Source organism: Bufo bufo, chromosome 3 (genome assembly GCF_905171765.1).
Source record: "Bufo bufo chromosome 3, aBufBuf1.1, whole genome shotgun sequence".
Lineage (NCBI taxonomy): Eukaryota > Metazoa > Chordata > Amphibia > Anura > Bufonidae > Bufo > Bufo bufo.
The window spans coordinates 224,219,057-224,335,570 of NC_053391.1; the positions used below are offsets into that span (position 1 = coordinate 224,219,057).

Consider the following 116,514-nt stretch of genomic DNA (forward strand, 5'->3'; position numbering starts at 1 on the left):
TGCACCAAACACTGCAATAGACTACTATTGCAGTTTGTGGGATTTCGACAGGCTGCCTGTCAAGCTGTGCCACAGGCAGCTTACTATGAGAGACCTGGGAACCTTCACCAGGGCCAAGGCTGTTATAGCGACTGAGAAGATATAGTGCTCAGAAGCCGTGATCGCTATTGACCACATTTTCAGAGGGGTTAAATGGATTCAAGTAATCTCTGATTCCAGTCATTGCAGCTGGCTATCTGCTGTAATTTACATCGAGCACCTACCACGAATGAAGCGACCTCAGCTTCTGAGCCTGCTGTATACATAAGCTTAATGCTAATGTCATTCATGTACGGAATTCTGTTTCAAGGGGTTAATGTATACTGTCCTAAATAATGGCCATATCTTACAGAAAAATACATTGCTGTAAAATTTTGATGAAAATGGTACAGTGGGCTCATGAGTAGAACTAATAAAATGTTTTCTCTTCTCCCTAAATTTTGAGGCGTTGCCCACTTTTCCGTGTATATGGCTGGCCCTGGGAAAGTTTGTGATAGCAATAAGTTCTCTTCTACATCCTTAGATTTAATGAAATTAAATACATGAGATGTTCCTTTTAATTAAAGCATTTTAGTTGAAAGATCTGCTCCTTAGGGCTCATGCACACAAATGTGTGACACACGTACCGTACATTGGGGACCGCAAATTATGGTCCCCAATGCACGGGCACTGTCTCTGTGGCCTGCGCTGACCAAAGCAGACCCATTCAATGTGTCCGTGATCTGTCTGCACCCCCAAAAAAAATAAGCATATTCTATATTTTTTTTTGTAGTGTGGAGGCACGGACCAAAATGCCTCGGAAGCACTCCGCTCCATATCTTTCGGATTGCGGACCCATTCAAGCTGTTTGCAGGGCACAGTATGGGCACAGCCGGCAAACGTTTGTGTGCATGAGCCCTTAAATCGATTTTCCAGGACTGATTTATTGATTACCTATCCATAGTGAATGGGAGCAGCGCTGCAGTAACCAGGCATGACCACCTCACAGTATATGGAGATGTGCAATTCCAGTGACAAAACAGCTGATCGGTGGGGTGATTATAAATGGGTTAGTCCTGGAGAATCTTAAAATCCTTACATCCGAGCTGCATTTCTTGCCTTATACTGCCTTATACACAATATTCTTATTCTTCTTTTTATTAAAATGCTATTCATTCCTTGGCGCTGTACATTTGATCAGGGGTGTACATACATAGTTAATTGGTACGGAAGGAGAGAGAACCCTGCTTATGAAGATGTATCCTTGGTGTATGTAGACATTTGATCTAAAATAGATATGATTGTATGAGATTTATAAAAACATGGCTGTTTTATACCAGAAGAAGCATCCCTCTTGTCCACAGGTTGTGTGCTCTACTCGCTTGTGTAAGACTGAGCTGAATTTATGCAGCCCATAAACAAGAGTGGTGCTGATTTTGAAGAAAAGCAGCCATCATTTTCTAACCTCCTAAACCCCTTTCAGTTTTGTGCCAGTGTTTATTGATTATGATGTCAGAATGGAGAATGTGATAAGAATGCTTCAAGACTCAACATTCCATGTCTGTACGGTAGATCCTGGCCAGTCACCAAAATGGAATTTTTCAGAAGACAAGACCTGCTTATACTGTCCTCCTTGTTTCTAATCTCACTTGAGATTTGTTCTGCCCAAGATATGGAAGATCTCATTGCTGTCACTATACCACGTGCAATGGAAACTGTTTCTATCAGGGCAGTCATAGAAACCACAGAGTGTAGTGTGACATGTGGAATCGGCAGCAAGGTAGAAAAACGTTGCCTTGTGGACAGATTTGGCATTCACAAGGACTGTGAGGTGGTGAGGGTGGAATGTCTCAGTAACTGGCTGTGCGGTCCACAAGTGTCCACTTTGAGTGTTGGGGATCCCTTCACTATGGACTGTCAGATGCCACCCACTGGTATCTTAGGTGGCAGGAAGATTTACTACTGGAGAATAGCTCCTGGGATTATAAGCGTTAATGATAACTATTTTCGACCACTAAAAGTTTGGAATTCTACGATTGTATTTGACTCCATACAGGAGAAAAATGCTGGAACTTATCGCTGTGATGTGCAAAGAGAAGACGACCTGAAGTTAGTCAAACGCATTTACTTTGGAATTAGAATCATTACACCTGGCATTATAGATATCAACTATGACAAGTACCTCATCAGCAAACAGAAGTTGGCTGCTTTAGCAGAAGGACTTAATGCACAGGATGTGTTGAAAAAGCTTGAATTATATGGAGGAGGATACACCTATGTTGGAATTGGGAGTGCTGTGGGAATAGTGACAGGCTTAGTTATTTTAGTACTGATCCGATGTACATGTAGATCTAAAGAGAAGGACATTGACACTACTAGTGTATTGTAACGTTCCCAATCTTCATCATACAAGATATGCAGCTGATGAACACGTCTAATTCACCCCACCGATTACAGACTAGAAGAAGAATAGAAAATGGATCGATTTCCAGGAGAGTAACATTACGCTGGATAATAAAATATCGCTGAAAATGCAGTTGTCACAATACCCTTTTATGACTTAATCAATTTGCTTGATATGTAATGATTTGTCATGCGAGTCTGCCATTACACTTTCTAGGAGTGCATTGTTTTCATACCAACCATCCATATGTTTTGTTAATGCCTTGATTGGATCACATGAAATATGGTTGAAAATATTGTTTGAAATCTGGTGTACCATGAGATAGGAGTCTGTATTTTTCCTTTACAGATCCTTTACTAAATTTCTAAACCAGGATGCCATGGCAGATGTGAATTTAGAGAGACCCATTCATGCCCACTTCTCTCCATTCATTTCTGTTTGCTTTTATGGGAGTTCAAAAAACAGCTGAGCAGCCTATAGAAATGAGTGGAGAGAGCCACCTCTCCATTCCCAGTAGATGGGGTTTGAGGGGTACTTATTATGGAGTTTTAGGTTCTAAATTATAAATGTATTAATAGATCTCATGTTTTACACAGTATATATCAGCAAGGCTCCCAACCATTCCAGCTCCAGTGAGACCATCTTAAATTTCAGCCTCCGTAGTCTACGGACAGCTGTTGCATGTTCTGGTTTTATCAGGACCCAGATAAAGTTGAATACAACGGTGAAGCAGGAAGCTGTCGACTCCCTGCTCCACCATTCCCCTGCAGCCGGTGGTTGAAAGCAGAAGATGTAATGTAGTGATGTCATCGCACCTGCTGCACCAAGCCTCAGACAGCACAGACTGGAGACCAGAGCAGAAGTGCTCTGCACCATTTGTTGTGGGAACTTGGGGTAGGTGATGATTCAATATGGAGGCATCCTCATCTATACAGTTCTCACCTCTCCTGTCCTTATACAGGATGGCCCACGAAAAAGTAGCTCGCCTCCAGCAATAGGATGACCAGATGAATGAGCAAGTGGATTTTTATTTTTAAGTACCCACAAGTCACAAAAGATGCTGAGTGGTCCCTGTTCACGTCTATGTATCTTTGGGCATGTCGGATTATGTTGGCTGATATTGCTTGCAGCTCTTCAACAGTGATGCTGCAGAAAAAAAAACGTCCTGCTTTTTCCAACAGGATGAGGCAACATGCCTCACCGAACGCACTGGCACAGATTCATGAACGGTTTACGGAGGAGCAAAATGTAAGCAAGGGGTTATGGCCACCATGTTCCCCAGACTTGTCCACATGTGATTTTTTATTTTTTTTTATCTGTGGGGAAATTTAAACAGAAAGTGTACACTAACAATCCACATTTCCTGGTTGCACTCAAGGAAAACATCACAAACACTATCTGCAGCATCACTGTTTAACATAATCCAATGTGCCCAAAGATGCATAGATGTGAATGGGGACCACTTTCATCATCTTTTGTGACTTGTGGGTAATTTTATCCCTGGAAGCAGGCTACTTTTTCGTGGTCCACCCTCTACTATAAACAGTGATAAGCAGGTTCCACTGATGATAATCAGTACTCATCTCTCCTGTTCTAATACTATAACCAGTGATTAGTGGGGTGTTCTAGTGGTGATAATCAGTTCTCACCTCTCCTTTGTTCTCCCCTGTCCCGTATACTATAAACAGTGATAAGTAGATTGTTTTAGTGGTGATAGATCATTAGTTCTCACCTCTCCTGTCCTTATACTATAAACAGTGATAAGCAGGATGTTCTAGTGGTGATAGATAATCAGTTCTCATCTCTCCTGTGTTCTCTCCTGTCCTTATACTATAAGCAGGATGTTCTAGTGGTGATAATCAGTTCTCACCTCTCCTGTGTTCTCCCCAGTCCTGTATACTATAAACAGTGATATGCAGGGTGTTCTACTGATGATAGAAAATCAGTTTTCACCTCTCTTGTTTTCTCTCCTGTCCCTTTATACTATGTATCTTCATGCTGCTCCAAGCCCCTTAGCTACAATGTCAGAAATTCTGTTGCACATACTCAGTAAGTTCCTCCACTAAAGACTAGAAGAAGTTCACTACTGGCAAGCCTGCAGTCATCTCAGAACTGCTAGACAGATAAAGAAGACCGTATTAAAGGTGTTCCCTGGGAACAATTAACTTTTCACAGGGGCCCGTGGCCTGCCTCTGCTATGGAAAGAATCATACCTGCTTTCCGCAACTCTGGTCCTCCACAATTTTTCCCGTGTGTCCATCTTCCAGTCTGCATCTTGTTTACTTCCTCTCTGGCATGGGCATGATGACCTGTGCTGCTGCAGCCAACCAGTGGCTTCAGCTGAGACATGTCCCATGCTGGGGAGAACGTAAACAAGCGGACACATGGGAGCCAGTGGTCAGGTAAGATTCTTTTTATAGTGAAGGCAGGCTGTGGCACCTGTGAAAAATTATTTATTCACAGGCAATCCCTTTTAAGGCATGCACTAAATATAGCAGCTATACTTTTTAAAGAGGACCTTTAATCAGTTTCGACATAGGCTAATTATGATGCCATGGGTGTTTTTCTTTTTTTCAAAAGCACCAAACCCCTTTTTTCGTCCGCTTTGGCCCCCCGATGATTTGGCGCGCTGTATTATAATAAGCAGTAAACTCGCAATGGGGAGGAGACACAGTCTTCTGCTGTGGGCATCTCCTCCCTGGCTGTGAGTGCGATCCAAACAGAGCGGACCGCTCACAGCCAGGGAGAAGGAGACGCCCACAGCAGAAGACTGCGACTGCTCCCCGTTGCGAGTTTACTGCTCATTATAATACAGCGCTCCAAATCATCAGGGGGGGCCACAGCGGATGAATGGGGGGGGGTTTTGAAAAAAAACTAATAAACACCCATGGCATCAGTGGGGGCCGCCCTACAAGGTAATACCATAATTTGCCTATGTCAAAACTGATGAAAGGTCTTCTTTAAATATTCATTTTATTCCAATTTACTGTAGATTTATTAAAATTGTTGTGTAGAACAGTGTTTTCCAGTTATTAAATGCATAGTATATTGCATATTTACTCACAGGACTTTAGAAAATTGTTCATTGATGGTTCAATATCACTCCACCATCACCATCGGTTGCATGAAATGGATCCGAGACTAGACAATAATTTTGTAGAAGGCCCACATTCCAGGAAATGAATTGTAGTAGCCTTTATCATTTACCGGAATGCCACGTAGTGAAGAAATTGTGGTGCCAAATAAAAAGGGGCCTAAGTCCAGCAGAATGGTGCCATTCGACTGGGAAGAACAAAGGCCATTGCGGCTGAAAACGTTTATTGTACTGGGAATTGCCTCAATAAATTCATGTATATTTTAAAATTAATTTCCTGGAGTGTGGAATCTACTAAATACTAAGGAATTTAGAAAAACTATTTGTTCAGAAATTGTATTCCAATTAAGTTCCATCTAAGGGTACGTTCACATCTGAGGCAGCAGATCGCCTGATCATGCAATTCACGCCGGATCTCCATTGACTATAATGGGGTCTGGTGGTGATCAGGCCACGTTTGGTTGTAACGTCTTTAGTCCGGCTAACAGTCGACATTTGTGCTGGATCAGGCATGCTGCAGATGTGAACATACCCTAAGTAGCCTCATTACCTAAACGATGGTAAGAAAAAGTCTGATGTTACTAGAGATGAGCGTATTTCATATTTAGAAATTCGTTCATGCTTCGTTTGGTGGTAAAAGCAGAATTGCATTATGGATTCCGTTACCACGGACCATAACGCAATTCTATAACGGAATGCCTTTAGATGGGCCAGACACACGCTTGATCAAAAATGTGCGCAAAGAAATTCTATTTCTTAATTTAGATTAGGTATAATACCACTTTAATTTATAATGACCCCCATTTCTTAGTTCTATTGTTTGCATGTGAAATGGTGTGCAGCCATGCTTTTATTATTTGTATGTTCACTTTATGGTTATGCACCTATGACCATGTTTGTGTTAGTCTAAAATTTCTTGTAGGAGGCATTCCATTATGCATTCCGTCATAGAATTGCGTTATGGTCCGTGGTAACGGAATCCATTACGCAATTCTGCTTTTACCACCAAACGAAGCGTGAACGAATTTCATAACATGAAATTCGCTCATCTCTAGATGTTACCATATTACTACTGTAAATTTGTTATAACAATTTATTGGCCATTTACGAAGGAGTCGGAGTGAGAACTTTGGCTTACAGCTTGAAAAGACCATTACTTTAAAATGAATGTATATTTTTTTCATCCATTTGTACAATTTTTCGACAAGAAAAGTATTAATAATTTCTGTAAACCTCATGGAAAATTGTTCTCTGACTGACATCAGTGATGCTCAAAGATCGCAGAACAGAAGATTTGGGTAAAGGAGAGAGAAATCTCCTAAGTAATCATAATTTTCTTCCATAGAACTGTGTCCTTCCTTACCTCTTGGCTTTTATTCTGAGATCAGTGGTCCAAGATAGCCAAAGCCGGTCATCTTGTGCCATTCATCTCTGGATATTTCTAGCAAAGAGGAAAGGTATAAATTTACCTGGTCATGAGATCCGGAAACTATTACATTTTTTCTTAGACAGGTGTCACACAGGGTTTTGTAGCTCTTGGTGTGTTTTTTTAAACTAGCATCTTCCGCAGTGTTTTTTCACCCTGCATTTTTTTCTTCTTGCAATAGTGTTTTTTGCACATTTCGGCAAGCTTTGGCTCTGGTGTGTTGTTCCCTCATTGCCTGGAGTTTTTCTTCCATAGACGTCTGTTTTTTTGTTTTGTTTTGTTCTTTTGTACAGTATGTGTTGGCGTTCTTTTAATGGCTTGTTGGTATGCTGTGTTTTTGCCAATCATTTTTTCCCCATACAGATATACAGGGGAAGTGACATTACAAGAGGGCATATACTTTCTTCTAAAAACACTAAGCATGCAAAAAAAAAATTACATTAAAAAAACGGCGAGTGTTAACAATATTAATGGGCAAAAATGTCTCCTAAAAATGCTTCAAAAACAATTGTCAAGTTAGGCATTTTGAGGCCTTGTTTTGGCCTGTGTAGGAACCCTTAAGAACTTTCGGGGGTCACTTTTTAAGATCGTCGTTTTTGACGCCATTCTTAATAAGCCTCTGCACTGGCGGTGAATCCGCCAAAGTTATGTAGAGGCTCCGGCTTCGGTGTACCCAACGCCAGTCTAAATGTAAGCCAGCTTCCTTGCTGGCTTATATTTAGGACCATTTTCCACACCTAAAACGTAGAATGATGAATGAGACAGGCCTGCCAGCCCGCCCACTTTTTTAGACCTGGCGTGAGCAGGGAAAAGTCACAGATTGTGGCGCAAATAACCTTTGTGCTGCAATCTGCTCCCGAAAAACGCCTAATTGTTAATGACCCCCTTCATTTGGAGCCGTTTATAAGCTTTAGTCCCTTCTAAAAGTACCAGAGAACCCAGTATGACAACTAAATGTGCTTCATGTTGCCCATTTTATATTTGAAGTAAGAAAGAAATAAAGGAAGACAATTGTAGAAAAAAATGCTATTTATAAAGCATGTACACATGGCTTCATAAGACAAAATCCCCAAACGTATCCCATCAAAAAGTGCTTGCACCCACCCCACTTTCTAAAAGTAAATCCCACTTCAATTTTAGGAAAACGCATCTGCCACTATGCCCTTTTGCTTCTAGAGGGCGCTTACACTGCCGGCAATTTTTCCCTAACTGCCCTTTACAGAAGAATGCTGTCTTTTGCTGTTATGGGCTGTTTTTCATCTTCTGAGGGGTGAGAGGCTGGGGTTAACGAGCAAATCTTCCATCTTCAGGGTGATAGTGCTTCAAACTGCAAGATACCTGATTAGGACCAAGACTGCAACTGTTTTAGTCATGAATGGCTGAGAAGCAGAGTTTTCTACCATCATGCTGGTTCCTGTGGGGGAAAAAAATAAATGAAAATCGAATAATGCTCCAAAAATCAACTGCTAATCCGCTAATTACAATGAGCTCACCTCTGTGCCATCAATGGACTCTATAGGAAGTAAGCGATGGCACAGAAGTAAGCAACTTCTCCTACACATAAAATACTGCTATAAAACGGTGGCAAAATGTGCATTTCGGCAATGCACTAGAATAGAGACAATATGTTTAGTTTCACCCACAAAATAGCAAGGAGGACACAGAGTAGGATCCTGAAGACTGAAAGAAACCATGATGGTCTCAAAGGTCAGGACTAGCATGAGAAAAAGGTAACTTTAATTGCCATTATAAATATTCCCTAAAATTGAATTAAAGGAGTGTGTATAGAAGGGAGTTTTTCTTGAAGACCGGACTAATGTGATCTGGTAATTCAATCATTAATGAAACTGATGTTAATGCTGCATTTATCAATGCAGTAATGTCGATATAACTCTGTAATATGTGGGGTTAAAGGGGTTGTTGAGCTTTTATTAAGTGATGGTCTATGTTCAACATAGGCCACCACTAGATGATCAGCTGGGGTCTGATACCCTACACACCGGATCATCTCCTCTTTAGACAAGTCTATAACCTGCCCTAAGGTCTCCACTCGATCCAATACAGTACTACCTCTACTTGGCGAATTAACAGTACTGTATGCACAAGGCTCTCTCCCCTCATATAACCAAATGTTTTGCATTTGTCCTTTAACGGTAAATTATAGACTTTTTGCTTTATGCATGTGTTTGTTATAACTGCTGAAAGGGATTTCATAGGACTGATTATAATATCACGTGACATATTATCAGCAATAATACCACACAATACAAAAAAAAAGGTACCTGAATTTGTGGGAATATGCACCTCTGCTGCCTCCCCATCACCTCCCAATCCAGTGGCACGTAGCTGAATAGTCACATGATTGGCACCTTCAGGAACTGGAAGCTCTGCCTGTGTCTTGCTTGTCACATATAAGGTAGGAGTTGAATGGGAATCCACTCTATAAAGTATCTACAAAAACAGAAGAATTAATGGTACTAAGGAAAGAAAAGAAAATGAGACTTGTCAACTGCCTCTTTTTAAAAAAAATTACCTTGTATTCCGTTACAGAAGACTCATTTTTCATTGATATCAATGGATCCCACTTGATTCTGACACTGGAACGCGAAAGCGTCCAGGAAATGTTACCTGGAGGTCTGTTTGGAGCTGAAGAATGACAACTGGGTTAGTCACAGACTAAATACTATGCTTGATATTAAGCTAGTTTCACACTAGTCTTCCTCTGCCAGAACAGCCTGCCAGAGTTCATCATATCAGGCATAGTAGGAAGGGACCAGAGGACCGCCAGGCCCCATTGACTGTAATGGTAACTGGTGGGGATCCGGCATTAGTGCCGGGATTTAGCTGGACTAAAACTGGTGCTTGCAGTGTTTTTTACTCATGCTGGAAACATGCTGGATTCCATTATAGACAATGGGCTCTGACAGGGAAAGGCAGTATCCGGGTAAGTCTGCTACGATGAACTCCGGCAAGCTGTTCCTCTGCCGGAAGACTTTAATGGTAGTGTGAAACAAGCCTTATATGAAAAATTTATCATAAGATATAAACAATACTAATATGATTATTTGTATGTATTTTTTTGTTATACATACGTGATTTGGTGGTAGTAACATTGGCGATGGGGCTCGGTGGCCCAGTGCCAGCTCTGTTGTAAGCATGAACTGTCACATGGTATAGGGTATTTGGCTTTAGACCGCTCACTTTGGCAACTGTGTCCAGGCTTTCCGACCTCACCCTATCGGCAGCACCTGCATTATCACCAGCCTTCCAGTATCTGATCTGTTTGAGGTTACACAGTTAATAAACCAGTTCTGGATCAAGGAGAAGCCACACACACAATTTTGGTTCACTTAGGCATTCTCTCAACCCCTTAACTGGTCATAGCATGCATTCCTTAAATACCATTGCCAGCTAAATGGGTACACAATAGCAGTTGGGTATTGATTACTGTGCACACCTTACCTCATAGCCCAATAAAACCCCCTTGACAGTTGCCACAGACTTGAACTCCACCTTGATTTCAGAAGATGATAGAAATGTTGTCTTCACGTCAGAAGGTGAAATGCTCGGCTCTAAACACCAGAACACTTATTAATCATATGAAAAGCTCATGAAATGTAAAAATAAAATATATTACATACAGTACAGACCAAAAGTTTGGACACACCTTCTCATTCAAAGAGTTTTCTTTATTTTCATGACTATGAAAATTGTAGATTCACACTGAAGGCATCAAAACTATGAATTAACACATGTGGAATTATATACATAACAAACAAGTGTGAAACAACTGAAAATATGTCATATTCTAGGTTCTTCAAAGTAGCCACCTTTTGCTTTGATTATTGCTTTGCACACTCTTGCCATTCTCTTGATGAGCTTCAAGAGGTAGTCCGCTGAAATGGTTTTCACTTCACAGGTGTGCCCTGTCAGGTTTAATAAGTGAGATTTCTTGCCTTATAAATGGGGTTGGGACCATCAGTTGCGTTGAGGAGAAGTCAGGTGGATACACAGCTGATAGTCCTACTGAATAGACTGTTAGAATTTGTATTATGGCAAGAAAAAAGCAGCTAAGTAAAGAAAAACGAGTGGCCATCATTACTTTAAGAAATGAAGGTCAGTCAGTCAGCCGAAAAATTGGGAAAACTTTGAAAGTAAGGGCTATTTGACCATGAAGGAGAGTGATGGGGTGCTGCGCCAGATGACCTGGCCTCCACAGTCACCGGACCTGAACCCAATTGAGATGGTTTGGGGTGAGCTGGACCGCAGAGTGAAGGCAAAAGGGCCAACAAGTGCTAAGCATCTCTGGGAACTCCTTCAAGACTGTTGGAAGACCATTTCAGGGGACTACCTCTTGAAGCTCATCAAGAAAATGCCAAGAGTGTGCAAAGCAGTAATCAAAGCAAAAGGTGGCTACTTTGAAGAACCTAGAATGACATATTTTCAGTTGTTTCACACTTGTTTGTTATGTATATAATTTCACATGTGTTAATTCATAGTATTGATGCCTTCATAGTCATGAAAATAAAGAAAACTCTTTGAATGAGAAGGTGTGTCCAAACTTTTGGTTTGTACTGTATATGTCTAGTTTAAACAAAAATTTACACCTAATAATTGTTTCCCAAAATTTTATCTCTTAGGAAAATCTAACAAATATGCATAAAGAAATGCAAGCAGACAGGTATAGCTGGTACCCATGAAATCAAAGACTGTGCCAGTAATATCATGAATATCATACCCTCTTCTGCAGAATATACAATGGTTTCCAAACTGTAAGGTCCTTTTCCTTTTTGATTAAATGCCTTGATCATGACATTGAAGGGAGTGTAGGCTGCTATGCTCTCATTTCTATACACAAAGTGCTGCGACTGCGCCCCAAGAATTTTAACTGTCTGCCAGGTCTCCTCAGTCATTCTTTTGAAAGCAATGATGTATCCAAAACCATCTCCATTCTGGTACTTCCTCTCCAACGACTGTTATACCAAGAACAAGAAACCAATGATAATTCATCTGTATTTAGGTACTTATAGCAGCACAATTCCAAAATGGATGGACTGTAGAAAAAATGCATTTGTTTTACAGTGAAAGTGTCACAACCATAATGGCCCCTCCAACCACCCAAAGAAGCTTACAGTTCTGGTCAACAGTGATGTTTGTGTTCAGTTTCTCCGATGGATGAATAAAAAACACTTTAGTCCCACTTCAGGCTGTATGCAAATTGACCATTTGAAGTTAAGGTCACTGTTGTCTTGATGCTAAAAGTCAAGATTTCCATGCCCTAATCCAGCCTCTTCAGTCTTGATGGACGTCTCTGTGTTGACTGTACATGCTCTCAATTTTCCCAAGATCCTGCTCAGGTGCCATCATCTAGTACAGAGACTCAGCACAGAGACATCACTCAAGAGTGAAGAGGCAGGATTGGGGCATGGACAGTTTAACTTTGAGCATGAAGACCGCTGCCCCCTTGACTTCAAATGCCAATTTTGATACAGAGCATGACAGGGAAAAAAATAGATTTTCCAGCAAAGTTATCCATTGGATGAACTAAACACAAAAATCATTGGGGACATGATCACCAAAGCCATCATGATCTCCGGGCAGTTGGGGGATCATTATGGTGGTGTCAGGATCTCATTAACTTATTGGTATTTTTCCGGAGCCCATTAAATCCACATGCATCGGGAAATATTGTGTCTGCCTTTTGCCTTGCAGTCATGGAATTACTTGCAAACATTATTTAGGATTATGGCATACAGCCTTAATCAGATGACTTTAATATGGCTTCAATTAGGCTCCAAGAATTCTATGAGGTCCTACTGTATTGGCTTCTTCCATAAGATGCCATGTTACATAGATTGCTTTGCTCCATAATGTGGTGCTGTATAGAGGCATCTTAAAGTGGAGAACGGTGTGCTGACTGATCCATATTACAGAGCAATAGGGACTCTATGGATTAGGCCTCATGCACACGACCGGTTTTTTTTGCGCTCCGCAAAAACGGGTTCCGTAGTTCCGTGATCCGTGTCCGTTTTTTCTTCCGTGGGTCTTCCTTGATTTTTGGAGGATCCATGGACATGAAGGAAAAAGTCGTTTTGGTGTCCGCCTGGCCGTGCGGAGCCAAACGGATCCGTCCTGACTTACAATGCAAGTCAATGGGGACGGATCCGTTTGACGTTGACACAATATGGTGCAATTGCAAACGGATCCATCCCCCATTGACTTTCAATGTAAAGTCAGGAGTCCCTATTATACCATCGGATCAGAGTTTTCTCCAATCCGATGGTACATTTTAACTTGAAGCGTCCCCATCACCTATGTTAAAATATACCATCGGATTTGAGTTATATCGTGAAAACTCATATCCGACAGTATATTCTAACACAGAGGCGTTCCCATAGTGATGGGGACGCTTCAAGTTAGAATATACTAAGAACTATGTACATGACTGCTGCCTGACAGCACCCGATCTCTTACAGGGGGCTGTGATCCGCACAATTAACCCCTCAGGTGCCGCACCTGAGGGGTTAATTGTGCGTATCATAGCCCCCTGTAAGAGATCAGGTGCTGCCAGGCAGGAGGGGGCAGACCCCCCTCCCTCCCCAGTTTTAAATTCATTGGTGGCCAGTGCGGCCCCCCCCCTCCCACTCCTGTATTACATTCATTGGTGGCCAGTGCGGCCCCCCCCTCCCTTCCTCCCCTGTATTACTGTCACGGCTGAGGATGGGGAAAACCCTCAGCCATGCGATGCCACGAGATGTTTGTCGCTGCTCGGCCAGGACAACAGAATAAGGGAGCAGGTCACCTCCTAACGCATCCCTAACCTGACCCTGACTCCTAGCTGCATGAGCCAACCTTGAAGGTAGGAGGGCTCATGCTCAGGAACCTCAGATCCCTACTCACCCTCCGCCGATCCCTGAACTAGGAGCTGGGTAGACCACCTGTTCCTCCTTAATGCGGAGAAACAGGAATCTAAACTGGCCGAGCTGCAAGGGGATATAAACATAAACAGACTATGGATATGGCAGGAGAGTGAAAGACTTCCACCCCTACCTGCCACAGACACACTGACTGGATCCCTGGACACAAGTGCTGAAGTCTACACACAGACATAAAAGGACACAGCACACATAAATACACAGGAAGCCAGAACCATAGCTGCAATAATAACAGACACCACATAACCATAAACTTAACATCACATAACAACATTTATGACCACAAGGGTGGCCCTCACTGGCAGATGGTATAAAGTAGGAGGATGACTCCAGCAGACCATGGCTGAAGTACCCCTCTGACTACTGCTCTCAGCAGAGGCTATATAGGCCCAAGTAGCCACACCCACACAGACACACCCAGTGTTCACACACACAGAAGGGAATTAACCCTTCTCACACCAGGGAAGGGAAGACAGCCACTTAAAGGAGAAAGTGCACACATAACTAAAACCCTGTGCACACCAGACATACAAAAGACACACCTAACAAAGATAGGTTGCCAGGTGCAACCGCATGCACATTGCAGCAAGCTGCCTAGCACCAGCTCAGGCTGCTAAACTGCAAAATAACTACATGTTGCCAGCGGCAACCACAAGTGAGGCAACATACTAGCGGCCCTCACCTGTGGTTGAACAACCAAACCAGACCGCAGGCAACAGCCTGCGGATACAGGAGTCTCGACCGTGACCATGGTCTTGACAATTACATTCATTGGTGGCCCGTGCGGGCCCCCCTCCCTCCCTCCCCTGTATTACATTCATTGGTGGCCAGTGCGGCCCCCCTCTCCCCCCCCCTCCTAATTAAAATCCCCCCCCCCCATCATTGGTGGCAGCGGAGAGTTCCGATCGGAGTCCCAGTTTAATCGCTGGGGCTCCGATCGGTAACCATGGCAACCAGGACGCTACTGCAGTCCTGGCTGCCATGGTTACTTAGCAATTTTAGAAGCATTATACTTACCTTCGCTGTCTGTGGCCGCTCCTCCTACTGGTAAGTGACAGGTCTGTGCGGCGCATTGCTTATAGCACAGACCTTTCACTTACCAGTAGGAGGAGCGCCCGGCCGGTCACAGACATCGCAGGTAAGTATAATGCTTCTAAAATTGCTAAGTAACCATGGCAGCCAGGACTGCAGTAGCGTCCTGGTTGCCATGGTTACCGATTGGAGTCCCAGCGATTAAACTGGGACTCCGATCGGAACTCTCCGCTGCCACCAATGATGGGGGGGGAGATTTTAATTAGGAGGGGGGTAGAGGGGGGGCCGCATTGGCCGCATTGGCCACCAATGAATGTAATACAGGGGGGGGGCCGCACTGGCCACCAATGAATGTAATTCAGGGAAGGGAGGGGGGGGCCGCACTGGCCACCAATGAATGTGTAATACAGGGGAGGGGTTAATTGTGCGGATCACAGCCCCCTGTAAGAGATCGGGTGCTGCCAGGCAGCAGGGGGCAGTCATGTACACAGTTCTTAGTATATTCTAACTTGAAGCGTCCCCATCACTATGGGAACGCCTCTGTGTTAGAATATACTGTCGGATCTGAGTTTTCACGAAGTGAAAACTCAGATCTAAAGAAGCTTTTACACAGACGGATCTGCGGATCCGTCTGTGTGAAAGTAGCCTACGGATCATGGACGTGGATGACAATCTTGTGTGCATCCGTGTTTTTTCACGGACCCATTGACTTGAATGAGTCCGTGAACCGTTGTCCGTCAAAAAAATAGGACAGGTCATATTTTTTTGACGGACAGGAAACACGGATCACGGACGCAAATAAAAAACGGGCATTTTCCGAGTTTTCAACGGACCCATTGAAAGTCAGTGGGTCCGCAGAAAATCACGGAAAATGGAACAACGGACACGGATGCACACAACGGTCGTGTGCATGAGGCCTTAAATGAACTCTAGGATCTCTAAGTTAACAGCTGTACATGCAGAAATTGTCAGACTTAACTAAATGGATTAGGAAATTTTATTTAACATACAGTATGTTCCTGTATACCAAAGCTGAAAGCAGCAGAAACCTGCAGAGCTTTCAATAATGGGTTGAAGCCCATAATTTCACACGATCTTGTAAAAAGTATGGGGGTCATTTATGAACTTATATACGCCAGTTTTCTGGTGTATATCTGTCATAGATAGGACTTTTCCCTGCTCACGCCCGGTCTAAAAAAGTGGATGGGCTGCCAGACCCGTCTCATTTATCATTTTTCACCACAGAAAGAAAATGTTCTAAATCTCCACAAGCAAGGCAGCTGGCGTAGATTTAGACTGGTGGTGGATGTGCCAAAGTTATGTAGAGGCCAGCGCCTCTACATAACTTCAGCAGATCCACCGCCAGCGCATGGTGTTATTATGACCGGCGTCTAAAGATAAATGACCCCCCCATATGTTTTCAAAGCAGCTTATTCTAAAGAAAGAAACAGCAAATATGTGGGAAGAATCAAATATTCAATCATTTACTTACCTTCCAGGTAATTGTGAGCTCGTTTGGTGCCCCTCCTCCACCATTAAGACCTGATGGAGCCACAATTGGTGCTAAAGGGAAATGTTGGGTAGGTATAATCAGGTGTTATACATGCTAGAGTTACAATATTATCTTATATTAATATGAATCTTTATTGTGATTTGTTTTGGAACAAGGGTAGTATAGACCGTCCTGTGATTCTTAGAAATTTCCCTATGAAAGGAGTAACTATAGGAGGTGAAGATATTGATACGTTAATTATCCATGTGCTGTGACATGACTGTGTACATTATCTTTCAGCTTTATCACTCTGCCTATTTCCTGTGTTGTGACATCCCTGCATTAATTATCTCTGTGTTTTAACATCACTGTGTGGATTATCTATGCACTGTCATATCACTATTCATTATCTGGGTATTGTAACATCACTGTGTTAATTATCTATGCACTGTGATATCACTGTGTTCATTACCTGTGTAATGTAGCATCAATATGTTTATTACCTCTGCAGTGTACACTCACCTAAAGAATTATTAGGAACACCATACTAATACGGTGTTGGACTCCCTTTTGCCTTCAGAACGGCCTTAATTCTACGTGGCATTGATTCAACAAGGTGCTGATAGCATTCTTTAGAAATGTTGGCCCATATTGATAGGATAGCATCTTGCAGTTGATGGAGATTTGAGGGATGCACATCCAGGGCACGAAGCTCCCGTTCCACCACATCCCAAAGATGCTCTATTGGGTTGAGATCTGGTGACTGTGGGGGCCATTTTAGTACAGTAAACTCATTGTCATGTTCAAGAAACCAATTTGAAATGATTCGAGCCTTGTGACATGGTGCATTATCCTGCTGTAAGTAGCCATCAGAGGATGGATACATGTTCTCATTCTGTTTACGCCAAATTCGGACCCTACCATTTGAATGTCTCAACAGAAATCGAGACTCATCAGACCAGGCAACATTTTTCCAGTCTTCAACAGTCCAATTTTGGTGAGCTCGTTCAAATTGTAGCCTCTTTTTCCTATTTGTAGTGGAGATGAGTGGTACCCGGTGGGGTCTTCTGCTGTTGTAGCCCATCCGCCTCAAGGTTGTGCGTGTTGTGGCTTCACAAATGCTTTGCTGCATACCTCGGTTGTAACGAGTGGTTATTTCAGTCAACGTTGCTCTTCTATCAGCTTGAATCAGTCGGCCCATTCTGCTCTGACCTCTAGCATCCACAATGCATTTTTGCCCACAGGACTGCCGCATACTGGATGTTTTTCCCTTTTCACACCATTCTTTGTAAACCCTAGAAATGGTTGTGCGTGAAAATCCCAGTAACTGAGCAGATTGTGAAATACTCAGACCGGCCCGTCTGGCACCAACAACCCTGCCACGCTCAAAATTGCTTAAATCACCTTTCTTTCCCATTCTAACATTCAGTTTGGAGTTCAGGAGATTGTCTTGACCAGGACCACCCCCCTAAATGCATTGAAGCAACTGCCATGTGATTGGTTGACTAGATAATTGCATTAATGAGAAATAGAACAGGTGTTCCTAATAATTCTTTAGGTGAGTGTATAATCATTGGGGCTTATTTATCATTTAAGGTTGTTTTTATGTCACTTTTAAGTCTGACTTTGCTCTGTGTGCCTGCACCAAATTTATGAACTGGTGCACCATATTAATATATGTGGCGTGAGTGTAGTGTTGTTTACACCCTTAGGTGTAAAAGTAGACCAGGGGTTTGCCTGGCGTGATATGCAACATTTTAGCGACATTTGGAAAAGTTGCAGATAATAAATGTGCCATAATCCAGGTCTAATCTGGAGTTTTCATTTAGAAAATTTAACTCTTACAGAATTGACATAGAGACAAAAAAAGTTACAAAAACATACTATGGTTCGTAAATAAGCCCCATTGTCTTTTTACCTCTGAACTGTGACATCACTTTGTGTGCTTTATCCTTTGTATTATGAGGCTATTTTTATTTGTCTGTTATGTATTGGGTGCCCTGTGATCTCCTACTTACCCACACTTATCTATATATACACTGCTCAAAAAAATAAAGGGAACACAAAAATAACACATCCTAGATCTGAATTACTTAAATATTTTTCTGAAATACTTTGTTCTTTACATAGTTGAATGTGCTGACAACAAAATCACACAAAAATAAAAAAATGGAAATCAAATTTTTTAACCCATTGAGGTCTGTATTTGGAGTCACACTCAAAATTAAAGTGGAAAAACACACTACAGGCTGATCCAACTTTAAAGTAATGTCCTTAAAACAAGTCAAAATGAGGCTCAGTAGTGTGGCCCCCACATGCCTGTATGACCTCCCTATAACGCCTGTGCATGCTCCTGATGAGGTGGCGGGCGGTCTCCTGAGGGATCTCCTCCCAGACCTGGACTAAAGCATCTGCCAACTCCTGGACAGTTTGTGGTGCAACGTGACATTGGTGGATAGAGCGAGACATGATGTCCCAGATGTGCTCAATTGGATTCAGGTCTGGGGAACGGGCGGGCCAGTCCATAGCATCAATGCCTTCGTCTTGCAGGAACTGCTGACACACTCCAGCCACATGAGGTCTAGCATTGTCTTGCATTAGGAGGAACCCAGGGCCAACCGCACCAGCATATGGTCTCACAATGGGTCTGAGGATCTCATCTCGGTACCTAATGGCAGTCAGGCTACCTCTAGCGAGCACATGGAGGGCTGTGCGGCCCTCCAAAGAAATGCCACCCCCCACCATTACTGACCCAATGCCAAACCGATCATGCTGAAGGATGTTGCAGGCAGCAGAACGTTCTCCACGGCGTCTCCAGACTCTGTCACGTCTGTCACATGTGCTCAGTGGGAACCTGCTTTCATCGGTGAAGAGCACAGGGCGCCAGTGGCGAATTTGCCAATCTTGGTGTTCTCTGGCAAATGCCAAACGTCCTGCACGGTGTTGGGCTGTAAGCACAACCCCCACCTGTGGACGTCGGGCCCTTATATCACCCTCATGGAGTCTGTTTCTGACCGTTTGAGCAGACACATGCACATTTGTGGCCTGCTGGAGGTCATTTTGCAGGGCTCTGGCAGTGCTCCTCCTGTTCCTCCTTGCACAAAGGCGGAGGTAGCGGTCCTGCTGCTGGGTTGTTGCCTTCCTACGGCCTCCTCCACGTCTCCTGATGTACTGGCCTGTCTCCTGGTAGCGCCTCCATGCTCTGGACACTACGCTGACAGACACAGCAAACCTTCTTGCCACAGCTCGCATTGATGTGCCATCCTGGATAAGCTGCACTACCTGAGCCACTTGTGTGGGTTGTAGACTCCGTCTCATGCTACCACTAGAGTGAAAGCACCGACAGCATTCAAAAGTGACCAAAACATCAGCCAGGAAGCATAGGAACTGAGAAGTGGTCTGTGGTTACCACCTGCAGAACCACTCCTTTATTGGGGGTGTCTTGCTAATTGCCTATAACTTCCACCTGTTGTCTATCCCATTTGCACAACAGCATGTGAAATTGATTGTCACTCAGTGTTGCTTCCTAAGTGGACAGTTTTGATTTCACAGAAGTGTGATTGACTTGGAGTTACATTGTGTTGTTTAAGTGTTCCCTTTATTTTTTTGAGCAGTGTATATATATATAAAATTTATTGATAGGCTTTTATTAAAGCAGTTCTCTGGGCTTTTAATATTGATGACCTATCATGCTCGCTGCTGCTATGTCTATGGCAAAGCAGCAGCGCTCATGAAGAGATACGGGAGGTGGCACTTGCACACTATATATATGTGTATCATTGGTAGAGGTAACTTTTGTTAATTAACCAATCACGCCTGGATAGGCGGATTTACTTATTGATTTATATCATATTTTTGAGGGATTTTTCTATCTTTTATTATAGTATACAATAAAGGTTATATTTTAAGGGCATTTTCTTCTGTGACGTCTTTAGATTTATGTGCCCTAATAGTGGAATAGTATCACTGTTCTGTGACATTATCTCTTTCTTGTGGCCTCATTGCTAGCATTATTCCCAAACTGTGACCTCATTGTCTCCTATAGCTCTTTCCTATGTACTATTTCTTTAATGTTTAATATCTATGTACTGTGAGATTACTGTGTTTTTGATTTTCCTGTTTTGTGACATCACTGTACGCATTATCCCCGTCTAACTTGGGTCTCTATTACAAATTTAGCATCAGAGCACTGAAATTTCAAGTTATGCTTCTGATTATATTTTTTGTTATACCTTACATGAAATATAACTTGGAGCACACCTTGTTGATGAATCTACTGGTTCAGGGCAGACAAGACATTGTTTTCACACATTGTTTTCTAGCTTTAGAAAGTGACTACAAAATTTTCTTAGCTAAGTTGCACCAGTGTTGGAAAAAATGGTGCAAGGCATTTATAGGCATATTTTTCAATATATTAATGGCGGAAAAAGAGTATAATTACACACATAAATCTGACCATTCGTTAAAGGTACATATTTGATGACCATTTTTTATTGCATTGCATCAATTATTCCATTACAAAATTCCATTTGGCTTTCATTTTGTGGCGTTTGACTTCTGCAGCTTGCATGTATTTTAGCACATAGCATACTGCAGAATGATTTTCACTGCTAAATCCATCAGAGATGCTTAACGCTCTTCTCTTGTCCCTCTCTCTCCATTAAGTGATCATCTAGCTGAATTCTGATTAGATGAATAGAAGCCAAAACACTTGTTTAATTAATATCAATTTAAAAATGTTTTTATGGCATAATTAAAGAATCACCACCACCAAAATTTCTATTCTCTCACCTTCTATTCTCTTACATTATATCTTTTTTTTTTTTGCGAGAGTGCTTCTTAAATACAAAGCAATAACACAATATTGTGATCAAAGGTATACATATCCTTTAAAGGGAACCTGTCACCGGGATTTTGTGTATAGAGCTGAGGACATGGGTTGCTAGATGGCCGCTAGCACATCCGCAATACCCAGTCCCCATAGCTCTGTGTGCTTTTATTGTGTAAAAAAAAATGATTTGATACATATGCAAATTAACCTGAGAGGAGTCCTGTACGTGAGATGAGTCGGGGACAGGACTCATCTCAGGTTAATTTGCATATGTATCAAATCGGGTTTTTTACACAATAAAAGCACACAGAGCTATGGGGACTGGGTATTGCGGATGTGCTAGCGGCCATCTAACAACCCATGTCCTCAGCTCTATACACAAAATCCCGGTGACAGGTTCCCTTTAAATATTTAGACCCACATCTGCGGACGAACTGCGGCACTTCCGTTATTTTGTTGTTCTGCTCTTCTAAAAGAAGAGTGGAAATGACTTGTGCTGGTGTGAACATACCCATACTGATGACCTATCCTCAGGACAGGCCATCAATATTAGATTGGTAGGGGTGTGATGGAAAAGGCCATCAGTATTAAAAAGTTGGATATCACCTTTAATATAACTAAGCAGATATTATACAATAATGTGGAACAAATGATTCGATACTAGGTGTATCCATTCATAGCCAATAGTATACCAGTGCAGAACATAGGAAAGATTGCATTCATTTACTCACCTGCCTCTTTTGTTCTTATTATGGCTGACGGAAAACTGGGTTCTCCAGCTCCTAAAATATTGCTAGCCACAACTCGGAACTGATAGTCAGTCCATGGTGTGAGTCCCACCACTAAAGCTGATTCTGCATTTCCCTCCACAGTGGCAGGATCTATATACAGAAGGGACATTGCAAGTTCACATAGATAAACCAAAGAAAAGTTTTAAATCCTTAAATATATTGGGAAAATGGCAAGACGAGGTGTAATCCTGATTTACAAAGTAATATTTTCTAAATGCTTGTTCTAGCCTCAGTTGCATATAGGCTATATTGTCTGCTGATTTTCATACTTGAACACCAAGACAAGTAATGGATAAACATAGGTAACATCACTCTGAGTAATAAACCAGACCAAAAAATATGTCATTATGTCCGACAAATGGTAATATCCAGGTTCAGGAACAGATGGCTCAAATTTCTGAGAAGAAAAGCATCAGGGGGATTATTTAATGGAAGGAAGAGAAAGGGTGACAGGAGGGAGGGTATGAGGTAATCTGAGTGGAGTGAGAAGAGATGGAGCACAGCTAAGATGTTTTCTATCAGTCACCGGAAATACCGTAACCATTACACAGGTGCCACGATCTAGTCTAAAGAGATTGAGAAGCACAGAAAAGTGTTGGAGGTGATCATAAAATAGCTGGATATTTCTTAGTAGGTATCGAAGTTCTGAAGCTAAATCCCACCAGGAATGGGTACGAATGGTAGTTACATAGCTGCTGAAAAGGCCATCAATTTTCATTAAGTTCATCTGCTTAAAGGCTTGTTCACATCTCGTTTTTACTGTACTCTTGCTTTTATTGCACAAGTGAATAAATTTAGACATAGAGTAAAAAATGTACAGAAACTTATGGGATTTTGTGGTTAGCCATCTTTGTTTAATGTATAGGTTTGACAGATATGCATACCTTTCAATACATTTGAGTCTGTTTTTTAAAGATTTGAAATGTATCAAAGGAAGTAGGAAGTATCTGGATAAAAAAAGATATGCTTAATGGATGGAAACATATTGTCTTATGTTTCCATTCGTCTCTTATTCCATGCAATGTATACATTTCTATACTTTTTTGCAGGACAGAAAAGTGTGGTATGCTATGTTTGCCCAATTATAGTCTATGGGTACATCGAGCCAAATGTGCATAAATGAGCATAATGGATGCTTAAAATACAAGATCTGTTTTTTTCTTAATTTTTCTGTTCTTCTGATGAACCAAAAGAATGGAAAAATAAACGGTGATGTAAACCTGGCCTAATTGTGGATAAAAGCTGAGTTATTGTACTCTGAAAGTCACACACACAACCTGAGACAGGTATAAATTTTTCAATTTGCCTGAAATTGCTGGCGACTGGAGTCACCCTGCAGCCAGGGTTGTGAAGATCAAGCTTTCCACTTCTAAAATCACCTAGTTACACTGACCTGTCCGAGCCGTTTTCCACTCTTCCATTTCTGGCTCCTTCACCTCCACTGTATAACGACTGATTGGGTTATGATTATCAAACCCTCGACTCCAGCTCAATTGGATACTTGTTTCCTTTGCATTTCTTGCAACCACACCTCCTGGAGGTCCAGGGGGGCCTAAATGAAGCAACCACATATATGTTCTGTACATCATAACAAGTATATATTCTAAACCTATTTAATCAGTGAGCGCATATTGTAAAGGTCTTTAAAACAAACATCTGGTTTTATCTTGTGAGGTAAAAATATCCAAACTTGGCCAATATTTGTGTAAAATTTGTAATAGAAAAACAGTTTGCTTTATTCAGAGCTTAGTAGCTATTTATTCTCCATGTGTTCCATATAGTTTCACTAATATAAATTTAAACTAGGTTAAATGTGGAGTTCCACTGTAATTAGGAAAGCTGGAGGGAAATTCGAACAGTAAATAAAAACCTGTTTTAAGGTAAGTTGAACATTATTTCTGAACACCAGTCTTCAAGTACCCATGATATGATCTTGATGACACATGTAAAGAGTTATTTCTAATTAGGAGGCATCTACTAGGAAGAAGGTTCACTTATATTGCTATAGCTCTTGATGCATCATATTTAACAGAGTATTTGGGTTCTGCAGATAGAGCTTATTCATTGTGTAATTAAAAGTTATACAATTCTCCAGTATAATGCTGTCATTCAATAGGAACCTATTAAAACCTCCAGTAGATACAAATCTGTTCTGGTCATGTGATGGACAAACATAGCTATGATAACATTATAGTAAAGAACAGTGCGACTGTGTGTCCGTTATATGGCCAGGACAGATTTGTATCTACTACAAGTAAACAATGACGTTTCTCACTGAGTGACTGCAAGCAGAGATCTTTAAAATCATTAAGAAGTGATAAATAAAGTCTATTGGAAAATTATATAACTTAAACTGGTTTTCCGAGACTTTATTACTGATGACATATCCTCAAGTTAGGTCATCAGTATCTGATCAGTGGGTGTCCGACACCCAGGACCCCTGCCAATTAGCAGTTTGAAAAGGCACCAGCACTCGCAGTAGCACAGCGGACTTCTTTAAGCTTTCCGTAGGCCATGTGATATCACATTCCTCGTTCACGTGGCCAAGGACAGTGATGTCTAAACCTCCGGCACTCCAGCTCTAATAAAACTACAACTCCCAAGATATACACTTGCTTGGCTGTTCTCAGAAATCCATAGAAGTGAATAGAGCATGCCGGGAGTCGTAATTTCACCACAGCTGGAGTGCCGGAGGTTAGCCATCACTGGCCTAGGCGGAGCTCAGCCCCATTGAATTGAATGAGGCTGAGCTGCAATACCAAGCATAGCTACTATCAAATGTACAGCGCTGTGCTTGGTGAGCAGGGAGAAGGCTGTGGCACTCTTTGGAGGGCCGGTGCCTTCTCAAACAGCTGATCGGCGGGGGTTCCAGGTGTCAGACCCCCACTGATCAGATACTGATGACCTATCCAGAGGATGTAAAGTCTCATAAAACCCTTTAATTATATTGCTAAAAAGCAGTGGAATATTACAATATTGGGGATTTGGAAGGCTGCCCGGAGCGCAAATCTCCAGCGAGCCCCATGACTGCCCATACCACCCACCATCTTAACAGACATCATATCAATGAGAAGCAGTCTGTGACTGCACTGCCACTGGCCAGGCTCCCTGATTTTGGTTATTGAGACACAGACACTGTCCCGCAAGGCCTGCATGTTAAGGTTGTGCCCTATGTTGCATATCTATGTAGTAAGCGTGATCCTGTTATCATATCTACTGTATGTAGTAAGCTTGGTTCTGTTATCGTATCTATCTAGTGTTAGACTTGTGGAGGGTCCCACATTCTTCAACATCCAGGGCCCATGGTAGCCTTACCGATCCTCTGCTAAAGAAACATCAAAAATGCAAACACCATGCTTACCTCGCACAAGGAGAGAAGCAGAAGCTGAGGCTCGGTCCACCACAGTCTGAGCTGTACATCTGTATTTCCCAGCATGCCTTAATTTAGTATTAATAATGTGAAGGTCCCCAACTGATTCATCCTGCAAAAAGGGGTGCAAGTGTTGCCATCAGTGTAATACAAGGTAAGCCATTCAGACATTACAGTTTATATAGTTGGTCATTCTGGCCACATATGTACAGTTGAAACCAGAAGTTTACATACGCTATATAAAAAGACACATATGCATGTTTTTCTCAATATCTGACATGAAATCAGAATAAACCTTTCCTGTTTTTGGTCAATTAGGATTACCATAATTATTATTATTTGTCAAATGTCAGAATAATGAGAGAGAGAATGTTTTAAGGCATGTTTATTACTTTCTGCAATGTCAAAAGTTTGCATACACTAAGATTACTATGCTTTTAGACTATTCTGTACTGCCGATATGATGGTGTTAAGTTATAACCCTCCACAATGGCAGACCTGGTTCTGTGCAGGAATTGTTGTGCTTTTATTTCAGGTTCCACTCTTCAGAGGTTTGGATACTGTCTGATCTGTAGACAGCTCTCCATAATGCAGCAGGAAATTACCTTTTTGAAATATGAGGTTTTTAAATTAACCACTAAACAAACTCAGGCTGAGAACATTGCAATGCCACTGCCACAGAGGCCCCCTAGAATAGGGAGATGGGTTACTGTAGGTTCTGGTAGACTGAGAGTTGTGGATAGAAGGCATGTCCCACAGTCTGTGGCTCTCCATAATTCATTTGCAGCACTTTCAGAGTGCAAGAGCAACATGGAGGATGGCTCAAGCACAGTGGGTGAGAAACAATCATCTCCCATGCCTAAAGTATGCAAGACTGCAGCCAAAGACAAAAAGGAGAAGGCGAGGATTGATAGTAAGCAGCTGTTGGTGGGCGATTCCATCATAAGAGGTGTGAAGTTTGAGGAGAGTGGTGTTGTGAGATGTCTCCCTGGTGCTACCGCTAGCAGGGATAGACGACGGATCGTTAATATTGTTAGGCAAGCAAAGCAGGAAAGGGAAGTGGATGTTATTCTCCATCTTGGGACAAACGATCTGGCTTGCAATGAGGTTTCAAAGGTGAAAGAAGCTTTTCACACACTTGGAAAGGATATACAGGAGGTTGCATCAACTGTTTCATTCTCTGCAGTTTTGCCTGTGCATAACCTTCAGCATGACAGGAAGATGCGCATTAAGGAATTCAATGTATGGCTTGGTGAATGGTGTCTGAACCAAGGGTTTGGCTTTGTGTCTCATGTTAGCTCTTGTTGGAATGGAAAAGAACTGTACAAGAAAGATGGTTTGCACCTTTCTCTCAAGGAACGAATGTCCTCGGTGAACAGTTCCAGGTATTTGCTAAGAAGCATTTAAACTAGGAAAGGGGGGCAAAAGAGTGATAATCCAGCAGTCCAACTGCCCCCCGAAACAATGCCAGAAAAGGGCAGTAGCACAAAGGTTAAGAAATGACAAGCTCAGAGTCTTGTCTACAAATGCTCGCAGTCTAGGAAATAAAATCAATGAACTTGAGGCTATAATGGCATCTGAGAATATAGATGTAGTGGCTGTTACTGAGACGTGGTTCAAGGGGAGTAATGACTGGGATATATCAATACCAGGGTTCTCTCTATACAGGAAAGACAGAGAAGGCAAGAAGGGGGGAGGGGTGGCCCTGTATGTGAAAGATAACCTAAAATCTAATTTGATACAAGTTAGTGAGAACAATTTAGAGTCAGTTTGGGTTACCGTGCAGCTTGATAATCATAAGGCAACTCGTGTAGGTGTGATATATAGACCACCTAGCCAAGTCAAAGAATTAGATGATCTACTAGTTGAGGAAATAGCTAAAATGACATTGAAGGGGGAAGTTATCATTATGGGAGACTTCAATCTTCCAGATGTAAACTGGAAAACCAAAATAGCTAGTTCTGCCAGGAGTACAGATATTCTAAATTCCCTACTGGATTATCTCTACAGCAAGTAGTGGAGGAGCCAACCCGGAAGGAGGCCATTTTAGATTTAGTATTCACAAATGGGAATTTGGTATCTGATATTACTGTAGGGGAAAGCTTGGGATCTAGTGATCACCAGTCAGTGTGGTTTACTATAAGTACAGTGACTGAGTCACACCACACAAAAACAAAAGTTTTAGATTTTAGAAAAACAGACTTTTCTAAAATTAGATTAGTGGTATACAAGTCCCTATCAGACTGGAACAGTTTCATTGGAGTCCAGGAGAAATGGGACTACTTAAAAGTGGCACTATTGAAGGCAACAGAAAATTGCATTAGGCTTGTCAGTAAAAGCAAAAAAGGAAGAGACCACTGTGGTACTCAGCAGAAAGTGGCCAAAATCATTAAAAACAAAAAGATAGCATTTAGGAATTATAAAAAAAAACAAAACGAGGATGACAGACAAATTTATAAGATTAGGCAGAGAGAGGCCAAACAAGTTATAAGAGCTTCCAAAGCACAGGCAGAAGAGAAATTAGCTCAGTCAGGAAAAAAAGGCCAGAAGGCATTCTTCAGATACATAAATGAAAAAAGGAAACTAAAACAAGGAATTACCAAATTAAAAACAAAAGAAGGAATGTATATAGAAGAAGATAAAGAACTAGCTGACTGCCTCAATGAATATTTCTGTTCAGTTTTTACAAAGGAAAATGAAGGAGAAGGACCTCAGTTAGGAAAGAAGTCTAATGAATCTTTTGATGCATGTGTCTTTACAGAGGAAGAGGTTCTAAGTCAGCTGTCTAAAATTAATACAAATAAGTCACAGGGGCCTGATGGGATACACCCAAAGCTATTAAAAGAGCTCAGCGTTGAACTAGCAAAACCATTAACAGATTTATTTAACCAATCGCTGGCAACAGGAGTCGTCCAGAAGATTGGAAATTAGCAAATGTTGTGCCCATCATAAGAAAGGTAGTAGGGAGGAATCGGTGCAACTATAGGCCAGTAAGCCTGACACAATAGTGGGGAAATTAATGGAAACCATACTTAAGGAGAGGATTGTGGAACATCTAAAATCCCATGGAATGAAAGATGAAAAACAGCATGGGTTTACTTCAGGGAGATCATGTCAAACTAATCTTATTGATTTTTTTCGATTGGGTGACTAAAATAATAGATGGAGGAGGTGCAGTAGACATCGCTTATCTAGACTTTAGTAAGGCTTTTGATACTGTCCCACATAGAAAGCTTATCAATAAAGTGCAGTCTTTGGGCTTGGACTCCCATATTGTTGAATGGATTAGGCAGTGGCTGAGGGACAGGCAACAGAGGGTTGTAGTCAATGGAGTATATTCAGACCAAGGTCTTGTTACCAGTGGTGTACCTCAGGGATCTGTTCTGGGACCCATATTGTTTAATATCTTTATCAGCGAAATTGCAGAGGCCTCGATGGTAAGGTGTGTCTTTTTGCTGATGACACAAAGATTTGTAACAGGGTTGATGTTCCTGGAGGGATACACCAAATGGAAAAGGACTTAGGAAAACTAGAGGAATGGTCAAAAATATGGCAACTAAAATTTAATGTTGATAAGTGCAAGATAATGCACCTGGGCCCGTAAAAAACCCAAGAGCAGAATATAAAATCAGTGATACAGTCCTACCTCAGTATCTGAGGAAAGGGATTTAGGGGTCATTATTTCAGAAGACTTAAAGGCAGGCAGACAATGTCATAGAGCAGCAGGAAATGCTAGCAGAATGCTTGGGTGTATAGGGAGAGGCATTACTAGTAGAAAGAGGGAGGTGCTCATGCCGCTCTACAGAGCACTAGTGAGACCTCATTTGGAGTATTGTGCTCAGTACTGGAGACCAATATCTCCAGAAGGATATTGATACTTTGGAGAGAGTTCAGAGAAGAGCTACTAAACTGGTACATGGATTGCAGGATAAAACTTACCAGGAAAGATTAAAGGAACTTAACATGTATAGCTTGGAAGAAAGACGAGACAGAGGGGATATGATAGAAACTTTTAAATACATAAAGGGAATCAACAAAGTAAAAGAGGAGAGAATATTTAAAAGAAGAAAAACTGCTACAAGAGGACATAGTTTTAAATTAGAGGGGCAAAGGTTTAAAAGTAATATCAGGAAGTATTACTTTACTGAGAGAGTAGTGGATGCATGGAATAGCCTTCTGCAGGAAGCGGTAGCTGCAAATACAGTGGAGGAGTTTAAGCATGCATGGGATAGGCATAAGGCCATCCTTCATATAAGATAGGGCCAGGGGCTATCCATAGTATTTAGTATATTGGGCAGACTGGATGGGCCAAATGGTTCTTATCTGCCGACACATTCTATGTTTCTATGTTTCTATGTGTTTGGAAGCTTCTGTTTGTTGGCGACATCTGAGTTAATTAGAGACACACCTGTGGATGTATTTAAATGCACACCTGAAACACACTGCTTCTTTGTGTAGCATCATGGGAAAGTCTAAAGAAATCAGCCAAGATATCAGGAAGACAATTGTGGACTTGCACAAGTCTGGCTCAACTTTGGATGCAATTTCAAGATACCTGAAGGTGCCTCGTTCATCTGTACAAACAATTATTTGCAAGTACAAACAAAATGGAAATGTCCAGCCATCATACCGCTCAGGAAGGAGACGGGTTCTGTGTCCCAGAGATGAACGTGCTTTGGTCCGACATGTTCATATCAACCCAAGAACAAAAGCAAAAGACCTTGTGAAGATGATTGCGGAAGCTGGTAAGATTGTGTCAATATCCACAGTGAAACTAGTACTGTATCAACATGGGCTGAAAGGCCACTCTGCCAGGAAGAAGCCATTACTCCAAAAGAAACATAAAAAAGCCAGATTAATGTTTGCAAATGCACACAGGAACAAAGACCAAATTTTTTGCAGACATGTCCTGTGGTCTGACGAAACTAAAAGGGGAGTTATTGTAAAATCCACCCTAAAGGGTATTGTTTTTATCGTTGTCTTCTTTTTGTGTCATAAAGAAAATTAATAAAAATGATTTAATAAAAATAAAAAATAAATTAACTTTTTGGCCATAATGACCATCGTTTCGTTTGGAGGAAAAAGGGAGAAGCTTGGAACCCTAGGAACACCATCCCAACTGTGAAACACGGGGATGGCAGTATCATGTTGTGGGGTTGTTTTGCTGCAGGAGGTACTGGTGCACTTCACAAAATAGATGGCATCATGAGGAAAGAAGATTATGTGGAAATATTGAAGCAACATCTCAAGACATCAGCCAGGAAGTTAAACCTTGGGCAGAAATGGGTCTTACAAATGGACAATGACCCGAAGCATACTGCCAAACTGGTTATAAAGTGGCTTAAGGATAACAAAGTCATTGTTTTGGCGTGGCCATCACAAATTTATGGGCAAAGCTGAAAAGGCTGGTGCAAGCAAGGCGACCAACAAACATGGCTCAGTTACACCAGTTTTGTCAGGAGGAATGGGCCCAAATTCCGACCAACTATTGTGAGAAGCTTTTGGAAGGATATCTAAAACATTTGACCCAAGTCATACAGTTTAAGAGAAATGGTACCAAATATTAATGAAATGTATGTAAACTTTTGACTTTGCAGAAAGTAATAAAAATGCCTTAAAACATTCTCTCTCTCTCTCTCTCTCTCTCTCTCTCTCATTATTCTGGCATTTGGCAAATAATAATTATGGTAATTCTAATTGACCAAAAACAGGAAAGGTTTATTCTGATTTCATGTCAGATATTGAGAAGAAAATGCATATGTGTCTTTTTATATAGTGTATGTAAACTTCTGGTTTCAACTGTAGGTACACAGCATGGTTGAAAGTAAATACTGTATTGTATGTAAAATATATGAATTAATGTAGAACAAATCATCAATTTACTAGGAACCAACCTTTAACTAAACATAGACTTCACCATTTCACTCACAATGTCCTATAATTAGTCTGACAGAATGCATGATGAGTTTTCTTAACCTACCTCAAATGGTCACTAACTGCGGCACTGAGCAGGTGACTGTAGGATTTTCTCCAGTCCCAGAAATTTCAGCTAGAATTTGACTATGTTTTACAGAGGTACTCCTGCTGGAGATTGTGGAGGAGCTTGCTTCTTGGCACTCTTGTCGGAGTGGAAAAGGTTTAACATAAGTACACTGCAGGTCAAGGTATGGGAGGGGTTAACATATGTATTGATGCCACAATGCCTGGTTCCTATGGTTTTGCTAAGCTGAACTTGGGTAACCTTAGGGTTCTGTGGCTCATTAAACTATGGGGGACCTGGGTTCTCCTGTTGCACCATAGAAATGGTAAAATGGAACTATAAACAACTGTGTGCAGCTGCCATTTCACTGTGTCTTTCATAAGGATTGTGCACCAAGACCATCATCATCACTATTTTGTCCCTATGGAAATTAATTGTCCATTGACCCCAAATTCCAGCACCATCAAGCAAATCTATGTGAAATGGGTGAAAACCCCCAGACAAAGGTACGCCGAAACTCACGTTGGGGTCGCGCCCACCGTTGACCACAATTGCAAATGGGTGAGTTTGAATATTGGTATTAGTTTTTTATACTCTGGTCTAAACACAGTTTATTACTATTTATTCTGGAACTATTCATAGCTATTGTTGTTTACAGGGTACTATCCCAGTGGGTGTAGTCCAGACCATACATTATAATATACACACCTTTCCATATTCACCCCCATTTGTAAATGATGTGGTCTCTGGAGGATGCTTTTACTGCCACCTGTCCTTGCATCATGTGATTTTTAATAAAAACTTTTTTTTTTATACACAATGAAGCTTTATTATATTTTATGGGTACTGTTTTGGGCTAGTTTCTTCTTTGTAGGTTGCCTGAAACCTAATGCAGTTCATGTAGATATAGAATAAGCATATTGTATACATACATAAATCAGGACATGATTGTGATATATGAAAGTAAGTGTTAGGTGTCCCTCACCCAGAAACTTTTGATAATGTCTTCCTCCTTCTCAAAGTTTATGGGCATTCCATCCAGCTCCCACGTAAAGGTGAGATCCATGGTAGGATCATGGGAGGCATGGCACTGCAGTGTATCACTATCCCCCTCGTTGATGTCTGATCCTGAAGGGGCCCAAAGTAATTTCTTGTGGCATCTGTAAAATAAAAATAGTTGGTCCTCTGTCATCTTTAACAGAAAGCACTGTATGTTAGTCTTATGAAGCAGCAAAAGTATCCTACATTGTCATGTAGATGGTTACTAAGCAAAAAAAGGCACAGCGGAAATTGTATCTATGTATGACAGTTTCATTCACAAATACATTGAAGAAATATGGCATTTAGGGTAAACGTCATTTAAGAAGCCCCTGAGTCTATAAATGTGCCAAAAATGGAGGTTGGGGCTTCAAAGTTTACAAGTGTGGCTGATTAATTGATGGAAAAAAAACTAGAAAAGTGTTGGAATTCCAATGCCAGATCGTTTATTCTTTATCATTGCCTTTTGACCTGTAAGTTAAAATGTACCCTAAGGAAAATTTGGATGTCTTGGTACTACAAAAACTGGTCTTTGCCTATTGTGATTTGTTTTGCCTTCTTCAGGATCAACATTGCAAGATAATACATTGAACTAGAAGGGCTTGTCTTTTTTCAGTTTTTCTATGTATATTTTCCACTAGCCTTATTGATATACAGTACAGACCAAAAGTTTGGACATCCTTCTCATTCAAAGAGTTTTCTTTATTTTCATGACTATGAAAATTTGTAGATTCACACTGAAGGCATCAAAACTATGAATTAACACATGTGGAATTATATACATAACAAACAAGTGTGAAACAACTGAAAATATGTCATATTCTAGGTTCTTCAAAGTAGCCACCTTTTGCTTTGATTACTGCTTTGCACACTCTTGGCATTCTCTTGATGAGCTTCAAGAGGTATTCCCCTGAAATGGTTTTCACTTCACAGGTGTGCCCTGTCAGGTTTAATAAGTGGGATTTCTTGGGGTTTAATAAGTGGGATTCTATAAATGGGGTTGGGACCATCAGTTTCGTTGAGGAGAAGTCAGGTGGATACACAGCTGATAGTCCCTACTGAATAGACTGTTTAGAATATGTATATGGCAAGAAAAAAGCAGCTAAGTAAGAAAACAAGTGGCCATCATTACTTTAAGAAATGAAGGTCAGTCAGTCAGCTGAAAAATTGGGAAAACTTTGAAAGTAAGGGCTATTTGACCATGAAGGAGAGTGATGGGGTGCTGCGCCAGATGACCTGGCCTCCACAGTCACCGGACCTGAACCCAATCGAGATGGTTTGGGGTGAGCTGGACCGCAGAAGTGAGAGGCAAAAGGGCCAACAAGTGCTAAGCATCTTTGGGGTCTCCTTCAAGACTGTTGAAGCTCATCAAGAGAATGCCAGAGTGTGCAAAGCAGTACAAAGCAAAAGTTGGCTACTTTGAAGAACCTAGAATAGGACATAATTTTCTGTTGTTTCATCACTTGTTTGTTATGTATATAATTCCACATGTGTTAATTCATAGTTTTGATGCCTTCATAGTCATGAAAATGAATAAAACTCTTGAATGAGAAGGTGTGGTACCAAACTTTGGTCTGTACTGTAGATATTTTTTAATTTCCTGTTTAAACATCCTTGGACAGACTGAGTTGCATTGCACTGCATGTAATTTTATATATCTAGCCATCTCACCCCGCACACTAAGGATGCCAGTACTGTTGGACTTTCCCATGATATTCTCTGCAAAACAGGTGTAGTTGCCTTCATCTGCACGAGATATATTCTTCAAGATTAATGTTCCATTAGAAGTAACTGTGATCCTGTTAACAAAAGATATTAGATTCACTAATTGTATTATAATAATAATAATCTTTATTTATATAGCGCCAGCATATTCGGCAGCGCTTTACAATTCAGAGGTTCATGTACAAACAGTCATAAATAACATAGCAACAGAAAAGTCTATAATTATAACAAGAGGAATGAGGACCCGGCTCGCAAGAGCTTACAGTCTATGAGGAGATAGGGGTGACACAAAAGGTAAAAGTGCTTGTTTTGTTCAATGGTCCAACCATCTTGGGAGAATAGGGGAGCAGATTTAAAGCTGCATGAGCCAGTCAGCAGCCAATATATGAAGTGCTTCTGGGTGCATGGGTGCGGTGGAGAGTTTGCTGGAGGATCAGGTTCAGGAAATTATACATGGGCTATATATGGAGAGGAGTTAGATCAGGGGATGTGATAGGCCACCTTAAAAATGTGTTTTTAGGGAGTGCTTAAAACTGTGTATGTTGTGATTTAGCCTGATTTCTTAGCGTAGGTCATTCCAGAGAACCAGTGCAGCTTGGGAGAAGTCTTGGAGCCGGGAGTGAGAGGTTTGGATTATGGTGGAAGTCAGTCGCAAGTCATTGGCTGAATGGAGAGCACGGGTAGGGTTGTAGACAGAGATGAGGGAAGGGATGTAGGGGGGTGCGACACTGTGGAGAGCTTTGGGGGTGAGGACGAGCAGTTTAAATTGGATTCTATAGTGTACGGTCAACCAGTGCAATGACTGGCACAGAGTGGAGGCATCGGAGTAGTGGTTGGACAGATAGGTGCTGCATTAAGAATAGATTGGAGAGGGGAAAGTCTGGTGAGGGGGAGGCCAATTAAAAGGGAGTTACAGTAATCAAGGCGGGAATGGATCAGGGCACCAATGAGAGTTTTTATTGTTTCCATAGTCAGAAAAGGGGCGGATTCTAGACATGTTTTTCAGGTGCAGGCGACATGAGCGGGAGAGAGATTGGATGTAGGGGGTGAAGGAAAGATCAGTGTCAAACGTCACCTCGAGACAGCAGGTCTGCTGACTAGGAGTGATGATGGTGTCGCACACTGAGAGGGAGATATCAGGTCTTGGTAGGTTAGTAAATGGAGAGAACACAAGAAGTTCAGTTTTTGAAAGATTTCGTTTCAGATAGAGAGAAGACATGATATTAGAGACGGCGGAGAGACAGTCACCGGTGTTCTGTAATACAGCAGGGGTGATGTCAGGGGATGACTTGTATAGTTGTGTATCATCAGCATAGAGATGGTACTGGAGACCAAATCTACTGATGCTCTTTCCTATTAGGGCTGTGTACAGAAAGAAGAGGAGAGGGCCTAGGACTAAACCCTGAGGAACCCCAACAGCAAGAGGGAGAGGAGAAGAAGTAGAGCCAGCGAATGATACACTGAAAGAGCGGCCAGACACATAGGAAGAAAACCAGGAGAGGACATGGATTGGAGCATGGTGAGTAGGAGATGGTGGTCTACAGTGTCAAAAGCTTCAGAGAGGTCGAGGAGATGAGCATAGAGTGGTCACCGTTGTGTTTTGCGGTCAGGAGGTAATTTGTCACGTTATAATTAATTAATTAAATAAATAAATTGTATTAATAATTAATACATTATAAATGAATAAATAATATATTAAATATTATAATTACTATGGACACTGCTCCAGTTTAACAGATTTTTTTGTTAAACCTAATCTTATTTATTATACGGGTGCCGTCAGTTTTTACTCCAGTTTTTACTGGGAACTGGTTGCTTGTCCCTTTTTTTTTTTGCAACTTTTTAAAACGTTGCAGATGATCTGGCTGAAAATTTTATTCAGTTTGGAAAACATCTGTTAAATTTGTCGCAAATCCTACTCCACCGACAAAACACTAAATTTTTCTGGGGCAAAGCCTTTCATACATTACCCCCTAAGTTTACACTTCTAGACAGTATTAGTAAATCTGTCCCATTGTGTTTTACATAAAAAAAAAAATCCTGTCCAAAAATGATAAATAAAACTGCCTAGAATGCTAGGGATTCTCTGACACTCCTGTTCCGATAATGCCTGGTCCCTGCCTTCCTGATCCAGTAATGATGTGTCAACACAGGGGCATGTGACCAATAAAACCAATTTACTGGTGTTGGAGTGGTGGGGGATCTGTGGGGTATTTTTTATTTCACAGCATTCTGGCTAGACATTTTTTTCTCTACCTGGAAAACATTTTTACTCTTTGCTTTTGAGGTATCCATTACCTCCATACCTGCTACTGTTGCGTAGAAGTTCAGTCCCTTTACTCCATAGGATGACTGGGGTTGGGGCAGCCCGTGGGTTACAATGGATCGTGATTTCTCCACCACGAGCTGCAGGAATCAGGGGTTTCACTGGTGACAGACGGAAGTCAGGGGCCATAGCTTCATGGCAAAGGTACAAAAAAGGACACGGTAAGTATTATTTGGTAGACAGGTAGACATGACTATACAGCAGGTATAATGGAGGTATAATCTATGTATACATTAAGACTAGTTTTTCATGGGGTGGTACTCTTCAGTTTCTAATTATTTTATAATGATGGACGCCATGATATAACTCAACAAGCCTAAATTATTAGGGTTCTTCCTGTTCTGCTGGTGTCCATTGTATGACAAATCATAAGCTGCAACACAGATGTAAACAGGGTCTTAGGGGGAGTTAGAGAAAATGGTTGTTGGCTAACAGTTATCTGTATGGACAACTTTAGAGTGGAATAAATTGTGTGCCATAGCAAGTGTAGTGCACACAGGAGTGTTTCTTAGTCTTAATCAGATACATTCTTGAAATATGAGTAGACCAGAGAGAGAAATAATCTCCACTGCTACCAGTACATTATTATTATTAGCAGTAGTAGAATTAATACTACATTACACCGCCATCTTGTGGCCAAGATGATTATTGCATAATTCATTTATAAACCTACTTTATTGCTAAAGAATATGTGGCCTCATTGGAGCAACACAATGCATTTTCTTGTAGTTTTCTGCATATCAACAATAATGTTTCTCATGCTCTCTCTTTAAGCATGAGTTCCTTGCTGAGATATTAGGAAAAAAAAGTGCTAATATTAAACGGATTATCCCTTTTTAATATGGCAATGTCAAGAAGCGCCTAGTCAATGTCCTGTTATTGTTATCTGCCATTTCTTACTTTGAACAGTTAGCTCTGCGCCTGTGTAAATGGTGCCATGCTTGTTTCCTGCTACACACTGGTACATGCCCGAGTCTTGTGGATCCAAATTGGTGATTTTCAGCTGCCCGTTGCTCACTTCCATTCGTGCCTGTTCCAAGGTGGAAACATATTTCCTATAAGGGCATGTTCATCTTATATTGCGTTCATTCATTTCTCAATATCACAGTTTTTCTAAAAGATGACGCTATGCATACTGTTACAATGGCTACTTTACCACAACAGGAAGATGTTATGTGAGCGTGAAAATAATTTTTGTAGCCTTTTGTAAATGGCAATTTGCCCATTCTCACACTTTTCTTGCGTTTTTCTTTAAGGAGTTGTCTCACTTCAGCAAATGGCATTTGTAATACCCCAGTGTGGTATTACCATTCCTACACCCTGCTACGGTCTCTAATGATCTACCATTAGTGTCATCTGTGTATTTATTCCAGGTCCTCTTACACTGTGCATTAATTGTTCTGCTATGTAACTGTTATTTGTTGTATTACATGTCATATGTCTGGTTCACCAGCATTGCGAGGGGGTCAACAGCCAAAGGCTGTACTCCAAAGGTACAGAAAAATCCTAAAGTCCAGCGACTAAACTAAAGCAGACTATTTGTCCACCTTCACCATTACTCTACTTTATTGCTTCGGAGCCTAACCATGGGGAGTGACGGTATCCAGGTAGGTAGTAGAGTGAAGAACCGCACTCAATCAATTGTCTCTGGTGCCAATCAAGGACTGCGAGCAGTCAGTAAACATGAAATGAAAATTGCGGCACTCAGATACTGGATTATTGCGTACAAAACTTTTTTATTTTTTCATTTTGTCAAGCATTTAGCAGTGATTCATCCAAAACAGCCCAATTTTAGATCCTTGGTGCAAACAGTGGATTTGAGACCAGACGTTTCGGTCGTGACAGACCTTCATCAGTGGTCACATATTTTATCTGAAATAATACATGGTGCGAGACATAAGTTTGGCATCAAAAAAAACTGAAAATACTTGTTCTTTTACATAAAAAAATGAAATTTTTTACATATATATATATACACAAATGTAGTTATCCAATATATTGTATAATATATAATTGACACTTAAGGGAACATGTTGCTGACGTCTCAGAGTGACGGAATGCATCAAGGCCGCACGATGCAGGTTATAGTTAGATGGATGTCCCATCATGATAAACAGCTACAATAAGGTAAATATAGGTCATGACAAAATGATGTAGCTACCAAATTATCTAATATATCCATCGTCATATCTAGCATAGTACAAAGCATAAATGTGGAGCGATGAGGTGATAACCTTCATGAAATGTGGCCCCTCCTATGGTATTGATGGTAAGTACGGTCTAGGTACATAGAGGGTCACAGTATATATTGTTAGTATTGACATCATAAATTATAATATGCAATGTGGCACGGAATGTATGAGTTGTAGCGTGCACCCACAACATGGTTTGTGAGGTATTGAGGCAATGCAATATTAGGTATACATATTATTACACGTAGTCTAAGGTATTGTGCATGTGTGTGCACGCCCCCATCCATACATGCGTGCCACTGTACATGTGTTAGACAAGATCAATCAAAGTGGTGGATGTTAAATCCTGTAGGAGATCTCCTACAGGATTTAACATCCACCACTTTGATTGATCTTGTCTAACACATGTACGGGGGCACGCATGTATGGATGGGGGCGTGCACACACATGCACAATACCTTAGACTACGTGTAATAATATGTATACCTAATATTGCATTGCCTCAATACCTCACAAACCATGTTGTGGGTGCACGCTACAACTCATACATTCCGTGCCACATTGCATATTATAATTTATGATGTCAATACTAACAATATATACTGTGACCCTCTATGTACCTAGACCGTACTTACCATCAATACCATAGGAGGGGCCACATTTCATGAAGGTTATCACCTCATCGCTCCACATTTATGCTTTGTACTATGCTGGATATGACGATGGATATATTAGATAATTTGGTAGCTACATCATTTTGTCATGACCTATATTTACCTTATTGTAGCTGTTTATCATGATGGGACATCCATCTAACTATAACCTGCATCGTGCGGCCTTGATGCATTCCGTCACTCTGAGACGTCAGCAACATGTTCCCTTAAGTGTCAATTATATATTATACAATATATTGGATAACTACATTTGTGTATATATATATATGTAAAAAATTTCATTTTTTTATGTAAAAGAACAAGTATTTTCAGTTTTTTTGATGCCAAACTTATGTCTCGCACCATGTATTATTTCAGATAAAATATGTGACCACTGATGAAGGTCTGTCACGACCGAAACGTCTGGTCTCAAATCCACTGTTTGCACCAAGGATCTAAAATTGGGCTGTTTTGGATGAATCACTGCTAAATGCTTGACAAAATGAAAAAATAAAAAAGTTTTGTACGCAATAATCCAGTATCTGAGTGCCGCAATTTTCATTTCAGGTATCCAGGTAGGAGCATCGTTACACGCACAGAAATTATTAAGGGCCGCACCACACCAATCGGCATTCCTAGAAACCTGCGACATGATCAGCCCTGGGGGACGGCACGTTGCACATTTATCATGTAGACAAAGTTAATACCAGGCATATAGTAACGTATTGTGATTGTCCATATTGCCTCCTTTGCTGGCTTGATTTATTTTTCCATTGCATTATACACTGCTGGTTTACATGGTTTTGACCAACCTGCAATACAGCAGCGGTGGCCATGCTTGTACACTATAGGAAAAAGTGCTGGCCTATGTGCGGTCCCGCGGTCTCAGCCACCAGAGAGGCAATATGGACAATCACAATACATTAGTAAGTGCCTGGTGTTAACTTTGTCTACATGATAAATGCCATTTGCTGAAGTGAAACAACCCTTTTACATGTTCTTCCTACTGACTTCATTGCAAAAAAAAAGTATAAATTGAGCTGAATATAATTCAGTTTTGGAAAATTTCCCAGCACTTCCTATAACACCACTCCCCAAATTTCCTGTGGTTTGTTCAGCAGAACTTCACTGTCTACATACATACCACATGTACATACCTCATACATACCTGGTTGGCCTGAAGGCAGCCATTGAAACATGTCTTTGATCTTGTTTGCCTCACCTGTGATGTCAATGCTTTTCCATCTTTCAACCAGCGAATTGTAGGTCGAGGTTTTCCTGATGCTGCACAGTTCCATAGAAGGTCAGATCCAATTTTGGCCTCTGTGTCAGAGATAATTTGGAGCCACTCTGGTTGTGCTGTCAAGAAAAAAGAAAGTAATACATGAAACCCAGGGGGAGTATGCAGATCGATAGGACCCCATAGCAAAACTTAATATGGGCCCTCCCCACCCCACCTAGTTCCCAGTATGCATGCTTCAAACACTCTACGAATGCAAAGTACAGGCCCCCGGATTTCTGATGAAGTTACGATTTTTTAATTAAGTGCAACTTTTTTTAATGAAAGAAAATTATAATAAAAAAGTTGCCCTCCTTTTTATCCATTTTATACAACTTCTATATCAGGGAAAAGTGCAACAAGTACTTCATAAATATGCAGCTCACTCTGAAGACCATATTTCTCAATGTATTTACACCAGGGAAGTGGAATAAATACATTGATAAATCTCCTGCTTCACTTTCCACTATATATTACAGATCTGTCTGCCTGCAGCCACCACTAGGGGGAGCTCAGCAGATAGGAATTTAGACAGTTACTATTGCCTTGAATGGAACCTGTACATAATCTCTTTGTACTGAGATCCCCCTAGTGATAGCTGATGGAAAATGCAGTGAATCTATGTTGGCAACAGGAGAAGCAGTTCAGCACCGGGCCCCTTCTCTCTCCAGGCCCCATAGCCGTTGTATGGTCTGCCTCTATGGTAGGTACACTATTGATGAATCCACACACAAGGGAAAGGATCCATGCTGGACGTTCATACAGGCACTGCTGTATTCTAATATACCTAATATTTCTAAAATTTGAAATACCCCTGGTCTATTCTGGAGAAAAATGAATTCATCTGACATCAGACTAGTTGACAAATGATGTTGGTAATGTTATTGCTTGGTAAAGATTTAAAAGTGGAATATGGATCATTTTCCCAGAGTTATTGTAAGTTTGATTTTCTGGCTAGCAAGAAATGTGAGAAACTTGACTCTCATTTTAAAAATGATAGAGGCATTAATTTCATGGAAAAATCAAGAATTGACCTCTTACCTTGCACTATCACACGTCCTTGGTAGGTATCCCTGCCTTTAGAGTTTTCAGCTTCACACTCATAGGTTCCATCGTCGTCAAAGCTGACACTTTCAATATGCAGAATAGGGTCTGAAGCAAACCACTGAGGGGGCTGTGATGTGTCTACCTTCCTCCATCGAATACGAGGCACTGGGCTAAAAGTGATATTCCATGTTGTAAAAGAACACTACATAAGACCAGTCCTGGCTAGTTTCCTTATACACTCTGGTATATTTATATACAGTATATGTGGATATACTCTTTATGACAGATGTCTATATAGAACAGTAAAGAGTAAATATGACATTCTAGTGGAGATGTAGGTGGAGCCCATGGAACAAGACTTTCACAGTTTATCTTGTACTCCCATTAAATCAATATCTAAGAACAGGCATTTCCATGTGTTTCCACATAAAAAATTAAAGCTACTTACTTTCCAAAGGCAAAGCATTCCAATGTAACTGACTGCCTGGACAGAGTATATGTCTCCCCTGGGAAGCGCACTTTAATACTGGGAGCATACAACCGTGGTTCTGCTGTAAGATAAAATAGCTATATTTAATTATATTATTTATTGAACTCATTTATTACACTGATTATATTATTAGTTTAATAATCTCCCGGATCTCAAAACCTGAATTAAAAATGCAGATTGGAAAGTAGCCTAACTGGTATATCATTTTTTTCAAAAAGAAATAGTAAAGGTGATCATAAGAAACTCTTCTGCTCCATTAATTTCACTGCCCAGATCCATCTTCAGTGAAGACAGGCTGCCTGCTCACTGAAGGATCAGATTAAATAGAAGTATATGGAGAAGGAGAAGGGAGGGGCTTCTGCAGAGTGTGGCAGAAGGAGAGATATTGACAGAGAGACCGCTGCTGGTTCGTAAGTGATTTACTGTCTTAATTAACTGCTGGATTTACATCTAAACAGTTTAGTTCTGCTGTGTAATGACCTCCATTACTTCTGCTGCTTCTGAGGTTTACAATGTCCTGGGTATTTGAACTATAGACAGACTGCAAAGGGAAAAACTGCTTAGAAAATGCCATTTACAAGGTATATAATGGCCAGAAATAGTTACATTTTAAATGTTCGAGCTAATTTTAAAATTTGGCTTGGAATATTCATATCTGTAAGTATAAAGATATACACATTGACCTAATAACACCAGGGTGTCATGTAGGGTCATTCCATCAATACTGAATACATTCTGCAGTAGTAAACCATTAAAAAGGTATATGAAGTACTGTATATCAACATATGGGTGGGGGCGTGGATTTATAAAATGTGGTGCAAAGGAAAACTGGCTTAGGCTACTTTCACACTGGCGGCAGCCTTCTCCGGCAGGTGAACAGTAACTACATGTCGTAGTTTTATTCCGGCCGCCTCTCGGCATGTTTGCCGGGCTGCCGCCGGAACTCTGGCCCACCCCCATTATAGTCAATGGGGCCGGAGCGGACCTCCGGTGGCACGCGTGCATTAGAGGCAGCACGGATCCGGCACGCTGTTCACCTGCCGGAGACTGCCACCAGGGTGAAAGTAGCCTTAGTTGCTCATAGCAAAGCATATCAGATTCGACCTCTCATTTTTCACAGTTCCTTAGGGAAATGAAAATTGGAATCTGATTGGTTGCTATGGTCAACTAAGCCAGTTCTACTTTACACCAGTTTTAATTCAACACTTAATTTGGTTCTTATACTTTAAGGGTGACTAACTTTTCACAAAATTTGATATGTCTTAGAGATTTAATAAAAGTCTTGATCAGTGGGGATCTGAGTGCTGAGATCCCCATCTATTTCTAGAATGAGGTGAGAGAAGCACTAACATATTGTGCTCCCTCTCCCTGCTGCACGAGACAGCCTCATCAGAAGCCTATAAGCCCGTCTCAATTCTGCCATCATCGGCGAGGAGAGAGAGCGCAATATGTGAGTGCTTCTCACTCCGTGTGCTAGGTTTTTAGGTCCTGGAATTTATACACCTGTGGTAATGGGACTGAATGAAACACAATGATTAATAGGTGTGTCCCAATACTTTTGTCCATATAGTGTATAATCAATGTTAAAGCCAACCGTAATAACACTAAGCTGTGAACCCAGCCCCTCGCACAATCCCTTTAATTCATGATTTATGGTTGACCTTGCTGATACACTGATCTACAACTAACCTTCTGGAGTAATACTAAGTTGAGTAAAGCTGCTGTAAACACTTTTGGTTGTAAATGCAATGTGGCTGGTGGTCAGACAGGAATATCCCCCTTCATCCTGGGCGTCAATCTGTGCAATGTACAAGTTTCCAGTCACCTGAGACACAAATCGCCTGCTATCAGTGGGCAGAAACACTGGAAACTCATTCAGTAGCCATCTGTATGACAAACCTGTAAGACATTTAGAGAAAAGTAAAATATTTCCAGAGATCAGTTAAATCACGTCTGAGAAATTTATAAGCTGAGATCATGAATTCTCTATACCATATATTGGTTGGGCAGTTAGTGCTGCCATAGATAATGTCATGTAATATGTCCTACATATTCTCCACTCATTCTAGCAGCAAATCCAGTGTTTCCACACCAAAATTTGCAGCAAATACAGAGTGCTTCCACATTGAAATCTGCAGCAAATCCAGTGTTTTCACATCGAAATCTACAGCAAGTACAGTGATTCCACATCGAAATCTGCAGCAAATCCAGTGTTTCCACATCAAAATCTGCAGCAAATTCAAAGTGGTTCCACATTGAAATCTGCAGCAAATCCAGTGTTTCCACACCAGAATCTGCAGCAAATCCACAATCTTTTCACACAACGATCTGCAGCAAATTCACAATGTTTTCATGCCAAATTCTGTAGCAAATTCAATGTTTTTTTACACCGAAATCCACTGGGTTTGGTGCAGAATTTGCTACTGTGGATTTCATCAAGATCTGCAGTGAACTCGCTATGTGGCTGCACCCATAACTTTTGCACTAGTGCTCAGTAGCTACAGGAGCTCAATGGGAAAGAGGCAGCTGTGTTGGGGGAGAAGATGGCTAGAAGGTTGGAGGAGTGTTTAAACTAGGGACTGGGGGAGGTTAATTACGTTATAGGATAGGAAGATAGTGCAGATAGAGACCGGGGGTGAGGTAATGGGACTGGGGGGGGGAATGGAAGGAGGGACTAGAACAGCTCAGAAGGAAAGGTGTAGGGTACAAAATATACATAAACCTCTCAATTATATGTATACCAATGCCAGAAGCCTGACTAATAAAACTGGAAAACTGGAATTAGTGATGTTTGAGGAGAAATATGACATAGTGGGAATAACTGAGACATGGCTGGACGCTAGCTATGACTGGGCAGTTAATGTACAAGGTTACAGTCTGTTTAGAAAGGATCGTCAAAACCCGAGGGGGTCATGTCTAAAGCCCACAGTCCGCGAAGATATAAGTGAGGGACATGAACATGTGGAGTCACTGTGGGTAGAAATACATGGAGGCAAAAACAAAAAATAAAATACTAATAGGAGTAAACCACCTAATATTCCAGAGTCCACAGAAAATCTACTACTAAACTAGATAGACGAGGCGGAAGATCATAATGAGGTTGTTATTTTGGGGGACTTCAACTACCCAGATATAGACTGGGAAACTGAAACCTATATATCTCATAAAGGAAACAGGTTCTTGGCAATAACCAAAGATAATTACCTTTCCCAACTGGTTCAGGACCCGACTAGAGGGATGGCCATACTGGACTTAGTATTAATCAATAGACCTGACAGAACAATAGACGTGCAGGTTGGGGGACACCTGGGAAATAGTGACCATAAAGTAATAACCTTCCAATTGTCATTCAAAAGAGTGTTTCTTCAGGGAGGAACAAAAATACTAAACGTCAAAAGAGCAAAATTTAGCCAACTAAGAGAGGCCATAGGCCTAACTAACTGGGACAAAGTCCTCAAAAATAAAAATACATCCACAAAATGGGATATTTTTACAAGCATCCTAAAATCTAATTGTGAGAGGTACATACCTTATGGGAATAAAAGGTTAAGGAACAAGAAAAAAACAATGTGGATAAATAGAACTGTAAAGAAAGCAATAAATGACAAAAAGAAAGCATTTAAATCACTAAAACAGGAGGGTAGCGAGGGAGCACTGAAAAACTATAATGAAAAAAATATATAATATGTAAAAAACAAATAAAAGCAGTCAACCTAAAGACCAAGAGATTAATTGCCAAAGAGAGTAAAACTAACCCTAAAATGTTCTTCAATTACATAAATGGTAAAAAGTATGAATCTGAAGGTGTCGGCTCTTTACAGAGTAATGAGGCAGAGTTGCAGAGAGCGACGAGGAGAAAGCAAAGCTGTTAATTATTTTTTCTCTCCACTATATTCACTGAGGAAAATAAACTGTCAGATAAAATGCAGAATGTAAAAGTAAATTCCCCATTAAAAGTGCCCTGTCTGACCCAGGAAGAAGTACAGCGGCGTCTTAAAAAAGATTAAAATAGACAAATCGCCCGGAAACTATAGTCCAGTAAGTTTAACATCTGTCGTGGGTAAACTGTTTGAAGGTTTTCTAAGAAATGCTATCTTGGAGTTCCTCAATGAAAATAAGCAAGTAACGTCATATCAGCATGGCTTCATGAGGGATCGGTCATGTCAAACTAATTTAATAAGTTTCTATGAGGAGGTAAGTTCTAGACTTGACAGCAGTGAATCAATGGATGTCGTATATCTGGCCTTCTCCAAAGCATTTGACACTGTACCGCATAAAAGGTTAGTATATAAAATGAGAATGCTCGGACTGGGAGAAAATGTCTGTATGTGGGTAACTGGCTCAATGATAGAAAACAGAGGGTGGTTATTAACGGTACACACTCAGATTGGGTCACTGTCACTAGTGGAGTACCTCAGGGGTCAGTATTGGGCCCTATTCTCTTCAATATATTTATTAATGATCTTGTAGAAGGCTTGCACAGTAAAATATTAATTTTTGCAGATGACACTAAACTGTGTAAAGTAATTCACACGGAAGAGGATAGTATACTGCCACAGATGGATCTGGATAGATTGGAGGCTTGGGCAGATAAGTGGCAGATGAGGTTTAACACTGACAAATGTAAGGTTATGCACGTGGGAAGGAATAATGCAAGTTACCCGTACATACTAAATGGTAAAACATTGGGTAACTCTGTCATGGAAAAGGATCTAGGAATTTCAGTGAACAGCAAATTAAGCTGTAAAAACCAGTGTCAAGCAGCTGCTGCCAAGGCCAATAAGATAATGGCATGCATCAAAAGGGGCATAGATGCCCGTGATTAGAACATAGTCCTGCCAATTTACAAATCACTAGTCAGACCACACATGGAATACTGTATACTAGTGTTCATTGAGCACCAAAGTGCTCTGGTAGAACACTTTGGGATGCTCGGGTGCTCTACAGAAGTCAATGGGAGAAACCGAGCATTAAACCAGGCACCCCCTGCTCTGAAGAGGGGAGGGTGCCAGGTCCCACTGAGGTCTATGCCGAGATTTGAACTTGCAAACTTCTACATTAGAGGTAAGGACCTTAACCACTCAGCTATAAAGCTGAATCATAAACTGTGTCAGAAAAACCTCACAGTAGTTTGTCATGTAGTAAGTATTCCTATACAGCAGAAGTATCATTTTATATTTCACTGCAGGTTAACATGTAGCTGTATAGTGTAGTGGTTAAAGTTCTTGGCTCTAATGTAGAAGTTTGTGAGTTCAAATCCCGGCATGTTATAAATTCTTATATTCTGTGTAGTAAAGCACTCAGTCCAAGTTAATGGGCCATCAGTCAAGTTATACTACAGATGTAGCAATCCTCATCTTAATTCTTAACGAGTTATGTAAACAATGGCAAGAAACTTTTAATTGACTTTTTCAGTAGCTTTTAATAGCTTTTGTGACATTATATCACGCTCACGTTTAGAACTGCTCCATCTATACCTTGGGATGCTTCTCTGCCAGTACAGTCTTCTAAATATACCCCAACTGTGCCAGCTACACTTGTGCTTTCATTGTAATGAAACTAGTCATACATGCTTTTCTATCTAGCATAAGTATTCTAGATAATTCTTTTATATCTTAAAATCTACAGAGGCACAAAATAGGTTGTTGTTTTGTATTGTTAACAAAAAGCATCAAACTGTAAAGTATGAGAAAGCATATTTTTACATTTTTGCATTTTTTTCCCCTTTACAGGGCAGGGCAGACACCCCTAGTGCCATCAGTGAATTCATTTACCCATTGGAATATTTGAGACTTCCAGCGATAGGACTCTAGGGTCAGCAGATGTTCAGGGATGTACCTCTCAGCATGAGATGGTACACCCGCTATGTGGCTGCAAGGATTAGCAGGTGACTAGGCCTTTCTCTTTGTTCTATCACTTTATTTCATTCCCTAAGCTCCTGCCATCTCCATTTGTATTGTATCATTTTGAAGGGCATAGCAAGAGGGCTGCAGCCAAAAGAACAATATATGAAGTGTCACGTCTGGGTGAATACAATAAGATCCGGACGCCTTTAGATGGTTAATACACAAGGGCAAGGGTTTGGTAATTTCTGATGCTCATCATCATTTCCAAGCTGTCGCTCATCCATATCACATATGCCCTACTAACGGTAAATACACAAAGCATACACTGACTGGAAATATAATGGCATCACAGTTTATGAAACAGGATATGATGAGTTGGTGACATTAAGATGGACAAACAGGAAATGTATTCTGATCGATGGATTACCAGGGTAGTGCAGTGGAGGATTACATGGCAACATAACTCCCCATCCTTCTGTTGTTTTAACTGTATCTCTCTCCTCTGGTGGGAATTCATGTAAATCTGAGGCATAAGACAATGAAAAAAATATTATTCCTTGACTAACAATTCACCAACAAAGAGTCAATACATTGTACACTGATAATACAGGAAGGGTTACTTCTGGACACTCACATCCAAAGCGCAGAGAGGCTTCATTACTAAGCACTGTACCCCTTGGGTTAGTGGCTACACATTGATAGGTTCCTGTGTGCTTAGAATGTGTTGGGTTAGAGATGGCCAGGTTCCCTCCTACTAGTTGGTAACTGGAGTTTTCCATAAGATTGAGCTCTGTGCCATTCAGTTTCCACCTGTTGGTATACCAGAGAAGAACACATGTCGTTTCTGTGGCAATAAAGGCTTGTAATTACAAGTCAGTTGAAGCCATGGTCAGTGATCGTGTCCATATTATATTCAAATGGCTACATGTGTGATATATCTCCTGTTAATACCTGTATGTGGCAGGAGGAATGGCCCGGGCACGGCAAGCCAGGGTAAGTAGTTCTTCTGATCCCTCTGGAAACAACGTGTTCTGTGGCTGCTCCTCAAACACTGGTCCATATCCTCCACTTGATCCTTTGATCGGGTTAAAGGCTAATTGGAAATATAATTTATTTTTATATAGAACAGCAACAGTTATTTTGAGCTTTAAATAGGCCTAAATGTGTGTATTAATGATGGGTTTCTAGCTCTTGGAACAAACTTCAAAATAGCCATCACACAGATCACAAATGCCTCTTGTTCCATTAAGATCCATCAGTGCTGCAAAAATATTCTACTCAATTATGAATGTTTTTACCGCTATTTATAAGTTGGAATCTTATGTTTCTTGAGTAGAAACATGTGGAGGAAAGACTATCACTTAACCACACTAAATATGGTATATACTGTACAATATCCCCTTTTATAAAGTGTATGTCTATACAGAATATAAAAAAGTGCTATCACGTCTATACAGAATATAAAAAAGTCAATTGGACCTGCACTGAAAAGATAGAATTGTGACCAACGATCTTGTGTATACAGACTGGATTTCAGTTCCATTATGTAGTGTACATACTGGTCCTCTTCTTAGAGAAGATCACACCCCAAGAAGAACACTTTTCAATGCACTTTTTGGGTGGTCATCTTAAAGAGAAATTGTCTTTATCAATTGCTACCTTTGAATTGGCTTCCTAGTGAATGATAGTAAAACTTTTTTATTGATTAAATATGCTGATACAATGACAATTTTACCATCAGTTTCTGAGAAGCTTGTGCATTGGTGGCAACCAATATGACTGCATGTCCGGTTGTCACATTTGCAAAAATGGCCACCACATCAAAACAAAAATGACAATATGTCTGGACGTGAAATGAACATAATTACTTCTGATTTACTTATGGACAATTCTCTTTAAACATTCTTACATGCTAGTAATTATGTATCCATTAGTTCAGAATTTATCACTTGGGTTAAGTCAAATGTTCAATTATTTTTGCCACAATAAGAATTATCCTTTTATTGTGCAAAAGAAGTCTTTGCATATATACAGTTTCCACTATCTGAATATGTTCCAGACTCCATCCAATTCTTTTTCGTCTGTTATCACCCTTAAAGGGAGTCTGTCAGTGGTTTTGACCACCCCTCAAAACTCCTGATAGAGCTATATACGTAATGTGAAGAGCAGTGTACACAATTCTCAAGTGCTTAGGGGTTGTTCTCTTCAAGTGCAGAGCCTAGAGTTCTCTGTACTGAATGATTCCTAGGTCCTCCCTTCAGCCTATAAATGACAGCATCCAATCAAGAGTTTGCTAGAGCCATCACTCAGAGCAAAAAGGCCTTGGCACTGCACATGAGGAGAACACCCCTGGGCACTTGTGATCCTGGAGTCAGGAGCTTTATTTAGGTATGTGTACACTACTCTTCCCTAAACTTTGCCAGCAATTCTGAGGGGTGGTCCAAACCACTGATAGACTTTCTTTAATAAAAATCTCCTGGCAAAGACAATTATAATCAATTGCTGTTTGGCTATAACATAATAGGGTAACCATAGGTTTCTATGGGGTTCTGCTATACCTCAGTATGTCTCCGATTTCATACAGAAACATATGAATCAACATATGGTAGCACCACTCAGCTCAGCTGTCCTATGGAACAACAGGAACTCCATGCACTCCAGTACAATCTACTAAATATGTTTCTGCCATGTGCAAGACATCTTAGGAAGATAATACAAAGAACAAATAGCAGACCATGTACAGTAAGTATATTATAATGAAAAAGAACTGATTAAAATTGAGGCAAGAAATAGAATGGTGAACTTACCTGAACAGCAGAGAAGAACAGAGGACAGGAAGAAGGCAGAGAAAGGAGGCAGCATGGTGCTTCTGGATAGGGAGGAAATAGACTTGTAAATGGAAAGTGGGAAGTCATACCGCATCAATTGATGCCTACTTATTTTTTAGTACAGTGATGCCACTTTGAGAAGACCACCCCTGACCTGATGTGACAGTTTTTTAATTCTCTTATATTTTGTGTATTGATCCTGTTCTCTGAGAGAATTTTTACTGCGAGTTTAGGTGGTTGTCTCAGAAAAGTTTCAAGGTATTATAATGAAAATGATATGACGCCCAAAGGCTCAAGCAGAAAATAGCACATTCTGTATGAAGATAGTGTAGGCTCCAGAATTTTCATGCAGAAGGTAGGCCATTGTGGAGGAACACTTTGTAGTCTCCAGATTTTACAAGCAGGAGATACTGTAGGCCATTTTGGAGGAACACGCTGCGGTCTCCAGAATTTAGAAGCAGAAAACAGACCATTCTGGAGAAACATATTATGGTCTCCAGAATTTACAAGCAGAAGATAGGCCATTCTATAGGAATGCAGTGCAGTCTCCAGAAGTGACAAGCAGGAGATAGGCCATTCTTGAGAAACACAGTGTAGTCTTCAGAATTAACAAGCAGAATATAGGGTATTCTGGAGGAACACAGAGTGGTCTACAGCATTTACACCAGATTTGACAAAACAAATGAAATGAACAGTCATACAAGTAGCTTCAATACGTGGTCAGGTTCACTTGACAGTGATGGCGCCTAATTCACTGATAATCATTGGAATAGGGAGTGAAAGTGAACATAAACTTTAAGGCAAAGAATAAGATCAGATGGACCTTCCTTCTTTAGAACACATATATTTGTAGAAGTTTTGTTGTCATTCTCAGTATGACATAAAGTTCATACATGATTTCAATTGTGAAAACATATGAAGACTCATAAGTGGAGACTCCATGTGGACAGAACCCTATCACTAAGTGCCTCACTTCCCCCGTGATCATTTATTGTTTCCATCTGCGGTGAGTGTTAAATGTATGACGACCTACTAGTGTTATTATAACTATCCATTAGGAATATTGCAGATGGATGCAAGCTCTAGGGATGGCCATGAGTAATCTGTACTATTTGATATTACTTTTGATCTTGTTTTGGAGATCGCTAAATATTAACAAACAATATTAACTTTGATTTATCAAAAGGGGAACAATTTCTACTTATAGCATGTACCTAGCGGCATAATAGGATTAGTACCGCAGATGTTTGTTGAGCCATATACTATTACTAAAATGCTTCGCTTTTTGACATATCGAAGTTAATATTGTTTGTTAATATTGATCAATTTCCTTTTCTAGTCTTGTCACACTCTGATTGTTCTATATAGCTCATAGATAAGTTATACCATTCATTACTTTATATGGATCACATGTGATTTTGCATGTTGATATTTGTTTGCACTTTATATGATATGTACTCTGATGAATGCCTTGTGGCCGAAAACATTCACAAATTGATGTATGTACTGGGAATCCACACAATAAAGATTGAACACTCTTGCTGCAACATAGTGGATTAAGGAGTCTTTCATTTCTCTACTTTTAAAATATGTCATTGTTTTTCCAGGTAATTTTTATAGTATCAAAAGCCAGTTAAATTAAATTGTAGGAATTCATCAGGACTGTTAAAAAATAAATTAAAATTAAAACCAGAAATGCTCCACATTCCTATAGGTTCCTGTAAAATAGTATCCATGTGTATTGTCACCTTCGCACCCAAGATTAGAGGTAGGCAACCTCCGGCTCTCCAGCTGTTGTGAAACTACAACTCCCAGCATGGATACTTGCCCTCCTCTTCTCTGAACTCTCATAGAAATGAATCGAGCATGATGGGAATTGTAGTGTCACAACAGCTGGAGTGCCAAGGGTTGCTGACCCTTGCCCTAGATGTTCAGTGTGTTAGATCCTGGTTGATTGTTTCCTCCTTCAGTACACATCACGCTTTGCTAAATACCTTAAATGGGGTTGTATGAAATATTAAAAAACTTGCTACTAAATGTGCAAAATTTTTATATATATATATATATATATATATATATATATATACTCACCTGTTATTCCCCGCCATTTCCATCACATCAGCTCCAGCCTCCTGGCGGTGTTTGTGTTCAAGCCTGCAGCGGTGACGTTGCGGCATGCAGCACGTGACCACTGCAGCCAATCACAGGCTTCAGCAGCCTCATGCCACACACATGTGGCCAAAACATTACGTCACAGCTGGGAGCTTTGGAGCGGTGAATATAATTTTTCTTAATTATTTTAAGGCTCTCACTATATTGCCATTACAAAAAGACAAAAAAATGAATAATTTGGACAACACATTTAAACTATCATATAATGTACCCATGTCTGTCTATCTATCTATTAACAATCTATCTATATCTATCTATTATCTATCTAAAAAAGCAAAATACCGCAGCACATCAAATAGTAATAATAAAAGGATAAATATATGTATTTTGGGACATTTTTTTCTATTGTGATATACATTTTTGTGTTTGTATAACTAATCAATTGTAAAGGTCCAGCGTTGGATACCTCTCCAAAATATTTTTGTTAGAACATATTTAGCTAATGGAAGGATTGTCCTTATGACCCATTCTCCATTACCAAAATCTGATAGTCACTTAGGGAAAACATAGGAAGTTATGCGCCTCTGCAGCAGGGACCCTTGGATGAACTATTTAAGTGGGATCAATAAATATAGTATGGACAGATTTTTTATAAAGTAAGAACAGTTGGGGTGGGCTTATACAGACTCCCATGCTCCTCAGTTTTAATGCAGGGATGGTCAGGTATGTGAGGTTACTTTCAACTAGAATGAATATGAGTTTCAGTATGGTTTGTGATATTTCATTCAGATCTATGAAGAGTCGGACCCTCATAGCTCTTCAGAATATATAGATTCTGTTCCACTTTTTGGTTATGTTTGAGTTGTCATTCTTGGTTAAAATAAACTAGCGACACCCCTTTCCCATGTTAAGTCTCCCACCTATACAGAACATACAGGAGTTCCTTAAAGATTTCTCTTGTAATGGAGGCTCTGGTCTCCTGAATGCAGAGCAGGAAAAGAAGTTGCCCAATAATGCCAGTATTTCAAGCTTTGACTTCTTGTCTACAGCATCATTAAGCAATGTAATGAAATCATCCATAAACCACAAACAGTGATTATAATACAAAAATCCCATCCTGGTAGAGATAAATGCCCCTGACTAGACTGGCACCAGCTGTCCACCTTACATGACCCCTTGAAAATCATCCTGTAATGTGTCTCTCCTCTGGAGTTATGTAGTATGAAAACCAGGTTTAGGGTTTTCTTTATATATTTTATAGGGCTGTAGATACACTGTACTTTATAGATTGCCTCCATTTGTATGTTTCTGTTTCTAAATCAATATAGGAATTTAGCGAGGAATCCATATAGCCCTTGTAATATACTGACCAGTCTCTCAATAGGACACACACAAGCTGCCAGACTAAAAGGACTCTGCTAATAAATTTGTTTCTAATGACCATCTCCCTGGTGTGAGATGATGGGGGTATTGATGTTTAGGCCTACACTCGCTCCTTCTTTGTTGTTAATCCCTTATCATTGCTCCCTTGAGGGGTCACTGAATCCATTACAGTAGGTCACATAGTGTTCCTTCTTACAATAGTAAAATCTCCACCCCCAGTCATCTACTACATTGACTGTCTGCCGCCCTTTCCCCCTCCCCTTCTACTAAAAGGACATACTCATTTTGCTAAAGGCTCCTTATGGGATGGCAGGAAGAGGCAAGCTCATTTACAAGCTTTTAGAAGATGAGGACATAGTGTATCCATAATGTCATCATTTATTTATAGGACAGCAACATACTCCATAGTGAAGTACAAAATGAGTGTCCGTAGTATAGGAAGTAATCATTACTGAGCACTCGCATGTCTCTGTGTACAATATGGAAAATTATGGGGAACTCTATTAAGACTGGTAGAAACTGGCAAAGGAGCACAAAAATTAAACAAATTTAATATTACTTGTGCTAGAAAACTGGCGTAAATCCCAGCAGAAATCTACGTTAGCTCCTAGCTGCCGTACATTTCCGTTTCTGGTGCACAGACCCCGAGATGGGCCAAAATGATTGAGATGTGTTTTTGTTTTGTTTTTTAAATAAGACTGGCATAAAATACAATCTTAATAAATTTCTCCCTTTTATGTACTAAAATACAAGAAATATGGGGGAAATCTACTGAGACTAGCATTTCATACACCGGGCTTAGTGCAAAAGGGGAAATGTATAAATGTAGCATTTCCTTCTGGAGTCTGTTTGGTTTGAAGCCATTTTTTCTACAAATTTAGAAAATATTTCATGCCATTTGCTAAATTTGTCACATGAAATACCTATGGATTTTTCAATCTAAAGTCTAGCCTTACAGCATTCATTACAAAGGTTCCTTAAGTTTGTACACCACCAGGGGACTGGAGTACACTTGCCACTTTTTGTAAAAAGTCACAGTGGTAGATCTGGCTAAAAACCTAACTTATCTTAGTATACATTGTTGACTTGTGAAAAGCAAAATGAAGGAGCTGTCACTTGAGGGACTTAGATTTTTAACAGTGATAAAAGCTTAATGCATGAAGAAGTATTGTCCATCCCCCTTCTTCTCAACAGAGGGTCTGAAAATTAGGGCATCCAGCCTGGTAATCACTGTTGAGCAGTATGTGATTCACTGCTGACCACACTTACTTTTCTGTGATTGCCCTTACCCTGCTTACATCTCTTTCACGTTAGTGAAGTAAATACAAAATCTATAAAACGACAGCTCAAAAGAACATAAATAATCATGGGTGTAGATTTTGGTATAGGAGTTTTAGAGGCAACAGTCACACCCAGACCCTAGTGTCTGAGGGGGGCCAAAATGCCCTTCAGCTACATTTAGAGACACCAGCATGGCACATGGTGGGTTTGGGCCCTTTTAAAGATTTTACGTTGGGGTCCAGGAGTTTTAAGTTATACGCCTATAAATAATGTAAATGGTTCTGGAGGTTCCCAGAATTAGAAATATACATGATATAACCTTAATCATAGGAGTGTATTTGGTTGTGGACCTCATTGAAGAGCACGACAATCGCCCTCTTCTCATTCTGAATGGCTGATAGCAGAGAGCAATATACACTCACCTAAAGAATTATTAGGAACACCTGTTCTATTTCTCATTAATGCAATTATCTAGTCAACCAATCACACGGCAGTTGCTTCAATGCATTTAGGGGTGTGGTCCTGGTCAAGACAATCTCCTGAACTCCAAACTGAATGTCAGAATGGGAAAGAAAGGTGGTTTAAGCAATTTTGAGCGTGGCATGGTTGTTGGTGCCAGACGGGCCGGTCTGAGTATTTCACAATCTGCTCAGTTACTGGGATTTTCACGCACAACCATTTCTAGGGTTTACAAAGAATGGTGTGAAAAGAGAAAAACATCCAGTATGCGGCAGTCCTGTGGGCAAAAATGCCTTGTGGATGCTAGAGGTCAGAGGAGAATGGGCCGACTGATTCAAGCTGATAGAAGAGCAACGTTGACTGAAATAACCACTCGTTACAACCGAGGTATGCAGCAAAGCATTTGTGAAGCCACAACACGCACAACCTTGAGGCGGATGGGCTACAACAGCAGAAGACCCCACCGGGTACCACTCATCTCCACTACAAATAGGAAAAAGAGGCTACAATTTGAACGAGCTCACCAAAATTGGACTGTTGAAGACTGGAAAAATGTTGTCCGAATTTGGCGTAAACAGAATGAGAACATGTATCCATCATCTGATTGCTACTTCCAGCAGGATAATGCACCATGTCACAAAGCTCGAATCATTTCAAATTGGTTTCTTGAACATGACAATGAGTTCACTGTACTAAAACGGCCCCCACAGTCACCAGATCTCAACCCAATAGAGCATCTTTGGGATGTGGTGGAACGGGAGCTTCGTGCCCTGGATGTGCATCCCTCAAATCTCCATCAACTGCAAGATGCTATCCTATCAATATGGGCCAACATTTCTAAAGAATGCTATCAGCACCTTGTTGAATCAATGCCACATAGAATTAAGGCAGTTCTGAAGGCAAAAGGGAGTCCAACACCGTATTAGTATGGTGTTCCTAATAATTCTTTAGGTGAGTGTAGTATATTTAACTGCACCGCTCACGGAGGTAATACATTAGACCTAAGACCTGACTAAATTGAATCTTTTGGTAGTTGGATTGGCATCTTCATCCCTGCGGATCCATTGACACTATTTATACACACATTTTAATCACCGGTAATATGTGGTAATCACACATACAAGAGTATTTTTCCTGTAATTACCCTCTGTGTATGCCAGGAAAAGTAATAAAAAGACAGCAGAAGAGGAATACTGGAAATTCAGCTCTCACAGGTGACTTATTCCTAATACCTTTGTGCATATTGCATGATTCAGCTTGAAGAGGTTTTAGACAAACCAAGGAACCATAAGTTTCAAAGGAAGGAGACGCACATTGCTTTTACTGTAGAATGAGGACATGTGCATACAAACTTATAGACAAAGTGTAAATCTCTGGAAATATGTGATCCTCATATGTGCATGCTCTGTGAGACATGGCTTTTATTGACAGAACCTACGCTGAACCACAAGTCACAAGTAATAAAAACTGTCTATTATCCTCTGATTCTTATGATTTATAAAGCTCAAGCACTAGGAATTAGCTGCGAACCTTCCAACACAATCCTTTCTTTAGCAAAATATAGGCAAAACGCTAAGCCGGGACTGTATCAAGCTTGTAAAACCCTGTTTTGCTCTGAAATTTGTGACTTCTTGGCTTTCACCGACACCTCACAATTTTTAGAAAAAATGGCTCTACTCTTGTGTGCCAAAAACTGGTGCACATTATACCAGAAATCTACACCAGCTTCCTTGTTGGCATGGATTACTTTTTCTGGCAGATTGGACCTCCTAAAGATGCTGCAAAATCATTAAGAGGCACATTGTATGTTAGCAAGTCTTGTATTATGACTGGCATCAGAGGCAACAGTCAATACATTCCTCCCTAAGAAACTAAGCAAAATGCAAAAGTATTCTATGAAAAATTGCACCAAAAAATGAAATATGTGGGGACCAATTGTGTTTTAGACATTTTGTACACCAACTTCAACAATTTAAGAGTGTTTAAAAAAACAGACGTGACTTACCATAGAGTGGGTTCTAACATAGGTTTTTGCCGTTGTTTTTATGCACTTTTGTGGTTTAGTGACATTTTAAAACACCAACTCTAGATGTTACCTGAAAGTTCATCAGAAATTATGAAGCACAGGACAAACAGATTTTTTGTTACTGGTGTTTTTGTTAATTAGGTGTATTTTTTTTTTGGTTCTCTGATGTTCTTTTGAAAAGCATAGCATGATGAGGGTTTGGGCCTTTTTGTCTGGGAAGCAATTTCTATGGAGTTTTTTTGGTGGTGGAAAAAAAAACCAAATTAATATGTGTTGGGGTCCTTAAATCATATATCGTTTTTGTTTTTTTTGCGTTTTTAGTCATTTTGTGCTTATGCTAAAAAAAAAAAATTTACGGAATTTTTTTCTGCTTTTATAGGCAAGAAACACCAGTTTCAGATGTTACATGGAAGTCTATGGCAAATATTAAACACAGAACAAATATGCATTTCTTTTGTCGTGCCATTTTTTCCCTTAAGGTGCATTTGTTTTTTTCAGTCAATGGAGTTTTTTAAATTGCAGCATACACTGGGTGTGGTGTTTTTCCATCATGACCTGATGTGTTTTGTCTCACGTACATCCGTTATTTTTTTTCCTGTCTTGAAAAAAATGCAAGTGGAAATGTGTGCTGCATGCTGTTTTTACAAGGTGTTTTTGCATGTTTTTTCCCTAATGTATTTTTTTCATAGTGCTCTATAGAGTAAGTGACATGGGGGAATGGGGCATTTTTCTATATAAAATGCAAGGTATTCAGGAAAAAAAAATGTAAAACACTTATGCTCAAACACACTATTTAGCCAAAAAACACCTCAAAAATGGGGGGGGGAAAGGCAGCAACCTAATAGGTATTAGCAAAAAAACAGCATACACAGAGGTGGCTAGTATTATATATAGCTAGGATATAACATCACTGTATGACTGGTGGGTACAAGCATTTGGAACCCACACCAACTTGAGAATTAATTTAGCACCGAATCCCCTTCACCCGCAGCCACCCAATGTGCAAGGAACTTTAGGACAGCTCCACCCAAGTAAATGGGGGGGGGGGGACACGACGACTCAGAATGGGATGCAGAACTAAAACAGCATTGAATCCCCTCCATTCTCAGCATTTGTGGGGGTCCCAATGGCATATCCTGGCCATCACTTTATAAGGTGGGAATACTCCTTTAATGTAAATGCACTGAAGTCATGAACTGGCTCAGGAAAGACAAATGTGTCTACAATGACAAATGTATAATTTGACTTGGGACATTTTAATAAATTTGCACCAATTCATGATTGCCTATGACATTATTTATACAGTTTTATTGCCTGCAGCCAGCCTTAGGCCCCATTCACACAACCGTGGGACCGCAGTGCCCCTGTTGTGCACAGCAAACCGTGGGTCCACAAAACCCAAGCACTGGCCGTGTGCACTCTGCATTGTGGTGCGGACTTACTGACTTCGATGGGTCTGCGATCCACAAGATGCAGTGAAAGATAGGACCTTTTCTACCTTTTGTGGGGTGGAGGCACGAACCCGAAGCACATGGAAGAGCTTCTGTGTGTTTCAGTGAGCTTCCGGGTCTGTGCCTCTGCGCCGCAAAAGATAGTACATATCCTATCTTTCACTCCATCTTGCGGATTGCGAGCCCATTGAACTCAGTGGGTCCGCACCGCGATGCAGCAAGCACACGGCCAGTGCTGTGTTTTGCGGACAAAAGTACAGTGTGTGTAGAACGTCTCTATGATGTATTCATTAGCATGATGCCACACTCATGTTGACTGAAACTGGTTTCTGTAATTGCATGACCTCTGATGGAGGGACACGTGACCAGAACTATCCATGAGTAGCCTCCATTGAGTGCGTCTGTAGTGTTATTCAGTGGAGGCTGCTGAAGGACAGGTCTGGTCCCATGCCCCACCTTTAGCGGTCATAATAAGGACTGCAGTGCTGTACAATTAGAGAATCCAGTTGCAGTCAATAAGTGCGCGGCATTATGTTAATGAACACATCATCAAAGGCAGCACCAACAATCTGCCCCAAAAAGTGGTATAATTTTGCTCATCTAGGGTTTCTATACTTTTTTCCCACATGCTCGATAAGGAGGGGAGGCTTCTCAGGAAGGGTGCGGAGTCTAGGATGCGCAATTAAGTGCCAACATTTCAGTGCAATTGTGGCATAAAAATCTTTCTCAAAGTAAGGGCTCATGCACACATGTGATCCACAAAACACAGATCCGCAAAAAAAACTGAAAAAAGGATGGCATCCGTGTGACGTCTGTGTTGCATCCCTTTTTTTTTTGCGGATCCATTGTAACAATGCCTATCCTCATCTGCAAAATGGACAAGAATAGCACATGTTCTCTTTATTTTTTTGCGGAACGGACATATGGACACGGAATGTACAAGGAGTCATTTCCATTTTACAAGCCCCATTGAAATGAATGGCTCCGCATACAGACCTGGAAAAAAACGGAATGGAAATGGAAAAAAATGATGTTCATGTGCATGAGCCCCAAGGGCTCATACAAATGAAAGTATTTTGTTTCAGGGTCTGTTCTGTTTTTTTGTGGCCCGTATGCGAAACCATTTATTTCAATGATTATGCAAAAAGAACAGTTACTCGTGTGCATTTCATTTCCATATGTCTATATGTCCGTTCTGCAAAAAAATAGAACGTGTCCTATAATTGTACACATAACGTACAAGGATAGGACTGTTCTAAAAAGGCCAAGCTGTTCCGTTCTGCAAAATGCGGAATGTAAACGGATGTCATCCCGATTTTTTGTGGATCTGTGTTTTGCAGACCACAAAATACATAGTCGTGTGTATGAGCCCTAAGCCAGAGAAGGATAAAGTCAGAGGAAAGTGTCTATTCCTGCACCACATTTATCTTTTAGCCTGAGCTCCTGTGATAAATCGGGTGCAGGTCTAGACATCTGGTCTAAGTTTACACCATCTTTAAGATTAGTAAATCTGGGCCAATATATCAGTAAGTGGCTTTATGTCATTTTTCCAGCATGTGTGAGAATAAGGAAAGAGGAGCCAACCCTTTTACAACTACACCTTTAAAATAATTTCAGGCTAAGTAATGACTGTTCAGCCTAGTCTAGCCGTATAAATCACACTATGTGAAGGTATTAGCAGGTACAGCATGTCAAACTGCATGGTGAAACTTCTACAGTGTTTGGTATAATCTCTTAATGGATCAAAATGTCCCCTTACATAAAGATTGATTAAAGCAAGCTCTTTAGCAAAAAAAAAAGAGTATTAGTGGTCACTAAGGGGTTAAAGGGACTGTGCCAATGACTATGCCTCTATCAGAAAAGTGGTGAAAATGGACTGTGTCTGGGTCACTACTCTTGAGATTTGCTTTGTCCCCCCCCGATCCTGTTTGTATGGGTTTCCACAGTGTTCTCTGGTTTTCTAATCAAAGTCTGTATACTTGTAGGTTCACTAAATTCCTATGAAATTGGTATAGCCCATATAATGCCAACGCTGTGGAATATGTTGGGGTTATGTGGGCTGCACGAAGTGAATCTTGTAACAATTTCCTCTTTAGAAGGATACATTATGTCTTATGAAGGATATTCTGACATTGTTATATATGCCCCTGATTTAATTGGTCGAATGATAATTTTAAGATGTGCCCTTCAAGATAATTTACCTAGCAATAAGGCTCCTTCCAAGTTATTGCGTGTCTGCCTAGACTTCTATGGTTTGATTTAGCATAAAAGATTTTATCTGCCAATCTAATTGCTCTTTCTAAAAGTGATAAAGAAGATTCAAATCTTTGCTGTCATCTGCTAAAGAATCAGTCCGTACTTTGCCAAATTAGGCTTCATAACTATGACCTGCAGTAAAATGTATATTTCTAAATTGACATGTAATATCTCTAAGTGATTAAAAGTATTAAATGGATCTGCATTAATGAACAGTATAAAAGATATCAGCGGCGGGTTCGTTGGACCTATAACTTAGCCACCATACATCATCTCATTAAGGAGCATCCCCAATTAATTTCTATGATCTCATCTGAGATTACGAGATGTTACTTAGCGTGTAATGAGAAGGCTGAGCAGGTCTGACTTATGGTTATCCATTAGTGTTTGTTGAAGTTATAGATGACACTCGACCCTGTATCTTTTCTATCACACTCTACAGAAATTAGTCCCCAACCATTATAGTCAATCTCGTGATAGGACAGGTTACAAAGCATCCTTTTAGAATGATTAAGATAAGGCAAAGTGAGCGCCTTCATTGTGCAGCCAATCCTTGATATTAAAGATACGGTGGCATATGTAATACAGTAATGCTAAGTTATTGGATTTCGTTCTGGAAATAGATTTAGTGATAAATTTGTGGGTAGTAATAATTTGATGAACATTAAAATGTTGAATGTCCATAGTGGAGACACTGAGAAACTCATGAGATGAGAGATGTCCAGATGATAGCACTTATGCATTATAGTACACTGCTCAAAAAAATAAAGGGAACACAACAATAACACATCCTAGATCTGAATTAATTAAATATTCTTCTGAAATACTTTGTTCTTTACATAGTTGAATGTGCTGACCACAAAATCACACAAAAATAAAAAAATGGAAATCAAATTTTTCAACCCATGGAGGTCTGGATTTGGAGTCACACTCAAAATTAAAGTGGAAAAACACACTACAGGCTGATCCAACTTTGATGTAATGTCGTTAAAACAAGTCAAAATGAGGCTCAGTAGTGTGTGTGGCCTCCACGTGCCTGTATAACCTCCCTACAACGCCTGTGCATGCTCCTGATGAGGTGGCAGACGGTCTCCTGAGGGATTTCCTCCCAGACCTAGACTAAAGCATCTGCCAACTCCTGGACAGTCTGTGGTGCAACGTGACATTGGTGGATAGAGCGAGACATGATGTCCCAGATGTGCTCAATTGGATTCAGGTCTGGGGAACGGGCGGGCCAGTCCATAGCATCAATGCCTTCGTCTTGCAGGAACTGCTGACACACTCCAGCCACATGAGGTCTAGCATTGTCTTGCATTAGGAGGAACCCAGGGCCAACCGCACCAGCATATGGTCTCACAAGGGGTCTAAGGTTCTCATCTCGGTACCTAATGGCAGTCAGGCTACCTCTGGCGAGCACATGGAGGGCTGTGCGGCCCTCCAAAGAAATGCCACCCCATTACTGACCCAATGCCAAACCGGTCATGCTGGAGGATGTTTTAGGCAGCAGAACATTCTCCACAGCGTCTCAAGACTCTGTCACCTCTGTCACATGTGCTCAGTGTGAACCTGCTTTCATCTGTGGAGAGCACAGGGCGCCAGTGGCGAATTTGCCAATCTTGGTGTTCTCTGGCAAATGCCAAACGTCCTGCACGGTGTTGGGCTGTAAGCACAACCCCCACCTGTGGACGTCGGGCCCTCATATCACCCTCATGGAGTCTGTTTTTGACCAATTGAGCAGACACATGCACATTTGTGGCCTGCTGGAGGTCATTTTGCAGGGCTCTGGCAGTGCTCCTCCTGTTCCTCCTTGCACAAAGGCGGAGGTAGCGGTCCTGCTGCTGGGTTGTTGCCCTCCTACGGCCTCCTCCACATCTTCTGATGTACTGGCCTGTCTCCTGGTAGCGCCTCCATGCTCTGGACACTACGCTGACAGACACAGCAAACCTTCTTGCCACAGCTCGCATTGATGTGCCATCCTGGATAAGCTGCACTACCTGAGCCACTTGTGTGGGTTGTAGACTCCGTCTCATGCTACCACTAGAGTGAAAGCACCGCCAGCATTCAAAAGTGACCAAAACATCAGCCAGGAAGCATAGGAACTGAGAAGTGGTCTGTTGTCACCACCTGCAGAACCACTCCTTTATTGGGGGTGTCTTGCTAATTGCCTATAATTTCCACTTGTTGTCTATCCCATTTGCACAACAGCATGTGAAATTGATTGTCCCTCAGTGTTGCTTTCTAAGTGGACAGTTTGATTTCACAGAAGTGTGATTGACTTGGAGTTACAGTGTGTTGTTTAAGTGTTCCCTTTATTTTTTTGAGCAGTGTAGTATATATATAGGTAGGTGCACATGTGCTTTATTCAAAATTCTGATAATATATATCCTCGGGATATGAAATCATCAGAGACAGTCCATGGAAAGGTGCAGAAAGACACACACGCACATTGGGGAGAAAGTATTAAAGGGGTTGTCCGGTTTTAGGAGTAAAACCGGACAGCTCTTGAGATCAGCCTGTAATAAAGAATTGATAAGTGTACTTATCTAGAAGATCCCGCGCTGTCACTCCAGTTCTCCCAGCAGCGCTCCATTTACCTGGCTGCAGCGGTGAGGTCATGTCAACAACACATGACCACTGTAGCCAATCACTGGCTTCGTTTGTCCACCACTGAGGACAGTAATTGGCAGTGGTCACTGCAGCAGCTGGGTAAATAGAGTCGGCTGGACGAACTGGAGTGGCAGCACATAATCTGCTAGGTAAGTACTTACCAGTTCTTCATTGCAGGCTGATACCAAGGGTTGTCTTATTTTCTACAGAAAAATAAATCTATGCCAGCAATAGACCTGGCATAGACTTCTCATGTAATTGTGCCAGTTTTCTGGTGCACATGACATGTACTTACATGAGTTACGGTAAGCCAGGGAGACCCCACCTGTGGCCCATCTCCTCCCACCCACCCCCAACTTTTGTAGAGTGGCAGAGAAATCCAAGTTTGGGCGCAAAAGGAAACTTGTGATAAAAATTGAGAATTATTTTCTATGCAAGATGTACCTGCTTAATACATTAACCCCATTGACTGACTGTGGATCCAATAAGCTGTAAGGGGGATGATTCTGCATTGAACTCCTTACAAAATATTGTGCTTGAACTGACCCGAGTGGTGTGCATCTGAACTGTAAAGACACCAGTGAGGTTAACTGGACACTTATACTATATTACACAGTTATGTTGCACGGCCGGGCCACACAGTCGTGTGCATGAGTTCATATACCGTGAGTTGCTCTGTTAGCGTAACAGAGACTGTAGTGCCAAGTTTTATGCCCATTAGAGACTGTAACCGCCACTATTTGCCATTACTTGTAACTGCCAAGCTAGGTGACAATTATAGACTGACTAAGCTTTGTGCACCTTTGACAATGCATCCGCCAAGATGTGTGTCAGTTAGAGACTGTAACCATTAGGGTGCATTCACACGACCGTGCCGTGTTTTGCTGTCCGGAAATTGGGGATCCACAAAGCACGGATACCGGCCGTGTGCGCTTCGCATTATGCGGAACACACGGGGCCGCCGCTTTATAAAAAACGCCTATTCTTGTCCGTGATTGTGGACAAGAATAGCACATGCTCTATATTTTTTTGTGGGGTCATGGAACGGAACAACGGATGCGGACTGCACACGATGTGCTGTCAGCATCTTTTGGGGCCCCATTGAAATAAATGGGTCCACACCTGTTCCGCAAAATTGCAGAACGGCTGCGGTTCCATTCATATGTTCATGTGAATGAGCCCTTAAGCTGTGTCCAGTCCTTGAAACCATCAAACTCTCTGTCCAGTTGTGAATGTAGCAGCCAAGCTCTATGCCATCGTCTGTATCCATTATGCCTGTTGCCCCAATTAGAGTAAAGTTCTGTAACTTAGAACCCTTATATGTCTGCCTCAATTATTGTGCCATGGTTGAGTAGGGCACCATGTCAGGGTCAAGGGACACACCAAAAAACTTACCCTCTTAGGCTGGGTTCACACGGGCGTTGCGGGAACAGGTGCGGGTGCGTTTGCGGGAACATGCACGATTTTTCAGCGCGAGTGCAAAACATAGTAATGCATTTTGCACTCGCGTGAGAAAATAAATCGTCATGTTTGGTACCCAAACCCGAACTTCTTAACAGAAGTTCGGGTTTGGGATTGGTGTTCTGTAGATTGTATTATTTTCCCTTATAACATGGTTATAAGGGAAAATAATAGCATTCTTAATACAGAATGCATAGTACAATAGCGCTGGAGGGGTTAAAAAAAATAATAATTATAATTTAACTCACCTTAATCCACTTGTTCGCACAGCCGGCAATCTCTTTCTGTCTTTCTCTTTGCTGTGTGCAGGAAAAGGACCTGTGGTGACGTCACTCCGGTCATCCGCATGTCCATCACATGATCTTTTACCATGGTATTGTACTTATGCATTCTATATTAAGAATGCTATTATTTTCCTTATAACCATGTTATAAGGGAAAATAATAATGATCGGGTCTCCATCCCGATCGTCTCCTAGCAAACTGTGCGTGTAAATCGCACCGCATTCGCACTTGCTTGTGGATGCCTTGCGATTTTCACCCAGCCCCATTCACTTCTATAGGGCCTTGCGTTGCGTGATAAACGCACAATATAGAGCATGCTGCGATTGTCACGCAACGCATAAGTGATGCGTGAAAATCACAGCTCATGTGCACAGCCCCATAGAAATTAATGGGTCAGATTCAGTGCGGGTGCAATGCGTTCACCTCCCGCAATGCACCCGCGCGGAAATCTCGCCCGTGTGAACTCAGCCTTAGGCTACGTTCACACTGGCGTTTTGGTTCCGTTTGTGAGATCCATTTCAGGGCTCTCAGAAACGGTCCAAAACTGATCAGTTTTGCTCTAATGCGTTCTGAATGGAAAAGGATCCGTTCAGAATGCATCAGTTTGCCTCCGTTCCGTCTCCATTTCCGCCCTGGAGATGCGGAGGCGAACACACAATGTCCTGACACACAATTGTAAGTCAATGGGACGGATCCGTTTTCACTGACACAATAGAAAACGGATCTGCCCCCCATTGAATTTCAATGGTGTTCAAGACAGATCCGTTTTTGGCAATGTTAAAGATAATACAAACTGATCCGTTCTGAACAGATGCATGCGGTTGTATTATCGGTGCGGATCTGTCTGTGCAGATCCATGACGGATCCACACCAAACCGCGAGTGTGAAAGTAGCCTTACAAAGTACAAAGGCTGTCATGCAATGACATGGAGTGCCCTATAGAGACCCGACCACATTATTATGTTTAGTCACTTTGACAAGTACTTCCAGTTCTTATTTTGGATTTATTCAGTAGACATACTTGCAATTGTCAATAGTTGTTAAGTATTATCCTCCATCATTTAAAGCCTTGGGGGTTACTGAGCCTTTCATCCACATTCTTCTTATAAAGAACAGGACTCTATTACTGTTATCAGCCCTGAAGTTTTCATTCACCGTTTCAGTGGTCATTGGTGAACTATTGACTTTTGGGATATACATGCAGAGACATGTGATCATTATACATACAGAACAAGCAATTGATTTCTTGGACTTGAATCTGTCTTTTCTTTAGTACCATCAGTAACTGACAATGAAATGGAAAATTTCTCCAACCCTACTTTTTCAGATGCTTTCTTTCACTCAGATTTCCCATTGTCCTTGCCTCAGAGTCAGACTTTTTGCCGTTGCATGGTATAATCATGTAATGCAAGGTATGGCAGATGCAGTATAGAGGCAAAGTACACAGTTCTTGAATCAAACAGCGGTGTTTATTCACACATTGGTGTATAACAAATGCAGATAAGGTGTATCACAATACTCAGGTGCTTGGTGTTTGTTCACACACAAGGAAAGTCAAATAAACAATAAAAAGTCACCTTTTCTCCTGGGTGTGAATTCACACCCTGTTAGCAGTTCAGCCTTATCATGTCCATAGGCGGCCTGTTCGCCTTTAGAGGGGCCTGCGTCCTCCAGCCCGACGCAAACCTCAAATCCCAGCACAGCCCCTCAGTTCACAGGCACACAGACTCCCGAGCTCCACTGTCAGAGGGAGGTAATATCCACCACACCTGGCAGTGCTGGCTGGTTTTTATGCCTGGCAAAACCCGGCCTGGAACTTGGGGGAGTAGTCACCATCCCAGCACTTTGACTACTCCCAGAAGAGCTGTCCCCGGATCAGCTATGACAGCCATGCTAAATCTCACACGGTGTCAATTAGCAATAGCTGCTGCTGACACATATAATACCGGCTCTGACTTCACCGAGGCCAGAAACCTTGGTGACACATACCTTTGGGGGTTAACATACCTAGGGGGTAAACACCTGCCATACAGTGTACACAAGGTATCCGCATTTCCCTGCAATCCGGGCCTGCCTGTGTTCCACGAACTTAAAGTTCTGTAAGGACAGGAACCACCTGGTGACTCGGGGCATTTTCTCTTTTTGGCCTGGCTCATCCACTTGAGAGGGGAGTGGTCAGTCACCAGGTGGAACTTTCTCCCCAACAAATAGTAGCGGAGAGACTCAAGTGCCCACTTGATAGCCAGGCACTCTCTCTCCACTATACTATACCTGGTTTCGGCTGGGGTGAGCTTCTGACTAAAAAAGACAAACTGGATGCTCCTCCCTGTTGACTTCCTGAGAGAGTACAGCACCGAGGCCTACTTCGGAGGCATCTGTCTGTACCACGAACTCCCTATTGAAGTCGGATGTCACTAAAACCGGTGACCCACACAGGGCCGACTTCAAAGTGGAAAAAGCCTCTTCCACCCACTCATACCAGCGAACCATCACTGATTTTCGTCCCTTCAAGAGCTCTGTCAAGGGCGTGGCTATAGTGGCAAAGTGGGAAACATATCTTATGTAATAGCCTATCATTCCTAGGAACGACTTTACTTGTTTAGTGGTGACAGGTCGGGGCCAATTTCTTATCGCCTCTATTTTGTTTACTTGGGGTTTGATCACTCCGCGCCCAATGACATACCCCAGGTATTTTGTCTCCTCTAACCCTTACACGCATTTTGGGTTAGCGGTTAGTCCAGCTTTTCGAAGGGAGTCTACTACAGCCTGCACTTTGGGCAGGTAACTTTCCCAGTCGGTACTGTAGATGACAATATCATCCAGGTAAGCCAAAGCGTACCAACGATGTGGTCTCAGCACAATGTCCATTAGCCTTTGGAAAGTAGCAGGAGCGCCATGCAGACCAAAGGGTAATACCTTATACTGGTACAGCCCCTCCGATGTGATGAAGGCAGTTTTCTCTTTGGCAGCCTTCGTTAAGGGTACAGACCAGCTTTTCAGCTACCAATATTTATGCTACTTGCCTACATATCCTCATTTTAAAACAAAATAGAATTTTAATTTTATTTTATTACTCACGATCTATGGTGCATACCTGATGGTCTACCAATGGGGACAATTGGGCAAGCATCATAAACAACTATATTTGTTTCTGTGACCAGACTGAAACATTTGCAAGAAAATTATATACAGTTTTGCAGTTAGATAGTTTTTTACTTAAATTTTTAAAAGATGTAGAAATGTACCATATCCCTGATGCCAAGATTGACACCAGGTGTGTCTGGTGGGACAGGATGGTTGTCAACAGAAAGAACATTCAGACACCAATTATCTCAGATCTCTGGCCACCATAAGACTGTACAACATTTTGAACTATTGAAGACTTTTTTCCCACAATTTACCGGAAAATGAATCTTAGAGGTTTTACAGTCGGTGACGAAATACAAGAGGGTTAGAATGGCTTTAAAAAAAATATATCATACTCACCTCCCTGTTCCCTAACCCCTCCAATCCCAAAGCTTCCTGTAGCCCCTTCCTGTCTGTAGTCCATTGGTCCCTTATGGCACAGGAAACATAAGAGGGACCAGGCAGTAGAGGCCACCAGGGAGGCAATGGGGCAGGGGATCAAGGTTGGCAGTGCTTTTTTATTTTTTTAACCATTCTGACCCTTTAAAAATCCATCTGAGATGCTGTAAGAGAGGACACATTATATATTATGTAGTATGGCTTTCTTTGCAGACAGGTCAACATGAATCACATAGCCACATCCATGGCACCTTGCTGGGGGCATTTTAGTGGAAGAAATAGCACCCACTGATATGTTACAATTTCAGCATCTAACAAATTATTTCATTTAAATTGGTCTCTATTATGTTCTTAATGGTCGAAACATACACTGAAGAGGTTCTTGTTCATAATTAGAAAAGGGCTTTTCCATGTTACATGTCTCACCAACAGCTATGTTCAGGTTCCAATCCTACTCCTTTCTAGGAGGAAAAGGAAGAATCACACAATATCCAGATTTTAAAGTTATTACCATCACCCACACTTCTGATCATACACGATCCATGTGCCGACCCTACTGTATTGTATGAGCTCTTAAATCATATGCAGCCAGCAGCTCTTTGTGACTGAGAACTGTGCAAAAACTACACATTTCTATTGTCCTGGTCTCATATACATGTTATCAGCAAAAAACTGAAACATTGTAATTGAATTGAACATTGAATACTGCTTATTAGGCTTCCAGTTCTTCTTACTCGTGAGAATAAGTTTACGCTTTCAGAATTTAAACAACATTTCATACTGGTGGCTCAAACACTGAAAATTACAAACTTGAAATTGTAAAACATGGTTCATTACTTTCTAATATCCTGCTGCTGCTACTGCTGTGTACTAAAGTTTTGTTCAATGTACGATCTGCCATATTTTGATTCCTAATAAATATGAGCGCCTATAGAAGTCTTCCGGGTCCCCATGTGTTATACTATTGCCTCTTGTTGATCCCATTTCTAGCCATACCTGCTTTGTCTCTATTCATATATTTAGTCTACTGCAAATCTGTATATGGCACTGAAGCACCAGTTGGAGACTATTTTACTTGTATTCTTCATTTTCACATCCATAGTAAATATAGATCAATAACAGGAAACATATTGTACATCCAGATGTGTGGTCTAGTGAAGGACATGTTCAGTTGCCAGCTACACTGAGAATTTGTCCACTTCTTAAGCTGCTTTTAATACGGCATCTATCACCCCAGGCTACTCATACTCAGGGTATTCAGCAACAGATGGGTGAAAAACCATCCAAGGACAAGAGAACAAATGAACTGAATGAATGTGTTGTGCTCAGATGAAATGTATGCCACATAAGAGTTTAATGCCATGAAAATGTATTTCAAATTAAAAAGATGAAACTAGCAGGACACCATCTAAATACTAGAAAATGAAGAGACAAAGTATTTATAAAACTGTGACAGATAATGTGTATGCTGCCCTACACCAAAATTATACTCCACCATATCACAAGCTGTATGTGCGTGCTTTTTCTTTTCCTCCACTTCAAAGTTCAAACAGGTTTCTTGCAGAATGTATACTACAATGTACAGTGTGTGTAATGGAGGCTTAAATGGGAGTAGCTTGGGGCAAGACTGCTCTGACATACCATATGTTGCCTACTTGTGATTACTATAAATCCTTACTTCTTTCTACTTCAAAAGAATCATGAAGTGTTCTATGCATATGTTTAAGAACTCCCTTGATATCATTGAAATGATGTCACTTATCAAAAGTTCAATAAGGCAAATTTATTTAGACGTAAATCTAACACTACATGTGGCTGAAACTTTATGGTGGACACTACAAAGAAGCCTTCATATTTGCAGCTATTGCAAAAGAGTATATACATGAGGATAGATATCTTACAAAGTTGAGAGGACAATGTATTGTAACTACATATCAGATCTCTATTAAGAAGATAAGCTTGGAGGTTACATAGTTACATATAGTTAATACGGTTGAAAAAAGAAAAAAAGTTTCAACCAACGGATAGTGGGGACATGAATCCCAGAAGGAAGTGAGACTCAGGTCTTCAGAACAAAGAGTGAAACATTTTGTGCATTTTGCTATATGGCAGATCCTTTTTAGAAAAGGAAAAGTGTATGCTCACTTTTGAGATGTTATAGTAAAAATGTGAAGGTGTAAATTTACAAAAAAATATGGTTCAAAAATCATTTTATAAGAAGCATGTAATATGCGTTAAATAAGTTCAGAAAACAGAACAGTAAAATAGATCCATTTCATTACATCTACACTTCTTAATTTCTGTTACTTCTGAGTTGCTACCTTCACGTCAGTGACTATGACATTGAAACCTTAGCTATTTACTATGTTATAGCCTCCACTTACAATGGATTTCTTAAATACTTTAAAAAGTGCACTGAAGTATTTTATAGTGCAGTGGCCAACATTCAACAAATGCTTTAGGCCTTCACTGAATGAATAATACATAAGCTCTGAATGGATGTAATATCCGTTGTTGTCCATTCCTTTACTAAATGGTTATCTGTGCCATAAGACAAAGGGTAATAGACGTTCTTTTACAGAGTACAGAGGAAGGCATAAGAGATGAGCGATAAATTCTAAAATTTGCAAATCTGACTTGAACTTTTCAAAAGTTCTGATTCTACCGAACCCGGATTTAGGGTCATTTGATTTAGGAGCATCATGGCAAGAGAGAAAGCGAGGAAGAGACTTTTCCAGGCAATCAGAGAACTTTCTGAATAAATTTGACCTAATCATTATAGAACGGTTGATTCAGCTATTGTAACCATATTAGTATTTTAAGAAATTCGCTTATCTCTAGAAGGCAATGTATTCATTGAGGTTATATGACCATAACTTTTCTCACCAACTGCAACCTAAACTGAGCATCTTTTAGACAAGTGTTTATGAGGTCAAAGTCAGGTCACGACTCTGGATTCTCGCCGCAGTGTGACTCTTTTATACTGTAACTTTGTTTGCAACTTCTTCTTGTGCTTTCTTTTACCTTTTGTTCAATGATCTGCCTAGTTTAAGGACCTACTCAATACATGACTTGTAGTTTATATGAAGATGTTAGGGAGATAGCTTCCTATTGTCCTATGAACCCATCAATATCCCACACAACTACTTTTTTCTTATACTATATTGTGAATTTGCTGACTTTCCCATCTCCTACTGGATCCCAGCACCCTGCAGACCATTTATAATAACTGCACACAGCATCTTCCACTTTTACAGTTGAAAACGGCTACTGAACCAGTATCTGTAAACTCACTTGGGTGGGTATAGTCCTGCATGTCATTTCTTGCAGATGTTCTGGACCTGACTGAACCCATAGTGTTGTTACACTCCTGTCATATCATGAAGTCACCCGAACACTAGTTGAGACTTTTCATGCAGCACAAGCACCATCATAGCTGACCTGTGCTACCTTGCTAGATGCTTCAGGCCATGCTGAAGATGCTAAGTCTATAGCGTACCCTATCAAAGCTCAGCAGTCTGTGCCTCCTTGCCTCTAGATGATATGTTGCCAAGATATGCTATTCCTTTGCACCACCAGGTCCTTTAGCCTTAAAACATTTTACAGTGTAGACATTGAAAGACAAAATCTTCTGGCAAACTAAATATGTGCATATCAATAATAATAATAATAACAATAATAAAAAACCTAAGAGATGCTTTATGCCATGTGGTGCAAAATAAACCCTACCTGAATTATAAAGACAGGTGCCAATGCCACAGCAGCGGGTACTTCTGTCGCTCTCTTCACATCACATACAGAAATCTGCAGCGAGGAGGGAGGGTGCAGCAGGTCCAGTGCTGTGGATATATATGTGTGTGTAACCAGGATGCTGCAAGCTGACTGCATCAGTATAAGCTCCTCCTTTCTCTCTACTTCTCCCACTCTCTCTCTCTTATTCCTCTCCTCCCTTTTTCCTCAGTCTCTCACTTACTCCCTCCCTCTCTCTCCAGAGTCCTCCCTGAGAGGGAGGAGCACAGACACATTGGCAGAAGGTACAGACCTGTGCCAGGTTTCCTTGCATTGGCACATTCTACTGTAGATAAATGTAGATGTTCTCCTGTTGTGTCTTCGTATTAACATATGCTCCATCACCGCTGCATTACATTACATGTACACAGCAAGCAAAGTTACCCGTATTTCATGATGCAGTCCCCAGAGGGTGTAGAGCTGCGTCTCTCTGTGTGGCATGTGCGTTTTTGTCATTGTGATATCATACCTAATCTGAAGTTTATAACATAGAAGTGACGGTGAACCTCCTGCATTATCTTTGAGTAGTTTTCCCAGTTTCATATGAATAAAGCATAATCAATGTAAACTTATGCAACTTACCAACATAGTTTGTAATTCAAATCTGGCAGTGCTCTATGTTAGACTACAGAGCTGCCTATAAGAGTCGTGGAGCTGTCCTAATGTCTTATAGGGTTCCTAAACCTGTTGCTCAGAGTGCTCTGCCGCTTCTCCTGCTTTTATCAAGTCTGCTTGGTTTTTTGAGCTGTGGAGTATTGGACACCATATTCTCTCTACGGATCCATACTCCAAAGCCGAGCAGAAATCGATGAAAGCCGAAGGGGCAGAGCACTCTGAGCAGCACTTCTGTAGCTCTATAGTCAAATATGGAGCACCATCATGTTCTATACAGCCCAACAATGAGATGTGTACTGCTTTTAATGCCAGAGGAGGTTTGGTACTTTGCAGCTATTGAGTCAGCAGAGCATTGGCAAATTGTATGCACTCAGGGGGCGACTGGGCGGGGGGCAGGGAGGCAATTTGCCCCCAGGCCGCCCTAAAAAAAACCGTCCGCTGGGCCGTCTTTAACAAAAAAAAATATTATTTTTTTTTATTCCTGCAGGGGCGGGCTGGACGGCCGCCCTAAAGCACTTAAAAAAACGGCCGCTGTGCTGTCTGAGCACAGAGCGACCGGTCCGGGAACCAGGAAGCCGTGGTGAAGGCTCTGAAGTTTGTACTCACCGGCGCTTCCTGGTTCCTCGGCTGTGTCTGGGCAGGGCTGCGCACAGGCGTAAGGCAGTTTGTGAGGGACGTCACACAAGCTGTGCGCATCCTTGAACAGCCGACAGCAGATCACTGGAGCCTGGAGGAGAGAGGAGCAGAGTGGAGGAGGCGGAGCCCGGCCAGCGTCCATTCCAGTTCCAGGAGCAGAAGGAAAAGTGTTTTTTTTTTAGGCTGATGCAGGACAATCACTCAAAGGGGGGGTGGGGGCTGATGAATTGATGTGGAGAGGAGGAGAGGTTGCTTTGGGGGGGGGGGGGGCCTGGCACTATGGGGGGCTGGCACTATAGGGGCGGCTGGCACTATGGGGAGCTGGCACTATATGGGGGGCTGGCACTATGGGGAGCTGGCACTATAGGGGGCTGCACTATGGGGAGCTAGCACTATAGGGGGGATGGCACTATGGGGAGCTGGCACTATGGGGGGGGCTGGCACTATGGGGAGCTGGCACTATGGGGGGGCTGGCACTATGGGGGGCTGGCACTATGGGGAGGGGCTGGCACTATGGGGAGGGGCTGGCACTATGGGGGGGGCTGGCACTATGGGGGGGAGCTGGCACTATGAGGGGAGCTGGCACTATTGGAGGAGCTGGGACTATGGGGGCATTTCTTACTGGCACATTATGGGGGGGAACCATGGCGGAGAGGAGCACTATGGGGGTATCTGAAGGGGCTTTTTTTTAATTATTGGCACATTCTGGGGGGGCACTATAGGGGAGAGCAGCACTATAGGGCATCTGGTGTTACTATAGGGGCATTATTTGGGGGCACTATGGGGAAGTGGGGGCTCTAAAGGGGCCTTTTGTATTGGAACATTATGGGGGCACTATGGCATTCGGTGGCACTAAGGGGGCATTTTTTACTGGCACATTATGGGAGGCACTATAGGGGAGAGCGGCACTATGGGGCATTATTTAGGGGCACTATGGGGGAGTGGAGCACTATTGGCGCATATGGTGGCACTAAGAAGGGGCATTTTTTTACTGGCACATTGTGGGGGAGAGGAGACTATAGGGCATCTGCTGGGGGCACTAAGGGGGATTTTTTTTACTGGCATATCGGGGACACTATGGGGGAGGGGGAGAGGAGCAGTATGAGGGCATTTACTTGGGGAACTATATAGGGGTATTTTATACTGGCATACATTATGGGGACATTAGCTTAACTGCGGGCACTAAGCGGGGGTATTTTCATGTACTGTCATATTATAGGGAAAATTAGTACTACTAGGGGGTATTATGGGGAGCTTTACTACTACTGGGGGCTATGAGGAACATGATTCTAGGGCACTATAGGGGCATTTATTACTACTAAGTGTGCTCTGGCAGATAATTATTTCTTATTTTGGTGGGATTTTGGGAGCACTGTTACTTTGGGGGCACCCTGGCATAGTATCAGCTTAGCACAATTATTTTTGGGGGACATTATCTTTATAACTATTAGTGTCTGGGCGCAGTTATTTTTTTAGAGCACTGTGTGCCAATAATTGTTTAAGGGGGCACTATCTCTGTGGTAGTAGTATTCCCGGGGTACTGTTTCTGCAGTATAGTATTGGGGGCATAGCGGGTACAGTATTGGGGGCCCTATCTGGGTGGTAGTAGTATTTCCAGGGGGACTGTTTCTGCAGTATAGTATTGGGGGGTGGCAGGAAACTAATGTCTGTTTCTCAATCTCTGCAGAGACGGGAGATGGCAGAAAAATCATCTGGCGGTCTGGTCTGTATGGAGAAGATGAGGAAAGAGAACGTCTACATCAAAGGTGACATCACTGGATGTAAGAGGTATGTGGTGCTATGTAGGAGAGGAGATGCTCGGCTCCTCCCCCTGCCATTTGCAGAAGGAGGATTCAGAGCTGGGTGAGGACGGCCAAAGGGGGCAGCAGGCCACGGGCGGGTGGCAGATGGTGGGGGGGAACCACAAGCCTTGATCAGGATCAGGGGAGGGAGGAGAGCGGAGGAGCTTCCTGGCTGTAGCTTGTTGTATAAGCAGGCAGTGCAGCCAGGACAGACCCCCCCCCTCTCCGTATGATGTGTAGACAGGCCTCAACTATAGAATGTCAGCTGTACAGTGTGTGTTGGGAGTGCCTATTATATGTAGGAGGGACTTTTAATAATGGGCGGGGCTAAAAATGGGCCACTTGACTGGATTTGCCCCCCAGGACTAAGGCTGCCAGCCCTCCTGTCACGGAACCATGAACCAGACGTACAACAAGAGATAAGTGAAAATAAGAAGGCTTTATTGAAAATAAAGCTGTAAAGCAAAAGTCCAAACGAATGGTGAAACCGAAGCAGAGTCTTTGAGAGGCCAGAGATCAGGAAAACCAGAAGGGTAGTCAGACGAAGCCAGGATCAGGAACCAGCAGGGTAGTCAGACGAAGCCAGGATCAGGAAAACCAGCAGGGTAGTCAGACGAAGCCAGGATCAGGAACCAGAGGGTAGTTCAGACGAAGCCAGGATCAGGACCAGCAGGGTAGTCAGACGAAGCCAGGATCAGGAACCAGAAGCAGCAGCAGTCTTAGAAGCATGTGAACACAGGAGGACCAAGCAAGGAACTGAAGCCACAGACCTCCTATATATATGAGCTGTTCATCCAGCTCTCCCAGTGGAAGGAGGAGCCGCAGGGTGGAAGGCTACAAAGAACCCAGAAACCAAGATGGCCGCCAGCACCATGTCAAACGAAGGAGAACAGCAAGAAGGTAAGACCATGACAGTACCTCCCCTCAAGGGCCCCTCCTCCGCGGAGCAAAAAAACGGTTTCTGAGGGAAGCGTGCGTGGAAGGCTCGGAGCAAGGCAGGAGCAATGGACATCTGCGGAGGAACCCAGGAACGCTCCTCTGGACCATAACCACGCCAATGGACCAAAAACTGCACCCGACCGCGGACCAGGCGTGAGTCCAGGATATTGCTCACCTCATACTCCTCATGATTGCCCACTCGGACCGGACGAGGCCGAGGAACCGAGGAAGGTGAAACGATTACACACCAGTGGCTTCAACAGGGAGACATGAAACACGTTAGAGATCCGCATGCCAGGAGGAAGCGCAAGGGCATAGGCTACCGGGTTTACCCTGCGAAGCACTCGGAAGGGACATACAAAGCGAGGCGCCAGCTTGGGAGTGGGCACTCGAAGTTGAGGTGCGGGTGGACAACCATACACGGTCTCCGACCTGGTAGGAAGGAGCAGGCGCTCGTCTGCGATACGCTGGAGTCTCTGGCGCTGCGCAGAGGCCTCAAGGGACTTCTGGATCTGTAACCCAAGAAGCAAGAGGACGGAAGGTGATCCTCCACAGCCGAATATCCTGGGGAAGGAGAATACCTCCGGTAACACGCTGTTGGAACCCATAATTGGCCATGAAGGGAGACGTCCCAGAGGAAGAGTTCACCCGCCGTGTTCCTGGCAAAACTCAGCCCAAGGCAGAAGGTCAACCCCAATTGTCTTGGTGATCGGAGACATAGCAACGAAGAGGAATTGCTCCAAGGCCTGATTGGATCGTTCTGCGCCCCACTTGGACTGAGGGTGGTAGGCCGAGGAGAAGGAGAGATGATCCCCAACTGGGAGCAAAAGGCGCGCCAGAACCTGGACACAAACTGACTCCCCCGATCCGACACAATTCCCTTGGGCAAACCGTGACCAACCGGAAGACCTCCCTGGCAAAAATCGTGGCCAACTCTTGTGCAGAGGGTAAACTTCTTGAGAGGAAACACAGTGGCACATTTTGGAAAACCGATCCACAATCATGAGAATGACCGTTTGGCCTCGGGATGCAGGGAGGTCCACAATGAAAATCCATCCACCAGGTGTGACCATGGGCGCTCCCCGGTGGCTATGGGTTGCAGAAGGCCCAACGGAAGGTGCCGAGGGGACTTACTCTGGGCACAAATGGAGCATGCCCGTACATATGCGGCGATGTCGGAACGTAGGGGAAGGCCACCAGAAACAGACGTGAAACAGCCCAGGACAGCTGATTCTTTCCAGGATTGCCCCGCGGTCTTGGAGTTATGGTAGGTTCGCAACAACCGAGTGCGCAAACTCCTCAGGCACAAAACATCTGCCGTTGGGTCTCCCAGAGGGAGCACAGATTGAGCCGCCAAAATCTGCTCACCCAGGGGAGAGGTCAGGCTGGTGCGAATGGCGGCCAGGATCTGATTCGGAGGTATGACCGAAGTCGGAATCGACTCCTCCCTGGACAGCTCGGAGTACTGCCGTGATAGGGCATCCGCCCTGATGTTCTTGGAACCGGGTAGGTAGGAGACCACGTAATTAAAACGTGACAAGAACAGAGCCCATCTGGCCTGACGTGGTGTCAATCTCTTGGCCTCAGAAAGGTAGGTCAGATTCTTATGGTCCCTCAGGATGAGAACCGGAACCACCGAACCCTCGAGCAAGTGCCTCCATTCTTTAAGGGCCTGCACGATGGCCAATAACTCCCTGTCACCAATCTGATAGTTGCACTCCGCGGAAGACAGTTTCCGGGAGTAAAACCCACAAGGAAGCAGAGGGACCCTCTGGTGTTCTACGCTGAGACAGAAGGGCGCCTACTCCCGTCTCAGACGCGTCCACCTCGAGGACAAAGGGCAACCCAGGGTTGGGATGCGACAGAAACGGAGCCGACACAAAAAGCGGACTTTAGGGCCTCAAAAGCTCGGATGGCCTAGAGCGGCCAGACTGGGAATTACTGCCCTTCCTGGTCAGATCCGTGAGAGGCTTGGCCAGCATGGAAAAGTCCCTAGATGAACTTCCGATAATAATTGGCGAAGCCCAAAAAGCGCTGCAGGGAACGAAGACCACTGGGCTGGGGCCACTGTAAGACAGCCGAAACCTTCTCAGGATCCATGGAGAACCCCTCAGCGGAAATGATGTAACCTAAGAAGGTACCTGGGATCGGTGAAATTCGCATTTCTCAAGCTTACCGAACAGCTTGTTCTCTCGTAACCGTTGCAACACTCGTCTGACATCCAGAATGTGGGCCTCCATGGATTCAGAATATACCAAGATGTCATCCAAATAGACCACCACACACTGCTGCAACAGGTCACGGAAAACATCGTTGATGAATTCCTGAAAGACTGCGGGCGCATTGCACAACCCAAAGGGCATAACCAAGGATTCATAATGACCGGTCCTGGTGTTAATCGCGGTCTTCCACTCATCGCCCGCCTTGATCCTTACCAGGTTATATGCCGCCCTCAGGTCGAGTTTGGTAAAGACCGTGGCCCCTTTAAGGCGATCGAACAGCTCGGAAATCAAGGGTATCGGGTAAGCGTTCTTGATCGTGATGCGATTGAGACCCCTGTAATCGATGCAAGGCCTCAACTCACCGCCCCTCTTTTTCACAAAGGAAAAATCCAGCCCCCTGCCGGGGACGAGGATTTGCGAAATGTGTCGCGTGAAAGCGCCTCCCTCACGTACTCCTCCATGGCCTCATTCTCCGCTACCGACAGTGGATAGACTTTGCCACGAGGAGGAACGTGTCATGGTCTTACCTGCTTGCTGCTCTCCTTCGTTTGACATGTGCTGGCGGCCATCTTGGGTTCTGGGTTTCTTGTAGCCTTCCACCCTGCGGCTCCTCCTTCCCCTGGGAGGAGCTGGATGCCGAGCTCATATATATAGGGGGTCTGTGGCTTCAGTTCCTTGCTTGGTCCTCCTGTGTTCACAATGCTTCTAGACTGCTGCTGCTTCTGGTCTCCTGATCCTGGCTTCGTCTGACTACCCTGCTGGTTCCTGATCCTAGCTTCGTCTGACTACCCTGCTGGTTCCTGATCCTGGCTTCGTCTGACTACCCTGCTGGTTCCTGATCCTGGCTTCGTCTGACTACCCTGATGGTTCCTGATCCTGGCTTCGTCTGACTACCCTTCTGGTTCCTGACCTCTGGCTTCGCAAAGACTCTGCTCGGTTTCACCATCCGTTTGGACTTTTGCTTTACAGCTTTATTTTCAATAAAGCCTTCTTATTTTCACTTATCTCTTGTTGTACGTCTGGTTCATGGTTCCGTGACATTAGGACCAAGCCATGAATTCTGACGGTACAGGGCCATCCTCGCTACCCCCTCGCTGGTTGCCAGACTTGATCAGCAGGATCACCTGTTGGGTCGGTTCGCTGTGGCGTTGCAAACCCTGCTTGAACGCACGGCTCATTTCGCTCCCGTTGCCGATGGGTCGGTTGTCGCTCCTGGGCTCGCTCCTACTGCCGCTCCGGTTGTTGCGCAAGAGTCTACCCCGACACCTGTTGTTGCGCCTGCGGTGTTTCGGGGTATGACCGGTTCTGCCCCTCTTCCACAGCGCTTTGGGGGAGAGCCAACTCAGTGCCGAGGTTTCCTTAACCAGGTGGGCATTTATTTTGAGTTGCTGCCACATGCCTTTCCTACTGAGAGATCAAAGGTGGGCTTCTTGATCTCGCTGCTCTCGGACAAGGCCTTGGCCTGGGCCAGCCCTTATGGGAGAACAACAATCCGGTGGTTGCCGAGTTTTCCGGTTTTGTTGCTTCTCTTCGGAAGGTATTCGATGTGCCGGCTCGTGCTGCCTCTGCTGCGAAGCTCCTTATGTCCATCAGACAGGGTTCACGATCCGTAGCTGAATACGCCATTGAGTTCGTACCCTGGCAGCAGAGGTGGGCTGGAATAATGAGGCTCTGGTCGCTGCTTTCTCTCATGGTCTCTCGGATGCCTTGAAGGATGAGGTTGCAGCTAAGGACCTACCAGTTGAGCTCGAGTCTCTTATTTCTTTCCTGATTTTGATTGACACCAGACTCAGGGAGAGACCTTCCTTTAAGGAGAACCTGCGGAGGTCTTCTAACAGATTGGTGCCTATGTTTGCTGTCCCACCCGTGCCTCCCTCTCCTCCCACGCCTCCTGGGGATCACTTGTCTGGGGGTGAACCCATGCAGCTGGGGTTTGCTCGCCTGTCCGAGGGGGAGAGGGCACTCCGGAGACGCGAGGGCCGATGCATGTACTGTGGTCTCGGTGGGCATTTTCGGTTGGCATGTCCGAACCGTCCGGGGAACGCTCGTACCCTGAGATCCTGTCGGGGGCAGATCTTGGGTGGAGTCTCCTCGTCCCCGGTTTCCCGTGTTGACAAACCACTGATCACTGTTGTCCTCTCCTGGGTCGGGGGCTCGGTGACGACCCAGGCGTTGGTGGACTCTGGTGCTGGTGGTTTGTTCATTGATAGTGTGTTCGCTGCCGCCAATTCCATTCCTCTGCAGGCTCGAGGTTCCCCACTGGCTCTTGAGGCGATAGACGGCAGACCCCTTCTGCCGCCACACGTGACTCATGAGACCCTTCCAGTGGGGATAGCCATTGGTGCCGTTCACAGAGAGTCGGTCTGCCTCCAGGTTATTTCGTCTCCACACTACTCGGTGGTCTTGGGGTACCCCTGCTCCAGAAGCATAATCCGACTTTCGATTGGAGATCGGTCGAGATCCTCTCGTGGTCACCGCAGTGTGGGGCTAGTTGCATCCATGGGTCTGTCAAGTTGCTGTGTACTTCCTCGGACTCTCTGTTGCCTCCTGAATACGAGGAGTACCGGGATGTATTCGATAAGGTGCGCGCGGTTGCCCTACCTCCGCACCGCCCATACGATTGTGCCATAGAGTTACAATCTGGTGCCGTTCCTCCTCGTGGCAAAGTCTATCCACTTTCGGTAGCGGAGAATGAGGCCATGGAGGAGTACGTGAGGGAGGCGCTTTCACGCGGACACATTCGCAAGTCTTCGTCCCCGGCAGGGGCTGGATTTTTCTTTGTGAAAAAGAAGGGCGGTGAGTTGAGGCCTTGCATCGATTACAGGGGTCTCAATCGCATCACGATCAAGAACGCTTACCCGATACCCTTGATTTCCGAGCTGTTCGATCGCCTTAAAGGGGCCACGGTCTTTACCAAACTCGACCTGAGGGCGGCATATAACCTGGTAAGGATCAAGGCGGGCGATGAGTGGAAGACCGCGTTTAACACCAGGACCGGTCATTACGAATCCTTGGTTATGCCCTTTGGGTTGTGCAATGCGCCCGCAGTCTTTCAGAATTCATCAACGATGTTTTCCAAGACCTGTTGCAGCAGTGTGTGGTAGTCTATTTGGATGACATCTTGGTATATTCTGAATCCATGGAGGCCCACATTCTGGATGTCAGACGAGTGTTGCAACGGTTACGAGAGAACAAGCTGTTCGGTAAGCTTGAGAAATGCGAATTTCACCGATCCCAGGTAACCTTCTTAGGTTACATAATTTCCGCTGAGGGGTTCTCCATGGATCCTGAGAAGGTTTCGGCTGTCTTACAGTGGCCCCAGCCCAGTGGTCTTCGTTCCCTGCAGCGCTTTTTGGGCTTCGCCAATTATTATCGGAAGTTCATCAGGGACTTTTCCATGCTGGCCAAGCCTCTCACGGATCTGACCAGGAAGGGCAGTAATTCCCAGGTCTGGCCGCTCGAGGCCATCCGAGCTTTTGAGGCCCTAAAGTCCGCCTTTGTGTCGGCTCCGATTCTGTCGCATCCCAACCCTGGGTTGCCCTTCGTCCTCGAGGTGGACGCGTCTGAGACGGGAGTAGGCGCCCTTCTGTCTCAGCGTAGAACACCAGAGGGTCCTCTGCTTCCTTGTGGGTTTTACTCCTGGAAACTGTCTTCCGCGGAGTGCAACTATCAGATTGGTGACAGGGAGTTATTGGCCATCGTGCAGGCCCTTAAAGAACGGAGGCACTTGCTCGAGGGTTCGGTGGTTCCGGTTCTCATCCTGACGGACCACAAGAATCTGACCTACCTTTCTGAGGCCAAGAGATTGACACCACGTCAGGCCAGATGGGCTCTGTTCTTGTCACGTTTTAATTACGTGGTCTCCTACCTACCCGGTTCCAAGAACATCAGGGCGGATGCCTTATCACGGCAGTACTCCGAGCTGTCCAGGGAGGAGTCGATTCCGACTTCGGTCATACCTCAGAATCAGATCCTGGCCGCCATTCGCACCAGCCTGACCTCTCCCCTGGGTGAGCAGATTTTGGCGGCTCAATCTGGTGCTCCCTCTGGGAGACCCAACGGCAGATGTTTTGTGCCTGAGGAGTTGCGCACTCGGTTGTTGCGAACCTACCATAACTCCAAGACCGCGGGGCATCCTGGAAAGAATCAGCTGTCCTGGGCTGTTTCACGTCTGTTCTGGTGGCCTTCCCTACGTTCCGAAATCGCCGCATATGTAGCGGCATGCTCCGTTTGTGCCCAGAGTAAGTCCCCTCGGCACCTTCCGTTGGGCCTTCTGCAACCCATAGCCACCGGGGGAGCGCCCATGGTCACACCTGGGGATGGATTTCATTGTGGACCTCCCTGCATCCCGAGGCCATACGGTCATTCTCATGATTGTGGATCGGTTTTCCAAAATGTGCCACTGTGTTCCTCTCAAGAAGTTACCCTCTGCACAAGAGTTGGCCACGATTTTTGCCAGGGAGGTCTTCCGGTTGCACGGTTTGCCTAAGGAGATTGTGTCGGATCGGGGGAGTCAGTTTGTGTCCAGGTTCTGGCGCGCCTTTTGCTCCCAGTTGGGGATTCATCTCTCCTTCTCCTCGGCCTACCACCCTCAGTCCAATGGGGCCGCAGAACGATCCAATCAGGCCTTGGAGCAATTCCTTCGTTGCTATGTCTCCGATCACCAAGACAATTGGGTTGACCTCCTGCCTTGGGCTGAGTTTGCCAGGAACACGGCGGTGAACTCTTCCTCTGGGACGTCTCCCTTCATGGCCAATTATGGGTTCCAACCTGCCGTGTTACCGGAGGTATTCTCTCCCCAGGATATTCCGGCTGTGGAGGATCACCTTTCCGTCCTACGTGCTTCTTGGGTACAGATCCAGAAGTCCCTTGAGGTCTCTGCGCAGCGCCAGAGACTCCAGGCTGATCGCAGACGAGCGCCTGCTCCTTCCTACCAGGTCGGAGACCGTGTATGGTTGTCCACCCGCAACCTCAACCTTCGAGTGCCCACTCCCAAGCTGGCGCCTCGCTTTGTTGGTCCCTTCCGAGTGCTTCGCAGGGTAAACCCGGTAGCCTATGCCCTTGCGCTTCCTCCTGGCATGCGGATCTCCAACGTGTTTCATGTCTCCCTGTTGAAGCCACTGGTGTGTAATCGTTTCACTTCCTCGGTTCCTCGGCCTCGTCCGGTCCAAGTGGGCAATCGTGAGGAATATGAGGTGAGCAATATCCTGGACTCACGCCTGGTCCGCGGTCGGTTGCAGTTTTTGGTCCATTGGCGTGGTTATGGTCCAGAGGAGCGTTCCTGGGTTCCCTCCGCAGATGTCCATGCTCCTGCCTTGCTCCGAGCCTTCCACGCACGCTTCCCTCAGAAACCGTTTTGTGCTCCGCGGAGGAGGGGCCCTTGAGGGGGAGGTACTGTCATGGTCTTACCTGCTTGCTGCTCTCCTTCGTTTGACATGTGCTGGCGGCCATCTTGGGTTCTGGGTTTCTTGTAGCCTTCCACCCTGCGGCTCCTCCTTCCCCTGGGAGGAGCTGGATGCCTAGCTCATATATATAGGAGGTCTGTGGCTTCAGTTCCTTGCTTGGTCCTCCTGTGTTCACATGCTTCTAGACTGCTGCTGCTTCTGGTTCCTGATCCTGGCTTCGTCTGACTACCCTGCTGGTTCCTGATCCTGGCTTCGTCTGACTACCCTGCTGGTTCCTGATCCTGGCTTCGTCTGACTACCCTGCTGGTTCCTGATCCTGGCTTCGTCTGACTACCCTGCTGGTTCCTGATCCTGGCTTCGTCTGACTACCCTTCTGGTTCCTGACCTCTGGCTTCGCAAAGACTCTGCTCGGTTTCACCATCCGTTTGGACTTTTGCTTTACAGCTTTATTTTCAATAAAGCCTTCTTATTTTCACTTATCTCTTGTTGTACGTCTGGTTCATGGTTCCGTGACAGAACGGCACCAGGTTGTAACTCTATGGCACAATCGTATGGGCGGTGCGGAGGTAGGGCAACCGCGCGCACCTTATCGAATACATCCCGGTACTCCTCGTATTCAGGAGGCAACAGAGAGTCCGAGGAAGTACACAGCAACTTGACAGACCCATGGATGCAACTAGCCCCACACTGCGGTGACCACGAGAGGATCTCGGCCGATCTCCAATCGAAAGTCGGATTATGCTTCTGGAGCCAGGGGTACCCCAAGACCACCGAGTAGTGTGGAGACGAAATAACCTGGAGGCAGACCGACTCTCTGTGAACGGCACCAATGGCTATCCCCACTGGAAGGGTCTCATGAGTCACGTGTGACGACAGAAGGGGTCTGCCGTCTATCGCCTCAAGAGCCAGTGGGGAACCTCGAGCCTGCAGAGGAATGGAATTGGCGGCAGCGAACACACTATCAATGAACAAACCACCAGCACCAGAGTCCACCAACGCCTGGGTCATCACCGAGCCCCCGACCCAGGAGAGGACAACAGTGATCAGTGGTTTGTCAACACGGGAAACCGGGGACGAGGAGACTCCACCCAAGATCTGCCCCCGACAGGATCTCAGGTACGAGCGTTTCCCGGACGGTTCGGACATGCCAACCGAAAATGCCCACCGAGACCACAGTACATGCATCGACCCTCGCGTCTCCGGAGTACCCTCTCCCCCTCGGACAGGCGAGCAAACCCCAGCTGCATGGGTTCACCCCCAGACAAGTCATCCCCAGGAGGCGTGGGAGGAGAGGGAGGCACGGGTGGGACAGCAAACGTAGGCGCCAATCTGTTAGAAGACCTCCGCAGGCTCTCCTTAAAGGAAGGTCTCTCCCTGAGTCTGGTGTCAATCAAAATCAGGAAAGAAATAAGAGAGTCGAGCTCCACTGGTAGGTCCTTAGCTGCAACCTCATCCTTCAAGGCATCCGAGAGACCATGAGAGAAAGCAGCGACCAGAGCCTCATTATTCCAGCCCACCTCTGCTGCCAGGGTACGAAACTCAATGGCGTATTCAGCTACGGATCGTGAACCCTGTCTGATGGACATAAGGAGCTTTGCAGCAGAGGCAGCACGAGCCGGCACATCGAATACCTTCCGAAGAGAAGCAACAAAACCGGAAAACTCGGCAACCACCGGATTGTTGTTCTCCCATAAAGGGCTGGCCCAGGCCAAGGCCTTGTCCGAGAGCAGCGAGATCAAGAAGCCCACCTTTGATCTCTCAGTAGGAAAGGCATGTGGCAGCAACTCGAAATAAATGCCCACCTGGTTAAGGAAACCTCGGCACTGAGTTGGCTCTCCCCCAAAGCGCTGTGGAAGAGGGGCAGAACCGGTCATACCCCGAAACACCGCAGGCGCAACAACAGGTGTCGGGGTAGACTCTGGCGCAACAACCGGAGCGGCAGTAGAAGCGACAACCGACCCATCGGCAACGGGAGCGAAATGAGCCGTGCGTTCAAGCAGGGTTTGCAACGCCACAGCGAACCGACCCAACAGGTGATCCTGCTGATCAAGTCTGGCAACCAGCATGGGTAGCGAGGATGGCCCTGTACCGTCAGAACTCATGGCTTGGTCCTAATGTCACGGAACCACGAACCAGACGTACAACAAGAGATAAGTGAAAATAAGAAGGCTTTATTGAAAATAAAGCTGTAAAGCAAAAGTCCAAACGAATGGTGAAACCGAAGCAGAGTCTTTGAGAGGCCAGAGATCAGGAACCAGAAGGGTAGTCAGACGAAGCCAGGATCAGGAACCAGCAGGGTAGTCAGACGAAGCCAGGATCAGGAACCAGCAGGGTAGTCAGACGAAGCCAGGATCAGGAACCAGCAGGGTAGTCAGACGAAGCCAGGATCAGGAACCAGCAGGGTAGTCAGACGAAGCCAGGATCAGGAACCAGAAGCAGCAGCAGTCTTAGAAGCATGTGAACACAGGAGGACCAAGCAAGGAACTGAAGCCACAGACCTCCTATATATATGAGCTAGGCATCCAGCTCCTCCCAGTGGGAAGGAGGAGCCGCAGGGTGAAAGGCTACAAGAAACCCAGAAACCAAGATGGCCGCCAGCACATGTCAAACGAAGGAGAACAGCAAGAAGGTAAGACCATGACACCTCCCCTGTATGCACTACTCACCTCAGCACTCTGTAACTTGCGTGACTCCACTCTATCGCTAAGTTGCTGTAGTTTCTAAATGGTGGCATCCTATCAAGCTAAAATTCTTGAATAAAAGAGGTTTTCCAGGCTCCTGAACTTGTGACCATGCCAGGTTACTGTAGCTTAGCTTCCATTCACTTCAATGGCAGCTGGGCTGCAATAACCCAGCACGGCCACTACACTTTGAACAGAGTTGTGCCTCCTGCTCCAGTTCCCATGCTGAGAGTTACAAGGAACAGCTGATCAGTGGGGTTGAGGTGTGTCCCAATACTTTTGTCCATACAGTGTATCATATCTACAGGGTGGGCCATTTATATGGATACACCTTAATAAAATGTGAATGGTTGGTGATATTAACTTCCTGTTTGTGGCACATTAGTATATGTGAGGGGGAAAACTTTTCAAGATGGGTGGTGACCATGGCGGCCATTTTGAAGTTGGCCATTTTGAATCCATCTTTTGTTTTTTCAATAGGAAGAGGGTCATGTGACACATCAAACTTATTGGGAATTTCACAAGAAAAACAATGTGTACTTGGTTTTAACGTAACTTTATTCTTTTATGAGTTATTTGCAAGTTTCTGACCACTTGTAAAATGTGTTCAATGTGCTGCCCATTGTGTTGGATTGTCAATGCAACCCTCTTCTCCCACTCTTCACACACTGATAGCAACACCGCAGGAGAAATGCTAGCACAGGCTTCCAGTATCCGTAGTTTCAGGTGCTGCACATCTCGTATCTTCACATCATAGAAAATTGCCTTCGGATGACCCCAAAGATAAAAGTCTAAGGGGGTCAGATCGGGAGACCTTGGGGGCCATTCAACTGGCCCACGATGACCAATCCACTTTCCAGGAAACTGTTCATCTAGGAATGCTCGGACCTGACACCCATAATGTGGTGGTGGTGCTGGATAAACTCATGGAACGTGCCAGCTAGATGAACAGTGTCCTGGAAAGTGGATTGGTCATCGTGGGCCAGTTGAATGGCCCCAAGGTCTCCCGATCTGACCCCCTTAGACTTTTATCTTTGGGGTCATCTGAAGGCAATTGTCTATGCTGTAAAGATACGAGATGTGCAGCACCTGAAACTACGGATACTGGAAGCCTGTGCTAGCATTTCTCCTGCGGTGTTGCTATCAGTGTGTAAAGAGTGGGAGAAGAGGGTTGCATTGACAAATCAACACAATGGGCAGCACATTGAACACATTTTATAAGTGGTCAGAAACTTGTAAATAACTCATGAAAGAATAAAGTTACGTTAAAACCAAGAACACCATTGTTTTTCTTGTGAAATTCCCAATAAGTTTGATGTGTCACATGACCCTCTTCCTATTGAACAAACAAAAGTTGGATTCAAAATGGCCGACTTCAAAATGGCCACCATGGTCACCACCCATCTTGAAAAGTTTCCCCCCTCACATATACTAATGTGCCACAAACAGGAAGTTAATATCACCAACCATTCCCATTTTATTAAGGTGTATCCATATAAATGGCCCACCCTGTATATATCAAATTATGCAACAACACACACGACTCCTATTCCTATATAAGCTGACTCTTTTCCCTTCCATTGCTACATAGCAGATGATGATGTGCATTTGTCAGATTTTTTCCCCCCACTTGGGGTACCACAGGATGAAATCATTCATGTTTCACCTGCAGCTCAGTACATGAATCTTACCTTTACCCGACAGGCCACAGTCAAGGCTGCCCAAAGGTCACATTCCAAAACAGGAAAGCCAATGCACTGCAAATTGTCCTCCTTGTGCGTAAATGATCTGGATCAAGAGCTGCTTGGTGACCACCATGGAGACCCAGGGAAGCACTCTGGCAACAGAGGAAGAAACCTCTTCCAGAACAGGGCTGCTGGGAACCAATAGCTGCATGCAAAATCAGAGGGTTTACAATGCCCAGTCCCACTGCTATAAGGGATAAAAATGTGTGGGAATTATAGTAGTGTATCTTTCCTATCTACAGGCAGAAAACTGGTTAATTGGTCCTAGTTGATCCTAGTTGATAGGTGGGCCTCCTCCTCAGAGACAGGATTAGATTGGCTGATGTACTCACATAGAACAGAGACAGAAAGGAGAGAGGAAGCAGCCCTGGGGAAATTATCCAGCCAGCTTGGAAGACAGAGAATCATAAAACCTGCCTCTGAGGAAGCATATGAGGATTGATTCTTAAAGTAGAGGAACCTGTAAGGGTAACATAATTTAGTTTGTCATGAAAGGGAACCTCCCCATGGTTGAATCGCATTGTTTATTCAGACTGACCCATGGAGCATTTGGCCTATCTACCCACCTTTGCAACCTGTGTAAGATATGCCAGTGGTGGTGGCTGGCCTCATGATGTCATAAACTGACCAGACCACTGCCATTTTTCCCTGTAGTGTTAAAGGTCAATCATCCTCTGATCATAGTAATACTTATGCCAGGCTGAACTCCTAGTACTGCATATAGTCTTTGACTGTATAGAATGGCAGAAAAAGTGACTACATAAAGCTATATTGAATGTCCTGTGTGCCTCTTTGTGATGAACATCCAAAAATACATAGAAAAGGTATCTTCTAGTTTTTTTTTCCGTATCAAACAATATGGCCGATATGCAAAATATATGGTGAAACTGAAAATCTTTTGGAAAATGTCGTCTGGATAATGGGCTGGTCTTCTTAAAGAGGTGGTCATTTGGAGATTTCTCTGTAAAATCTATATAATCTAAGGCTAGTTTCACACTATAAATACAAACTGAAAAGAATGGCGTGGCATTAAACAAGCAGGAAGTGCTCAAACTCACATGCAGTTGTGCATATATACAGGGGAGCAAATCCTGCACTTGTGGCCCGTTGCTAATGACGATCCACAGCAAAAATGCATACAGTGGAGGAAGCCCGCAGCGAACCACAAGTACCACAATAGACATCCTACACAAAATAGCAATTATGTGGATGTGATAATCAATATAACAAAATAATAGCAAAGACAGGTGCACTCTGCGGTCTTACTAAACCCTCAAACTGATTTTAAAATTGAGAGATTAGCCAACATATCCTACGGTGTAGGACATGTCTGAGCCCGAGCACCGGGCCAAGGTTTCTCAAGTAGCTCGGGGACCTAACACTCACCTACCTGTGCCGTATGGGCAATACCAGGAGCCAGTGGGCAAATTACAGGAGCATGAGGCCGACTCACAAACAACTCACCAGTTACCTCCAGCATGTAACCATGCTAGCAATGGGAGGAGGGAGGAGTCTGCGAGTCCCACTCAAGACTGGCTGATAAGGCGGTGCTCGGGCTCAGACATGTCCTACACCGTAGGATATGTTGGCTAATCTCTCAATTTTAAAATCAGTTTGAGGGTTTAGTAAGACCGCAGAGTGCACCTGTCTTTGCTATTATTTTGTTATATTGCTATATTGATTATCACATCCACATAATTGCTACTTTGTGTAGGATGTCTATTGTGGTACTTGTGGTTTGCTGCGGGCATCCTCCATTGTATGCATTTTTGCTGGGGATCGTCATTAGCAACGGGCCACAAGTGCAGGATTTGCTCCCCTATATATATGCACAACTGCATGTGGGTTTGAGCACTTCCTGCTTGTTTAATACCACGCCATTCTTTGCAGTTTGTATTTATAGAGATGCCTGGAGGTGTATAAACTCCAATTTAAATGTGCCTGCTTTCCATCTACAGGCTACATTTTGGTGCACCTGTGAGGCCTGGGCCTTATCAGCCAGTCTTGAGTGGGACTGGCAGACTCCCTCCTCCTATCATTGCAAGCATGGTTACATGCTGGAGGTAACTGGTGAGTTGTTTGTGAGTCGGACCTCACGCTCCTGTAATTTGCCCACTGGCTCCTGGTATTGCCCATTCGGCACAGGTAGGTGAGTGTTAGGTCCTCGAGCTACTTGAGAAACCTTGGCGTGGTGCTCGGGCTCAGACATGTCCTACACCGTAGGATATGTTGGCTAATCTCTCAATTTTAAAATCAGTTTGAGGGTTTAGTAAGACCGCAGAGTGCACATGTCTTTGCTATTATTTAGTTTCACACTAGCGGCAAGGAACGCCGGCGGGTGTGCAGCCTGTCGGATCCGTGCTGCCGCTAGTGCACGCGTGCCCCCGGACTACCACTCCGGTCCAATGACTATAATGAGGGCGGGCCGGAGTTCCGGCGACAGCATGGCAATCATGCCGAGAGGCGGACGTAATAAAAGTATGACATGTCGTACTTTTATTCCGGCTGCCTCTCGGCATGTTTGCCATGCTGCTGCCGGAACTCCAGCCCACTCCCATTACAGTCAATGGGGCTGGAGCGGTAGTCTGGGGGCATGCGTGCACTAGAAGCAACACGGATCCGACAGGCTGTTCACTCACCGGAATAGCCTGTGGGAGTTCCTTGCCGCTAGTGTGAGAGTACCCTAAGTCTTATTAATACAGCTAAAAAACATATTTGTACAGCTGCAATGATTTGTCACTAATCCTTGAACTTGTGTTCTGGTATTTTGCAGGTTTTCGAAGTTATGTAAGGACTATTGCTATGCCAATGATATGGAGGTGTAGTGGTTATTACCGTATGTCTCAGGAATTTGCTCAGCAATGAAGTGCACACTTGAATTACAGCCAAATCTAATAATACATCATCAGCACAAACATCTATCCTGTTGTGAATGTGTTTTCTACAACATATCAGTGTGATTAATCTACATTAAAGGGGTTTTCTGAGACTTTATAACTGATGACCTAGCCTCAGGACAGGTCATCAGTATCTTATCAGTGGGGGTCTGACATCCGGGATCCCCCCCCCCCCCCATAAGCTGTTTGAGAAGGCACTGCAGCTCGCAGTAGCGCAATGGCCTTCTCTTAGCATTTCCTATGCCAATCATGACATATTCATCGGTCACATGGCGTAGGCACAGCCCATATAAGTGAATGGGTCTGAGCGTGATACTATGTACGACGCTGTGCTTGGTGAGCACGGAGAAGGCCGCAGCGCTAACAGGAAAGCCGGTCCCTTCTCAAACAGATGATTAGCGGCGGTCCCAGGTGTCGGACTCCCACCGATCAGATACTGATGACCTATGAAGCGGATAGGTCATCAGTTATAAAATCTTGGAAATTTTTTAAAATTAATTTTGGGAAGACATACTTGTCAAAAGATCAGGGAATGAAATACATCAAGGAAAATGTAACATCAAATGATTATCCTATGACAAAGAAGAAACAAGTAATTGTCTGGAAACACAGTTGTCATACCAAGAAGATATCAAGACAACAATCTTAAAAGCGTGTCAAGAGAGGTGCACGGGTACATACCATAATGTTAACTACAATACTTTATGTAAAGTGCCTAGAAGACTTCCAAAGAGTCCAGATTGAGAGGAAAATATTTCTAGAATGGAGTCCCCAATGTGAGATCTCTTCCAAATGGTAAAACTGGTCTACCTTGTTGATCCAATGGTCAACGCTGGGTACATCAGAAGAGCGCCAGAATGTAGGTATTAATAGGCGGGCGGCCGAGATTAAGAAGAAGAGGGATGCTTTATGGGTGTCAACTCCCTGGATGCCAAAGGATAAGAGAGCTATTTCAGGAGAGCAAGGGAAATTTGAAAGGTAAATTTTGTTACTCAGATGAAAGATCTCTTTCCACTAAGCAGCTATAAGAGGGCACTTCCACCATATATGAATGAACGTGCCTCTATCCGATCCGCATCTCCAGCATAGGTCTGGGATGGTAGTAAAATAAAGAGAGATCTTATTCGGGGTTCTGTACCACCGGGACAAGACTTTGTATCCACTTTCTTGCACACGGACACATTGTGAAAGTTTGTGGGGGTTTCTGAAGAGTGTATTAATCTCAGCTAGTGAGAATTACCTCTCTAGATCTTTCTCCCATTGGCCTATTACAGCTGGTTTGACATCCAGGGAAGGGAGACCCAGTTTCTTATACAGAGTGGAGATTAGTTTAGAGTGGTATCTAAAAGAAGTCAATAGACTTTCAAACCAATCCAGGGGATTCTGGGTATTAAAAGATTTAGCCCAACGAGCGACTTCCTTTCTATGGGAGTTGAGGAGTAAACTATGTGAAGGTGGGATACTAAATTTTGACCCCAGCACCAACTCTGAAGGGATGCAGCTCTCTGCGTCCAACAGATCAATTATCGAAGTAGGGGAAGATCTGGCCGCAAGAGGACAAGATTCCCTGAGGGCTTTAGGGGTGAAAGAAATTATATCTTTAATTTGGAGAAGAGGGGACGGTATAGCAAAGGGCTTATAAGTGGTAGAGAACCATCCCCATACCTTTGGAAAACCCTTTTAACCTGAAATACAGGGGGATATTTATCAAGCTGGTTCAAAGGAAAAGTGATTTAGTTGCCCATAGCAACCAACCAGATTTCACCTTTTATTTTTGAAAGGAACCCTGAAAGATAAAAGTTGGAATCTGGTTGCTATGGGCAACTAAGTTTTCCTTTGCACCAGTTTTGATAAATCTACCTAAGGGTTTTTAGCTAACAGAGGTTTACCCAAAATGGGTACAACTGTAACAAACAGGGTTTTCTGGGTGTTCCCATCCGCATGCTGCTCAAATCATTAAAAGACCAATTCAGCTCTGCTCCAACTGTATAGCTAATTACAGCTATACTATATATATATATATATATATATAATCAATGAAAAAGACCGGCACTCGCTGTTGATAATTCTTTCTTTGTATTTATTCAGTCACATGTACAGGCAATAAGTGACGCGTGCGTTTCGGTGCTGCCGCACCTTCCTCAGACTTATCCTCATACAAAGAACATTTCATGTTTAAATAGAGCGCCCAAACACAGAGAAATGACATCACACAGAAAACCACACCCACCAATCAGTGTTAAAACAAAAACATATGAGTTCCTTTAAATTCACTTTAGTTTGTTCCTTACTTCTTTCTTCCTTCATTATTTTCGCTGTAAATAATATATAGAAAAAAATCCATTTATTTTCTTACAAAGGATATTTTTGTCAAAAAATTATTATTTTCATTATTTTCTTTTTTATTTTTTATTTTTATTTTTTGTTTTAAAGTTTTTTATTTGTTTTTAATTGCACTATTGCAATACTCAAAAATATAACATTATAGAAAAATTATTATCCTGAGAAAAATATTATTATACCAAGGTGATCTATCAGAGGAAGCTTTGTACATTATACTCCCGGTTGAGTCCGTGGGGCTCAATCGTTCGTAATCGATGTATCCAATAAGCCTCCCTCTGCAGCAATAACTTGTTCCTATCTCCACCCCGACGTGGAAGGGGTACACTGTCTATAATCTGGTAACGCAACTGTGCCACTGTGTGTCTATGTGCATGGAAGTGGAATGGTACAGGAAATAATAAATTTTGCTTGCGGATGGTGGACTTATGGTTACTAAGTCTGTCTTTCATCCTAGTGGAAGTCTCTCCCACGTACAATAGACCACAGGGGCACTTTAAAATATATATAACAAAACGACTGTCACAGGTAAAAAAATTTTTATAGGTATGCGTTCGCCAGATTGTGGATGTGTAAAGTGTGTACCCTTAATCACACTAGAGCAGTGTACGCAATTTAAGCAAGGAAAAGTTCCCATTTTAGGAGTAGCCAGTACTCTCTGTATAGATGCAGTTTTACTACTTCCAATGTCAGCCCGTACTATCTTATCACGTATATTTGTGGCTCTTTTGAAGCACATCATAGGTGGTAGTTTAAACTCCACTACTTGTGGGTATGACTTTGACACTACATTCCAATGTTTATTTATTATCCCTCTCAATCTCTGAGACCATGGATGATACTGAATTACAAGTGGAATCCGTGGTTCTTTTAGGGGCTTATCCTGTTGTTTTATCTCAACTCGGTTCCTTTGTTCTTTTAATAAGTGATCGGGATAACCTCTCTCCTTAAATTTCTGGCTCATTTCGTCTAATCTTTCCTTACATAATTCAGCTGTGCCCACTATGCGCTTAACCCTTTGAAATTGGGAAAAGGGGAGGGATTTTTTTGTGGCTGCTGGGTGGTTGCTAGTATACATGAGTAAGCTATTTCGATCTGTATTTTTTGTAAATAGATCCGTGTATAACCCACCTGTGTCTCCCTTAATTACCCACGTGTCTAGGAAAGAAATTTTTTGTACATCAAAATGCAGAGTGAATTTCAACTCAGGCCAGACAGAATTGAGGTGAAGAGTAAATTGTTGAAGGGATCGAACGTCGCTGCGCCATACGCAAATAATGTCATCGATAAAACGACGCCAAAATTTGCAGTGTTTTCTATAGAAATCATTAGTATAGACGAAATCCGTCTCAAATTGTGCCATATAACAATTTGCGTACGGCGGTGCGACGTTCGATCCCATCGCGGTCCCACGCCGCTGCTGATAAAAAGAATCCTGAAATAAAAAGTAATTTTGTTCTAGAACAATCCTCAATAATGTCAAGAAAAATTCACATTCTGCATTGTTGTAATGACTTGGTTGTAACAATGTATCAATTGCTTTCAGACCTTTCTCATGTGATATTGATGTGTATAAATTACATACATCAAAGGTAACAAGTAAATCATCTTTTTCTGAATGCAGAGTTTTAATTTCCTGCAAAAAATGCTCAGTATCACGCAAGTATGATGGAGACAATTTAGTAAATGGCGTAAAGATTTTTTCTAGAAAAATTGCCAAAGGTGAGAGGATTGAGTCAGTAGATGCCACAATGGGACGGTCAGGCGGTTTAACAATGGACTTATGTACTTTTGGTAACGTATAAAAAACGGGAGTAATTGGATGTTGGTTAACCAAAAATCCGCCCAATGTGGCATCAATGACCCCCTCCTCTATGGCAGCATTCACAACAATTTGTATCATTTCTTTGATGCGAAATACAGGATCATTCTGTAAAATCTGATATGTATCTGTATCATTTAGTTGCGACAAAATTTCTGAAACATAATATGCTTTATCAAGGACCACCAGAGCACCCCCTTTATCCGCTGGTTTGAATACCAGAGACTTATCCTCCAACAATTGATCAAGTGCACGTTTTTCCTCCAAAGGTAAATTGGATTGTAAATGCATATTGCCAGTCTTGCATTGTTGCAACAATGTCTCAACATCACGTTGCACTAGATTTATAAAAGTTTCAATAGGATGGTGTAGACGCGGAGGTGAAAATGTGCTCCTGATCTTCAGATTAAACATTTTAGCTGTTAGGGAACCAGTACCAGTCTCAGAATGAACGGATTGAGGGACCATGTGTTCTGAAGAAAAATGGGCCTTTAAACGTATATTACGGTAAAACCGTTGTAAGTCAGTATCAAGGTTCAAAGTATCAAGGCTTCCAGTGGGGCTAAATGATAAACCCTTTTGTAATAAGTTCATGTCGGCCACACTCAGATTTTTAGAGGACAGATTGAATACTAAGTTTTTGTCCTTACCTGGGACCTCGTGATCCGTGGAGCGTCTGCCTCGCCTATGATGGCGCCCGGCTCGCCTTGTCTTGGCTTGCGTGGTCGTCGGCCTAAAAAAGGCGCCCGATATCCAGTAGAGACGTCGCTTCCAGAGCCGGAAGAAGCCGAACCCACTCGCCAGTCTCTCATACGAGAGAATGGAACCGCGACACCTTTTGCGTCCTGCCACCTGTATACTCGGTGGTGCAGATAATCCTCTGTATCCCGAAGAAACTTGGATCGCTTTGTAGCTTCGATCCTGGAGCGGAGCTCGCTGCATTGTTTGTCAAGTTTGTCCTGTAGTGCGGTGAATTCTTCAAGCAGTTATTCAGCTGTTGCTTAATGTTGTCAATGCTCTTTTGGCGTTCGTCAATGGCAACGGTCAGATGCTCAAGAGTAAGTACAATCAAATCCAAAGAGCATTTATTAAGTATTTGGGCAAAACGGGTGCAATAGTCCAAGTTATCGCCAAACAGAGTCGGCCGCAGTTTAACTCGGAGTCCTCGAGGTATTTTTTCAGTGCGGTGAATAACTGCTTGAAGCCGGAAGAATTCACCGCACTACAGGACAAACTTGACAAACAATGCAGCGAGCTCCGCTCCAGGATCGAAGCTACAAAGCGATCCAAGTTTCTTCGGGATACAGAGGATTATCTGCACCACCGAGTATACAGGTGGCAGGACGCAAAAGGTGTCGCGGTTCCATTCTCTCGTATGAGAGACTGGCGAGTGGGTTCGGCTTCTTCCGGCTCTGGAAGCGACGTCTCTACTGGATATCGGGCGCCTTTTTTAGGCCGACGACCACGCAAGCCAAGCCAAGACAAGGCGAGCCGGGCGCCATCATAGGCGAGGCAGACGCTCCACGGATCACGAGGTCCCAGGTAAGGACAAAAACTTAGTATTCAATCTGTCCTCTAAAAATCTGAGTGTGGCCGACATGAACTTATTACAAAAGGGTTTATCATTTAGCCCCACTGGAAGCCTTGATACTTTCAACCTTGATACTGACTTACAACGGTTTTACCGTAATATACGTTTAAAGGCCCATTTTTCTTCAGAACACATGGTCCCTCAATCCGTTCATTCTGAGACTGGTACTGGTTCCCTAACAGCTAAAATGTTTAATCTGAAGATCAGGAGCACATTTTCACCTCCGCGTCTACACCATCCTATTGAAACTTTTATAAATCTAGTGCAACGTGATGTTGAGACATTGTTGCAACAATGCAAGACTGGCAATATGCATTTACAATCCAATTTACCTTTGGAGGAAAAACGTGCACTTGATCAATTGTTGGAGGATAAGTCTCTGGTATTCAAACCAGCGGATAAAGGGGGTGCTCTGGTGGTCCTTGATAAAGCATATTATGTTTCAGAAAATTTGGTCGCAACTAAATGATACAGATACATATCAGATTTTACAGAATGATCCTGTATTTCGCATCAAAGAAATGATACAAATTGTTGTGAATGCTGCCATAGAGGAGGGGGTCATTGATGCCACATTGGGCGGATTTTTGGTTAACCAACATCCAATTACTCCCGTTTTTTATACGTTACCAAAAGTACATAAGTCCATTGTTAAACCGCCTGGCCGTCCCATTGTGGCATCTACTGACTCAATCCTCTCACCTTTGGCAATTTTTCTAGAAAAAATCTTTACGCCATTTACTAAATTGTCTCCATCATACTTGCGTGATACTGAGCATTTTTTGCAGGAAATTAAAACTCTGCATTCAGAAAAAGATGATTTACTTGTTACCTTTGATGTATGTAATTTATACACATCAATATCACATGAGAAAGGTCTGAAAGCAATTGATACATTGTTACAACCAAGTCATTACAACAATGCAGAATGTGAATTTTTCTTGACATTATTGAGGATTGTTCTAGAACAAAATTACTTTTTATTTCAGGATTCTTTTTATCAGCAGCGGCGTGGGACCGCGATGGGATCGAACGTCGCACCGCCGTACGCAAATTGTTATATGGCACAATTTGAGACGGATTTCGTCTATACTAATGATTTCTATAGAAAACACTGCAAATTTTGGCGTCGTTTTATCGATGACATTATTTGCGTATGGCGCGGCGACGTTCGATCCCTTCAACAATTTACTCTTCACCTCAATTCTGTCTGGCCTGAGTTGAAATTCACTCTGCATTTTGATGTACAAAAAATTTCTTTCCTAGACACGTGGGTAATTAAGGGAGACACAGGTGGGTTATACACGGATCTATTTACAAAAAATACAGATCGAAATAGCTTACTCATGTATACTAGCAACCACCCAGCAGCCACAAAAAAATCCCTCCCCTTTTCCCAATTTCAAAGGGTTAAGCGCATAGTGGGCACAGCTGAATTATGTAAGGAAAGATTAGACGAAATGAGCCAGAAATTTAAGGAGAGAGGTTATCCCGATCACTTATTAAAAGAACAAAGGAACCGAGTTGAGATAAAACAACAGGATAAGCCCCTAAAAGAACCACGGATTCCACTTGTAATTCAGTATCATCCATGGTCTCAGAGATTGAGAGGGATAATAAATAAACATTGGAATGTAGTGTCAAAGTCATACCCACAAGTAGTGGAGTTTAAACTACCACCTATGATGTGCTTCAAAAGAGCCACAAATATACGTGATAAGATAGTACGGGCTGACATTGGAAGTAGTAAAACTGCATCTATACAGAGAGTACTGGCTACTCCTAAAATGGGAACTTTTCCCTGCTTAAATTGCGTACACTGCTCTAGTGTGATTAAGGGTACACACTTTACACATCCACAATCTGGCGAACGCATACCTATAAAAATTTTTTTTACCTGTGACAGTCGTTTTGTTATATATATTTTAAAGTGCCCCTGTGGTCTATTGTACGTGGGAGAGACTTCCACTAGGATGAAAGACAGACTTAGTAACCATAAGTCCACCATCCGCAAGCAAAATTTATTATTTCCTGTACCATTCCACTTCCATGCACATAGACACACAGTGGCACAGTTGCGTTACCAGATTATAGACAGTGTACCCCTTCCACGTCGGGGTGGAGATAGGAACAAGTTATTGCTGCAGAGGGAGGCTTATTGGATACATCGATTACGAACGATTGAGCCCCACGGACTCAACCGGGAGTATAATGTACAAAGCTTCCTCTGATAGATCACCTTGGTATAATAATATTTTTCTCAGGATAATAATTTTTCTATAATGTTATATTTTTGAGTATTGCAATAGTGCAATTAAAAACAAATAAAAAACTTTAAAACAAAAAATAAAAATAAAAAATAAAAAAGAAAATAATGAAAATAATAATTTTTTGACAAAAATATCCTTTGTAAGAAAATAAATGGATTTTTTTCTATATATTATTTACAGCGAAAATAATGAAGGAAGAAAGAAGTAAGGAACAAACTAAAGTGAATTTAAAGGAACTCATATGTTTTTGTTTTAACACTGATTGGTGGGTGTGGTTTTCTGTGTGATGTCATTTCTCTGTGTTTGGGCGCTCTATTTAAACATGAAATGTTCTTTGTATGAGGATAAGTCTGAGGAAGGTGCGGCAGCACCGAAACGCACGCGTCACTTATTGCCTGTACATGTGACTGAATAAATACAAAGAAAGAATTATCAACAGCGAGTGCCGGTCTTTTTCATTGATTCTACATTGGGACGCCATCCCATAGACTCGTGCACCGTGACCATATACAGCAGTGCCGACCTGTGATTATTATATTATATTATATATATATATATATATATATATATATACATTAAGATAATAGAACTGTACAATTAAGATGATACATCACTAGGCCTTGAACTGGTGTTCTCATATCTTGGATGTAATGTATGTAACACCTATTGCTATGATATGGAGGCAGGCCCTGTATAGTGATCAGATGGTGTTTCTCAGCAGTGAAGTTCGCCCTTGAATTGTAACTAAATCTTCCTTACAGTGTAACGCATGTAATGTGACATTCAGATTCTCCAAGTGTCTGATTCTTACGCCTGCCAACTTGACTCCTTTATGCAGGCCGCAGTCTTATAAGGTTCTTTTCATAATTGTCATGCAACACAAACACTATGAACACAGAGTTTTTTGGCTCAATGGATAACAAAACAGGGTGCATTTACTAAAGACTGATGTCTCCCACGCCAGTAAAAAGTTAGTTGGAATAAAGTGACAATTAAGAGATGCACGACTCTTGATAAATTTGAGCTGCTTGTGCCGTGTGTTGGAAACTCTCAGATTTTTGCCCAAAACGGCATTTGTAAAAACTTGCGTACAGCTTTAGTAAATGTGCCATGTCTCTACATATGGTTTTGTGAAAAGACAAAAGATCTGCAGTAGTGGATAGCCCTTAAAAGTTAAGAATCTGTTCTTTAATAAGTAGGCAACATCTGAATATCTTTGGGATATTGCCTAATAACATTCACCTCAGCCTGCTGGTGAATATGACGGAGCTCATGAATCCTATATAGGCATTAAAAAATAACTGCCAGATTGCTGGTGGTGGTGCACAGGGGTGGCGCTACCAATGCTGGACTGTACCACCGCGTAAACCAACCAATCAAGGCACCCCTGCTTGCCCCAAGCAATTGTCTGAAAAAGACTAAGGGGGGGAGGGGGGTGAGTTCAGCTGAACAGGGGCCCAGTAGGGTCCCTTCCAAGTTGTAGTGCAGTTGCAGAAGCACCCAGGTTGCACTGATAAGCTGAGGGTATGGCTTAGTGGGCAGATGGGGTGGAGTTTAACAAGCGGAGCTTAATGGTACAATGGGATGGAGATTATCAGTGTGGCAGGGCAGAGCTTAGTGGTGTGACCGGGGCGCAGACATAACTTTGCTTGGATCTCCATAAATGCCAAATCTGCCCCTATACGTCTGGACATAGTGGTATTTGTGTAGATATGGCTGATGATGGTACTAAAGACAGAAGCTAAAAGTATGACTTTTACAGCCAAAGAAATCATCTGTGTTAATGCCTAGTAGGGCCTAAAGGGTCAATACATGACTCAGAGTGTCAAAGAACACCAACAGACAGAAGTTATACCATATACTGTCACTTTAGGCCCTGAACTAGGAATAATTCGTTCTGCTATTAAAACCCCATGATGAGAAAGTGAAAACAGAATGTTTAAGATCTTTGCTAATTTATTGAAAAGAAAAAAACTAAAATCTTGCATTGACATAAGTATTCAGACCCTTTACTCAGTATTTAGTTGAAGCACATTTGTCTACTATTATAGCCTCCAGTCTTCTTGGTTATGATGCCACAAGGTTTGTACACCTGGATTTGGGGATTTTCTACAGATCCTCTCAAGCTCTGTCAGGTTGGGGGGACCATCCGTGGACAGCTATTTTCAGGTCTCTCCAGAGATGTTCAATTGGCTTCAAGTCAGGGCTCTGGCTGGGCCACTCATTGACATTCACAGAGTTGTTCCTAAGCCACTCCTGTGTCGTCTTTGCTGTGTACTAATGGTCATTGTCTTTTTGGAAGATGAACTTTTAGCCCGGTGTGAGGTCCAGAGCACTCTGGATCAAGTTCTCATTAAGTATATCTCGGTATTGTGCTCCATTCAGCTTTCCCTTAATGCTCTCTCTGCCCCAACCTCTGAAAAACACCCCCACAGAATGATGCTGCCACCACCATGCTTCACTGTAGGGATGGTATTGGTCAGGTGATGAGTCGTGCCTGGTTTCCTCCAGACATGATGCTTAGAATTGAGGCCAAAAAATTCAATCTTGGTTTCATCAGATCAGAGAATTTTGTTTCTCATAGTCTGGGAGTCCTTTAGGGGCTTTTTTCAAATTCTAGACAGGCTTTCATGTATCTTTTTATGAGGAGAGGCCTTAAAGCATCTTCATACAAGATCTTTGGCGCTCAGCCAGAGTGACCATTGGGTTTTTAGACACCTCTCTTACCAAGACCCTTCTCCCCTGATTACTTAGTTTGGGGGTATGGCAAGCTCTAGGAGGAGTCCTAGTTGTTGAAACTTCTTCCATTTAAGAATTATGGAGGCCACTGTGCTCTTGGTAATTTTCCGTTTAACAGAACTTTCCTCATCATGGCTTGGTTTTTGCTGTGAGACCTGATACAGACAGGGCTGTGTCTTTCCAAATCATGTCCAATCAACTGAATTTGCCACAGGTGGACTCCAGTCAAGGTGTAGAGCAGGGTTTCTCAACTCCGGTCCTCGGGACCCACTTACCAGTCATGTTTTCAGGATTTCCTTAGTATTGAGCAGGTGATATAATTAGTGTCCATGCATCAGGACTTACCACAGGTATTCATTCTGTGGGATATTCTCAAATCCTGACCGGTAGGTGGGTCCCGGGGACCGGAGTTGAGAAACCCTGGTGTAGAGAAAGTGTTGGACTGTGGTACCTAGGGCACACCAGTAAAATTCATTTTGGGGCCCACTGTAAGGCTACATGCATATACTACCTGCCCAGACTACTTAGTTTTTTTATGTGGACATAGGCATTGTACTCTATAGCATCTCAGCCAGCCTATCTATATGTCAGTCATGTTCCATTTCAGCATAGGGTAAGGGACTAGGGGCCCACCTTGCTCAGGGGCTCACCGGGGAATTCACCTGTTCCCCTTTGGGCCAGTCCGAGCCTGTGTACAGACATCTCAAAGATGATCAAAAGAAATTGAAGGCCCCCAGAGCTTAATTTCAAGTGTCATAGCAAAGGGTCTTAATAATGAAACAGCCTATAGGAAAGAGGTTGAGAACCTAGAGAGATGGAGTAAGAACAACAACCTCAAACTTAATACCAAGAAAACAAAGGAGCTAATTCTGGATTTTAGGAAGAAGAAACAAAATGGACACCATCCCATTAGCATTAATGGTGGAAACGTGGAGATAGTTCAAAGTTTCAGATTCTTGGGAGTTCATATTAGTCAGGATCTGTCATGGATAAAAAACACAACAGAAATTACCAAAAAAGGCCTTCAGAGGCTTTATTTTCTGAGGAGTCTGAAGAAAGCACAACTCCCAAAACAGCTGCTAGTCAATTTTTACAGGTGCACCATAGAATCTGTTATCACATACTGCATTACAGTGTGGTACTCCAGCTGCTCTTCTGAGGACAAGAAGACCCTCAAGCGCATCATCAGAATGGCTGGCAGAATCACTGGTACTCAGCTACCATCACTGGATGACATCTTCACTGCTCGCTGCAGCAACAGGGCAAAAATTATCTGCGGGGATCCAACTCACCCCGGCCACAGCCTTTTCATTCCCCTACCCTCTGGTAGGCTTCTTAGAGCCCTACACGCCCGCACCACTAGGCTGAAGAACAGCTTTTACCCCAAAGCAATCAGTCTCCTAAATGCTCAGAGACTATTGCCCCTTCCTAGGATAGAAACTACCACAGACTGAAAGTGACTGCTGCATTCATGAACCCATGATGATCTCTTGTCTGCAGTGGTGTCTGAATCAGTGTGTATATATACTCATAAGCACTTCCTACTTTGCTCTTGCTATATATATATGCTGTGAACTGTGAATAGTAATGCTCTCTAGTGCAATGTTTTTTTTTTTTCTAGTGTAATGCTTTAGTTTAAATGTCAGTTCTTGTTCCTCTGTCCATGGCATCTAGGATTGCTCCAAACAACATTTCATTGTATTACATTGTATTGTACAGTGACAATAAAGGCATCTTATCTTATCTTACTTATATCCACGCAAACTTTTAGTTTTTCCATTTTAATAAATTTGCCAAAATGTAAAAAATTTTCACTTTCTCATTATGGGATATTGAGTTTTGTTTATGTTAGCACAATATGAAAAAAGTTAAAGGGTCTGAAGACATTCTGAATGCATTGTATGCACATGGCAAAGACATGTGTATAGAGCCTGGGAACTGTAAAAGACCCTTTGCAGTTCCTTATTATGGAACTGCAAACCATCCCAGTGCCAAAGTATTGTGCCTCTGTGAGGCAAGGTGTTTATATCCAGAAGCAATACTTCTTTAGAAGATACCTCCATGATAAGTCATGCATTGAAACACGCTACTATTTTGTGGCTCCATTTAAAATCAGAAATAAAGCATGAGACTATAGCAATATATACTGTAGGTGCCGGATTGCAGATCCATACCACAAGGATCCATAATGTGCCCATATGCATGGGTACTTAGTTTCACTGTGAGAAAATGAGGACACTGTTGGAAAAGCAGACTCCGAGTATTATCTCACTGCAAAAAAAGTTGTCAAGTAGGTAGATTTATATCATTATATATGCATATATACAGTTCCAACATCACAATAAGGGCATGTTCACATTTGCTTTGAGGGCTTAGTTCAGGGTCTCCGTGGCAGAATCAGTCAAAAAGACACAGCCAGGACTTTTTTGTCCGGTAAAAAAAAAAAAGGATTTCATACAGAAACTGAATTCACTCCATTTTAGTCAATGGAGTGTGTTTAGCTCAGTTTGGGTCAGTTATGTGCCCTATCCAGCACTTCAAGTATTTTCGTTGGTCTGCTTCTGTAATGGGGCAGAATAATGGAAATATAAAACGGTGGGGCCTCAAACAGTGTTTCTGAATATGCATTGTAAAGTAAGAAGATTCCTGATTATATGACTGAATATTCATGAAGTAATGTAGCAGTGTCTTGAATCTAGCTGTAGAATTGGCCCCTAGCGATGCAGCCTTACTTCACAATGCGATCTGTTACTTCCCTGCTTTAAATATATCCTCAGAACATGAGGTTAACCCTTCAGGGTGTAAGACTAGCAGACCCAGACAGAAGGTGTCAACAGTCAGAAGTACAATGGAAACATGGTAGGGGGTCACATGGACGCACGCTGCATCCCATCTGCTCTGCTCCCAGTACCATTAATAATGCAGGTGGATTAATGGAATATGCAGGGTGAGAGTGAGGGGTTTAATGGATAATCAGAAGACAAAGCTCGTTATTGAAAGATCTTCTCCAAGGACCCCTCAACCTCACATACAGGATCCATATATATAACTAAAGCGGCTTCCTGTCCATTGATTGATACAGTTTATCTGGGAACCTATGTGACTGCAAGAAAAAGGAATATATAAGCATCTAGGGTAGTGCAGGCAGTCCTTGAGGATATTGTTACTTTACATGACTAATATATAGTATATTATATTATTAATTGTATGGTTATTACACGTCTGCTTGCGTGTTCCAATCTGTCGATAAATCTATTTAATCTTTTTTATTTGGCGATTTACTATAGAATTTTCTTTCTACAGTGAAAAGTGAAGTAGCTGGCTGACAAATCATGCCCCCATAACACTTTGAAAAGCAAAATCATATCCCTCATGACCGCTGAAGTTTACGTATTTGTAACCTCAATGTAGAATGCGTACAGTATTTAAATAGTACACTGAGAACCAGTACTTCAAAATTATTGTGATTTAGGAGGCCTACAGCGCACCACTAGCAAAGCTGAATCTCAGGCCCCATAATATTACATTGTGGGTTCTTGTCTTGGATAGTCAGTCTCCTCCTGTAATTATGCAGAATGTGTCTGTGTCATAATTGTGAACCTGTAACATACAGTATAAAACAATATAATAATTTGCTGAGCAAAACGTAGCAAAAGCACGTAGTATCTGTATTTCTCTGTATTACAGCACACAGTAGAAGATTGACATGAGTCACATCGATGGCTGAATGCTCTAATATTGTCATCATTGAGCATCCTCTATGTATTGCATTGACCGGAAATTAGCTCATCTCACTCACTGACTGAATACTGGGACAATCATTTTATTGCCGTTCTCAGATATTTGCATTTATAGTGTTAGAGAAGCAATATGAGAACTTATCTATAGATAGATATTAATTAACAGAATATATTATTAAACTATCTTCCATAATACCTATTCAGGCATCCATCCCTACTAGCAGGCGACATTAAGGGGGTGTAGAGGTAGCAGCTGAACCTCAACCATCCCCTCTGCCACATGACAAGGCACGATTTTATAAAATGGCACATGATAAGTGAGGGTCCTGGTACGGATTATGCATTGGGTCTCAGTAGTGCTAGTGGTAAATAAATAAAAAATTAGATATAATCAGAGATGGCCTAGTAAATATGATGTCAGTATAGGCTAGGAGACCACAAACCACTGCAGAACCTGTTCTCCAACTGTGGTGGTCATACGATTCATGGCAACATTATGGGACCACCATGATCAGGCAACTCAGTACTGAGTCAAAAACGTTTTTGTTTTTTTTACAGAAATGTGCTCCACTCCTTTGGCCACATATCTCAAAACCTCCCTAATGCCCGAATAGTGCACATGACCCATTCATCAGATTCTGGTTCCCATTCTGTAAATTTCAGATGGTTTCACATGCTGTAGTGGCACATCACTGTTGGGTCGAATGCCACTTGGGGACATGTTACCACTGAGGTCAGTCATTAGCTGCAGCGGCACACACACCCATTCAGAAGTTTACCGGACAGGAACTAGAAGATGGCAGAAGACAGAAAGTCAGAACACAGCGGCTGTCAGCAGGTCAGTATGTTTTTTTTTGCACAATGCTGGAAAACTCCATTAACCCATTTATCTTATGCTGAGGGTTTTTACTTTTCAAGTGTTGTCAAATACTCAATGACCCACATTTATTATGCAGTTTATACCTCATTTGGACAGAAGGATTGAAATGTCTTATATCTCCAAAAACAAAGCAAGTGTGGCATAGCCAAGCTGTAAATGTACTGTTATGCTAATTTATCAAAGGCAATTGTTCAAATGCACAAAATTAATGGTAGAATTGTAAAATAATTTTGAAAATGAAAAATAATTTCAAATGTACCAGGTCTATTATTAGAACCTGTCACCACAACATGCAGTGCAATCTCCAGCATGTTATAGTGCAAGAGGAACTGATCAGATTAATATATAGTTTGAGGGCAAAGATTCAGTAAAACTTGTCATTTATACATTTAGACTCCCACATGTCAGGTGACCCAGTGACAAACAGGATGGTGACACATGGAGAACGGACTGACCCGACGGTGGGGAGCAGGTGGGTCTGCTTGTCCAGCCATGTGGGGGGGGGGGGGGGGGGGGGTCTGGCAGAAAGGTAAACAACTCATTGAAGACAGACTCAACTAACCATAACTGACAGCTATCTATGTATACACACACTTACTCGAGGAATGCTATACTCTGAAAAGAGAACCCCCATGTAATACTGAAGTCAGAAAATGCAGAGAATTTAAAGGAATTAATTCATGTGGCCCAATTGATAATTTATGAATCTTCCATAGGCACTGCATTACATAGATTGGTGACTGAGACCGATGAACTACTCTCTTTAAGTTGCTTTGATCACATTTACTTCATCTATGCTTGCTTGACCCATATTCGCATTCAGCCAATGTAGTGAATTTGTAGTTTTTGTGACATTGTCATAGCTTATAGTTGCTGTCTTCTAGTTCCCAATGACTAAGTCTTACATCAAGGGTCCTACGTACATGCTGGCAGAGATGACAGTGACAGCACTCAGCTCAATTTATTTGCTACTCAAACCACCCAACTGTCAAATACATCAGTAAAATAGCATAGCCCAGTGGCAAAGGCGGTTTTCCTATTTCTCATAGTGAACAAATTCTTGTCTAGCCTAGCTTTAAATGGGTTCTTTGAAACGAGAGACTCTCTTTTCAAATGGGAAGGCAGGGTGCAGGGTTTTAACAAAAAGACATCAGCACTCTGGTTAAGGCATCAAGCTCCATTCTCTTCTGCTTTTGGTTCCCCCTGGACCGTTAGTGTGACCACTGCCACCACTGGGGCCATTGACTGGCTACCAGTGGTGGCATGCAAGTAGACAGCATGCCACACTTATGTAACATAGCATTACTTTTTGTTACACATCATTGTAGTTTGTGTAATTTAATTTGCATAAATAATGTGAACTCACATAAAAGTTTTTGTCTGCCAAATCTGTCCATATTTGAAATATTTCCCTGATTCATATCGATGTTCTTCTCATCTTGTGTACTGGATGAAACAAGCACCATCTTTTCATGCTATCTTGGCTTTTACATGACTATATATGGGATGATAATATTAATACAACAAGATAATAGCTATTAACTGAACGCACGCTCTATAGGCCATGATGGTGGATTGGATATAACTCATCCTAAGACCATCCAAATCTTTCAATGTACCAAAGTGACCAATTATTAATGACAATTGCTACTCTACTTCTTCATGAACCTGTCCATCAATCAGGTTTAGCAAGAAGGTTCTCTTCCCTTCCCACACTTCTAAATTATTATTTGTTGACGCCAAGCTACAAGCTCCAGTGCCAGACCAAGCACTAAATGCATGATACAAACCCACTGGACCGCCACCCAAGTCAGAAAGGGGAAAGCAGAAATTGTTGCAATCCTGCTGTTTAAACAGCTTTTTTCAAATTTCCCCCATGCAAGCTCTAACTTGCTTTTAGAAGACAATAATCTACCTTCTTTCCTGCTCCAGAATAAATGTCTTCAACAGCTGATCTTGTATTTTTCGTGCAGCATTTTTCATGCCAAGCATCCAGCCAAGTTTCTGACCAGATAACATCTAGCAGAAGCTAATTATATACATCATTCAAAACTGTGAGTAGGAGGCAGAAGAGCCAAAGATGGAAGAGTAAGGCACAGGCGAGGCATTATACTGCCCATGTGCAGCAGCATTCCTTTCACAGGCAGGTTGTAAAATCCAGCCCAGGAGGAGCAGAAATGAAAGAAATGCAAGAGCTTTAGATCACCTCCTAGAGCCTAGAGTAGATTCATTGACAACAGCAGGATGCACAGGGCTATACAGTTGTCACCTAGTACATCCTATATTGTTGTCATGTAATTGACATAAAGCATATTTTCTAATACTGATTAAACACTTAAAGTATCTATACACTTTCGTTTAGCGACTGCTATCTCTCTTAACTTCCTCCATACACATCTATGTGTATCTTTGGGAAGAGTGGAGAAAGCTTCAGTCAGATAGTTCTGCTTATCACCCAGGTGGACAAAAGGATCAGGTGAAAATATCCATCACAGATAATGTAGGGGCAGAGTTGGGAGCTTTTCACACACATTATAGTACAGGCCGAACCCGCCATTCTTGGTGTGTTCAGCTGACGAAATAATAATGTGCGCGGCCAGCTTTATACAGTCTAAAGGGGGTAAGGTAAGAAAGGCTTTGTGCTAGAAAAGTGGACAGTAGCTGTTTTGTCTGTAGAGTAAGAAGTGCAAAAATGTAATGTGTTTGGTATTTCTGTCTACGGAGGTGTTTAAGGGCTCCTTTATTTTGCAGGGTAATTTGTAGTTTTTAGTGATACCATTTTGGAGTACTGTATGTATGACTTTTTGATCACTTGTTCTTTGGGAGGTGAAGCAACAAAAAAACATAGATTTGGTAATTTATTCTATTAAGGGGATGAATCATTTTATATGTTAATAGTTTGAGTTGTGATACCAATGTTTTTTGTTTATTGTAATATATAAGCCTGCTTTCACACCTGCTTTGTGCTGTCCGATTTTGAGATCCAGCCAGGCTCTCGAAAACGCAGCACACCGATTCAGTTTTGTCCCCATTAATTGGCAATAGGGACAAAACTTAACAAGGGAAACTGATAGAAGCCGGATCCAGCACCAAAAACCATGTAAGTCAATTGACCTACAATGGTTTTAGTGCCGGCTCTGGTTTCTTAATTTTCGATATAATACAACTAGATCCATTCAGAACAGATGCAGCCGGTTGTATTATTATAACGGAAGTGTTTTGCTGTGGTTTTGAGATCCCCTGCCGGATCTCAAAACCGGGAAGCAAAAACGCAAATGAGAAAGGAGGCTGATTTGAATTGTTAATTTGTTTTTGATTTTTATATTTTTAAAAACTTTAAAAAACTAAGCTTGATCTCTGTATCAGATTTTGTAGCCTCATTTAGTGAAACTAATATGGTGCAAATTGCGCCAAATTTATCAGCTGGCGGGAAACAAACTTTACAAAATCAGCACAGCCACAGCACAGACACCTGTTTCCCTGAGCACCAAAATTAAGAACTGGCATGCAACATTTGTTATATTTTTTACAAAGAAATGACAAAATTACTTCACAAATTACCCTCATAATAAATTACCCCCTGCTCTTCCTTTAAGTTGTCTAGACAAAGGGGGGAAATTTGCTTTGAGGACAAGGAGGTTTAGGTCAGTTCTTGCTTGAATTTGTATTGTCATACTTTGCACCACATTTACCAATTGTTGCATGATATTTGATAAATTGGCTGAATGGGGTGACTTTGGCCCAGATTTTATAATGTGTCTGCACCAAAAATCTGTCTAAAAGAGTGAAGCAAAATGGTACATATTGACATATCTAGGGTTTCTACACTTTTTCTGACAAGGGGGTGGGTAAAAATTAAAAAAATCTGTCTCAAAGTGAGCCAACCAATAGTTGGTATAGAGTCATCCAGCCTGAGCCACTTTGATTAACATAATGCAGGTCTTTACAGCCTATCTAAGCATAGACCAGCTTTACGATTAGTAAATCTATGCTGTGAAACTCAATAACGTTCCTCATCATGACTGCTTTCCCACCCACTTTTCAAAAGTGTTAGGGTTGTGTAAAACTCCAAGAAATCATGGATTTTGGCTCACAGCTGCACTTGTAGCAGAAAGCAAGTGTAGAATTTTGATACAATACCCTCAAAGTTTATGACCTGTTAGTTGTCTTACTTTACAGCACAATTTTGTCACATTTATGCTGCTCATTGTCACATTGTAAGCCATGCCCATTACAGCACCCCCCCCCCCCCCCCCAACCCATCTCTATAAGCCACATTTAAAAATGTCTAAAGCACTTTAGAAATATGTTGGAAAGCATGAATGCCAGTTTTTTGGCAATTACTGTGCCAAATTTCTGGTGCATTTTGATTAGTAAATTTCACCTACTGGAGGTGGCATCAGACATAATTTTGGGTCAGAAGTCACATGGAAAATTATGTTTTTTACTGGAGTTTGAGGGCAGAACCAGACGTAGTGGGCAGTGGAGACATGGTCGTGGTGCACCTGGAATCTGTGAAACCATTCGAGCAGCAGCTGCTTTCTACTGTTTGTTTGCTAAAATGGTTGCATGTTTTTTCACCTGCAATATGGTCCCATCTCCACCGCCCACTGGCCACCTCCTCTGGTTCTCCCTTTAAGAAACACGATGTTCTTATTTGCAGTATGTGAATTTGTAAGATTTCAGTAGAAATGTTCTTTAATGTTTTAAAATGAGGTAAACCTAAAGGATAATGTGACATTTTATTTGCCCTTATCTTGGGTCACTGCAGGAATGCTGAGAGGACCTTGGATTATCTAAGGAATTGATAGTAAATACAGATATTGCTTATAATAAAACCCAAGGGACTCTAAATGCTCCAAAACTTATTGTCAACCAACACTAAATCTGAAGATCAATTACATTAGCCATTACCCAAATGGAAAGCTGGGTATTTAATGGCTCTAGTGGGGTTAATTGGACTGATCTGAAGACCGGTTTCATTAATGCAATTGATACGATGAATGAGGAGAGTGGTAATTAATCTTAGACCCCCACAGACAGATAATTCTCTGAGAACAGATGGAAACTTTTCATAAGATGCTATCATATGAATGAAACTTTCGTTTGTCTTTTCGGGAACTGGCAGAGGCTAATAAACTGATGCTGGCATGACAAGGAGAGACTGATGGTTGCTATATCTAGAAATACATTTATTCTGTTGATTAAGATTTGAGCACTGAAAGAAGATGTTCACTAATTAATAGGACTGTAAGGATGCCTGCAAACATCTTGATTTATTTTATTCCGTTTTTTAAAACAAGTAAGGGCCCCTTCACATTCATCCGGTGATCTGGTTTCCCTATGGCATTGTACAGATACACCAGAGGGAAACATGCGAGAACTAATCCCATAGTTTTCTATGGAATTGTTCATATAATCTGGCTCATCAGTTTTGATGCCGCATGTGAGATAGCGCTGGACAGAAAAACGCTACATGCTACAGTGCTTTTCATCTTTCTCTGAGTGCTGGACTGCTGAACAAAGTGCACATTCATATATATATATATATATATATATATATATCTCAGTTATGTCTGGTTCCAGGTGCTTTCACGCATCGGTTGTGTTCTTCTACGCTTTTCCATTTTTTGCAGTGTTTTTGCACCAGTTTTTGCCTCCCTTTTTGCGGTAAAAATGTCAGCTCCAGATGTTAGCAAACATTTGGGAAATTTGAAAGGCAGACCACAAAAGTGCTTTATTAGTTCTGGAATTTTTGATAATTAGGTGGCATTTTTTTCCTTCTGGCTTCTTATCAAAGACACATCATGTTGTAACTCTTGGCATTTTTTCAAGGGTATTCACATTCTCTATAGGGAAAAGATGCTATGAAGAATACGCTGGTAGTAAGACTCACTGGGGGATATTTAGCAACCTCAGTGTTTTCTACGCTGATTTTGATCTCCTGTGAAACAAAGGAGGAAGCGCTTAATTAATGACAAGACACCCCCCCCATCATAAATTAAGCTCACCCCTCAGCAGCCTGTGCATCTAGAATGAAATCTACAACAGCTTGTAGCCCCCTTCCCCGCCCCAGTTACCCAGCACACATGCATCACACACTCTATGGCAAGAAGAAATGCAGAGTGCAACTCCCCAGATTTCTTACTAATATAATTTTTTTATTAATTGAAAAAAAAAAAAAATTATAAAAAAATTGAAAAAGTAGAAAAAGAGCTTTACAATATGGCGTGAACTGGCAATTGGTAATAGGGGAGCTCAGTGCATAGAAATTCATACAGTTACTATTTATATCAATGGAAGCTGTAAATAGTCTATTTGCACTGAGCTATCCCTAGTGGTGACTGCTGGGAAATGCAGCGAGTTTAGATTGGGAATCGGAGAAGAAATTCAGCGCCAGACCCAATAGCAGTTGTGTAGTCTGCCTCCGAGGTTTGTCTCCATGGTGGATACAACATTTGCTTAGCCATACTGTCAGGGTGAGTCAGACGACCCTGTCAAACACTAAATTAATCTGAGCATGGTCAGTTTTTGAGAAGTTGTCCAGATTTGTCAACAACATTCCATATAAATTTACACTGACGAGTAAAAGGGTAACAATATTTTGAACTTTTGACTTTCAGGGTCCATATCTCAACATCCACTACAGCTTCAAATATGAGACTACCATCATTTTATAGACAATCATCTTGGCTATCTCATAAATAAATCAGACTTACAACTATTTAGCATATGATTAGTTATGCAGATTCTTATCATGTAACTGCATTGTTACTGTTTTGCTCCTAATATTCTAAATTTCTTTTTTTATTATTTTGTTAGTATTTTGTAAATCCACCTTTGTCTTTCAACACTGCCTGAATCCTTCTGGGCATGCTCTTGATCAGATTCAAGCATGTCTCGACTGAAATCTGTTCCCAAGTCTCTTCTACATGTTCCCAATGTTGGTGCATACTGGGTGAATCACTTGGGTGCAAATACAGCTTTTTCTTTAAAGGGGTTATCTGAGTTAGGGAAAAAAAATAAAAATGATAAAACTCATCAGGACATTCATATACATTAGTTAAGCTTGATTTCTTAAGAGAAAAGCCCATACTTACACCTTTGCATGGTTCTATTATTATTGCTTTGTTCACATGCTGCAGCAAAGCTGTGGGAGCATGTAACAACAATGACTGAGCTCTCAATATTTGTGGGTGTAAAAATTCTGACCTTCCCCTCCCCCTGCTCTGCACATCCTAACTTTGCATAAAAAAACAGTCACATGATCATCTCTTAGCTCACATAGGCAGAAGATCTTTCTGTTACATTGCAGATACTCTCTCTCTATATATATATGTATATAGAGGTATCGATCGGTAAATATATTTCACCATATACATATATATATAGATTGTGTGTATATATATATATATTTACTAAGCTATATCTCTATATACATATATTGATGAAGAACCACCTGGTGACCCAAGCATTCCTCTCTTTGGCCTGGCTCATCCACTTGAGAAGGGGAGTGGTCAGTCACCAGACGGAACTTTCTCCCCAACAGATAATAGCGGAGACACTCGAGTGCCCATTTGATGGCCAGGCACTCTCTCTCCACTATACTGTACCTAGTCTCAGCTGGGATAAGCTTTCGGCTCAGGAAAACAACAGGATGTTCCTCCCCATTGATGTCCTGAGAGAGTACAGCTCTGAGGCCTACTTCAGAGGCATCGGTTTGTACCACAAACTCCCTTTTGAAGTCGGGCGTCACCAATACTGGGGACCCACACAGGGCAGACTTCAAAGTGGAGAAAGCCTTTTCCGCCTGCTCATTCCACTGAACCGTCACTGACTTGCGTCCCTTCAAGGCCTGTCAATGGTGCGGCGACTGTAGCAAAATTAGGGACAAACCTCATATAGTACCCCACCATACCCAGGAATGAGTTTACTTGCCGAGTAGTGACAGGTCGGAGCCAATTCCTAATTGCCACAATTTTGTTCACCTGAGGTTTGATAATTCCACGCCCAATTACATACCCCAGGTACTTGGTCTCTTCTATCCCTATCGCACACTTTTTTTTATTAGCAGTTAAGCCAGCCTTCCTAAGGGAGTCCACTACAGCCTATACTTTAGGTAAGTGACTTTCCCAGCCGGTGTTGGATAACGACATCGTCCAGGTACGCCGAAGCGTACCGACGATATGGACGGAGTACAATGTCCATTAGTAGAGTTGAGCGGACACCTGGATGTTCGGGTTCGACGGGTTCAGCCGAACTTCACAAAAAGGTTTGAGTTTGGGACCTGAACTTAACCCCGAACCCGAACCCCATTAAAGTCAATGGGGACCCGAACTTTGGAGCACTAAAATGGCTGTAAAAAAGTCATGGAAAGGGCTAGAGGGCTGCAAATCGCAGCAAAATGTGGTTAAGAGCATGGCAAGTGTTCTGCAAACAAATGTGGATAGCGAAATGACTTAAAATAACATAAAATACGTAAAAATAAAAAATTATAATCTTGATCTTGGAGGACGAGGTCCATATGGAGTAGGAGGTTGAGAAGGCAGTGTATGTGGAAGTGGCGGTGGATGATGAGGAGGTAGCTTACACTGCTTTTTGGTTTTATTTATTTATTTTTGTTTAAATTAGGGTACACCCCAAAACATTTGGAAATATAACCTGTTATAACCCCCTCCACCCGTGCTAAACAAACGTTCAGACAATACACTGGCTGCAGGGCAGGGCAGCACCTCCAAGGCATAAAGGGCAAGCTCAGG

At 42.6% G+C, this 116,514-nt stretch overlaps 2 protein-coding genes across 2 annotated transcripts; one reads left to right on the plus strand and one right to left on the minus strand.

The window, feature by feature from the left end:
• Positions 1–1,609: 1,609 nt before the first annotated feature.
• On the plus strand, positions 1,610–2,407 carry TMEM81 (transmembrane protein 81). Its single transcript, XM_040422179.1, has one exon. It carries the CDS (start codon positions 1,610–1,612, stop codon positions 2,405–2,407), a length of 798 nt encoding a protein of 265 aa, XP_040278113.1.
• Positions 2,408–8,244: 5,837 nt separating this feature from the next.
• CNTN2 (contactin 2) lies at positions 8,245–97,129 on the minus strand. The gene is made up of 22 exons (XM_040422180.1): positions 96,208–97,129; positions 48,921–49,062; positions 48,604–48,779; positions 48,397–48,492; positions 43,813–44,022; positions 42,082–42,184; positions 41,628–41,803; positions 40,530–40,666; positions 37,363–37,492; positions 36,443–36,593; positions 34,075–34,210; positions 32,359–32,523; positions 25,385–25,505; positions 23,417–23,575; positions 21,964–22,113; positions 16,402–16,472; positions 11,681–11,915; positions 10,405–10,514; positions 10,035–10,221; positions 9,476–9,588; positions 9,225–9,393; positions 8,245–8,356 (listed from the first exon to the last, which is right to left on the minus strand). The coding sequence occupies exons 1-22, from the start codon at positions 97,127–97,129 to the stop codon at positions 8,265–8,267; spliced, it is 3,951 nt and encodes a 1,316-aa protein (XP_040278114.1). The 3' UTR covers positions 8,245–8,264.
• Positions 97,130–116,514: the final 19,385 nt, after the last annotated feature.

Coding starts and splice junctions, on each gene's coding strand:
- CNTN2 (XM_040422180.1), bottom strand. CDS start 97,129: ATGAACTTATTACAAAAGGGTTTATCATTTAGCCCCACTGGAAGCCTT. Junction 48,780..48,920: donor ATTCCTCCTGCCACATACAG/GTATTAACAGGA, acceptor GTATACCAACAG/GTGGAAACTGAATGGCACAG. Junction 11,916..16,401: donor AGCTCACAATTACCTGGAAG/GTAAGTAAATGA, acceptor TTGGTATAACAG/TCGTTGGAGAGGAAGTACCA.
- TMEM81 (XM_040422179.1), top strand. CDS start 1,610: ATGGAATTTTTCAGAAGACAAGACCTGCTTATACTGTCCTCCTTGTTT.